The sequence below is a fragment of the Prorops nasuta genome, unplaced genomic scaffold (assembly GCF_024137725.1).
Source record: "Prorops nasuta isolate Cenicafe-Biocafe unplaced genomic scaffold, Cenicafe_Pnas_1.2 PNAS00018, whole genome shotgun sequence".
Classification (NCBI taxonomy): Eukaryota; Metazoa; Arthropoda; class Insecta; order Hymenoptera; family Bethylidae; genus Prorops; species Prorops nasuta.
This window is the reverse complement of record NW_027116815.1, coordinates 140,397-284,575: the sequence shown is the minus strand read 5'-3', so window position 1 is coordinate 284,575 and position 144,179 is coordinate 140,397. Positions and strand designations below refer to the sequence as shown.

General features: G+C 38.3%; 8 protein-coding genes across 21 annotated transcripts; 5 read left to right on the top strand and 3 right to left on the bottom strand.

The window, feature by feature from the left end:
- Nucleotides 1-57,766: 57,766 nt before the first annotated feature.
- LOC136779947 (decapping and exoribonuclease protein-like) lies at nucleotides 57,767-61,235 on the top strand. Of its 2 annotated transcripts, XM_066737916.1 has the most exons (5): nucleotides 57,767-58,334; nucleotides 58,416-58,639; nucleotides 58,939-59,001; nucleotides 59,389-59,744; nucleotides 59,808-61,235. In XM_066737916.1, the coding sequence occupies exons 1-5, from the start codon at nucleotides 58,018-58,020 to the stop codon at nucleotides 60,039-60,041; spliced, it is 1,194 nt and encodes a 397-aa protein (XP_066594013.1). In that variant the 5' UTR covers nucleotides 57,767-58,017; the 3' UTR covers nucleotides 60,042-61,235. The 2 variants fall into 2 exon arrangements, with proteins under 2 accessions (XP_066594013.1, XP_066594014.1); XM_066737917.1 differs by lacking the exon at nucleotides 58,939-59,001.
- Nucleotides 61,236-67,644: 6,409 nt separating this feature from the next.
- Nucleotides 67,645-69,092, top strand: mTerf3 (mitochondrial transcription termination factor 3). The gene is made up of 2 exons (XM_066738100.1): nucleotides 67,645-68,642; nucleotides 68,715-69,092. Exons 1-2 carry the CDS (start codon nucleotides 67,772-67,774, stop codon nucleotides 68,990-68,992), a joined length of 1,149 nt encoding a protein of 382 aa, XP_066594197.1. The 5' UTR covers nucleotides 67,645-67,771; the 3' UTR covers nucleotides 68,993-69,092.
- A 138-nt stretch (nucleotides 69,093-69,230) lies between these two features.
- On the bottom strand, nucleotides 69,231-72,355 carry LOC136780058 (endoplasmic reticulum-Golgi intermediate compartment protein 3). 2 transcript variants are annotated; one of them, XM_066738097.1, is made up of 8 exons: nucleotides 71,997-72,355; nucleotides 71,592-71,750; nucleotides 71,402-71,518; nucleotides 71,275-71,312; nucleotides 71,119-71,189; nucleotides 70,840-71,054; nucleotides 70,648-70,776; nucleotides 69,231-69,650 (listed from the first exon to the last, which is right to left on the bottom strand). In XM_066738097.1, exons 1-8 carry the CDS (start codon nucleotides 72,079-72,081, stop codon nucleotides 69,313-69,315), a joined length of 1,152 nt encoding a protein of 383 aa, XP_066594194.1. In that variant the 5' UTR covers nucleotides 72,082-72,355; the 3' UTR covers nucleotides 69,231-69,312. The 2 variants fall into 2 exon arrangements, with proteins under 2 accessions (XP_066594194.1, XP_066594196.1); XM_066738099.1 differs by having other exon boundaries at nucleotides 71,925-72,062.
- LOC136780060 (reactive oxygen species modulator 1) lies at nucleotides 69,608-70,646 on the top strand. 8 transcript variants are annotated; one of them, XM_066738104.1, is made up of 4 exons: nucleotides 69,747-69,924; nucleotides 70,005-70,073; nucleotides 70,242-70,378; nucleotides 70,445-70,646. In XM_066738104.1, exons 3-4 carry the CDS (start codon nucleotides 70,248-70,250, stop codon nucleotides 70,551-70,553), a joined length of 240 nt encoding a protein of 79 aa, XP_066594201.1. In that variant the 5' UTR covers nucleotides 69,747-69,924; nucleotides 70,005-70,073; nucleotides 70,242-70,247; the 3' UTR covers nucleotides 70,554-70,646. The 8 variants fall into 8 exon arrangements, with proteins under 8 accessions (XP_066594206.1, XP_066594201.1, XP_066594203.1 ...); XM_066738102.1 differs by having other exon boundaries at nucleotides 69,750-69,924; nucleotides 70,005-70,038; XM_066738105.1 differs by having other exon boundaries at nucleotides 69,758-69,894; nucleotides 70,005-70,038.
- A 233-nt stretch (nucleotides 72,356-72,588) lies between the features above and the next one.
- Nucleotides 72,589-81,328, bottom strand: vari (MAGUK p55 subfamily member vari). Of its 2 annotated transcripts, none has more exons than XM_066737954.1 (8): nucleotides 80,445-81,328; nucleotides 77,905-78,023; nucleotides 75,511-75,813; nucleotides 75,201-75,437; nucleotides 74,617-75,091; nucleotides 74,205-74,539; nucleotides 73,827-73,901; nucleotides 72,589-73,586 (listed from the first exon to the last, which is right to left on the bottom strand). In XM_066737954.1, exons 1-8 carry the CDS (start codon nucleotides 80,557-80,559, stop codon nucleotides 73,410-73,412), a joined length of 1,836 nt encoding a protein of 611 aa, XP_066594051.1. In that variant the 5' UTR covers nucleotides 80,560-81,328; the 3' UTR covers nucleotides 72,589-73,409. The 2 variants fall into 2 exon arrangements, with proteins under 2 accessions (XP_066594051.1, XP_066594052.1); XM_066737955.1 differs by lacking the exon at nucleotides 80,445-81,328 and adding an exon at nucleotides 78,723-79,461.
- A 480-nt stretch (nucleotides 81,329-81,808) lies between these two features.
- On the top strand, nucleotides 81,809-86,468 carry LOC136779965 (venom dipeptidyl peptidase 4-like). 2 transcript variants are annotated; one of them, XM_066737952.1, is made up of 13 exons: nucleotides 81,809-81,896; nucleotides 81,961-82,021; nucleotides 82,114-82,295; nucleotides 83,135-83,212; nucleotides 83,330-83,382; nucleotides 83,452-83,651; nucleotides 83,867-84,036; nucleotides 84,105-84,205; nucleotides 84,282-84,748; nucleotides 84,820-85,105; nucleotides 85,182-85,376; nucleotides 85,449-85,609; nucleotides 85,698-86,468. In XM_066737952.1, the coding sequence occupies exons 1-13, from the start codon at nucleotides 81,858-81,860 to the stop codon at nucleotides 86,006-86,008; spliced, it is 2,304 nt and encodes a 767-aa protein (XP_066594049.1). In that variant the 5' UTR covers nucleotides 81,809-81,857; the 3' UTR covers nucleotides 86,009-86,468. The 2 variants fall into 2 exon arrangements, with proteins under 2 accessions (XP_066594049.1, XP_066594050.1); XM_066737953.1 differs by lacking the exons at nucleotides 81,809-81,896; nucleotides 81,961-82,021 and having other exon boundaries at nucleotides 82,269-82,295; nucleotides 83,105-83,212.
- A 2,859-nt stretch (nucleotides 86,469-89,327) lies between these two features.
- LOC136780020 (inactive dipeptidyl peptidase 10) lies at nucleotides 89,328-113,821 on the top strand. 3 transcript variants are annotated; one of them, XM_066738049.1, is made up of 13 exons: nucleotides 89,328-90,251; nucleotides 104,325-104,530; nucleotides 106,529-106,635; nucleotides 106,742-106,940; nucleotides 107,949-108,023; nucleotides 108,120-108,172; nucleotides 108,242-108,811; nucleotides 108,885-109,203; nucleotides 109,535-109,713; nucleotides 109,822-110,041; nucleotides 110,157-110,601; nucleotides 110,727-110,932; nucleotides 111,281-113,821. In XM_066738049.1, exons 2-13 carry the CDS (start codon nucleotides 104,438-104,440, stop codon nucleotides 111,380-111,382), a joined length of 2,568 nt encoding a protein of 855 aa, XP_066594146.1. In that variant the 5' UTR covers nucleotides 89,328-90,251; nucleotides 104,325-104,437; the 3' UTR covers nucleotides 111,383-113,821. The 3 variants fall into 3 exon arrangements, with proteins under 3 accessions (XP_066594146.1, XP_066594145.1, XP_066594147.1); XM_066738048.1 differs by having other exon boundaries at nucleotides 104,325-104,539; XM_066738050.1 differs by lacking the exons at nucleotides 89,328-90,251; nucleotides 104,325-104,530 and adding an exon at nucleotides 106,019-106,185.
- Nucleotides 113,822-116,199: 2,378 nt separating this feature from the next.
- Nucleotides 116,200-117,917, bottom strand: LOC136780113 (meiotic recombination protein SPO11). The gene is made up of 4 exons (XM_066738225.1): nucleotides 117,692-117,917; nucleotides 117,140-117,609; nucleotides 116,710-117,067; nucleotides 116,200-116,618 (listed from the first exon to the last, which is right to left on the bottom strand). The coding sequence occupies exons 1-4, from the start codon at nucleotides 117,811-117,813 to the stop codon at nucleotides 116,318-116,320; spliced, it is 1,251 nt and encodes a 416-aa protein (XP_066594322.1). The 5' UTR covers nucleotides 117,814-117,917; the 3' UTR covers nucleotides 116,200-116,317.
- Nucleotides 117,918-144,179: the final 26,262 nt, after the last annotated feature.

Here is a 144,179-nt window from a genome sequence, read left to right as displayed (position 1 = left end):
AGTCTATATATTTGTTTAGCCAGGCAGATTGCTGGAATCTTAATCCGCGATGGATACGTTTCAGTACCATTCCATGACGAATACATTGTTGTAAAGCCCGATAATGTATAACATAACGCTCCTTATTTTCGACAGTTGCAAGTAGCTTCTTCTGTCGTGCTCCGGGCGGAGCCTCACGTACCGGACAAAATGGCAAGTCAGAGTGATTATCATGAAGTACGCTTGGATACTCCAAGTCTACCTCTAAAATAAAACCCTCAGATGAATCTATAGGTATGCTAGAGATATCAAAGTTGTTAGTATCTTCAATCCAGCGAAATCCATGAGTAGGTAGAGCTTGACACATTGCCCATCCGTATAGATTATTTACATCATAGTACATTAAATATTTGCTTGGTTTTGTTGAGTCATAATCATTCATATACCGATTGTTTGCTTTTTCATAGCGGTGAGAGCACTGACTCAAACCACCACGTATTCCGCGTTCTACGAAAAGCAACATTTCAACATCAGTGAAAAGTTCCAATTTTATTCTAGTATATTTAAGCATTGCATCCCAAGTGAAGCCTGGGAGTGTAAAATAATGTGCAGGATCCAAATTATAATTTTCCATGCAGCTATCGCGAAAATTTTCAAAAACGTCTGTCAGTAATAATACGTCAGTTTTTAAATAGAGATCGCTGTACTCCCCAAGTGTTTGTATTTGAAAATTGATCCATACCTCCTTAGCATGATTATATGCCTCTTCACTAATATCACTGTCAGTTAATTTGTTATAGAATAACTTGCGAGGCGGTAAAGCATTTTCTTCCAGACGATTCAGATTATCTACGTAATCATAAGGAAAAATACCTTTTCTTGTTAGTAGATTAAATTGTTCCGTATTTAAATTCGAAAATTCTGACTCTAAGTTTTGCAATTGAGATCTCTCCAAGTATGAGCTCAATTTGTCTAAACTTGATGCAAGAAATTTAAATGAATCAATAAATCTGAGCTGAATATTATATTTCCGTATGTATTTTGTAAATGAAATATACTTTTCCTTATGTACAGGTAGCAGGTATACTGAACCCTCATACATGTTTGCGATCGCATTGAAGATGAAATGTGCATCGTAATTAGATAAATTATGAAAAATTACTGGAATAACGTGCGAATCTTTATAGTTTAAATTACAATTGTTGTGAGAGGGTCCTCTATATTTACCTGTTAAATGATCATGATCGCGAACACGTATTTGATTTGGAAGAAATGGCTTTTTACATATATGACAGTCAGGATCATTGTTATGACGAAAATTTTCGCTAATACTTAGCGTTCTCATAGGCACTACAGTCTTTAGTTTTTCGCTCGCTATGCTAGCAATTTTATCGAGTTCTCGCACAAACCATTCTATACACTCGAGTCCACGATATGATTTATAGGTTGAGAGCGATGAATCACGAACGCTTTTAAAATAATATCCTACACTAAAGGGTAAATGTTTTTGATAAATACTACTATTACCGCTCGTTTCATTCACTTTCTCTAATAAACATTCAATGTCTGCATATACGACGAATGGGGTCCTCTCATTGTTCTTGTCATTTTTAAAGGACACCCAACGGTCCTCTTCAGGTAGCAGTATACGGACGTTTATATTGAGCTGACTGCAATCACGTTTATGAGATTGAAGTTTATCCTCATTGAAGAAATAGTGTAAACATCTAAGAGAAAAATCATATTAGTATATAAACATTAAATAAAATTATATTAAAATATAAACAGTATAACATACCGATTACAAATAAGATGAGATTGTTTTTTTCGAGTCAGTTGTTTCTTTAGCAAGCGAGAAAGATTCGTGATACATAAAAAATGTGCTGCACCTTGATGTTCGAGAAGAAGAAGATTCGCATGTCTCGATTTCTCACATTTTGTGAGTTGAAGAGGTGCAATAATTTTATTCTCCTGCCCTTCTTGCTCATCCACCATGGTGAAAACATTAATCGACACATCATTATCTTCTTCAAATTTAGGTATCTGCCTTAATGTGGTTGGAAATGTTATACTTCTGACGTTGAAAACAGATTTAAAATGGGGGTATGAAGATTGTCGTTGTGGGTTTTTAGTTGAAATAGTCGGATAGAGTGCAGCCGTTACAGCCCATGCAAAACATGTATTATCATCACTCTGTATGTTTATCACTGCATGTTTGTTCTTAATATATTTTGGAAGGTCGATTCCACAGCCTGCATGTAGTGGATTATAGTGATTAATATTCACAATTAAATTTAATATTTTTTCCAAAGCCCACCCACTATCACGCTCTTGAAATTCACCTAATTTTGTTAAAATTTTATCTATGACGTTTGTTTTATACCAATCACTAAAAGTATCAGTCTTGAATAAAATCACATTTTTTGTGGAAATATGTTTGATATCACTAATTTCCTTGCAAATAAATTGTCCGTTGAATACCATATTTATCTTAACAGCGCTTACTTTACTGAATACTTTGTTCATGTAGGATTGCAGCATTTCTGATGCTGCCAATAGAAATTCATGTGGTTCGATATAATTAGTGTTTACTATCATACCACTACACATTCGACTTTTAAATGATGAATCAAGATCTTTCCAAATAAGCTTTTCCGCATTAATGCCCGCTCCAATTGAATTTTTATTTTTCGCCGCATGGAGAAGTAACTTTCGAATACATTTTATTTCTGCAAGATTTTTCTGTATAGCATCTGGAGTTGCATTCCGGTTGGATTCTCTCAAATCTCGAATATAATCACGACACTTGCAAACCCACTCGCGATAATCATGCTGAGTTCTTAAATCGGGATTCTTAAGAGCGTGATTTGAAGAATAACTTTTTTCTCTTGCTGCTCTGATTAATCGACACTGTATCTGAGCAATTTCCGTAAATATTTTCTGCCTTGCTCCTATACGTGCATTGCGGCTAGCAACTCTCAATTTTTTAATGTAATCGCGACAATCACGTACCCACTCACGATATTCATCCTGGCTACTTAAAACTCTATTTAGAAGCGACATCGTACTTCTTTCCGTTTAAATGATCAGCGTGAAACTAATGAAAAATCTTAGATGGAGAACCCTTCAAATAATCAGTCTCCGAGACACTTCAGTAACATAAATACTTTACGGATCAGGTTTCGCGTTGAAGTAAAAAGAATGCATCCAAGTTTAAAATATACATATATTCTAGATTTTTGATTCATACATATATTTCATATAATATACATTTCTCAGTGCGCATATACCTTCATGATTCATGCAAATAGGAAGTTGTGAATTATATAAACCATCTTCTAAATTATAATTTCCCCACACATATTCATCTACATTACTAATTTCTAAATCACAAATACTCTTTAACCAATTTAACTTTTCCACCCCTTTTACAAAAACCGTATCCTCATATACATATTTTTTTATAATATCTTTATATTTATAATATGGTGAAAAACCATCCATCCAATTTAAGCCATGATGATTGAAAAAGATTGAACTGAAAAAGAAATTCCTTATTCATTGAAAATAATAATTCGTTGTTTTTTATAAAATATACTTACTCTGTTTTCTTTCTCTCCTCTTCACTTAACCAAGTATGTGGAAAGGGGGGTGAAAATAAAATATGATGCACTTTTAGTTCTTGTAAAACTGCAAATTCTTTAACTATAAATGTCTTATCCATTAAATGGAATCCTTGAAAATCGACGAACGTTGGGATCATCATGTTAGCGTTTTTAATACTAAATTTATTACACTTTGCCGTTATTTTAAATATATTCTTTTTTTGTTTCTCTAAAGTTTTCCCCTTCTCGTCAAACCAAGTATTTCAATTCTCCCACTATCCTTAACTATTCACTCTTTGGACCAATGGTGTATCTAAGAGTGTCTGGTTAGTCACCTCCCACCACAGATCAAATTTTTCACATCCCTTACAGCATTTAAAAAATCTTGAGAAGCGTGTAGGGTAGTCTTCAGTTCAGTTTAAGCCACAGAATCTTCAGCTCAGTTTTAGTCACAGAATCTTCAGGTACTCTGACATTATGCATCATTTAAGAGATATCACGCACATAATAGATGTGGATGGATTTATCGTTAATAAGAAGATAGTGTACAAAGAAGTGGCTATTAAAAATATATACTCTAACTTAACACATTATGGTGCGTTTAAAGTTTGTGGATCAATGAACACTTTAAGTATTGCTGACCGGAAAACTGCATCTTTTGTGTTTAATAATGTGCACGGAATTGCATATGGAAATACGGGAAATGAAAGATATTCACAAAATGAAATATATGATTTTCTAAAAATCATTGAATGTGACAGTGTGCAACCAGTGGTTGCATATAAAGGTGGACACTTCGAACGTGACTTATTAAATATAATGAATATTAATAATGTCAATTTAGAAAATTTTAATTGTCCAAAATTCGATTGCTTAATTGAATATATAAAAACAGACATTATTCCTTGTGAGCTGCATAAAATTAAAATTACGCGAAAAACACAAAAGCCTATCCACTGTGTGAAACAGGAGGTAGATGTTTTCGCAAAGTGGGTGCGGAAACAAATAAAAGGTAAATATTAAAAATTAAGTTCGCAATTTACTTGATATTAATAAATTTTTTTATGTTTCAGAAGCTGTTATTAGCTGAATGGGCTAAATATTATTGTATATTCGTTTTTATATAAGTTTCAATTGTATTAGTTTTTTATATAAGTTTCATGTTCGTTTTTAATTATATGATAAATGTTATTTAATAGTCTCTTTCTTTTCCCCTACTCCTATTTCCCTTAATTTAATCCGTAAAAGAAAAAAGAAAAAAGAAAAAAATGAAAAAAGCACTTTATAATTGTTACTAACTCATAAAAGAAAAAAATCTACCTAGTGCTCATTGTTTAAGGAAAAATGTGAAATCAAGTTAAATGGCGGGTCTATAGTAGGAAAATAGTGGGAGGGTCTAAGATAAGTATGTGGGGGGAGAAAAGAGCCTCCGAGGGCAGGTCTAAGAAAAAAAATGGCAGTCCGTAAGATGCTGAGGACCCCCCTAGCGGTGTAGCTGTTCCCCGTAATTTTCGTGATCGCCACCTAGTGGAGAAAATTGGAACTTTTTCCTCCACTAACTAAAATACAAAAAAAAGTTATCTGGGTAACTGTCAGGATAACTAACCATCCGGGCCCTAGGGTGATGGGAGAGGGGTAACCCTTAGGGAACTAGTGGACCCGTAGGATAACTAACCATCCGGACCCTAGTGACATGGGAGAGGGGGTAAGCCTTAGAGAACTAGTGGACCCGTAGGATAATTAACCATCCGGGCCCTAGGCTGATGGGAGAGGGGTGAGAGACTCTAAGAGAGAAAGAGAGGGTGAGAGGGATCTCTCTCTCTCTCTCACTCCCCATAGCCAAAGCATTTCCTCCGCACACCCGCACCCTCCTCATCACCCAATAAACCCTAGCTCTTAAGAAGACACTTCCCCCCGCACACCCGCACTCCCCTCACCACCGTGTCACAGGAACCCAAGACACTTCCCCCGCACACCCGCACTCCCCTCACCACCGTGTCACAGGAAAACCCAAGACACTTCCCCCCGCACACCCGCACTCCCCTCACCACCGTGTCACAGGAACCCCCTAGCTACCACTACTCGCATTGTTCATTAATTTGAAAAGATTTTTCTCAAACTCATTTTTAGATGCTGCACGCAAACTAGTGTTCAAATCGATATATTTACGTAACCAGGTGGACTGCTGAAATCCTAAAATGCGATGAATGTGTTTTAAGACAACACCATTTCGCATACATTGCTGTAAAGCACGATAGTGTATAACATAGCGCTTCTTATTTTCTAAAGTTGCAAGTAGCTTCTTCTGACGTGTACCCGGTGGTGCATCACGTACGGGACAAAATGGAAGGTCGGAATGTTTATCGTGAAGCATGCTTGGATACTCTAAGTCAACCTCTAAAATATAACCCTCGGGTGAATCTATCGGTATATTAGAGATATCCAAATTATTAACATTTTCAATCCAGCGAAATCCGTGAGTAGGTAGCGGTTGAGACATTGCCCACCCATACAAATTATTTACATCGTAGTACATTAAATACTTAGAAGGTTCCTCGGGATTGTAGTTTTGCATGTACCGATTGTTAGCCTTTTCATAGCGGTGCGAGCATTGGCTTAAACCACCACGTATGCCTCGTTCTACGAAAAGCAGCATTTCTACGTCAGTAAAAAGTTCTAATCTTATTTCTGTATGTTTGAGCATTGCATCCCAAGTGAAGCCTGGGAGTGTATAATAATGAGCAGGATCCAAATTATAAGTTTGCATGCAGCTATCACGAAAATTTTCGAAAACGTCAGCCAACAATAGTACATCAGTTTTCAAATAGAGATCGCTATACTCCCCAAGTGTTCGTATTTGAAATTTGGTCCATACCTCCTTAGCATGATTATACGCACCCTCACTAATATCACTATCGGATAATCTATTATAGAATATCTCGCGTGGAGGTAAAGCAGTTTCTTCCAGACGGTTCAGACTATCTATGTAATCGTAAGGAAAAATACCTTTCCTTGTCAGAAGGTTAAATTGTTCTATGTTTAAATATGAGAATTCTGACTCTAAATTTTTTAACTGTGATCTCGTTAAATATGAACTCAATTTGTCTAAACTTGATGCCATAAATTTGAAAGAATCGATAAACCTTAGTTGTATATTATATTTACGGATGAATTTAGTGAATGAAATATACTTCTCCTTATGTACAGGTAACAAGTGTACTGAACCTTCATACAAGTTAGCGATTGTACCGAAAATAAAATGTGCGTCATAACCTGATAAATTATGAAAAATTACAGGTATTACATGCGAATCGTTAAAGTTTAAATTACAATTATTATGAGCAGGTCCCCTATATTTACCAGTTAAATGATCATGATCGCGAACACGTATTTGATCTGGAAGAAACGGCTTTTTACATATATGACAGTTGGGCTCAGTATAATGCCTTGAATTTTCACTAATACTTAGCGTTCTCATAGGCACTACAGTCTTTAGTTTTTCGCTCGCTATGCTAGCAATTTTATCGAGTTCTCGCACAAACCATTCTATACACTCGAGTCCACGATATGATTTGTAAGTTGAGAGCGATGAATCACGAACGCTTTTAAAATAATAACCTATACTAAAAGGTATGTGTTTTTGATAAATACCAATTTCGTCATCCGTTTGCTCAACTTTTTCAAGCAAGCATTCAATGTCAGCGTATATGACAAATGGCACCCTCTCACTGTTCTTCATGTTATTGAAGGAAACCCAACGGTCCTTGTCAGGTAGCACAATTCTGATGTTTTTATTGAGTTGCGCACAATCACGTTCATGCGATTTTAGTTTCTCATCATTGTGGAAATAGTGTAAGCAACTATAGGAGGGAAAAAGTAATATTAGAATATAGAAGCAGTAATTATATATATATATATATATATATATAGTAAAACATACCGATCACAAATAAGATGAGAGCGTTTTCCTCTAGTAAGCTGTCCATTTAGCAGTCTGGAAAGGTTCCTGATGCATATAAAATGTGCTGCTCCTTGATGCTCGAGAAGAAGAAGATTAGCGTGTCTGGTCCTCTTGCATTTTGTTAATTGTAGAGGTGCTATGATTGTATTCTCATTCGTCTCAGTCTCTTCCACCATAGTAAAAATATTAATAGAGACATCATTATCTTCCTCAAATTTCGGAATCTGTTTTAATGTAGTCGGAAACGTTATACTTCTAACATCGAAAACATTTGTAAAATGAGGATATGAAGATTTTCGTTGTGGATGAGTATTCGGTTTTGCTGGATAGAGTGCAGCTGTTACAGCCCATGCAAAACATGTATTATCATCACTGTGTATGTTTATCACAGCCTGTTTATTCTTAATAGATTCTGGAAGCTCGATGGCACAACCTATATGCAGCGGGTTATAATAATTTATATTTATAATTAAATTCAGAATTTTTTCCAACGCCCATCCGCTATCACGCTCTTGAAACTCACTCAATTCTTTTAGAATTTTCTCTATTATATTTGTATTGTACCATTCACTAAAACTATCAGTTTTGTATAAAACTGCATTGCGGGTTGAGATATGTTTAATATCACTTATCTCTTTACAAATAAATTGTCCGTTAAAGATGCAATTTATCTTAACTGCGTTCACGTTATTAAACACTTTTTCTGTGTAGGTCTGTACTAAGTCTTTTGCACCTGTTAGAAAATCACGTGGTTCTATATAATTATAATTTACAACCATTCCGCTACATATTCGAGATTTAAATGAAGACTCGAGATCTTTCCAAATAAGCTTTCTCACTCCAATTGATTTCTTATTTTTTGCCGCATGCAGAAGTAGACGCTGGATAGTTGTTATTTCAGTCAAATTTTTGTGTACTGTATCGGGAGCTGCAGATCTATTAGCATCTCTTAAACTTCGAATATAATCACGACACTTGCGTACCCACTCATGATAATTATGCTGATTTCCTAAATCAGGATTCTTGAGAGCATGATTCAAACAATAACTCTTATCCTTAGCTGCTCTAAGTAGAAGACACTGTATTTGTGCAATTTCTGCAAAATTTTTCTGCAGCGTGCCTATAGGTGCGTTGCGATTAGAGATTCTGAGTTTATGAATATATTCACGACACTCGCGTACCCACTCGCGATATTCTTCTTGCGTTTTCAAAACTCTATTTCGTAGAGACATCTTTTGTTCTTTTCTTCGAGAGGACTAATCAGGAACTGAGGAAAAGTGGGTGGGAAACTGAGCTCTCTTTAGATAAAGGATCTCTGAAACACTTCAGGGGGTAAGAGAACATTGAGGACAGGTAACGACATGTTAGAAAATAGATTCAAGCGTTTTTCAGTTATACATATATTCCAGATTTTTGCTCATACATATATTTCATATAATAGACATTTTTTAAGGCACATACACCTTCATGATTCAAACATGCTGGAAGATGTGAATTATGCAAGCTATCTTCTAAATCAAAATCCCCCCACATAAAATTATCTACATTAGTTATTTCTAAATTACAAATATCTCTTAACCAATTTGTATTTTCAATTCCTTTCACAAAAATCTCATCCTCATCATCATAAATATACTTCCTTATAATATCTTTATATTTATAGTAGGGTGAGTAGCCATCCGCCCAATTTAAACCGTGATAATTTAGAAAGAACCAGCTAAAAAGAAACATTATATTAAACAAAAATAATATATATTTTTTCTTTTTCATATACTTACTCTGTCCGCTTTCGCTCCTCTTCACTTAGCCACGAATATGAATAGGGCGGTGAAAATAAAATATGGAACACTTTTTGTTCTTGTATAACAGCAAATTCTTTGATTATAAATGACTTATCCGTCAAACGGAATCCTTGAAAATCAACGAACGATGGTGCCATTATGCCTACGTTTTTTATACTAAAATAATTCTATTTAAATATGAATGTTTCATAAAAATTTCTCCCTCTCTTCAAGCTAATTGTTCTTCATCCCTCCTACTATCCTCACCATAGGTCAAAACTATCTCCCACTATACGTAGCATAGGTCATAAATATTTTCTTGAGGACCAATGACGTTTCCGTTCTTCCAAGAGTGGCAGGTCAGTCATTTCCCCACCGTAGGACAAAAGTTTTGTCATCCCTTAAAGCATCTTAGAATTACCGCCCACTACATGTAGCATAGGGCAGAAAATATTCTCTCTTAGAGCCAATGACGTTTCCGTTTTTCTAAGAGTAATATAGGCATCTTCCTACCGTAGATTAAAAAAATTGTTGACACCTCCCTAACAGTGCTTAAAAGCTCGAAGAAATCGTAGGACAGGCATCAGTATTGCTTGAACGTTTGATTCGTACGACAAATAACATTCCATTTTAAAAATGTCTTCACTGTTTCATATTACACATATAATCGATTTTGACGGGTTTATGATAAACAGAAAGTTTGTGCATAAAGAAGTGGCAATCAAAAACTTAACTACGGGAAATACGAATTACGGTGCATTTCGTGTTCATGAGCCGTATAAAAGTTTATCGACTAAGGACCAAAAGAGCGTAAATTTCGTCTTCAAAAATATTCACGGGATAAAATATTGCAACACAGGATATGAACATTATAATCAAGAAGATATTTACAAATTTGTGAATAGCATAAAATTGGATTGTGAATACCCCCTAGTAGCTTATAAAGGGGGACATGTAGAACGGGATGTTCTGAATTACTTGGATATCCCAAATACAAATTTGGAAAGGTTTGGTTGTCCTAAATTTGATAATTTGATAGCCACTATAAAACCTTGCAACACCCCGTGTAAACTACACGTAAAAATGTTCACCAATCATACGAGAAAGCCTATACATTGTGTATATCAAGAGGTAAACGTTTTCGCACGATGGGTACATCAACAAATAGATGTGAGTATCAAATGTTAAACTTACAATTTGTAAAATATTAACTGGATTTCTCTGTTTCAGATGATTGAATAAAATATATATATATATATATATTGATATAAGTTTAATTATTAGTTTAATTGTAAAACATTTAATTTTATATATTTGTATAAATTGATGTATATTTCCTTCATTTTTTATATATTTGTATATCAGATCAATTATAAGTTTTTATCATTTATATAAATTTTATGTATATTTGTTTAATTATAAGTTTAATTGTAAAAACATTTCATTTTATATATATAAATAAATTCCGTCTGTCATGTAACTCTTCTACCAATTCTTTCTTCTCCTCACTCCCATGACTATTCTACTACGTATTATGTTTACACTAGCTCATCAATCACTGGCGGTAATATAAGTTTCTTTAGAGCATAATTCCAATCATTTTCTCTTTTCTTCTCATTGGCAGTCGTGATTTCCTCTTTTTGATGCTCATTAGAGATATAATTTGCAACAATTTTCAATCTACCATACATATCTTTCCGTAATGCCTCAACTTTTCGCTCCAATTTATTTTCAATATAATTGACTTTATCATTCAATTGATTAATTCTTTCACTAATATCATTAATTTTTTCATCAATTTCATCAATTTCATCAGTTTTTTTCAGCAGAGTTGTAACTTTTTCCTCAAGGCGGTTACCTTTTAGGTAATAGTGAGTTAGCTTTTCACTGTATTCAAACAATTCCCTCATTAAGCTATCACGTACAGTCATCGAATTACGTAACAGAGCAGCCATATTCACAGCACTTGTCTCATCAGTAACATCACATTCTAAGTTTGAAATTATTTTCTTCTTGGCATTAAATGCATTCCTTTTTTTATCAAACTTTAACGTATCATTGTCAATTTTGTGTGAATAATTTCTCACTTTACCGGTATTGAAACCAGATCCGAATTTATTTATCGACATAGTGAAGTAGCACGTTGAACTAAGAAAATCTTGAAACTGCAATCTCTTTTATAAGATACATAGGTTTAGTAACAGCTAGGACTTAATAAGTTGCCCTATCAAAATATTAATATTCCTGAAATTGATGTTAAATTGTTATTCTCCCCAATAGGGGAGACTATTAAAACTATACCCTTTCATTTAGAGGATATTTTGTTATTCGCTGCATAGGTTTTTGTTAAAGCCATGCAAAGTTATAATTCCATGCTCGATGGAAAGTTAATTCCTTGCACGATATCAGCAACTTATCACAATAGCTATCTACAATTTAACTAACGAGAAAAGGGGGGATTGCGGTAGCCACCTAGCGGCAATTACTGGTACTATCAATTAAATTGAACTAGTTCACCCGTGTGTGTAATTACGTAATATTAAAATACCATTAGCGCGAAAGAAGATTAAGGAAGGCAGTCACCTAGCGGTGACTACTGGAACTAGCAATTAACTCAACCTAGTTTTTCTGTGTAGCAGAGTCGGAAATAGTTAGGCTACGTAAGGTAACTAACCATCGACTTCGAAGGGTGAAAAAACCTTCCCTCAACTAGGGCCCCGTAGGATAACTTAGGTCCCCGTAGGATAACTAACCAACGGTACCATAGGGTGAAAAATACCACCTCCCTAACCAAACCCGGTCCCACTATAAGACCTTCCAACTGTGACATAGGGTGAAAAATACCCCCTACCTAACCAAACTCGGTCCCACTATAAGACCTTCCAACTGTGACATAGGGTGAAAAATACCCCCACCCTCCCTAACCAAACGCGATCCCACTATAAGACCCTTTCCTTCCTCATCCCCACCACTACCATACTAAGAGAGTCTTATCCCCACCCATCCCCCTTCCACACCACAAAACAGCTTCCCCCACTCCCTGTCATCGGAACCGCATAGCTCCTCTACTTACCACCACATTTGAATAGAAATGGCACTCCTCAGTTTAATAAATTACGGACGTCCAAATTTTTGTTTGCCAGGAATGATCCAGATAACTGCTTCTGCTCGCTTCATGGAAAATTATTGCAAATAGTTAATATTTTGTTAGTAAACAAAGCTATTACCTTGGCCGTACGTAATTTTACAAACATTTCGGATTTCTATTCAAACATTTGCCCGTCCACTTGTATAGGCGTATACAAAACTACCGGTCTCAGCGGAGATATCGAAACTATTTCAGTAAATGACATAGATAGACAATGTTACAAAATGCCGCTATGGGAAATTCAGCACAACTCGGATACCTTGGCAACTGACGAATATCTAGTAGTGAAGTTGCTCCATTAGATTAACTTGTTTCAGTTTCCTTTAATTCAATTGAATAACGTTTATTTCCACTGAGGCTTCTTCATGAGACTGGCGTATGTGCGTTGGAATTGCATCAATTGGTTAAGCTATAAATACAATTTTCTCGTGGTAAATGGTAGCAATGATTTTTCGTTTAATAATTTACATATAATAATAACTTCTGCATTTTGTCTAGTATACAAATCGAGATAACTGATTTACGAAACTGTAGTTTTATAATAGCCAATTTAATGCAATTTCATATTAATAGACATTCGACCTTGTATATTTGTTTGAATGAATGAAATATTCCACCTCCACAGTTGCCCCGATCTGGTGTTACGCGGGATGTTAGATTCCATAGCGTGAAAGCATCGCGCCGTGTGATCTGCCCCCCGTAACCTGGAGGTACCGGAGGCTAAATGGCGCACAATGAATGTGTAGATTCATTTTGGGCCACGGAATATACGAATGGGATTTACTGTTCACTCGCCACTCTTATAATCAGATAATTCTGATTAGACAGAGCCGGGTTAGGGTGAAGGTGAATAATGAAGGAGTAGTAAACTTTAATAAAATGGGGTTTCCTTATTAAATACTTATTGTGAATTTATGGACAATTTTTTCAAAGCATAACGGAAGGAAAATAATTTCGCTTGTTAATTATCAGAATATTGTATTATAAATTTTTTAAATATTTGCTATCATTTGTGCTTAATCATTTTCTTGAAAATGTGTAATCTTTGACGTGATTTATACGTGGGCGTTGTATTTTTAATTGCTGAATAATATTATAAGGAAACGTCAATCTTGTTATTACAATATATAAGCGTACATACTTTTCAATTAATCAATTGCTAAATTAAATGTTATTTTGATGACAGGTCCAAATTTCAGGTTTTAAAACTTTTTTCGGTATGTTATAAGAGCTTACGAGTTAGGTTGTGCCTTGGTATATAGAAATATTTGAGCGATTAAGCTGTAGGAGCGGGGAAACTAATTATTAACAGTTGTGACATTTTTTAGAGTTTCTACGATGATTTTTTATTGTTCCATACGGTTTATTTGTATTAATGTAACATTTATTCCATGAAAAGGAGGACGAGCAGCACTTTCTACTGTTAATGTTTCTATTTTCGGTTTTAATATAATATTTTTGTTAAAATGTACAGCACATTGTTTTTCTTCTCCATTTATATATATCCTTAAACTGAAAAATCATTGCGAAAATTGTTACGTTCGAAGAATATATGCATGTAAAAGTAATCCTATCTTTGTATATTAAATTGTGTTATTATTGGTAATTTTGAAAATAAAGTACCAAGTGTTTTAAAATTATAAATATTTTACTTACCTACTTCACCTATTTATATTATAATTTAGGAAGCGTTCTAGCAATGGTCGGATCTTCTGTTATCTACAGAGTTCAGGATCTAACAATAATTACCTGCATTCATCATTCGTTAAAAGTGGATTACTGTATTACCCACAGGGTGAAGAAATGACACCTACATTAATTGTTCAGCTAACATGGATTTCTTTATTATCGATAAGGTTTGAAAATTATCTACATCCATTCCAAATTTCCTTTTTACCTACCCACCGTTTAAAATTCATAAATGATTTTACCACGCCCTAGCCTTCTTTACCGACTAATCGACGTTTCTTCAACCTCCAGAATTCGTACAGATTCTGCATGAAATCTGTCGACATTCTGCAGGAAGTCTCTGCGTGGCAGATCTGGGAGCCATATGCCCTTCTATAGTGGAAATAGACGAGGTCAGAATCTGCTCAATTTCTGTTGGTAGTCTGCTGCCAGATATTAAACAGAATGCTACTAGGGTAGGTAGATTTTTTTTTCTTTTACAAGTTAGTAATAATTATAATGTGCAAAATATGCGAGTTAGCATTGCTATTATTTTAGGACTTTCTACGAACAGTATATTACAGGAAATGATTGAATTGTTTCATTTGAATTTCTTTGAAATAGATTCATATATTATATGTTAACAAAAATTTAATTGAATGAGATATAATGTTACAATTTGTAAATAATGAAACAAGTGAATCCATTAAATTTTTGTTTAAAACTAAAGTCAATGTTCTTCTTGAGAACTTCCCTAATACTCTCTAACCATTTTTCTCCCCTCTCAACCGACCTCTACGCCATTGAAGCGACTTTTTCCCTCCACATACGCATTCTAGACCCTCCTACTATTTTCCTCCTATGGGTCCTTCTTTTAATTTCCCATTATACCTTTCTTGAACCTTGGATACAGATTCCTTTTTTCTTACACAAGCTGTCGAAAAATATAAAGTGAAAAAATATGCAGTATCAAATGGTTATTAATTTAGCGTAAAGACAGAATTCTCCAGTAATTCCTATAATTACAAGAATAATAGGTGAAATCATGTAAAATTTATCACGAGTAGTAAATGAAGAAACAATTGAGACGGATGGAATGGAGTATGAAAATAGTAATTTATTATAAATGAAATTGCGTCATACATTTTTCTAAAATTTGTTGATTTTGTACAGTATCACGCTGTATGCAAATGTTGATGAGTGGTATCAGAACGATTGAGGTGGAGGCAGGGATAATACCGCAGGATGAGGAGGAGGAGCAGGAGGGGGAGGATGAGGAGACAACGATGGAGGTGGTAAGGGGTGAGGAATAGCTTCATATTTTAAAATATTATATGAAGCTATTCCTCAGCCTTTGCCACCTCCATCGTTGTCTCCTCATCCTGCTGTATTATCCCTGCCTCCACCTCAATCGTTCTGATACCACTCATCAACATTTGCATACAGCGTGATACTGTAAAAAATCAGCAGATTTTAGAAAAATGTATGACGCAATCTCATTTATAATAACTTACTATTTTCATACTCCATTCCATCCGTCTCAATTGTTTCTTCATTTACCACTCGTGATAAATTTTACTTGATTTCACCTATTATTCTTGCAATTATAGGAATTACTGGCGAATTCTGCCTTTACGCTAAATTAATAACCATTTTATACTGTATGTTTTTTCACTTTATATTTATCGACAGCTTGTATAAGAAAAATGTAATCTGTGTCCAAAGTTCAAGAAAGGTATAATGTGAAGTTAAAAGAAGGTGCATAGGAGGAAAATAGTAGGAGTATCTAGGATAAGTTTGTGGAGGGAGAAAGACCCTCCGAGGGTTTCCCTAAAAAAAAAATAGTAGTCTGTAAGATCCTGGGGACCCCTAGTAGTGTAGCAGCCACAGTAATTTTCATGATCGCCACCTAGTGGGGGAAATTGAAACTTTTGCTTTCTCGTATGATTGGTGAACATTTTTACATGTAGTTTACAAGGGGTGTTGCAAGGTTTTTTAGTGGCTATCAAATTATCTAATTTGGGACAACCAAACCTTTCCAAATTTGTATTTGGGATATCCAAGTAATTCAGAACATCCCGTTCCACATGCCCCCCTTTATAAGCTACTAGGGGATATTCACAATCCAATTTTATGCTATTCACAAATTTGTAAATATCTTCTTGATTATAATGTTCATATCCTGTGTTGCAATATTTTATCCCATGAATATTTTTGAAGACGAAATTTACGCTTTTTTTGTCCTTAATTGATAAACTTTCATACGGCTCATGAACACGAAATGCACCGTATTTCGTATTTCCCGTAGTTAAGTTTTTAATTGCCACTTCTTTATGCACAAACTTTCTGTTTATCATAAACCCGTCAAAATCAATTATATGTGTAATATGTAACAGTGAAGACATTTTTAAAGTGGAATGTTATTTGTCGTACGAAGCAAACGTTCAAGCAATACTGATGCCTGTCCTACGATTTCTTCGAGCTTTTTAAGCACTGTTAGGGAGATGTCAACATTTTTATAATCTACGGTAGGAAGATGCCTATACTACTCTTAGAAGAAGAAAGGAAACGTCATTGGCTGTAAGAGAGAATATTTTCTGTCCTATGCTACATGTAGTGGGCGGTAATTCTAAGATGCTTTAAGGGTTGACAAAACTTTTGTCCTACGGTGGGGAAATGACTGACCTGCCACTCTTGGAAGAACGGAAACATCATTGGTCCTCAAGAGAATATTTATGACCTATGCTACGTATAGTGGGAGATAGTTTTGACCTATGGTGAGGATAGTAGGAGGGATGAAGAACAATTAGCTTAAAGAGAGGGGGAAATTTGCATGAAATATGCATATTTATATAGAATTATTTTAGTATAAAAAACGTAGGCATAATGGCACCAACGTTCGTTGATTTTCAAGGATTCCGTTTGACGGATAAGTCATTTATAATCAAAGAATTTGCTGTTGTACAAGAACAAAAAGTGTTCCATATTTTATTTCTGCCTCCCTATTCATATTCATAGCTAAGTGAAGAGGAGCGAAAGCGGACAGAGTAAGTATATGAAAAAGAAAAAAAAAATTATTTTTTTTTAATATAATGTTTCTTTTTAGCTGGTTCTTTCTAAATTATCACGGCTTAAATTGGACGGATGTCTACTCACCCTACTATAAATATAAAGATATTATAAGGAAGTATATCTATGATGATGAGGATGAGATTTTTGTGAAAGGAATTGAAAATACAAATTGGTTAAGAAATATTTGTAATTTAGAAATAACTATAATGTAGATAATTTTATGTGAGGGGATTTTGATTTAGAAGATAGCTTGCATAATTCACATCTTCCAGCATGTTTGAATCATGAAGGTGTATGTGCCTTAAAAAATGTCTATTATATGAAATATATGTATGAGCAAAAATCTGGAATATATGTATAACTGAAAAACGCTTGCATCTATTTTCTAACATGTCGTTACCTGTCCTCAATGTTCTCTTACCCCCTGAAGTGTTTCAGAGATCCTTTATCTGAAGAGAGCTCAGTTTCCCACCCACTTTTCCTCAGTTCCTGATTAGTCCTCTCGAAGAAAAGAACAAAAGATGTCTCTACGAAATAGAGTTTTGAAAACGCAAGAAGAATATCGCGAGTGGGTACGCGAGTGTCGTGAATATATTCATAAACTCAGAATCTCTAATCGCAACGCACCTATAGGCACGCTGCAGAAAAATTTTGCAGAAATTGCACAAATACAGTGTCTTCTATTTAGAGCAGCTAAGGATAAGAGTTATTGTTCGAATCATGCTCTCAAGAATCCTGATTTAGGAAATCAGCATAATTATCATGAGTGGATACGCAAGTGTCGTGATTATATTCGAAGTTTAAGAGATGTTAATAGATCTGCAGCTCCCGATACAGTACACAAAAATCTGACTGAAATGCGGCAAAAAATAAGAAATCAATTGGAGTGAGAAAGCTTATTTGGAAAGATCTCGAGTCTTCATTTAAATCTCGAATATGTAGCGGAATGGTTGTAAATTATAATTATATAGAACCACGTGATTTTCTAACAGGTGCAAAAGACTTAGTACAGACCTACACAGAAAAAGTGTTTAATAACGTGAACGCAGTTAAGATAAATTGCATCTTTAACGGACAATTTATTTGTAAAGAGATAAGTGATATTAAACATATCTCAACCCGCAATGCAGTTTTATACAAAACTGATAGTTTTAGTGAATGGTACAATACAAATATAATAGACAAAATTCTAAAAGAATTGAGTGAGTTTCAAGAGCGTGATAGTGGATGGGCGTTGGAAAAAATTCTGAATTTAATTATAAATATAAATTATTATAACCCGCTGCATATAGGTTGTGCCATCGAGCTTCCAGAATCTATTAAGAATAAACAGGCTGTGATAAACATACACAGTGATGATAATACATGTTTTGCATGGGCTGTAACGGCTGCACTCTATCCGGCAAAATCGAATACTCAACCACAACGAAAATCTTCATATCCTCATTTTACAACTGTTTTCGACGTTAGAAGTATAACGTTTCCGACTACATTAAAACAGATTCCGAAATTTGAGGAAGATAATGATGTCTCTATTAATGTTTTCACCATTGTGGATGAGCAGGAAGGGCAGGAGAATAAAATTATTGCACCTCTTCAACTCACAAAATGTGAGAAATCGAGACATGCGAATTTTCTTCTTCTCGAACATCAAGGTGCAGCACATTTTTTATGTATCACGAATCTTTTTCGCTTGCTAAAGAAACAACTGACTCGAAAAAAACAAGCTCATCTTATTTGTAATCGGTATGTTATACTGTTTATATTTTAATATAATTTTATTTAATGTTTATGTACTAATATGATTTTTTCTCTTAGATGTTGACACTATTTCTTCACTGAGGATAAACTTCAATCTCATAAACGTGATTGCAGTCAGCTCAATATAAACGTCCGTATACTGCTACCTGAAGAGGACTGTTGGGTGTCCTTTAAAAATGACAAGAACAATGAGAGGACCGCATTTGTCGTATATGCAGACATTGAATGTTTATTAGAGAAAGTGAATGAAACGAGCGGTAATAGTAGTATTTATCAAAAACATTTACCCTTTAGTGTAGGATATTATTTTAAAAGCGTTCGTGATTCATTGCTCTCAACCTATAAATCATATCGTGGACTCGAGTGTATAGAATGGTTTGTGCGAGAACTCGATAAAATTGTTAGCATAGCGAGCGAAAAACTAAAGACTGTAGTGCCTATGAGAACGCTAAGTATTAGCGAAAATTTTCGTCATAACAATGATCCCGATTGTCATATATGTAAAAAGCCGTTTCTTCCAAATCAAATACGTGTTCGCGATCATGATCATTTAACAGGTAAATATAGAGGACCCTCTCACAACAATTGTAATTTAAACTATAAAGATTCGCACGTTATTCCAGTAATTTTTCATAATTTATCTAATTACGATGCACATTTCATCTTCAATGCGATCGCTAACATGTATGAGGGTTCAGTATACCTGCTACCTGTACATAAGGAAAAGTATATTTCATTTACAAAATACATACGGAAATATAATATTCAGCTCAGGTTTATTGATTCATTTAAATTTCTTGCATCAAGTTTAGACAAATTGAGCTCATACTTGGAGAGATCTCAATTGAAAAACTTAGAGTCAGAATTTTCGAATTTAAATACGGAACAATTTAATCTACTAACAAGAAAAGGTATTTTTCCTTATGATTACGTAGATAATCTGAATCGTCTGGAAGAAAATGCTTTACCGCCTCGCAAGTTATTCTATAACAAATTAACTGACAGTGATATTAGTGAAGAGGCATATAATCATGCTAAGGAGGTATGGATCAATTTTCAAATACAAACACTTGGGGAGTACAGCGATCTCTATTTAAAAACTGACGTATTATTACTGACAGACGTTTTTGAACATTTTCGCGATAGCTGCATGGGAAATTATAATTTGGATCCTGCACATTATTTTACACTCCCAGGCTTCACTTGGGATGCAATGCTTAAATATACTGGAATAAAATTGGAACTTTTCACTGATGTTGAAATGTTGCTTTTCGTAGAACGCGGAATACGTGGTGGTTTGAGTCAGTGCTCTCACCGCTATGAAAAAGCAAACAATCGGTATATGAATGATTATGACTCAACAAAACCAAGCAAATATTTAATGTACTATGATGTAAATAATCTATACGGATGGGCAATGTGTCAAGCTCTACCTACTCATGGATTTCGCTGGATTGAAGATACTAACAACTTTGATATCTCTAGCATACCTATAGATTCATCTGAGGGTTTTATTTTAGAGGTAGACTTGGAGTACAAGAGGTTGGGTCAACAAATGCACCGGAAGTCTTCTCTGTCATCTCTAACGACATTACCTTCGCCTTGACTGGTACAACTAGTCTGAAAATCTGCGGATACGAACTATATCGCACAGAACACCCTAAGCTATTTATATTGGAAATTCAAGCAGGTAATACTTTCCCGAAGTCCCGGGACATGTCAGTTGAAAACATGGACCTATTCACCTACATAAATTCAAAGTTCATTTACGTAGAAAGACATTAGAAATCAAGTAAACTCACTATATACGGATATTATCAGACAAAAGTGCGATATGGAACGACAACTGTTGGAGATTACGCTGTCAACCGCTGCCTCTAACCCCATCGATTTCGCGTATATCCTCATGAAAGGCCCAGGATACACCGCAGACCTGGCCGGAGAGGTCATTTACGTGATAAAGTGCATACCTGTGCGAGTGGAAATTCGGGAAACAACGGATTGCTTCTTAGAACTTCCAGTAACCTACCTCAATGAGTCATATTTCGTAGCTCCCAGGTCAAGGGTTTTAAAAAGATACGGCACGAAAAAAGACTGCTCCAGTGTCCTGCCAACGCGACACTTGACCGAACACGGATGGGTGCGCCTACTGCCGAAAGCCTTGGACGTAAGTGCCCCAGAAAAATTGAAGCCAAAAACCCGCCTCACCTGGAGATACCTGTCACCGGGAAACTTGGCCACTTCCGGTATATACAGCCAGAGTGACATCGACCGGCTGCGAGACCATATCATGTTCTCGGCCGAAAGACCGGCCTTAACTAATAACGTCATCAGGAGTTTCTCGGGACGTCCATCTATGGAGGAGGGTATATCTATACATCATATATTAGACGAAACGGCATTAGAAAAAATTACCCAAACCACCATGGGAAAAATCTGGATGGGAATGACCACCTTCGGGACCACTAGTGCTGGGCTATTTGGAATATACATGGTATACGTGATAATAAAGATGACCTTGGACACCCTTCTACATGGTTACGCCTTACACGCTGCCTATGGATGGGGAATCCACTTAGTGGGAGCATGTTGGAATTCACTGACCAACTTGCTTTTGCACCGAGCTGTCGCGAGGGGGCAGAATCAGGAACCCGAAGCCCGAAGAGGAAATAATGAAGCGGAGAGAGCCAACGGGACTGTTCCCGAGGAACCGCACCCTGGAACCGGGGCAACCATATACCCTACCCTACACAGAACCAGAAGATCCATGGACCTCCGTAGGGACGATCTCGATGGTCAAAATAACCGGCAACCCTCCTACACCCCCAGCGCACCCCATACCCATAGTCCTACCTTCTTAGACCTCACTAGAGCATAATCATGTCGTACTAACAGCTTCTAAACAATACTAATCATCCTTTATTTCAGCTCCCTTTCTAGATTCCTCTAACCTCTACCATAACACAATCATGGCAGCAGAATCGTTCTACCTCAAAGGAGCAGCCAAGGTCTACTGCACGCGGGGCGCCCGAATTGTACTCGATGGAGACGTCACCAGCCCAGGGCTTATCTGTGACAAATGCTTCAACGATAAGGATCCGGAACTGAAGCAGCTATATCACGTACGAGAATATATACAGATCTCAAGGGTCACCCCTTCGAAGGGGGTAAAGTGCTTTGAATGCAAGGAAGAAATATACTCCATTTACCCTCGATGTTCCAGTTGTCTAATGTGTTTCATAGTAGACGATATGTGTAGCTATTGTATGATTCAGGATCCCATATATAGTTTCCACAAGGTGTGTAATTTGTGCGAAGCTTACATAGATAATCCTAGGGACGAGTGTCCCCACTGCGTAAAATACATTCTGGAAAGGCGGGCCAGGCGGGCCAGGCGGATAGAGGCGGAGAACAAAGCTAGAATGGAAAATCCTGAACTTAGCTCTAACTCAACAGTTAATGATAAATAAGGCCCTTATGGCAAGTAATGGGCTCCCTGACCCCATTCTCCATAAAAGAATTCCTTCAATTCTTTTATTTATCCCAGGGGGGGAGGTGTAACGTCCCCATCCTCCCTGGAATACAGATACTATAGCAATAAGATAAGGGGGGGGGGGGGGGCTATGACATGCGCCCTGGCTCAACGCGCACTCCCACCCCGAGGGTCAGGGAGTCCAGCGTTAGGTTAAGCTAATGTAACAATTAAGTTCGAGCATTCGATTCATTCCAATTACTTGTTCGGTTCGAACCACACTTATTTTTGCTAAATCGATTTGGTTCAATTCCGTTCGAATTACTTGTATTCTAATTAGTTCTATTTTGTTTTATTGTATTCACTATTGCTATTTTAATTATATTACTTTTATTCATTTTCCTAAGTGAAATTGGTGTTTTTTTTTGCATTCTCTACCCTCTTCACCTCATCAAAAGCCATTGTCTCCAAGGATACAGGTAAAGGTCTCAACATTTATTCCTTACAAACAATCGAATCGCGACCGGTCCCGGGTAGACTAGTCCAAAAGTATAGTGCCCGAAACGGTTAATCTACGAACGATCCGTTTTCATCTATCGAAATCCGTAGACGCGAAGCGAGACGTTACACATCCTTTTCCCTTGGGAGCACATATTATAGCAATAACGCTCCTCATAAGATAGTGGAGAGGGGGACAACCTCATGCGCTTTAACCCAACGCGCACCCCCACTCCGAGGGTCAGAGAGTCCAGCCCTAGGTTAAGAACGTAGCAATTAATTTCGAACCGGACATTCATTCATTTTACTTCTTTTAACGAGGTCGTACTTTTATTTTAATCGATTGTTGCTCTTCCTTTTGCACTACTTGTATCTCGTAGCATAATTATCATTTCATAACTAATTGTAATCAATTTTCGTATTTTCAATAATTATATTATTTTAATATCTTCCAAGTACAATCAGTGTGTATTATTCTTTCCGCATTTCCACTTCCCATCGATCACGAAGAGGCGTATCCAGACGAAAAGGTAAAAATCTCAGCATCTTTCCACACCACGAACGAATCGAATCGTGACCGGTCCCGGGCAAACTAGTCCAACGTATAGTGCCCGAAACGGATTATTCACGAACGAGCCGATCCTACATATTGAAATCCGTCCACGCGAACCGGGACGTTACACTTTCGCTCCTCTTCACTTAGCCACGAATATGAATAGGGCGGTGAAAATAAAATATGGAACACTTTTTGTTCTTGTATAACAGCAAATTCTTTGATTATAAATTACTTATCCGTCAAACGGAATCCTTGAAAATCAACGAACGATGGTGCCATTATGCCTACGTTTTTTATACTAAAATAATTCTATTTAAATATGCATGTTTCATGAAAATTTCTCCCTCTCTTCAAGCTAATTGTTCTTCATCCCTCCTACTATCCTCACCATAGGTCAAAACTATCTCCCACTATACGTAGCATAGGTCATAAATATTTTCTTGAGGACCAATGACGTTTCCGTTCTTCTAAGAGTAGTATATAGGCATCTTCCTACCGTAGATTAAAAAAATTGTTGACACCCCCTAACAGTGCTTAAACGCTCGAAGAAATCGTAGGACAGGCATCAGTATTGCTTTAACGTGTACTCCGTTGAAAACAGTTCAGTATAACTTTATTCTTCACTTTTACAAGTATACGACTTAAAATGGATGATCTTTTATATATCACCCATATCATTGATATTGATGGGTTTATGGTGAATAAGAAATTTATTTATAAGGAAATTGCAATTAAAAATTTAATTTCTTGGAAATATATTATGCAGCATTTCGCATCCGTGATTCATTTAGAAGTCTGAGTATTTCAGACAGAGAAAGTATCAGTTATATGTTTTCAAAAATGTGCATGGAATTAGATATGGCAACACGGGATATGAGAAGTTTACCCAGGAGAATGTACACAAATTTGTTAATAATAGTGTATATGAATGTGAATATCCAGTCGTTGCGTATAAAGGCGGGCACATAGAACGGTATTTATTAAATTATCTGGATATCCCAAATGCTAACTTAGAAAATTTCGGCTGTCCGAAATTCGACAATTTAATACGTCACATTCAACCTGATCAGACTCCATGTAAATTACATGAAAAATTGTATACCGATCGTGAAAAGAAGCCGATACATTGTGTGTATCAAGAAGTTAACGTTTTCGCTCGATGGGTACAGCAACAAATAGATGTAAGTATCATGAGTTAAGCTTGCAATTTGTAAAATATTAACTGAATTTCTCTGTTTCAGATGATTGAATAAAATATATATAAATTTCTCTATCATTTATATATAAATTTCTCTATCATTTATATATAAATTTTATGTATATATGTTTAATTATAAGTTTAATTGCAAAAAAAAATCATTTTATATATTTGTATAAATTTATGTATATATATAAATAAATTCCATCTGGCAGGCACATGCAACTCTTCTACCAATTGTTTCTTCTCCTCACTTCCCCTGACTATTCCACTACGTATTATGTTTACACTAGCTCATCAATCACTGGCGGTAATATAAGTTTCTTTAGAGCATAATTCCAATCATTTTCTCTTTTCTTCTCATTGGCAGTCGTGATTTCCTCTTTTTGATGCTCATTAGAGATATAATTTGCAACAATTTTCAATCTACCATACATATCTTTCCGTAATGCCTCAACTTTTCGATCCAATTTATTTTCAACATAATCGACTTTATCATTCAATTGATTAATTCTTTCACTAATATCATTAATTTTTTCATCAATTTCATCAGTTTTTTTCAGCAGAGTTATAACTTTTTCCTCAAGGCGGTTACCTTTTAGGTAATAGTGAGTTAGCTTTTCACTGTATTCAAACAATTCCCTCATTAAGCTATCACGTACAGTCATCGAATTACGTAACAGAGCAGCCATATTCACAGCACTTGTCTCATCAGTAACATCACATTCTAAGTTTGAAATTATTTTCTTCTTGGCATTAAATGCATTCATTTTTTTTTATCAAACTTTAACGTATCATTGTCAATTTTGTGTGAATAATTTCTCACTTTACCGGTATTGAAACCAGATCCGAATTTATTTATCGACATAGTGAAGTAGCACGTTGAACTAAGAAAATCTTGAAACTGCAATCTCTTTTATAAGATACCTAGGTTTAGTAACAGCTAGGACTTAATAAGTTGCCCTATCAAAATATTAATATTCCTGAAATTGATACCATTAGCGCGAAAGAAGATTAAGGAAGGCAGTCACCTAGCGGTGACTACTGGAACTAGCAATTAACTAAACCTAGTTTATCTGTGTAGCAGAGTCGGAAATAGTTAGGCTACGTAAGGTAACTAACCATCGATTTCGAAGGGTGAAAAAACCTTCTCTCAACTAGGGCCCCGTAGGGTAACTTAGGTCCCCGTAGGATAACTAACCAACGGTGCCATAGGGTGAAAAATACCCCCTCCCTAACCAAACTCGGTCCCACTATAAGACCTTCCAACTGTGACATAGGGTGAAAAATACCCCCACCCTCCCTAACCAAACTCGATCCCACTATAAGACCCTTTCCTTCCTCATCCCCACCACTACCATACTAAGAGAGTCTTATCCCCATCCATCCCCCTTCCACACCACAAAACAGCTTGCCCCACTCCCTGTCATCGGAACCGCATTGCTCCTCTACTCCCTAACAGTGCTTAAAAGCTCGAAGAAATCGTAGGACAGGCATCAGTATTGCTTGAACGTTTGCTTACCCATAGATCACCAGATGATTTAAAGACATCTCTTAGGTGTCTTTTAGTCAATTGGATGACTAAAAGATGTCTATTAGACCACTTTTAGTCAAGTGTGCTGTATGGGTTTGTATGACGAATAACATTCTATTTAAAAAATGCCTTCACTCTTACATGTTACACGTATAATTGATTTTGACGGTTTTATGATAAACAAAAAATTGGTGTATAAAGAAGTTGCGATTAAAAACTTAACTACGGGAAATACGCAATGCGGCGCATTTTGTGTTCGTGAGCCGTATAGAAGTTTATCAATTATGGATCAAAAAAGTGCTAGTTATGTGTATAGAAATGTACATGGCATAAAATATGGAAATACGCGTTTTGAAAAGTATATACAAAGTGAAATATATGACTTTATAAGAATTGTGCAACGAGACTATATGTATCCAGTAGTTGCATACAAAGGGGGCACTATAGAATGTGATATTCTTAATTTAATGGACATTGAATGCCTTAATTTAGAATATTACAAGTGCTCCAAGTATGACAACCTAAGGCAACATTTTACAACTTTCAACACCCCTTGCGAACTGCATAAATTAAAATTCTGTAGCAGATCAGGAAAACCAATCCACTGCGTCTATCAGGAGGTGGATGTTTTCGCAAAGTGGGTGTGAAAATAAATAGAAGGTAAATAATACTTATGTTCACAATTTATTTGTTATTAATAAATTTTTTATGTATGTTTCAGAAGCTGCTCACTGAATGAAATATTATTTGTGATCTTATACTAAGCTTTATATAAGTGTTATTTATTATTATATACAATTTATATCACTTTCTTGTACATTTTCTCTAAGCGTCTTTTATTATATGTTGAATTTTATATTTAAAAGTATCTTTTTCTTTTCTCTTCCTCACCTTTCATTTTTATACCATTCAGTAAAAAAAAAATGAAACAAAGACAAACCTGGTGAAATCTTACCGATTGGGGGAGGGGACAAGGATCTAGAGACCTCCTACATACCCAATATCCTCAGAAGAGCAGTCCCAGTGAGGGGGGAGGGACATATAATTTGGCTTAAGTATACCTAGTACCTTCATCCCAAACGCCTGCCTCCCTATAGCAAGACTCGGGACCAATGCTTGGGACATAGGGATTTCCTATGAGGGGGTAATATATAGTTTGCTTTCATTTCTGAACCGAAAACCACGACTTAAGTCTATATTGTAATGTCCTGACTCGTGAGGACTGATGTTACTGTACTGTCGGCTTGTTCGTGGTTTCTCTGGTTCGGGCACTATACTTTGGACTAGTTTCCCGGGAACTTGGCCGCGATTCGATTGGTTAAATGAAAGAAATCTAGAGTTATACCTGGGTGATGTTGGTGGCTGTCCTCTCTATGAAGATGGAAAACGATGGCGGGAAAAGGAAAGCGTAAACTCCGTTCACACTTTAGTACCGTATAAAGATATTATCATTATGGATAATTAGAATTATAACAATTATACAGAGTTACTTATTTAACTAGGCAAAATACTGAATACAAGTAATTAAACGGAATTGAGACTAATTGATTAGCGAGCAAACGATGTGCTTCATTTAAGAAAGAAGAATAGAATGAATTGAATTTAAGAACTAACTGCTACATTAACTTAACCTAGAGCGGGACTCTCTGACCCTTGGAGTGGGGGTGCGCGTCGAGCTAAGGCGCATATTATGGTTCCCCCACTATCTTGTTGCTATAATATCTGTTCCCAGGGGGACTGAGACCGTGAGACGTTACAATATATAACTACAATATAGCTAATCAGAGAAGTAATTTTCAGGGACGCACCCTAGCGGGAAAGATTCAAACTAACTGTTTTGCCCAGCTATTTCAGTACCCAAAAAAGAAAAAGTTCTGTAGGTAACTGCCTGTAATGGTGTAAGCCCTAGGAAATTAGTGGACCCGGAGGATAGCTAACCATCAGGGCCCTAGGGTGATGAGAGAGGGGGACGAGACTAAGAGAGAAAGAGAGGGCAAATGGAGTGACGCAGACATACAGCAAACCCCCCTCCTTAAGAAGACTCCCCCGCACACCCGCATCCCCCTCACCCCCCTGTCGTCGTATCCCCCTACAACTTCTACTATTGTTTTTTTATAAAATATACTTACTCTGATTGCTTTCTCTCCTCTTCACTTAACCAAGTGTGTGGAAAGGGGGGTGAAAATAAAATTGATACACCTTTAGTTCTTGTAAAACTGCAAATTCTTTAACTATAAATGTCTTATCCAGTAAATGGAATCCTTGAAAATCGACGAACGTTGAGATCATCATATTAGCATTTTTTATACTAAATTTATTACACTTTGCCTTTATTTGAAATATATTCTTTTTTTGTTTCTCTAAAGTTTTTCCCTTCTCTTCAAACCAAGTATTTCAATTCTCCCACTATCCTTAACTATTCTCTCTCTCTCTTTGGATCAATGGTGTTTCTAAGAGTGTCTGGTTAGTCACCTTCCACCACAGATCAAATTTTTCACATCCCTTACAGCATTTAAAATATCTTGAGGAGCGTGTAGGGTAGTCTTCAGTTCAGTTTAAGCCAAAGAATCTTCAGTTCAGTTTTAGTCACAGAATCTTCAGGTACTCTGACATTATGCATCATTTAAGAGATATCACGCACATAATAGATGTGGATGGATTTATCGTTAAAAAGAAGTTAGTGTACAAAGAATTGGCAATTAAAAATATAAACTCTAATTTAACACATTATGGTGCATTCAAAGTTAATGGATCAATGAACACTTTAAGTATTGCTGATCGGAAAACTGCATCTTTTGTGTTTAATAATGTGCACGGAATTGTATATGGAAACGGGAAATGAAAGATATTAATAAAATGAAATATATGATTTTTTAAAAATCATTGAACGTGACAGTGTGCAATCAGTGGTTGCATATAAAGGTAGACACTTCGAAAGTGACTTATTAAATATAATGAACATTAATAATGTCAATTTAGAAAATTTTAATTCTCCAAAATTCGATTTCTTAATTAAATATATAAAAACGGACATTATTCCTTGTGAGCTGCATAAAATTAAAATTACGCGAAAATCACAAAAGCCTGTCCACTGTGTGAAACAGGAGGTAGATATTTTCGCAAAGTGGGTGCGGAAACAAATTAGAGATAAATATTAAAAATTAAGTTCGCAATTTATTTGATATTAATAAATTTTTTTTATATTTCAGAAGCTGTTATTAGCTGAATAGACTAAATATTATTGTTAATTGTATATTAGTTTTTATATTAGATTTTAATGAAATATTATTGTTGATCGTGAATTAGTTTTTATACTAGATTGTATAAGTTTCATGTACGATTTTCATTATATGATAAATTTTATTTAAAAGTGTCTTTCTTTTCCCCTACTCCTATTTCCATTAAATTATCCCGTAAAAGAAAAAAAGTTCAATCATTTCCTGTAATATACTGTTCGTAGGAAGTCCTAAAATAATAGCAATGCTAACTCGCATATTTTTTCACATTATAATTATTACTAACTTGTAAAAGAAAAAATCTGCCTAGTGCTCAAGGTTTAAGAAAAATGTGAAATCAAGTTAAATGGCGGGTCCATAGTAGGAAAATAGTGGGAGGGTCTAGGATAAGTTTGTGGAGGGAGAAAGACCCTCCGAGGGTTGGCCTAAGAAAAAAATGGTAGTCTGTAAGATGCTGGGGACCCCTAGCGGTGTAACGGCCACAGTAATTTTCATGATCGCCACTTAGTGGGGAAAATTGAAACTTTTTCCTCCAGCAACTAAAATACCAACAAAAAAAAAGTTCTCTGGGTAACTTTCAGGATAACTAACCATCCGGGTCCTAGGGTGATGGGAGAGGGGAGAGAGACTAAGAGAGGGTGAGAGGGATCTCTGTCTCTCTCTCTCTCTCTGCTGCCTCACTTCCCACAGCCAAGGCACTTCCTCCGCACACCCGCATCTCCCTCATCACCCAATAAACCCTAACTCTTAAGAAGACACTTCCCCCGCACACCCGCACCCTCCTCGTCACCGAATAAACCCCAGCTCTTAAGAAGAAACTCCCCCCCCCCCCAACATCCGCACCCCCTTACCCCATGTTCCAGGAACCGTCTAGCTACCACTACTGGTCGAGTTGGCAAAATTGGCAAGATCCGATAGAGGCTTTATTTTCTTTCTTTCGGCCTACGCAGTCCGTGCAGCTACATATTCAATTACTCCTGCGTAGGCTTATTAATTTACCGTGCCGCAATTTTCAATTCTCGAGACAAAACTTTGGTCGGTCGCACACTCACTTATAAACTACGTCTCCCCTGATCGATTACACATATTTAGGTGGGCTATTCGCACGCGATAATATTAAACTCAGGTATCTGATTTCCCTGCTTACTTTCTATAGGCTTCGCAGTCAGTTCCCAATTAGATTTTTCCTCCTCGGTAGGTCTTTCTATCCTTTCTTTTTTGGTACAAACAGCCTTACTATCCAGGCTATAACTGCCTTGTCTTTTTCTTGTTCTACGTACAAAATTCGAACCATCACGCACGAGATGCTTACTGACAGTAACGGCTTCTCCGACCGAGCTTTACTTCTACTAACGACGCCACTAAGCTTTCGCAGCGGCGCTACTAGCCTCTCACCGTGGCGCGCAGACTTGATACAAAGTTTGAATGGAGACGTACATATGTGTGAACTCCATCAAATTCCACAACGTTACAACTCCTCCTCCCTTAAATGATACTAGGAGTGGGACTTCAATGATGGGATAGAATCTACGATTTCCATCAAACTTCTATTGGTTCCTTCGTGGCCTCAAGCGCATCCTTCAGGCTAACTAGGCCTCATCCTCTGTAGTATCAGAACGTTCCCCTAGATTCCCTGACTCTATTGGCTCTTGCTGAACCTCTTTCCCTAAAATAGGCTAGTTGGAAGAACAGGGAATTGAGAGGATACTGGTATCCTCAGGTTTATTCTCGAAAGAGGGACTCTTACTGCTAAATGTGGCGCGAAAAAGCTTGAGCTCCGAAATGTGAGCCATAGAGGGAGTACGCCCACTGCTATCATTTCATTCATAGACTGTAGCAGATAACACTTTCTTAACAGTAAACGGGCCTATATACATAGGCGCAAGTTTCGCATTGAAATTATCGGCAGCAAAAGACAATGTATGATTTCGCTTCCATACCAAATCATCGGGTTTAATACGTAGGCTTCTACGCCTCTTGTTGTAATATCTGCTCTGTCTGGCGTTCGTTCGCTCGATATGAGTATTGACTAGGTCACGCAAAAGTTGCAGTCTTGACATTCGATTTGCCCACGCTGATAGATTAATTCTCTTCAGAATTACAGGCTCATCTAACCGCCTTCGCATGCTGTTTCCTTCCTCTTGTTGTCTTCCAAAGTTAAAGTACCCTGGTGATTCCCTCGTTGTTTCTGGGACAGCGCTGTTGATGGCGAATCAGAACTAGTGGAGATGAAGATTTCAGGCTCGATGATTTTGTCCAACATAAGCAGATATCATGCCTTTTATCACACGGTTAACCCATTCTATTGGATTAGCCTGTGGATGATACGGAGGCACGGTAAAATGTCTTATTCCATGATTCCTGAGAAAACTTTCGAGGTATTTATTGCTGAACTCTGTGCTATTATCAGTGAGCAGTATTTCTGGCGCTCCCCATCGGTACACTACAAACTCTTGAAAAACCTGAGTAATGGTAAGTCCGGTGATATGACGTAAAGGTTGGAGTTCTACCATCGGCTGAAATTATCCAGGACGACCACGCTGTACTGTATCCTTTGTGCTTGGCGGCAATGATCTCATCACATCTGCTGCAACAACTATCCAGAGTTTTTCAACTATTCGCCCATATCCATCAGTCCTTCTGGTGCTTCCTGAGTCTGTATAGCCTACTGATAAACTTGACAACCTCGAACGAATGAAGAAACAGTACGATGCCTTCCAGGCCAATAATACTGGGCTAAAAGGCGCTTGTAAATCTTACTTACGCCTAAGTCTCCTGAGACAGGCTCAATATGTACCTCCTTCATTGCCTTCTGGTCCAAATGTTGTTAGGTAGCACCATTTTCTAGGCGTTGTGGTCCAGGTCTAACATTTCGTGAGTTGGCTCAGGTCAGTGAGCATACAGTCTGCCTTCTTTTAATCTCCAATCTGGATATGCCCTTGAATGTTGTGTCATGTTCTCTATCTTTAGCTGGTATTAATCGTCTGCCTAATCTTGTATAACTGCATCTGGATCTCTGGAAGCTTCTCTGCCTTAATTTCCAATTCCATAACTCTGGAGAGTGCATCTGGCACATGGTGTAAAGTCCCTTTTCTATGTATGATGATGTAATCGCAAGCTTACAGCGATAAAGCCCACCGAGTTAATCGTCCAATTGGATCGTTAAGGTTATCCAAACAGCGTAAGGCTGTTATGATCTGTAACTACTGTGAATCGGTAGCCTTCTACGTAAGGGCGTAGCTTTTTGATAGTCCCCACCACAGTAAGGTATTCCTTTTTTATTGTAACATACTTCCTCTCAACAGACGTCAATATTCAGTAAATATAAACGATCAAATATTCTAAGGCCTTCTACTTCCTGCACTAGAACAGCACCGATGGCATTATCACTCGCATCCGTTTGGATGACGAAAGGCTTCGTGAAATCAGGCCTAACTAATACTGGAGCAGAACAGAGAGCTCCTTTTAATTTGGCAAATGCAGCCTTTTGTGGTCCTTCCCAGTACCATTTCACGTACTTTTTCAGCAATTCCACCAAGGGAAGTTTGTTGTTGGCTAGACCTGGTAGAAACTTAGCATATCAGCCAATCATAACCAACTGCTTCAGGTTTTAGGGTGGTGGATACTACAGTAAAGGCTACAGCTATTCTAGATCTGGTGATAGGCTTTCCTTATTAACGACATAATCCAAGATAGTGACTTCTGACCGGAATAGATTGCTTTTTTCCCAATTAATCTCGAGGTTCGACTTTTCAATGATGGCTACTACTCGTTCAAGCCACTGCATATGCTCTTCAAGGTCGTTATAACAATAATCAAGTCGTCTAGATATGCGAAGACATTAGGCTCCAATTCTGGTTCAATTACACGGTCCATAAGCCTCAGGAATATTACAGGCTCGTTGGTAAGCCCATATGGCGTCCTCTTGAACTGGAATAGTCCTCTTCCTGGCACGATGAAATCTGTTATTTCTCTGCTATTCTTTTCTAACGCCACTTGGAAATACGCCTGGCTGAGATCGATGGTAAAAATATATATGGCGGATATTAACTTGTCTAGAATAGCTTCCTTATGAGGCAAGAGATAGGCGTCTTTGCGAGTAACCTCGTTGACAGCTCGGTAGTCGATACAGAATTTGTTCTTGCCGTTAAGTTTTGGTACAATAACTGGGCAGCTGGCCCATGCACTTTCTTACTTCTCTTTGATATCTGTTGCTAGTATTGTATCCACCTCAGCATGACCTATCTCAAATTTTTTTGTGATATCCTCCGAGCTCAATGTCTTATCGGGTGCTACCTTACACATCTATATAATGTTCAACTAAACTCGTGATCCCAGGTGTATCGTATATAGGCTTGAAATGCTTGGCCTTAAAAGCCTCCATTGTTGACTGTTGAAAATCTTAGAAGCTCTCTAGGGCATCACAGGCATGACATCTAGGCTTTTTTGAATTACTGGCTTCTTCTCCCATAAATGGATGCCATTGACCATGTCTTGTTCGCCAGATTGGTCTAGCTAAATCTAGCTCTAGCTCGAAGGCTCTGATAACATCTATGCCTAGGATACATTCGTAATCCAGGTTGGGGGCGACTATTATGCGTAACATCTTTCTTAAACCATCCACGTCAAAATTCCAACGTGACTTAACCTCAGGTTTGGCTAATGCTGCCATCTCCGAATCGTATATGCCTCTCGTTGCCGGATTATCGATTTCTTCCTCGATCAAGGGTGCTACCTGTTGTCCTAGATACAAGCGAATGTCCCCGTGTCCACTAAGGCTTTGATTCCCCGGTCTAGTAGGAAGATCCACAGGAACGGACGACTATCCTGGTCCTCACCGCTCTTCCTCACTGACTTTTTGGCTGTAGATACCCTATAGCCAATACTGCGTCGTCCTCTTTTGATGGGAGAGTCGCCCCATGGTATAAAGCGTAGGGGAAACTAGGCCCATTGCTTATCTCCCAGGTTTCGATGATAGCATCCACCGAAATTTGAAATTTCCTAAGGAAATCCATTCCTAGGATGACTTCTAAGGCCAAGTATGGAGCTATCAATATATTCAACTCCTTTTCCGTGTTACTTATGGCCCAACTGATAGGTAACTCCCAAGCTATCGAATAGACTTCCCATTCGACATTTGAACATAAGCTTCTACTGGACCTCGACAGTTAGGCACGAGTTCAAGGCTAGAGCTTCCCCCGATAATTGTCTTCACTGGTCATGTGTCTATTAATTCATAGACATTTCTTCCGTCCAATTGTACTGTAATGCAGATTGGTTGATTTCCCCTGTCCGAAATTCGCCTTCCATTTTTGGGAGGAGTTAACTTCGCCACGACCGCTATAGGCTTTACTAGGCCTTTTGTCTTCTAAACTTCGCTTTTTACCAGTAGGGTCCCGTGGTCTTGGTTAGAGATGACGATGACCCCGCTCACTCGCCTCTTAACTCGTTTTGCTGGTGCTAAGTGGCTGGATTTGGGCAAACCGGATTTGCCTCTCTAGCCGTATTAGGCCTCTTTCCCTTTAAGACATAAGGAAATTCAGCCCTCCAATGACTCAATCTTCGGCACCTGTGATAGGGGAATATTTCCTTATCCCGCCTTATCTTTGCTGCCTTCTCCTCATTGGTTAAAGTATTTCACGCAGGGTTTCTTCATTGAGGAATTCTTGTCTTTGCGGAAAAGTCCTTTGACTCCTCTTCTCGCTGTTCCGAGCTGGCTGGTGAACTAGGACGCTCTGTGCTAGATGACTGTTTCGCCTTGGCTTTAGGCGTTTTCTTCTTCCCAGCCTTATTGTCCTTCGGTATCTCTTTTCCTGAATTCAGATTTTATTTTAAGGCTGATCACTTTTCGGCGCTATGCTTACTTCCAATGTACATAGCGGAGTGAACTGGCAGCACAGTTGTTAGTCGCCTGTCCCTTTCCCTCTTTTTCTTCCTGCCGATTTCCTTCTAACTCTTGCCCAAACTTCCAGAGTTTTCTATAAGACGAGAAAGTACTCCTCGGGAACCTATGCCTATACGAAGACTTCATGTTCATGTAGGTTATGTCCAGCTGACTTTTTTCTGAGAGGGGGGGGGGGGGGGGAGTCCATATACAAAAATATGGTCTGCACATTTGTAAGAAACTCAACCATCGTTTCGTTTTCCCTTTGGAAGCGATCTTTCGTCTGTTGTTTTACCTTCTTTCTGACATCCTTGGTCCTGAAACGGCTCTTGAATTCCCTCTCAACATCTTTCCACCTCTTGCAGTGTTGGCCTATCAGGTGATACCACTTTTCAGCTTCGCCGGTGAACATAACTGACAAGGTTCCCATGATTGTGCTTCGGCTTAAGCCTGAGTCTTTGTGGCATCGCTCCACTCGTGCAAGGCAGGAATCGGCACTCTCCTGTTTTTTATTGCTAAAGGAGATGCGCCAATTGTTAAGGACATCCACGGCTTTAGTTCCTATAATTTTTTGAAGTTTTCGCCTTCGTCGCCTTCTGTGAGCTGTACCCCTACTTGCATCACTTGCTACAGAGTCGCTTGAACTCGAAAAATACGGGTGTCGTCTATATGTGTCTGATTCATCGCTTGAATTACCGGAGGAGCTGTATTCATCCTCGCTGCTGCTACTCGAGTTACTGCTATCGTCGCTCGGAATATTTCGATGTCCTTTAGGTTATCGTGCCTCTTCCTACCCAACTTGGTCGATTTCTGGTATTCTGCTTTTATCGTCCTTCTTCTTCTGCTTACAGTTTCTTTCACTAGCTTCAAATAATAGCCTAGTGAACAGTTCTAAAGTTTTTCTGACTGCCTCTATTTGATCGGCATCATAATTCTCTTCAGGCTATTCCTGCCTGTGAGTAAAAACAAGAATTACCAGTCGTCTTGTAATCATTGTTGCCGAAGACGAAGTTGGAATGGTCAGCACATTAATAAGCTCAGTCACCACTGGAAGCCTTGTATTGGCAATGGTATGGTGGTAGTAACGGGTACTGGAGGTCGCCAGAATTCTTCGTTTGACCATGGATTGGTAGGTATATGCTCAATAGTTGAAGCGAAAGGATGACTTAGGGAGCTCATAGGAGGTGTGCTGTTCGGAGTCGTTATAATTAGGGTGATGACGGAAATGGTCGTGATAATGGATACTTGTGCAGTGATTGCCGCGGTAGGCACCCCTGCACCATCACTCAGACCCGCCTTTTCTTGTAATGTTAAGTTATCACCGCCTTCTACAGCCGCTGCAGAAGCTTCCTCTTGCCTACTGTCCCACCTGGCTGCACCTGGTCCCTCTGATCGAGTCATTTTATATCGCCTAAATCGGTCTTGTAACACCGAAATAGTTGAGTTAGTGTGTAGACCCTCAGCATCCATAGCTTTTTTGAGTTCCATAGGCGATAAACTCATGATATGCGCCTTCATTGACTTCCAGGACATTTTCCGTTCAATCTTTATTTGGGCTCTTTCATCTCGACCCTTGGATTTGTTATTCTTGTCAATGTTGTGCAGTTTCTCTTCTATCTCCGGAAAAGATGATCGATGACTCATTTGTAGGTCTTGATGATATGGCTATTTGCTCCCACGACAACTTAATTACTAGGATGGGTTTTACAATGACCACTTTGGCCTTATTGTTTGTTTACAATGGCCTTTTAACTGACCATAGGCTCAAAAATACATATTTACAATTATCTAACTTATTTGCTACTGATCAAATTAAAATCATGATCATTTACGCAGTTGGTCGACTTATTCGCTGGATACTAATCTACATACATTATAGGTACATTATCACAGGGAAAGTTGGAGAAAATATTCACTACTTTTGCCTAATCATCGCTGGCAAGACGCTCTTCCTCCTCCCTGCTTTTCTTATGGTAGTGGAAATCGGGATAATTCAATTATTAAAGGCTTTTTCTTAATTAATCGGTTGCTAAGTTACCCCGAATTTAATTCCGCGGGCCTAATTGTTATTGGCCTTAGTTATTCGGATGAAGCGTTTCCTTCTTTCGATTAAAACAAAGATCTACACGCGTAACGGAAATTTCTTTAGGCTAACCGAACTGCCACCCAAATAAGTTTTGTCTTTTATTATTTTTTTATTTTTTTAAATAAAATAATGCGCCATACAGGCTGCACTAGGGAATAAAAACCGCGGGGAAGTCTGCAAATTCCTTCACTACCAATAAGAAAATGCACCTATAATTATTCCAAAAGAGACATAAAAATAATTTAAAAAATGGAACATTTTTTATATTTCGCTTGTATCTTTTAACGAAAATTATGCCTGATTTGCAAGCTAATTAATTCGAAAATATCGTCTTATATGAGACCTTATTAATATGTACGATGGTAAAAGGTCGGGAAATACCTCTTTAAAAGATAATGTTTTCAACCACGTTAATATCTTTCAATAATTCATTATATTCTGGGTATTATAATACCCAGAATCTGTTTTCTCCTCCGCGATGTACTCGACTCTTCGACGCGCTGGCTGCAAAATACGTAAACACCGCGCCGCGGTTATTTGGGCCGGCCAGTGGGCACGAGGCGTACACCGACTCCAGCTCGATTAATTTTACTTGCTGAAAACGAATTAGCAACGGAATACTTTTCACTCAGTACTCCGCCTCCACTAGGCTAAAACTAAAAACTTGTTTAAAATGCGCCTTTGGCTGCACCCAGTAGTAGGATTCTGTAATTTCCCAGCAACGATTGTTGGTATCACTAACTACCGATAGTTATCGCTTGCAGTAACGAAATTGTATACCAACATTACCAATTTCCCTAGACACTTAACGAATTTTATCGTTATCGTACAAACACTAGTTGCACCGACTATTTTCGTTAAGCCAAAGTTACAGAATCGCTCATTCATTAGCGCAAGCGATAACTGTTGGTAGTTAGCGATACTGATAGCTGTCGCTAAGGGGAGCGACCCACTTAAAGTCGAAAACACTCATAATATAATAGTTAATATGATATGTATTATTTATTACGAGCATTGTGAGTCTTTGGTGGAACGCGTCCAAGGAAAAGCAAAGGTTTTCTAAAGTTATTTTTCGGATAAATTTTATATTAATACTGTTGAACCTTTAGCGACATCTATCTCGGTCGTTGTAAAGTTATAACGATATTATTAGTTTTCCTTTGAATAAAAATACTCCGTTAAATCTCAATTCTCAGCTGAATGACTCGGTTTAGTACAATTTATGTTAACTTCAATTGTTTGTAACTACGTTGCATAACTGAGATTGAACTAAGAATTTTTTTAAAAAGAAAAGCTACCATTATTCGGAAGGATTCGATAGGTTACCAACAGTACCGACATTACAAGCGGCAATCATTGCTGACTATGTGTTACAGAATCGCACTTTGCGATTGTTGTCAGTAACTGGACTTAACGATACCGAAAATTGTCGCTAAGGGTTACAGAATCCCACTACAGGATGCCGCGGGGAAAATTTTTATCAATGCCTTCTACCGCCATAACTTATTTTATTTTGCTTGGCTTAAGCAATCGCGCGCCGCAATATCATTTATTTTACTCGATCGACCAAAGTTTCGAAACGCCACTTCCCCTTTTGTCAACGATTGCCCCACGTTGGGCATCATTTGTAACGATTCTTTTGTATATGGGAAGGTGCAGTTAAACAAAGAAAATTACGTCAGAGTTTTCTCTATTCAGGATAGCCCACACTCCGGTGCTCACCCTCCTGTCTATATTTCTATTTTATTAATTTGAAGCAAATACAATATCATTCTTTAAGCCCCTCCCCTGACCCGCCTAATGGTAAAACATCAGGCCGATCTTTTTCAAATTACTATAAATACACATGGAAAGAAGTATGGGTTGGTAAGATTTTCGTCCGCGGCGCTAACTAATTCTTTTTATTCAGGCTTGGGCCTTTGGTAGATATCTCCGTGAACCGAGGGAATTTTCTTTCTTATTTCTCAATCTCTAGATTTGGGCGTTAGGCCCCTTGCTTGGGCTGCTCCTGGATTCACTAATTAGTCCGCGAAAGAGTCTACTTCCACTTGCCCAGGCCCTTTTTTAATCCCGTCTCGACTCTTTAGGCGCCTGCAATACCTGTTACGCCATAAGCAGCTGTTACGTGCTGGCTTAAGCCGCAACAGCACCACCTATGAGCCCATACGTTACTCACAATAATTATTAATAATGGCTGGGGTAGACATTGAATCCACTAGAATTTAGATCTCATTTAGAATATTATTCTACATATAAAGAGGAAACTTTCGTTATATAGAAAGCGTCTTAACATCCTTTTTCTACCTGAATCGTCACAAACAAAGCAATAAAACTACAACCCTTATTTTTTTTTCGTCCTTTTTAAATATTGGGAAAACCCATCTGCAGCGTAGATGAGTTATCCGCGAGTTTCTCTTTTCCCAACTACGTAACATCCTACAAAAATCTCTCTGTGACGTAAGCAGGTTACTCTCAGTCCAGAAAACATCTCTAAGCCTTCCCTACTCCTAGTTCCAAAATCTCCATGACAATGGAGCGACGCTTTCCGAAAACCAAGATTCGATTGGTCCAGAGAAGCGACGCTGGACCCCTTCTTTTCCTCTCAGATAAGGGATGCTCCTTTAAAAACCCTGGACAACCCTTAGACGCTCCTCTATTCTCTCATTCATTTTTACTCATAGTCCTTGTACTCATTTTTGCTCTTAGTTGTTGCTCCTGTGTTTAGAATCTCGTATTCTTAGCTCTACTTGTAATTTCGTGACGACGGAATTCAATCTTCGGAGAATAAGTTTAGCGCCTTCGAACCGCGTAGTTCAGCTAAAGTCAATTACTGAACTTACTATTAGTTAGTAATATTCGCATTACCAACTAGTGTAAAAATCATTGTACGAGCAAATAATAAATCAGCATAAAACTTTCAACAAATCTCATCAATCAGCTACCATCTCGATTCCTATCACGCATAGTGAGAAAGATGATATCCTGAACCTACAAAATATCAACAAACCTCTTTACCTAAAGAGGGCAAAATCGTGAGTTTACGCCCATGAGAACGCACCCGAGAGACAAAGAAGATCCAACAAGGCAGCCTTCATCATGACGTAACACAGCCGTTTAATATATAATTGCGGAAGCGAAACAAAATTTTGACGTCAGAACAGTAAGGATTGATAAAATTATATATTTTCACTTTATATATAAAAACCATTTGTATAAATCTAATATTTTTTCCTTTCAATCTATTTGCAGGATGGAGGAATAATAGGAAATATAAAAATTTTAAAAAATTCAATTTTAACCTTTTTAAGATTTAAAAATTCCATTTTTAAATTTATATTAAATAAAGAAATATTTTTTACATTTTTTTACGCACTTCTCATTAGTATTGTAACCTCCTTTCAAACATTCCCCTCCTACATTCTTTTTCTTTATTCTTCATAGGATAGCTAAGCTAGGAGAGAGTGGGGATAACTGGTAACAGAGAAGGGGATTTCATCGCTGTAGGAACTAGGAAACTGCCGAAAATTGTCATTAGCTCTTTAGAGTGTTTCAAATAGTTACCATGGATCTTAAACCAAAATGTATATTGAAAAATACGCAAAAATTGATTTCGATAAAGCAATAAGGGAAAGCCCCTCAATTATTTCCAGAGAAGTAGGGAGAAGAAAAGAAGGAAAGGAAGAGATCTCATCCTGGGAGGTAAAATACTCTTATTACAATTCAATGAGTAGGAAAGAGCGGGGTCAATCTAACCATGGGGTAAGCTGATCAACAATGTTATTCATACAAGTTTTAATAAATACATCAGCAAAAATCTTTTTATTTGAAGGACATCAGTATAAGCTTTAAATAAAAAAATTTGCAGCTTTATTTGTAGAAATTCGCATAAATAACATTGTTGATCAACTTACCCCACGGCTCAGCTGATCCCACTCTCCCCTACCTTATCAATAATTTTTATGTTTAATAGAATATACCCGCTATATACGAGAGGGAAAGAGTATTCAGAACTTGGAGTGACAGGAAGAAATCCTTAGGGATGTCACTTATCAAGAAGATTTCGACTTCTTCGGAATACGTTGGATGCAGGACGGGTGTTGGTGGCCACCTAACCTTCAGCATGAGGATCCTGAAGATGGGAAGGGTGGTGTCCAAACCGTGACGAAAAATTCATTAATAAATTTTTTAATATTTATAAACGGTTTTTGTATTACCATTATTATTTTTATTTGTATTATAACCATTATTATCATTTAAAAAAAAAAAAAATTAAATCGTATTTTTAACCACACACTTTTCCCATTCTTTCTCCTGATCCATCGTGAGGGGGAAGGAGTCCTTAGCTGAGTTAACCTAACTTTTCTCGTGAGAGAAAGGTGTGGGGCCAGAGTGGGGGGAGAAGGATAGGGGGATAGCCGTGTAATGAGCTACTGTCAGGCATACCCGAGCAAGGCCGAACTCTATCCCCAAGCCGGACTTAACCGGAGCGAGCGCCAAGTGTTATGCTCACCCCCGTATTCATAGTCGTTCCTCCTGTAACGGCCCGCTCCCCCTGGAAACACACTATAACAATAACGTTCTCAAATCTACTGTACTAGGCTGAATTCCGAACAAGATTGTGGGGGAACTAAATCATGTGCCTTAGCTCAACGCGCACCCCCCCCCCCCTCCCCCACTCCGAGGGTCAGAGAGTCCAGCTCTAGGTTAAGCAAATGTAGCAATTAAGTTTTGGAAGGCATTCTAATTACTTCCTTAAAGTTAAGCACAACGGTGCTCCTGAATCGATGCGTTCTTACCTGTTTGAAATACTTGTATTCTATATTTTACTTAGTTTTTAATTTGTAATTTTGCGCTGTACTGTTATCATAATCTCCATAATAATCATACCATTTTACGCTATCTAAGTGCAACCCGTGTCTACATTTTCTTTCCTGATTCCACCATCAGCATCGAAGGAGTCCAATCTTCAACAGAACACAGGTATAAACTCCAAATTTACATTCATTCAAACGATCGAATCGTGTCCGGTTCCCGGGTAAACTAGTCGAAAGTATAGTGCCCGAAACAGAGAATTCACGAACTGTCGGGCTGTACAGTAAATTCAGCTTTCGCGAGCCAGGACGTTACACTACACTACTAATGAAAATTAAGACCAAATATGGAGAGAAATTAATAGCGAAGCTGGTTACAGACGAATGGTTCTTTCTACCCTCAAGTATGATGAAATTACTGGAGTCGCCTGAGCAAATCAAAGAACTTCAAAATGCTGAATAAGCGAATGCATTAAAAATCTTATATGTTGGAGGACGATACAATAATTTGGAATTAAAAGTTAATCAATGATAATTATAAGATAAATTTTGGAAATATTTGTAAGGAATGACATCAATAAATGTTTATTATATCTTATTTAATTATTTTTTCTTTACCCCTCACTACATTAGTAAGCTTCTTATAAATCTATGAATTTAGTCTATTAACTTACATTTCTGACAATACTTGTAAGCGGGTTATATTCAACAATTTTATCATGAATAATTAAACAAAACGCAGTAGTATTACTTTGAATATTTCTAGTACAATCAATCTCAATTTTAACATCAACCGTGCCTGATTTAATAGATTCGTTTTGATGCGAACAATCAAAAACAAAGAGAGGTACAAATTCTACGAAATTTTTGTAATCAAGCATTGGTTACGATGGTGTTTCTCCAGCATAATATGATTTAATAAAATTAACATACATATCATATAGTACAGAAAATCGATATTCTTCAGTATTAGTATTGGGTTGATCATATGGACTAAATTAAGAATTCAGATAGACTTTAATATCACGAACAAAAATGTCGTCGAAGTTAAGCACCTTCATATGCTGCATATTTAGTTCTTGTAAAACTGCAAATTCTTTAACTATAAATGTCTTATCCACTAAATGGAATCCTTTAAAATCGACGAACGTTGGTGTCATTATGTTCGCGTTTTTTATACTAAATTTATTACACTTTGCCTTTATTTGAAATATATTCTTTTTTTGTTTCTCTAAAGTTTTTCCCTTCTCTTCAAACCAAGTATTTCAATTCACCTACTATCCTTAACTATTCTCTCTCTCTTTGGACCAATGGTGTTTCTAAGAGTGTCTGGTTAGTCACCTTCCACCACAGATCAAATTTTTCACATCCCTTACAGCATTTAAAAAATCTTGAGGAGCGTGTAAGGTAGTCTTCAATTCAGGAAATCTTCAGTTCGATTTAAGCTATAGACTCTTAAGCTATCCATAGAGCACCTAGTAGCTTTAAGACAACTTTTAGGTGTCTTTTAGTCAATTGGATGACTAAAAGATGTCTATAAGACAACGTTTAGTCAAGTGTGCTGTATAGGTACTTTGCCACAATGATTCGTTTAAACGAAATTACACATATCATTGACATTGATGGCTTTATGGTCAATAAAAAAATAATCTACAAAGAAATAGCTATACAAAATTTGACTAATAATTATACGCATTACGGGGCGTTTAGGGTCAGTGTGCCCTATGAAAAATTAAATTTGTGTGATAAAAAGACAGTGAGTTTTGTGTTTAAAAATATACACGGAATTGAATACGGAAATGTTGGTTGTGAAAAATACAACCAACAGGACGTATTTGATTTTATCAATCAAATCAACAACGACTGTGAACGGCCGATAGTGGCATAAAAAGGAGGCCACATTGAACGAGATATTTTAAATTCACTGGGGATTAACAACATGAATTTGGAAACGTATAACTGCCCGAAAATTGATGTCTTAATAAGACATTATGAAACGCATACGCAAACGTGTAGTTTGCATAAATTATTGTATACGAAAAGGAACAGCAAGCCAGTCCACTGTGTGTCACAAGAAGTGGATATTTTCGCAAAGTGGGTGCGGAAACAAAGATGCACAAAGCTTTCGTAGAATTGTTAGAAAATAACTTACAAGGAGTAGCAGGAAGCGTCACTTTGGGAACCAGATTCGAGTCATACGAGGAGTACGAATACCACCTGAAAAGGCTATTTGGGGTAAATAAATCGGTAAATCGTTGCCTGGGGGAACTCAGCATAATGAAACAACAACCGCGTGAAGCCTTGATAGTGTAACGTCGGTAACGTCTCTCTCTTCCTCTGAGAGCATATACTATGGCGACCAACCGATCTCAACGAAATAGTGGGGGGAACTAAGTCATGCGCCTTAGTTCAGCGCGCACCCCCCACTCCAAGGGTCAGTGAGCCCAGCGCTAGGTTAAGGAAACATAGCAATTAACTTTTAGAGAATTCATTTCATTCTAATTATTAGCTCAAACCAATTCACACGGTTTTCTTAAGTCGATTTGTATTAATTCCTTTGCACTACTTGTATCTTACATTCTAATTAGCATTTACTTCATATCCCTACTTTTTGTAATCATTATCTTATAATTATACTATTTGATCGTTTCCAAAGTGAAATTAGTGTCCGCATTCTCTCTCATTTTTCCATCCCCACCATCGTCGAGGAAGCCCTTTCTCCACAAAAGGTATATATCTCTGCATTTTTTCATTCATCTAATATATTGTAACATCCTTTTCCTCCTGGGAGCATATATTATAGCAATAACGTTCCTAAGATAGTGGAAAAGGGGGGGGGGCAACCTCATGCGCACTAACCCTATGCGCACCCCCACTCCGAGGGTCAGAGAGTCCAGTCCTAGGTTAAGCTAACGTAAAAGTTAAGTTCGAACTTGGCATTCATTCTAATTAATTCCTTAAACTAAGTCACACGGTTACTTAAGTCGATTTGTATCAATTCCGTTACAACTACTTGTATCCAATATTCTTATCTACATTTATCTCTTAACTTTACTTTATTGTAATCTTTATCTTTATCTCAATTATACTATTCAATTATTTCCAAAGTGAAACTTGTGTCCGCGTTTTTCTTATTTTCCATCCTCATCACCGTCAAGGGTGTCTTTCTCAACACAAAAAAGGGGTAAATATCTCTGTTATTTCTTTCATCCTGCATATCGAATCGCGACCGGTCCCGGGCAAACTAGTCCAAAGTATAGTGCCCGAAACGGTAAGTTTGCGAACAATACCCGTTTGTACAGTAAATTCCGACCCACGAATCGAGTCGTTACAATATCGAATCGCGACCGGTCCCGGGCAAACTAGTCAAACGTATAGTGCCCGAAACGGTAAGTCTGCGAACAGTACGGGTTTTGTATAGTAAATTCAGCCTCGTGAACTTGGACGTTACAATAGATTACATAGCTCGATTCAAACTGATCTCTACCGCCCTGATAGAAGGGGTAGAAGATGAGTGGCAAGGGGCACCACCCGTTAATATCCTGAATAGATTCGATGAGGTTATCCTTAAATCGTTCGTTAGTGGGCTCCGAGACGAACTCCACTTGAGAGTTCGACTCTCGAGATATTGCGATCTAAAAGAAGCTATCTCTAACGCCGTGGAGATAGACCGCGAATTACTACCAGAAAAGAGACAAGGAAGTACCGAACAACGCCAAATTCCGGCTCCGGTTACATCTGGGAGAGGGCCCCAAAACCCTCCGCCAACGACACCCAGAGAAATATGTCGCTATTGCAAGAATTTGGGGCACGACATCTCGGTCTGCAGGAAACTCGCTCACCGAAAAGCTAACGCACAGAATCCCAGCGCCAACGCCACCCCTTTCGCGGGGCAGACGCAGTATAATTCCTCGTACCCCCCTCAAGGGAACACGCGACAATACCCCGTGAGATTCGTTCAATCCAAGCAGTCAAGTTTCGATCCGAATGCAGACCTGGTGAACTCCCAACCATCCCCACCGGTCGCTGAGCAATATCAGAATAATCACCCAAATAATTATAACCCGGATAGCGAAACACTACCAGGGCATTTTTTAGACACAGGGGCGTTGGGACCCCCAACAAGCCAGAACTAAAAATCGCTACTATTAAACTGGGCCACGGCAACCATAGAAGCGTAGATTGCATCATTGAATCAGTTTTCAGAATATCAACGATCACATTTTTATAATTATGTAAAGATATTATTTCAATTTTCCCAGCAGAAAATAAGGCAATTATCCAAAAATTAGTATTTTACCTTAATCATTATTTCAAATTGCTATTTAATAATTTACTCTTAAACATTAATTTTATAGGGAACATATTACATACCATACACTAAAGAAAATGGTAAAGCGTTGCAAGCTAGGGGTAAATTATGGTGCAAATATTATAATTTAAAGCATATATTAAAAAAATTAAATAACAATTTAACAGCTAATATCTCAGATGAAGGAATCAATACTGATTTAAGCGAAGATGCAATTATTGATGGTAATATTTTAATATTCACAGGTTTATTTAATTTATTACATTCAACTATAAGTAGAGTATTATTAGACAATATTTAGATACATATTAGCCATTGGATGAAGATAAGGATAAATTACAATTGTTAAAGAATGAAGGAGCCTTGGAACCAAATAGTCGAATTTTGGAAATCAACTAAAAGAGCAAAAGAAATTCAGTTCAATAAAGAAACATTGATTTCTGATTATGTTAAATCATTTACCTGTTTAAAGCAAGCATTAGGCTATATACTTCGACGCAATTATTTAAGAGATGTGTATACTACGGTTACTTTTCTTATTTATGTATAAATACATTATCTGTAATTTTATCTCTAATAGAAACAGACTTTGCTCAAAAGTACCTAGGAAAAGGACTAAGTTTATTTGATAAATGGCCAACATATTCTTTAAAAATATTGAATATTATAAAGTCATGCAGCAGAGTTGATATTAAAAATTGCTTAGATATATTGAATATTTCAGATACACTGCAAAGTATATATATATATATATTAACTATTATAAAATATAACTCTAACATAATTATTTTAAATATTATATATACACACTACTGTTTTGGTATATTATTTTAGTTTTACATTTTCCAGAGGCAAAGTCAATAACAGCTTTGTGTATTCTCCCTTTGTTCATTTCTATTATTTCCATCCGTAGAAAAAATAACACATAGCACCCATTGAAAATGTAGAAATTCAGGATGGATTCCTTATTCGAATTAATGTAAGCAAACTTTTCTATTAATTAGTTAAGTTTCAAATTCATAAATTGTAGAAAATATTAATTATTGATTTTAGACTGTATAATTGATTTGCAATCAACTATTCAAAGACGAAGAGAAAAAATGCTTAAATATGATTTAACAGTTCAACCATTTACAATAATTATCGTATCTTCACTCCAGCGAATAGAATGCAGTTACATATAATTATATATAGATAAAATAACTTATCGATTGTAGAAACATTTTGAAAGAGGTGGATATATGTTTTAAAACGTACCATGTGTTTTCTGTATTACATCCATATGAATTTGAGCAGGTATGGATGTTTTTTCAAAAAATCATAGCGAAATAATTTAAAAAAAAAAAAAAGATAAATGTTTAACAAAATAGTTACTGTAAAAATTGAAGTAATATTTTACTTTTTTCTTATTTTCTTCTTTTTAACGAAATTTATAAGGATAAATGATTTAATGCAAAATTGTATTAAAATATAATAATATTTGTTTATATAAGTGTAAAGTAAGAAGTTATTATTTTGTATCTAATGAATCCTGAATCAATGAGTGATAGGTGTACATTCTTTGAGTTACCTAATTATTAGCAGAAGTGTAAAACACAGTAAAATAAAAGTATAACATTCTTCCCAATTACAAACATTTATTGTGATATAAAGTATCATCTCCTAACCTAAAACCCAACAAGTTCCATAGTTAAGTAAGTTTTTGTAAAGAACGTTGACCACGAGGTGATAATTATTTAATTTAGGTTTCGCCCCTTCTAAGCTTCGTTTATTCTCTTTGCGGTATCGAAATTTGTATGGAAAACCCGAGTAACTAGTTAATAAATTTAATTGTTTCCTGCATCATTTTCGCGTTTTACTTTCTTTCCTTCTGACGTCACATCGCGTATATGTTTCTCTATTCGTATCGTTTGAAAAGATCTGTCCTAACCCTGCCCTTTACCATTTTCCAACTATAAGGATCGAGCTATCTCTGCAATTGGAGTCTATTTTTTGGAATTTTAAGTATCGTATGGAATTGGTCTAAATAGACATGATAATTTTAAATATGTTTGATTAAAAATATAAAAGATGGAATTTTTGATTAATTAGAGTATCAGGTATATTAGGGTTCTTCGATTTTTCTCGGTTTATTGCTCGGGACTCAGTGCTCGACCAGGTAACCGGGGTGATATGGAAAATTGTTTTAACCGCTATTAAAGTAAGGCCTTTTAAAACATCTGTTTATATATTGAACAGAATATATTTCCTCAATGTAGAAGGGCAAAAGGTTTTCTTTGAGTAATTCAAACGCGCCTTTGTCGATGTATTCGTTTTGGCAGTCAGTGAAGATCACAATAATATGGCACTTCTTGGTTAAACAGTCTTGCGCTTCAATAAACATAGGCGAGGTGGTATTTTCCGTCGTAATGGGCTGTCCCATGTTGTCCACGTCATCCACTATCTCCTCGTCTTGTTGATTCATCATCGATAGAATTTTCTTTAAGGAAATAAATTTGTTTTTTTTTCGTTGATCGGTGGGTCACATAAGTGTCAATCGAGTTGTTGTGAAGGGTTAAAATTTCATGAGTTCTATCACCTAATCTAAACAATAACTTAAAGTATCGGTCCTATCGTCCTCGAGTGTTTATAAGAGAGGCTTGCATGCATGACTCTTGTTCATCTGGCGTGGAACGATAAACAACGCTTTTAAAAAGACCGCACGGCGGCGGGTTTCTAAAAAGAGTGTCAGCATTGCCATTTATCTTCCCTGGCTTATGCTTCTTTATTTTGAAATTAAAATCTGAGATTTTCAACCACTAATTCCAAAGTTTCAATAATTTGTCTCTAACATACTTAAGTCACGCTAACGGTTTATGATCTGTTATTACCGTGAATTTATGTCCATACATGTAATGACGAAAGTAAAAATAGCTTAATAAAGGGCTAGACATTTATTTTCAACGGTCGAATATTTAACTTCCGTTTTATTTAAAACTCGCGAGATGTAAGCAATGGATTAATCTTTGCCTATCTCTCTTTGACTCAGCACGGCTCCTACCGCATAACCAAACGCGTCTGTGGTTACGATGAATGGCTTATTAAAATTGAGGTACTGGATTATTGGGTCTGTACAGTACAAAGGGCGTCTCATAAAATCTCGAACGATTTCTATTGTAAATGAGTCCAAACAAAACGCTTTGCCTTTTGCAATGTCTGTCAAAGGTTTTGCTTTTATGGAAAAGCTAGGTATGAATCGCCTGCAATAACCCACACAAGTCTAAAAGGCAGTTTTATGATTTTAGGGTTCCTAAATAACGGGAATTTTTTAGGGGCCTCGACGATTTTATGATCTGCTCGTATTCCGTCCTTACTAATTATCTGTCTCAAGTACACAAGCTCTTTTCTCAAGAAACTACACTTTTCCAGCTGTAATTTGGAAGTTACCTTTTTTCAACCTTTTCACTAGTCGCTTAAATTTGACCATATGTTTCCCGAGAGTCTTCGCGTAAATTACAATGTCGACCATATAGACAAACTGCTTGTTCCCTTGCACTCCTGCCAAGACAAAGTCCATAACGCACTAGAAAGTGGCTATTGTGTTTTTTAAGCCGAAAGGCATGTGTTTGAATTGGCAAGGCCCGTGGGGGGTCGAAAAAGACATTTTGTGCATGTCACGTTCGTCCATTTCGATTTGATGGAACCCAGATGCTGTGAGTGCAACATTGTGACGTATTTCCCCTCTCCTAGCTGGCCAAACATTTCTGTAATGTTAGAAGAGGGTATACCAATCGGTTACGGTCTTTTCGTTCAAGTGGCGGAAATTTATAACCGTACGTCAGCGTTTATTGCCGTCGATCTATTTCTTCTTCGGTACTATCCACACGTGGGAGTTATAGAAGGAAAAGGAAGGTTTGATAATATCATTATCTAGTAATTCTTGTACTTTGCCGATTTATTTTGGATCTATGAACGGGGAGAAATCGGTACCATTTAGTATGAATTTAGAATTTCATCGATGGTATAAAACGAGCACTTGAGCATATGTTGATCTGCCCTAACTTGCGTCCTGGCCTTTTAAAGTTTTCGACGTGTTTTGAGGTTAAATCTACAACATACTTTCGTTCTTCGACGTTCAAGCCTTCTAAATCTAAATCTAATCCTCAGTCCAGCTTCTTGCTGCTGGAGAATTGAAAAATATTTCTAGAATCAGTGGATTCAGTGGATTGATATACATATTTTATAAACGGCATCAGTAAACGGTGGTGTTTCGCTTGGCACCCCATTATACTTGAGAAGTTCCACCGTTGCAATTTTTACTATAAATTTTTCTTCATTAATATTCAACGCAGCAATATAGGCGTAACCTTTAGAATTAGTAATTAACGCTTTTCCTACATACACTCCTTGGGATTTAGTAAATCTTTGAATCTAACTCTTTATATTTCAGGGTTTCCAACACGCATAAATTGAAGAGTTCACATGATTTTGCAGACAGTGAAATACATTTATACGTATTAAAAGGCACCACTACGTTATCTAACCTCAGACATTCGTCTTCGTAGCTAATTTTTACTCTATTACAAGAAAATAATTAAATTCCAAAAATTCTATTGTACTTAATAAGAAAGGAGTTCTCGACTACGTGAAACTTAGTATCTACCCTAAATATTCTCAGGTAGACTGAGCCTATACGTAATCAATCTCCCGTCGATGATCCCCGTTAACGAAAAAATTTATGAATTATGAAGCTCGCAGTTTCTTAATTTATTGAGTTTTGTACTATTTACTTGCGTACCAGTGATTAATAAGATTTCAGTTATACCTATAGCAATGACGTAGATATGCAATCGACGCTCTGATGATTGCTATGGGCTAGGTTGATACATGTATAGGTCAACCTGGAATTACTCGAAATGTGTTTGAGTTAAGGGAGGAAATACTTGTAAAAGCTTCAAAAATGGATAATTTTCAATTTTTTTGTTTATACAGAAAACTCGTTTCTAGGTGTTTGAAAGTAATATATATAATAGTTTATATCTTTATCTAAAATCCGCTCCCCCCGCTTTTTTTTAATACAAAATGGTCGACTTTTTCGTACATCTTTATGCCAATGCAACGCCCGTGTCTCAAAACGGTGCAATTTACTGATATTTCAATTATTCTCTAAAATTAAGGAACAATATATAAATGTGTCATTTACATCTGTAGTTTCTATTTGAACCGTCAATATTTGAAAACTCATTAAGTTTGGAAAAGTTATACGCTTTTAAATTAATAATGTTAATTTTCGCCCTATTTTTCTTTATTTTTATTGCGTAAAACTAGTGTTTTGTTTACGAATATGTAAAAACACGTAGGTTCAGACAGAAAGTGATAATATTATAAAACACTGTTGAAAATTTTATCAAGATCGGTTGAACAGTTTTTAAATGAGAGCTTACGCCAATTTAAAAAAATACATTTCGAGAAAGAGGGGTTTAAAATTTTCCTCCCTTACTTACTTACGTACCCAGAGCATTATAGGACTACTCGCACAGCGCAACACCCTTAAGGCTATAACTTCTTAGATTTTTTTAATTTTACTTCAAAACTTTGGAAATATAATGTTGAAGATATACTCTAGCCATTTATGAAAACAAACAAAAATGCAGTTTTTTAAGCTTTTACGTGTTTATCCCCCCTTTTAAGCCTTTACCGTTTACAATTCCGTCAATAATTATCAAACTTAATATTTCAATGATTTATCGAATCGCAAATCCCACTTCTGACAAGAATTTTGTAACATCCCATACATAGCACACTTGACTAAAAGTTGTCCCATAGACATCTTTTAGTCATCCAATTGACTAAAAGACACCTAAAAGATGTCTTTAAGTCATTTGGTGCTCTATGGGATATCCTGACTCGTTAGGACAGAATTCAGTAGGTATACAATAAAAGGTAAGTTCTAAAGATATCCGTTTCGGGCACTATACTTTGAACTAGTTTACCCGGGAGTGGTTGCGATTCGAATATGCAAAAGGATTAAATAATGATATATTTACTTACATAAATCTGCAAACTGCTCTTGCTCAGGAAATATGGAGAGGTGATGTTCAATTGAAGCAGGCACTGACTTTACTTATTAATGTAGAAATGATACATAATTTTAATAAAAATAGTAGATACAAGTTGAATTAACAAATAAAAAGAATGAAAATTAGCAGATTACTGGTACTTGATACGTGCAAATAGTCTGAGGACCGGAAAAAGAATGAATGTGTTTCTTAATTACTACTCTTACCAAACCTTGGAGTGAATTCCCTGAGTTCGGTAGTGGGAGGTGCGCAATAGTCTACAGCGCACTATGTTTGCCTCCCACTACCTTTAGTCGAGAAAATCGCCCCAATATAACGGTTTGGAGAACGCTAAGAGGTTTGCTTTTATGGAGGTATAATATACCTAGAGAGAAAGCATAAGCTTTCGGGGTTAAAGCCACAAGGGTGAGGAGAAAGAAGGCTGGCTGCCATCTTTATTAGTGATACCGTTAAAGGTTTTGATGTCGAGCGAGAGTCTCGCAAAGTCTTATATCGAAAACAAAACGATCTTGAGACGAAACTAACAATATTTTTTACGAGGCGAGACAAGATTTTCTTACCCTTGTCTCGCTTTCGGTGACGTTTCGAATATATATTTAAAATTTAATAGCTCTATAAGCTTCTTGAATGTGAAAATGTCAAATAGAATACACAGAAATCGGTAACCTATAATGTATCGACATCTTATTATACCGGAAACAATCAGTATTGCGAATTCAAAGAGCCGGCATAGATGAATCGAATTAGCGGCTCAAACAAAATTACCGCCCTTTGTAATACCGCATAATTTTACGAAATATCTTACTTACTTTATTACTGGTATATGTATACAGGGTGTATCAGCAACGATGCTTTTAATTTTAACCACATATTCTTAAGCATAAACTAAACCGAAAAGTCAGATACCATTAATACAGTAAAAGCATCGCTGCTGAGATAAATCAATTTTAAACCGATAAATAAGGGCTTCGATTCAACGGAAGAATTACTTTACTCTCACATTCATTGACAGCTCCCTTTCGAAAAACAAAAGAAGCTCGTACTTCTCCACGTTCCATATTACCGTACACGCACGGACGCAACTACACCTATTATTCTTCAGCATCAAACTATTATTAAATTGAAAATTCCTATGAAAAATTTACAACGACATTAATATTTTTTAGAAGGTAAATTTTTCGAGGTACCTTCCATCCTCTAGATCCATTGCTTTTTGCAAAGTCAGGGGCACCTCGTGAAGGGTATAACAATGGTCTTGAACAGAGCAGAGGCTATGTTTGTTCATTTCTGGTTTTTTCTTATTAAATATACAAATAATTTGTATATTTAAAAAGAAAAAGGCAAAAACGAACAAAACTCGTTGCGCGTAACTCTGTTCCTGAGCATGTTTGCTCTTACCCCCGAGAAGGGAGGGGAAGGGTAACAAAATTTGGAAATAGGAACCTGAAAAAGAAAGTCTACCTATCACCGAAAGCTGTAACAACCTACCTATAATACACAAAGCTAAAAATCCTACCTATCGGAAAGCTAAACCTGAAAAGAAAAATACACATGCACGCAAAATATAATAACGCAACGAAGAACCTGAAAAAAAACACACGCACGCAAAATATGTTAACGCAAAGAAAAACCTGAAAAAAGCCTACCTAACACCGAAAGCTATAATGCCTACCTAAAACGCAAAGCTAGGGTGTCGTACCTATATCGAAAATCTAAACCTGAAAACACAAGAATAAATAAAGAAACGGTTTTAACCGAAGAAGGACCGATTGGAACCTACCAGTAGGTTCTTTCGGTTATTCTTAGGTTAATAAAAAAAATCCACAGTTTTACCCGTGGGACTCACTCTTTCGGCGAAAATCCAACGACGATCCTTCTGCAGCCTGCAGGATATGATGACGATGACGAAGACGACACTCGCGATAATTTAATTTTAAATTAATACGACGCGACGCGGATTTCTTAAACGAAGCTACACGACCCGGATATTTAAACAAATTATAAATCGCGACGCGCACTTTCATCTTAAAGTGAGATCGCCCATTAAAAAGAAAAAAAAAAGTTATTGACTTAAATTCTATTTAAGTTATTTTTCGGTTCATTCTAACTATGAAAAAAAAAAATAATTAATACTCACAGGCTATGAAAGTCCTTGAGGCTGTTGCCCTTGGCCGCTGCAAGCACCAAAACATTGCACTGCAGGTACAACACTCGCGACGCGGAAGAGATTAAAAAATTTATTGCGTAAATTGGAAGCTTACAAATTGCACTGCGCGACGCGAAAGTTTAAGAATTTCATTTCGCGACGCGGACGTTCGATTCGCGCACTGTCACCCCAAAGTGAGGTCGCCCACTATAACAGAAAGAAAAAATAATTATGTTATTAAATTAAACATTTTCATTGAATTTTGAAGTTTTGTCTAGTTTTAAAAGAAAAATAATGCTACTTCAGGCTATGAGAATCCTTGAAGATGTTGCCCTTAGCCGCTGCAAGCACCAAAACACTGCACTGTCACAACACTCGCGCCGCGCACTATCTTTATATTCGAATTTATTTCGTACGTAAATACTTTTATTTTAATCACACTATGCACATTCCCCTGTTTTATTGATTAAATTGAACCGGCACTGACAAAAATATCCTCAATCAATGAACAAAATTTTTCGTTATAACAATGCATAAATTTCATTAATACAACAAATGAAATCATTGATATAATAATGAATAGTTCATTACGTACTAAACTATTCGGTATACGAATCAATGTACCTGTTATATTAATTCACTTGTTCATTGTCATAGCAAAAACTTGTTCAATCCTTAAAGTATATTTTCTCTGTGGGGTAAAATTAAATAATTACACTAGAAAAAATGCACGCGCGTGATTAAAATAAACTGCTTCATTATTTTTAATCCTGAATAATTAATCGGTTGTCGGCGATTACGACGAAAAAAAAACCGGCGCGCGCGATTCACCGACAGCCACCACGTGCAGATTCGAAAACTGAACTGTCACTTTTGACAAGCAACGTGCTCATCCAGAAGTGACGTAATCGAATCTGATTGGTTGCAACTTTGGACTACGTTAATCAGGTGCGATTAATGAGTGAGCTGCTTAATGCACACTTCCGGTCTGGATGATCTTAAGACGGGAGCCATTTTGGATTTAAAACGGCGCGATTGCTGATTAATTATCTGCATTTTTATAACCAATCAACGATTATCATCCTAAATTCAGCAAATAATTCAACATTAAGCATGTTTAAACAACTTAGCACTACGATAGCACTGCTTAAAATTAAGACGCGTCATGATTAATCTTGAATTAACAGAATTGACCGATCATAACACAGCGTTAAGGTGTTTGCTTTGCTAATAAAAATGATTTTCTTAATTAAGATGAAACCAGGCTAGCAATTGGTTAGTTTTACTGGCAAGTCCATTTAGACAGACACTATGCACAAAGTATCAGGCAAATAGGGCATAAAGAAAAAATTATTCTTAATTATGTATCTTGTCCTTTCATAAAATGAGAAAAGGCCTATATTTATTCTTAAAGGGATCCTTCAGACTCTCTTCTTAGACCGCAACTTCGAGACAAGACTATGGCATTACTTGTGTGAAAACCTATTTTCAAGTCATTTACTTTTTTAATAACGTAGCAATCTGCTTTATGTAATAGAACAGTAAGTTTCTCAAAAACCGAACTTAGATTTTCTGACTACCTCGTAAGATAAAGTAGTTCATAAAGCGCATTGCCGAAAGGTGAAACGGCTTCAAAATTAATCTACAAATAATGCCATATCATTGCCTAGAATTTTCAAATTAATAGGTGCTTTTGAGGATTCCCTTAAAAATAGACAGAAAATAAATTTCAGGAATGTAAGACATAAGGAAATAATATAAATAATTGGTGTAATTGCGTACCTGTGTGTATATGCGTGAAGGACAACACGGAACGATGTAGAAGTACGAACCTTTTGTTTTTCGAAGGGGAACTGTTAACGAAACTGAGAGTAAAGTAATTTTTCCGTAGAATCAAAGCCCTGATTTATTGGTTTAAAATTAATTTATCTCAGCAATGATGCTTTTACGGGTGTCATAGTATAGGACTTTTCTGCTTAGTTTAGCCTCAGGTATATGTGGTTAAAATTAAAAACATTATCGCTTTTACACCCGTATATATTGATATATGTATACACACACAACTATAACTAATCCTAACTATATTTGTATGAAATAGTTGTATTAATGCATTTGTAGCGGCCCTCGACTTTAAAGTCGGCACATTCTTAGATCTTTTTTCTTACCGCGGTTATGCGTTTACTGTTTGATTAATGATTATATCGCGCATGGAAACTTGTATATATTTTCATGTAAATTTGTATTATCAATTATTTGTAGATATAAAAAAGTCTCTTAACCGAGATTTCCGATTCGATACCGAGACGAGACTACTCTTGTTAAAATATTTCGAGATCGAGACGGAAATTAAGCAAATCTCGAATCGTCGAGATGAAATACATACAAGTCTCGCCGAGTCCAGTCAAGACCGAAGCCCTAATAATTACGCCTTCCTTTTCTAAAGATAGTTAATGTCATGATTTGACATTTATAAAGAATCAAGTTTGTATTCCAAAATTGTGATTTATATAAAAAAAATAAAACCTACTGTTATTAAATATATTTTTTTATATAAACTTGTATAAAAGTAACCAGAAAATTACAATAAAATGGTATTTCAAAATGCCTATGCGTTTATTTGTCAAATTTAGCTAAATTTTAAAAGAAGCCTGTAACTAATTTTAATATCACATACGCTTACAAGATACAACTTAAAAATAAATACACTACTAATAATCAAATAATTAAAAAATATTAAGTTTATTATACATCCGCATCATGTGGAATTAATATTTCATATTATCATAGATAGTCGATACTTGGCAGTTTTGTGTATGTATAAATATGATGACGTCTGTAGATGACGAGGGCTCGTGTTCGGAATCTCGGCTACCATGCATGAGAAGAAAGGACGAAGCACGCCTCTCCCAATCATTTTTATCGAGCGCATTAATTTCAGCTAGCGTCCTTTTTTCTTCTGATTTGTTTAGAGCTCAGTTCTATAGTACCCCTTATAGAAGTCAGAACAAAAAAATCTGAATAGAGTTTCTGGTGTCGCACAAACACATCTTTACTTCCTCAATTTTGTACCTACTTATAAACAAGTCCGTTACATTTGTATAGTGTGATTCATAATAAACAGATCAAATCTCTTCTCTTCTTGCACGATAGTAAATATTACTCCGACAATTTAATTTTCATCGACAGATTGTTTAATCGTTAGGAGAGAAGGTTTTTGTGAATATCTATTGCTGCCTTTGCGTATTTAATTATGTCGACGAAGTCTTGCATGAAAATCAATTCAAAATTGGGTCCATGTCCTGATATTACTGATATCAAAGTAGTGGGCTATTATAGTATAGTAGAGGAAGAGGACAGTGTACCCAAAAGAGGTAAAAAGTTAATTATAAAATCCGATTGTTCAAAGTTAAGATTTTATAAGCATCCTAATGGTATTATAAATTATGATTTAAATATAACAATAACAAGAGATAAGGTAACAGAAAAGACCCAAGCTCTAAATTATATGTTGAAATGGATATCTGAAAATATGTCAGTTATACAAGAAAAAGATCCATATGGATATGGGTATATATTTCTATAAATACTTTGCCAAATATGAAGTCAATTTTTTTGTGTATTTGATTTTAATTAATTGTTATACCACAGGGGTAAGCCACATTTTGTAAGCATCAAAGGTACTATTGGCACATTACTATGCACACCATCTGAAAAACGTGATGGATGGATTATTTGTGCTGTAAAATTCCAAGATGTTATATACCTCTCAGTGTATAAAGAAGATAAAGAAAGTCAGACATTTTGGAAACAAAACAATCATATGAGTAAATTTACAAAATGGGGTTTTAAATTTGAGCAATATGTATTATCAGGTATTTATAATATTCAAATAAATTTTTAGAAAAATATATATAACTTTTCTTTTTAGGTTTTTCGAATTGTAGAATAAAATACACAGAGTGATAGAAAAATTCTAGTTCCCTAAAACAATTAATGAACAAAGTTTCTTTGAAGTAATCTATATTTAATTAATATTTTTAGAGTTTTATATGTACAATCTACATACCAGCATACCACGTGCTGATATTGAATAAATTTTAGATGAAGTATTAAAAAACGTATGAAACACATTTTATAAGTTTTTTTTCCGAAACATATATTTTTGTTATAGAATCTATTATGGCGAATCTCGAATGCTTTCGAAGATACTTTATGACTGGCCCATTCAATTCAGGTATTTATGATATATTTAGGTTTCAAATTAGAGGTAGATGAACGAATACATGTTTATATGTGTATAAGTTACTTGCATTACTTCAGAAAAATCCAAATTTTTCATAAACGCCTGAATTGATTAATATATTTATGTGTTTAAGAAGCACTGCCAAAATCAATTACAATAATAATATATAATTAATACAATAAAAACTCAGAACATCTTTCATACGTCCTTTAATATTCATCAAAAATTAAAGCAATATTACAATGTATTATGTAAATTTCGTAAGATACTATAAGAATATATTTCCCCCGATGTTTAAAAATGCTTCACTCTTTAGTTATTATAGAGGCCCAGGACTTTTCAAACATCCTGTATAATAAACTATTTTTTTATAAATAGATTCTCCTGATAGTGAACCAAAACCTGCGCAGCCTGTGGTTGATTTAGAAGAGTTTTGTTGTGTATTCAGAGCTCAATTTGGCAAATTTACATTGCTTTATAGAGCTGAAATAGATGGTGTTAAATTACATAATAAAGCTGATGATTTGCTGAAACAAAAGGCAGAATTTGTAGAAGTAAAAACTAATGGAGAGAGATACGATTATGCCTTCAAACATAAATTAAGGGATAATCATAAGTATATCAAGTGGTGGGCGCAATCCTACTTAGCAAATACACAGACTATAATTTGCGGTTTTAGAAATCCTACTGGCATCGTCAAATCTATTAAAATCTTCAAATTGTCAGAAATAGAAGTAGGTAATCTTTGTTTCTTCAATCTTTAATGAATTCATTAAAAATAATATTTTTATTTACAGGAGAACATAGCATGCAGTGATAAGTGCAAAAGATCTGCATTACAAATATTAACGTATATTCATGACAACGTTGTAAAAAACTATGATGAATGCATTTACAAATTTTCATTTGACGTTGATCAACAAGATACTATTTTTATGCAAGAATTAAGTCCATCTAATGAGAAATACAATTTTTTGCCCAAAGACTTCATAGAAAAAGCAATGAGTTATGAAAATTCAAATACAGCTTAACATGCTGAACGCTACGCGTATTTCTAATACAATCCTGTTCAGGCTACGCGCACCACTTAGTAGCGCTGGTATTATAGGGTTAATATTTCTTATTGCGGTAGAAAATAATTTACGTTTGAAACGTGATTCTATACTATATAGGCATTCATTCAACACGTTACACGTCAAAGTCTGTTTTTATAATTAAATTCTATATCATGTTACACGCTATCAGGCAGCGGTGGTTGACGCAGCCTAAACGGAAAGTTCAGTTTCAGTCACTGATAGCTAACGTGGCACTCAAAGGAAAGGTTTCCGTAAAAAGTTGTGAAAAATTGCATTACTTTTGGAATTATCTTTTTGTATAAAAGAATTATTCTTGGTAATTAGATGGAGTACATATTATTCTTCTATTAATGAATAGTGCATTCCAATTTTATTGATACAAAATGGCGTCAGTAAATCCTGTTAAATAAAGTCATGAATTGGTCTATACGGGGCGTTCTACAGCCTTGTTAATCCATATGAATTAAAAAAAGGATTAAATATTAAACTAAACTAATTTTGGAGGGCTTTATCGTTTTTTGATTTTCAAAAAACTATCAAACGTCTAAATGGTTTTATTTTGAAACGAAAAATGCTGTAAGCAGAAAATATTGTTTTCACATGAAACGTCCAATACTTACACGTTTGGTGGTTTTTCGAAAATCAAAAAACGATAAAGCCCCCCGAATTTAGTCTAGTTTAATAATATTTCACCATTTTCTTATTTAGATGTACTGGTAAAGCTGTAGAGCGCCCTGCGTAGACCAATTCATGACTTATTTATTTAACAGGATTTGCTCACGCCATTTTGGATTGTTTTGTATCAATAACAGTGGAATGTACTCTTCATTAATAGAAGAATAATGTGTACTGCATCCAATTTTCAAGAGTAATTCTTTTATACAAAAAAGTAATTCCAAACTAATGCAACTTTTCACAACTTTTTACGGAAACCTCCCTTTAATAGGTTTAAAAAAAACATTTTGAAATGTTTAAAAATTTTTTATATTTATATTAATAAGAGCTTGAGTATTATATAAAAAGTAAAATATATACTTTACGTGACACTATATGGCCTTACCCCAACATCTACATCTCAATACTGTGCCTGTTATATATGCTAATAATTTTTATTAATGTATTCACTGATAATACACTTAAATAAACAGATATACATCAGATTTACCTCAAATTTAAAATACCCATCATCATCAATTGCAGCGAGGTAGTGCCCCTTATAATATCTCAGGTAGGTAATCTTTATAGTCTTGAAAACAACACACGATGCAAATAAAAAGTAAACATTTCTTCATTATTTGGACTATAATTGACGATAATTAATTTACTTGAAATTGACTCATGATTTAAATCATTTATTGTCCCTACAAAGTGACAAAAATATGTTGTAAGATTTACACTAATTCATGTGAAAAAGTTTGCACAGCATTTGCATCATTTTTATTTATACGATTTCACATGTGTAATTAGATATATACAGGGTGTATCAACAATAATATTTTTAATTTTAACCACATATTCTTGAGCATAAACTAAATAAAAAAGTCCTATACTATACCATCCGTAAAAGCATCATTGCTAAGATAAATCAATTTTAAACCGATAAATCAGGGCTTTAATTAAAACGGAAAAATGATGTGTATAACTATATATACTAATTATAAATATTACCTCCTAACGTCCTACATTCCTGATCTTGGTGCTGTATAAAATCTATTTTCTTCATATTTTAAAAGGATCCACGAAAGTGCCTATTAAGTTGAAAATTCCAGAGAACAATACGGCGTTATACTTAGGTTAATTTTGAAACCGTTTTATCTTTTCGATGACGCAACATATGAACTGCTCTAAGAGTGTCAAAAATAAGTATTATATTAAAAAAGCGATTATAAGAAATTATAATTTTTCCTGTTTTTCAAAATCTTACTGTTTTATCAGATAGAGCAATTTTCTGCATCATTGAAAGAGAAAAATGACTAGAAAATAGATTTTCCAATAAAAACATAGTCTTCTCTGAAAACTTCAATCTAAGTAGAGAGTTTGAGGGATCCCTCCTTATCTTATTTTATGAAAGGACAAGCCACAAGATTAATAATATTTTTTTCTTTATGCCATAGATTGTCCATTGTTTTTGCCTAATACTTTTTGCACAGTATCTACCTAAATGGACTTGCCAATGAAACTAGCCAATTGCTAGACCAGATTCTAGTTTATAATGACTAGAAGGTGATATGGTCACCAAAATGAAATATTGACCAATTCACTAAGGAAATCGTAATAAAATGAAGAGGAAAGCATATGTATTTACTATAACTTATCTGGAATCTTTTCGTACCTAAGAGCGTACAAAAACTGTGAATAAAAATCTACTGCATTAACAAAAACTATTCTTAATTTTATGGCTTGTCCTATCATAAATTGAAAAAAGGCTTATTTATTTTTATAGGGGTCTCTTTAGCTCTCGACTTAGGACAAAATTTCCAGAGATGACTATGGCTTTACTTGAAAACCATTTTTCAAATCATTTTGCTCTTCCAATGATGCAGCAAACAGCTTTATCCGTTAAAAAAGTAAAATTTTTAAAGACAGAAAGAAACAACATTTCTTATAATCGCTTTTTTAATATAGTACTTATTTTTTTACTGCCTTAGAGTAGCTCATATGCCGCGTCACCGAAAAGATAAAACGGCTTCAAAATTAATCTAAAAATAACGCCGTATTATTCTCAAAAATTTTCAACTTAATAGGCGATTTCGAGGATCCTCTTAAAACAGGCAGAAAATAAATTTCATCAGCACCAGGATCAGGAATATAAGACTTTAAGAGGTAATGCTTATAATTAGTACCTATATTTTCACATGTGTGCGTGTGGCAATACGGAACGGTGAAGTGCGAGTTTCTTTTGTTTATCGAAAGAGAACTGCCAACGAAAGTGAGAGTAAAGTAAATTTCCGTGGAATCGAATCCCTGATTTGTCAGTTTAAAATTGATTTATCTCAGCAATGATGCTTTTACTGTATTAATGGTACATGATTTTTCGACTTAGTAAATGCTCAAGAATATGTGGTTAAAATTAAAAGCATCATTACTGATACACCCTGTATATACTTAAAAACACCATAGTAAATATGGCCGCTGCTTTACCTTACCCTTCCCCTTTTCCACTCATCCTTTCCCCTAATGTTCTCTTCAGTTACATACTTCATACCTCAAATCTCTATACCTGGGAAATATATTCTGTCCACCATATCATTAAAGGTTTTAAAGAACCTTACTTCCCAAGCAGAGAAGGTTTCCTCCATCAAGCGGCCTACCTGAACTAGCATCCTGACGGCCTGAAAGTGGCTGTGAACCCCCGTCCGCTCATAACCAAGGTCTGTGGGTGGATGAGCAGAACGTGAAGTACATACAATGAAGGTCATCGCACACGACGCTATTTTTCAGCCATAGGACTGTCATGAGCAGTGTCACTAATCGAGCACCAAACATTTCGCTTAATATTATATTATTAAATTGTTTTAAAAGAATCTAGATGACGACCGTGATGAACATTACATTGATATTTATAGCTCATTAAAAATAGATGTTAAATATGCAGAAGCAACTTCATCTATAACTTCGATTGATCAATGCATGTTTTCCCCAATATATACGAAAATGAACAAAATTATGAATATGTACAACCGATAGAAAGTAATTTGGAATGCGATATTGTTAATAACGTAATTTGTAGCGCTATTTCTTATGTTCTTCGAAAGTTATGTAGGTCGTTCTTGTTTATCTACTTTTACAACTGACAAAAATTATAAATTCATTTTTATACAAAAACACTTTCTTAATTTCGGATTCTTAGAAAATCCTTCTAATATTCTATTTAAATACTTTGCTATAGTTGAAGCACATCTGAGGGAACATATATTTTCATTGTTGTAAATATCATAAAAAATTATATTTTCCTTTATTAGAAATGGTAAAAATTTGAGTACCGCATGAAAAACATGGAATTATTGGATGTAGATTTACTACAACTGAAAGGTATAATAATTTTTTTAATGAAATTATTAAGAGATTTATTTTGATTACAACTATTACATTTAATAACGAGCAGAAAAGTGACATGAAATCGTTAAAACGTAAATTATTTACATCAAAAAGTGTACACAAGCTAATACTACTTTAAAAAATAAATATATATAATGTTATACGCATATTTTAAAGTTTAAAAAAGAAATATGGAAGTTAAACGAATTTATATATAGTTTAAAACAAAAGTAAAATATGTTTTCTACTATTTATATAGTTAGTTAAAGAGATATTGTAACGTTACTTAATAAAATAAAATTATGTTTCTAATTCACAAATGTTGATCTACTTCTCTATATCTATACATATATCTATTATGCAATTAAAAAATTAAAAGTAATATATTTTGACATTGCATACATTTAATATCTTGACATTTTGATTGAAGATTCGACAGCATATTTCCTATTGACTGCCGCTATACTCGTCTCTATTTTCGGGCCAAATTGCGCGAAGCGAGTGCGATGAGTGATGATCTCCATGCTTCACGTTCCGTTCATCCACAGACCTTCCTCACACCGATTCACCTCCGATCACCAACATTAATCAAGTGAAAACCATAAGGATTCTGTTTGATTTTTTAACCTAAAATTGTAAATATCAAATTTTAGCTGCGCATAATAAAAATGAAAGAAATGGTAAATATGCCACAAAAGTTGAACATATTCTTAGAATTTATGGAAGGAGGTGTAACGTCCAGAGTTGTTCGATCGCTAATTTAACTATTCTTAGAAGCACGAAATTTAAACTTCAATTTCTAAATGGTCGTTTGAATACTTAGGTAGCGTAATTAATCTTTAAGTAAGGTGTCGTAGGTAAATTAAAAAACTCTGGGCGCACAAAATGAAGAAAGAGATGAAAATTAAATTTTTGAAATAAATATAATTCAATTTGTTACCTGTTGATGATAATATAATTTAAAATGAATAGGTAGCAGGGAACTCTCCTGTTAACCTATTGCAAATAGACTACGGATGTCATCGCCGTAGGGAACCAAGGATGATTGTGTATGATCGTGAGAAGATGTGTGCACTGAGTCGAATGTAAAAATGATTTTTAATGAAATAAAAATATGATAAATTCCCGCGTGTATAAAATACAACTGACTAATACATATGCGTTTTGAAAAATAAAAAGAAAAGAAACGCGAACTTGTTCTCGCTCTCTAGGTACAAATCACAACCGCATTTGATAAATTAATTAACTGGACTCGGAATGATTCAGTTAGAATAAAATACGAGCAAAGAGAGAGACCGGCGTCCACCTGCTCCGTCGCTCCGCGCTTAAATAATTAGCCGGGGGGAGTCGTCACGTCACTTCTGACCAATCAGAAGGCGCTACCGGCTGAGCTTGGGTACGCTGGAGAGTGAGACAAAGGTGCTGAGCTTGCAACTTTAATATACAATCGTTTACTTATAACTAAGATGCAATTATTAGTACATAATAAAAAAATATATTAAACAAAATTTAGCAATAGCTAAATATGGCATCGGCCAACGCATGAGCAAAATTTCCTAGTCTAGGCGTAAAAAAATAGAAAAAGAAAAAGGCGACAATTGCAACGGAGAAGACGATCACCGTTATAGGGTTGTAAATAATAATCCCACAACAATTTAATTGTTAAAACGGTTGACCGCTCTCAAGGGCAAGTTATTTAAAGATTTGCACGTGGCTGCCTATAATTCGATATATATAGCTACTGCAATGTGAGACCGGATATACAATGATCTAATGTTTCTTATTTCTACGGTTGGAACTATATGTATAAACGGTGGCCCGAATGGTTACGGAGAGGAAAAATGCGATTTTTATAATTATATAAGTGTGAAGAAAGAATGCCCGAATGATTATGGAGGAAGAAGCACTTAATATATTTAGCACAATTACGTTCCTCACGGTTTGTTGGGGTTCGGAAAATCAAAGTTCCAGTATCTATCTTCGTAGATAATAGAATTTACAAAATTCAGGTTATTATCCTTGCGTTCAAGGGTTTTCCTATGTAAATAAAAGGCATGTTTACAGCAAAGACAAATGTTAAGCGGAGCGATAAATAGCAGTGATCTATTGCAAATGTTACAAAAGATACGATTAACATCTTTCATAACTCTAGGGCGATGTTGACGCATAGCTGCTAGGGTACTGCGTTTTTGAACCGGAAGGGCAACCTCGCAATAAGCACAGGTCCTCTGGGCTGGATTGGTCCTAACATATTTGTATAATAAACGCTCGCAAACGAAAAATTCCTTTGGGGCCATGCTGTTGAACAGAATGAATTTGGTGGTTTATAGAAATGGACACAGGGTGTATTGGAGAAAGGATGGAGTAGCACAAGGCAGTAAGCGTGAGATCCGCTGTTTTTGCGTCTGAAAGAAATGCTTTATCGCTAGTGGGACTACTATCAATTGGATTAGAAGGAAAGAAAAAATATTAATAATCGTTAAGCAAATTAATCCCGGGAGGGGAAAAAAAAGGAAAATGAAAATAGATTTTAGATTTTTCTATTCCGGACAACTTTTTTGATTTAAAAGATTTTGTTTTAAATCTAATCTGCTATCTTCAATTTTTTATACCAGATTAAATGGAAGGAAAGGAAATTATCAGTACCAGTATTTTGAATGATCAAAATGGAAAAATATAGATTTAAAAATAACGATCTCGCAATCGAGTTAATTAAGTCCTTTCGAAGAAAGGGGGAGAATAAGAAACTGAAACTATGGCGTGAAAGATAAGAAAGGTGGCCAAGCGCGCGTTAGGAAAATACATATACCAATAGCTGAATATCGTCATTGTTGACAGTCCAGCAGTACATATGTATAATATAAAAAAATTTTAAATAGTAGTCAAACATTTATTCTTCAGCTGCAGTCCGATTCGCGCATAAAACGCTCAGACTCAGAGTATATAGTTTACGTTACGTTTGTTATAGATTTTTAGCGCTTTATGTGTGCATATGCATGTATCGGATCGCAGCCTTTATAGTAAATGTATTAAAAGAAAAGTAAGGCCGTTGTGAAGCAGTCGAGAATATCTATATATATAAAATATAAATAATCGGTCTGGACGTTACAGAGGTCATTTCTTAAAAAGGACAAACGATAAAAAAGAGCTCTTGGAGAAAATAACTAAAATATTTTTTTATCAAATTGCATCTGGTGTAAAATATCTCCCCTGGGCCCTAATCTTATGTATGTATGTATGTATGTACATACACTAAGGCATATATGGCCGTTCTTTGATGCATTTAGGAATCGCGTTATAGGTCCGCTCATCATCAATAATTCAAAACGAAAAGTTCGAATTAGCAAAAAATACTTTCAATAATAGCATTTGCAATTTTTTTAATCAAAAATGTATGCTAACTCACGCTTTTCCGTCTTCAATTACTAATGTTGAGGGACTCTACATATAACGCGGTTCCTAAATACATCGAAGAATGCCATACATGCCGGTCAGTAATGTTACATACATATAAGTTAATATAAGTCGATAAGAAGCATGAGCCTAAAATGCTTAAAAAGGAGAATCATTAACTGTCATAAAGTGAGGTTATGGATACTATAAATAAAAAGTAATCTTAGCTGTCGTGAAATTTTACTTATTTAACAATGGCACATCAACGAGTGCTTTCTATAACACGTTTGTTAAATTTATCATTGTCGGCTAAAACGCCTTGTGTTTCAAAGATACATTCTCTTAATAACAAACAACTTAACACTGGACAGCAAAACAATGAAATTGATAAGGCAAATGAAAATTGTATAAAGACAAGGGATTCAGATATATCTATTACAAATAGTTTTCAAAAATTATGTTTAAATCTAAACAATGATGATAGTGATATTGATATTTTCAATATGCCTATTAAATTACCAAGTGCATTAGATAAATGTGATGAGGATGTTTCAGATATTGGACCTTATTATACCTCTACTTTTAATATTGCTAAATATGCTGATATTTCTACTACAATTCAGAAACTAGTTGATCTTGGTGTTAAACTTTATAAATATGATCATACTAACATCATGAATCATCTTCTAAATAGTGATTTTGATAGAGATATCAAACCTTATATAAAATTTTTAGTGGATTGTGGCTTACCTCTAGATAGTTTAGGAGAGTATATAAGTAAATGTCCATTCATTTTCAAAGAGGATTTGGATGATCTACATACAAGAATACGATACTTGAGAGCTCATAATTTTAGTATAGATATGATTAAAGTTATACTGTCAAAGAATCCAGGCTGGATAATATTTCCAACTAAGTTCATTGATAAAAGGCTAGGTTTCTTTCAAAAGAGATTCAAATTAAATGGATATCAAGTGAGAAAAGTAACAGTAAGACATCCTAAATTAATCACATTTAAAATGGAACACATAGAGATTTCAACCTTTTCTATCAAGGAAGAGATGGGATTTACACCTGAAGAAACAAAAAGTTTATTGTTAACAAAGCCACGAATATGGACAAAAAGTAAGTAAGGAAGTATCTCTTTTTATGCCTTAGTTATTAATATTTTGAGGATGATAAATAAAAAATTTACAGACAAAGAACGAGTTTTGAAAACTTTCGATTATGCCCATAATGTAATAAAAATTCCACACATACTTATAGTTCGTGAGCCAGAAATTCTGATGTGTCGAAAGGATAGATTGGAGGGAAGACATAAGTTTTTAATTGAATTGAAAAGGGATCAGTTTGACCCATTCAAACCATTATACATTTCACCAAAAAAACTCGTTGAGGGAAGTGATGCAGAATTTTGTGAAAATGTAGCTCATACAACCCTGGATATCTACAATGAGTTCTTGAAAACTTTATAACAATTTTTGAATAACATAAATATCTATTTATTTAAAAAAAGTGTATTAACTTCAACAGCCAGTTTTTCTGTACACATATAAAATGTACATATGATTATTATTTCTTTTGTGTTTCATAAAAATTGTAATTTAGCAATCATTGCTTCATTACAATATTATTAGCACTTGTCAGCAGACCAATACAATCTGATTTGCGCGCACTTAACAATCGCTATATACAGACTTTACAAATTTAGATCTTGACTGAGTTAAAAATTATATTATGAGATTTGCGAAAATTGATGCATATATATTTACATAGCTATCTATCTATCTATGTTCTAATTATACTTTCCTAGCTCAATCTTCTTTTTTATTGCCCTCACTGAATGATATAAAAGCGAATCTATAAGTCCAGCCACGGTAAACACTCCGCCAATAATGGCGCACGTATTTGTAGCAAAATGTCCAAAAGATTTTGCTTTCTCTGTATATTTAACCATTAGCGGACTTAGCTCATAACTAAAAAATACTCCTGGCATACCAGATTCCCCACTATACAAAGAGATTTGTCTGGAGTGCCGCGTTACAGAGAATTGATTGGTCAAAAGCGTGGAGCCGTCGGCACGAACGTAAGTTGTAGGAACAATTTTTATATAGTGATAAAACATCATTGCCCCTGCAAAAAAAAAGAAAAAAAATTGTAATTTCTTGAAATGTATGTATACACATATCATTATTCGAATAAAGCGCCCTTACTGCTTTAGGCAAGTGACGTCAGTCAACAACGGGGCCGGAAATAAAATAGACTCGAAAATATCGAAATAGAGGTTAGGTTAGAGGTTGATATGGCTATTGAGTATTGAAGCTCTCTCAAAACCCTCAATTATAAATACGACCAAAAAGAGAACACAATCATATTGGTAAATCAACAGCAACAGAAACAACCGATAGTAATTCATAGAATTTTAATCTCTACTACGTAAGTTGGGCTGTAAACGACAAACGTGAAAAACGATTTTCTTTTTTACAGGGATTGTTACGCGTTTTAAAGATAAGGGAATAAAGTATGTAGATTGATTCATAATGCTTCAATAAAAAAGTAAAGATATGTTTTTACAAGAATTAGAATATTACTGCTTTAAGAGATTCATTAGTTTGTGATAAATGGAGACAAATGGAGTGAAGCAATAGTAGAATTATTTGATACATCTTAATTAAGATATTTGGTTAACCTATAAATTTGTAAATTTTAATTGTTTAATTATAGTTAAAAATGCCGGTGGTTCAGGGAGGAGTGTACGGCCAGTCACCTAGTTGTTGGGATAGAATGAAGATGGGATTTGGAATAGGATTTTGTGTCGGACTAGCTTCTGGGGCTCTTTTTGGAGGATTTACTGCTCTGAGGTATGCAAATATTGGAAATCTCATATTTGTGTGTCAATAAAATTATTATCTTACTATTATTGTTAGGTATGGATTAAGAGGAAGGGAGTTAGTAAACAATGTGGGTAAGGTTATGCTCCAAGGAGGCGGAACCTTTGGTACGTTTATGGCTATTGGAACTGGCATACGCTGTTAATACACCATTTAGAGCAGAGACGTTAGCTTACACGCAATTGTAAAAATTTAATATTGTTATATTTTGTAATAAAATTCTGCAAAATTTACACTACCTTCTGTTGCTATAACAGTAGTATTATCCATCGGATTTGTTTTGCCAGGTATGTTGAGACCAAAGCTCAAATGTCGAATTTTGTGCGTCATATTAAATTGGGCAGAGGCAAAGCTTTTAACATCATGCACTGTAGAGATAAAAGATGTTTTCATTATTTGTGATACAATATAAGAATTTTTATTACACTTACCATGTGCATGATTTATGGAAAAGCTTTCCCCTGGTGCAATATGAAAGCTTCCACCCACTCTATTCACTTCCAGGTAACCATAAATTTGGCAGCCTTGAGTGAATGCATTTTTTATATTTACATCATTTTGACACTGTTTAATTATACTGGGATCTGGAGGTGCCCATTTTTTAAGTCGGTAAGCTTCTCTAACATCTTCACAGGTGTTACAGCATCTGCAAAAGTTTTTGTCTAGTATATACTACAGTAATTTGATTAATTTTATACTTCCTCACTTACTTTATGCCAGCTTCGGCATTAGCTGCTCCATAGCAGTCTCCACAAGTTTCAGCAACAGTGGTTACCTCTGGCTAAAGAGTAGATAAATTATTTTAATATATTTATAATTAAGATTATGTATTTCATAAAAATAAAAGGTCATGGTATTTACTTCACCTTATCTGTAACTTTTTGAGCTTTTGTATCAGTAATATCTAAATGGTTTTGTCATATAGAATATGCATTAGTTGATATAACATTTCTTGTTAATAGTAAGACTGTTCTTTTTATTAATATTTTATACCTGTTCTTTGTGGATCTTCTATAGGCCTACCGTCCAAGTCAAGACGCCTCTTAAAAATATTATGCTCTATTTGAAGATGCTGCTCACCAGTTGTATCCATTGCGTCAATAGATAGAACTACACATTATAATTTAAGTTTAGAAATGATACTACATATTCAATAAATAAATACTTTTTCAGTGCTACTTACGATCACAGGATATGGTAGGAATAACAATATCTAAATTAATTCTTAATTTAGAGCCCCTAGAAGTGTCTACAAATAACTCCTCGCTTAAACTTGGAGTAAGATAATAATTTACTTCAGATAAAAATAGTACTGCCATGATGATGGTACTAACGATTGTCACTGAAAATATTACGTTTATAGTCGTTTCAACATATTTAACATTAAGGAATGTCTATTATTTTTTGAGGTTATGGAAATATGAGGTTAGATTGACGTGCACAACTTAATTTATGAATAAGATGGATATATGAAATTAATAAATAAGATAAGAAACGGAATATTTAAAAGAATTACAATAAAATGATTATAAGAAGGTAAGGAGCAAAGTAGCAGCAAGTACAAGATAACGACAGGTCTGTTTGTTACCGATTGCACCGCTAAAAGTTCTCACAAGAACATCAGCTTCTTCTCGCACTTTTGGGTGCACGTCTAATTCTCGTAGGATTTTCATTTTTTCTTAACAATCTTATCTTTTGACAGCTTAGCTTTTATCTCTCAAATATTGACAGCAGCAGAAGTCAGTATGCCAAGCTCCAAACAAATCGCATGCTTGCTTACGTTTCGAATTTTTGTATACTCTTTCGTAGGTACCGTGGTATGTCAGGCGGCATGTTTTCATTGGATAAGCGCTGGCAAAGGCCCATATCTGCCACCAATCACGTTGATATACTATAAACTGCGAGAAATTGTTTCGGTTTGTATTTTAGCTTAAGGGCCGGTTGGTCCATCTATTGATAAAATTTATCAGCTTGGTAATAATTACAAACTGTAGTAAATTCTACTTAATTTTAAGCTTTACCAAAGGGATAAATCTATCCAGACATTTGCCAGTAGGTGAAACAACCGGCCCTTACAATTACACCCTTATACCGGAGATTACGAAGAACAGGTTATTCTTTTTGCAAGTACTTTCTTTAAGAAAAAATTAAAAAGGGTAATGGATTGTTAAAATGAACTTTCACCGTTTGTGTAACAAATGTTTGATAAATTTTATTCGCTCCATGTCACACGATTTATGTATAATTGTAGGTATATGGGAGATTCACTTTGGAGATGATCAATATATTATTAATTGCATGTTCTATCGTTAAATTATGGAATAACTAATAAGAGTTTTATTTTACTGAAGAGACTCGAGGAAATCCTCCCTATAAATGTCGCATTAAAGACGAGAGCATCACGATTTTTAAGGCACACTATGCCAGCAATATGCCTCATGAACAAGTATAAATTGATCAAATATTGTACTACATATGTGTATAATTATGTACTGTATGTAAAAAGAATAAAGTATGATACAATGACGTATTATACTGACTCGCGTGGAAAATTTAAGTAAAAATAGCTTATTAGTTAATAGATATCTTAAAAATAAATGGACGGCTGTTTGGAGTTAATAACTAATTCTTAATCGTGGGTCCATTCGTTTCTATCCAAAAGGGAAGATAAAGTTAATGCACTTATTGGTAAACAATTGTTAATCCCACAAGGAAACATGGATTATAATAGCTTTTCTTTTAAAATATTTTTTAGGTCTCTGTAATATGAAATAGCGCGTGATTAGGCCCTTTTGCGATAGGAACATTCAGTTATTTTTTAAACGAATGGATCTTATCGATATACTTACAAAGAAAAGTATTAACATAAGATCTATAATTGTACTTGTGTACTACAATGCACGGTAGATCACGAAAGATAGCAATTCCATGTAGCGGTAATTTTCAATAATAGCCCGGCAGTAAAAACGACTTTCTCGTTATTTGTATTTATAAAAAAATTCTAATAGATCCAATTAAGAGGAACCCACTGGTTTTCCGTGGATAACGCATCGAGGGCGGCAACCACTTGTCTGAAGGTGTGATCGAAATCTTCATTGATGATTACCAAATCGATGTATTTCTCATACGCACGCTGCAAAGCTGCCGATTCTTCCACTGTGGATTTCAAATCATCCTCCTACGTTGCAAAACGTAAAACAGAAATTACAGCGATTAGCTTTATCTTGTAATACATACTTTTCTTGCAAATATAAGGGACTTTGTAAAATGAAAAGAATATAACAGAGATAGAGAGATAGAGAGACAGAAAGACAGAAAGAGAGAGAGATAAAGATGGAGAGGAGGGGGGGGGGGGGATGAAAAATAACAGAGAAATAAAATGGAAAATGATTAAAAAAAGAAATCGTGCGATACAAACCTCGTAAAGCGATGCGAGCGATTCGAGCGTTCTTGCTCTCCTCGAACTGTACCTGATGGAGCTCTGACGGTCAAACTAGCAAAAGCCAACATCAAATACATGTATACTTAAATAGCTTGCAGGTTCAAGCAAACATATTGTGTCTACTATAATACAGGGATAACGGGAACCAAAGACAACGAAATGACCAATCAACAGTGAGAGCACCGTTTTTCTTACTGAGATATGCATGCAAATTTACCATTCCAAATGTGGCAATAAAATATTCTATACTTTTGTAAAATGTAGAAATCTAGCATTATGGGGAAGAGCCTTCGCGATTTTATAATTATTTCTATGTAACTTTATGTTTTAATAAGGAGTGTTACGGTGATATACCGTCAAGTTTCGACTGCTAGCTCCTGTGGACCTTCCTAGGTCATACAAGCTTTTCAGCTGCTCCATTCCAGGCGCCGCAATGAATATAACGTAAGGCATGAATTCAGTACTGTTGTGAAGAATTTTAAGTGCTGCTGGGCTGCAATCCAGCACACACATTTTGCCAGCCCTGATGAGGTCCCTGACAGAGTCCAATTTCGTGCCGTACAGGTGTCCACCGTGTTCACCATGCTCTAAATATCGATGCTCGCGAATATCGACCTCCATTGATTCGCGATCGGTGAACCAGTAGCTCTTGCCGTCTTCCTCGAGTACTCGGGGAGGTCTCGAAGTGTCTGAACAGTAGTTTTTATGAAAAACTGTGATAGAACGTATAGAAAAATGAATCTCCTCGCATTGAGAATGTACCTACATGGTACTATAGTTCCGAATTTGTCGGGATCGCTATTGATCAGTCTGTTCTTCAGAGTTCTTCTTCCGACGCCTCTAGGACCAACCAGAGCGAGGGTCTTGCGTCTGAATGGCGGCATTCTGGTAACTCCCTCGTAGAGCAAAAGCTCAGCACTATCGAACTCCCCATTCGACTTTGACTGATACATCTTCCTTTTCTTCTTCTTAGAGATTCTGGTACCACAGATGCTTATCTTGTGGACAAAGTCAGCCTCGGGTGGTACGAATGCCTTTCTTCTTTCTTCAAGCTCCAGCGAGGGTATGAGACCTGGTGGTCCCGAGCCTTCACCCTCGATCCTCCTGGCTTGCCACCAGTTTGGATCCGACTGATCCACAATCTGGAGAACGTCACCCTTCTGAAAGGGCAGACCTATCTCTCGACAGGGCAGCAAAGTGTCTTCGCTTGGATCGTAATCGAATAGAGCTCTCATGTAACACTGCGGTAAAGAGATTGATGCCTCGTATAATACTACAGTATACGTGATTAGATACTATACATATATCTACTCCGAGACAGATCACTGGAGCGAGAAAAATATACCATACCGTGGAATTGAGTGTTTTCGTGTCATCAGTGGCGATTCCAGGTGCCAATTTTATCGACAAATTATTTTTCGCATCCTGAATGGCCTGTTGTAATTCGTCAGGCGTATGTACCTCCTTCCCATTTACCTCCATTATCACCTCTCCTATCCTGAGCAAACCCTGCTTAGCAGCAGTGCTACCACCTAGAATCCTGGCGATTATCAAATTACCAGATTCGTCCACTTGTACCGTCAGACCCTGCAATAATTATTTTCAATGCTATTACGTCACAATTGAGGTAATTCACACGCTATTACTCTATAGTACGTACCAGAGGCTCGTCCGGTTGTCTCAGAAGACCGACCACTCTCACGGCTTCCGCTCTCTCATCGGCTGGCATTCTTAGAAATTCTGGCGAGTTCTGCGTCACAGATAGCGATTCTCTTCTCACGGCTATAGCGTCGTGCGTTTCCAACAAACCTTTCAAATGTGGACTTTTCAGCAGTTTAACCAGCTCCTGCGCTTTAACGTCTCTGGAGTTATGTAGCGCGTGACAGATCTCGTCCACCAGATCGCAAACCGAGCTGCATATCGGTATGACGCTCTCTGCTGGGTGTTCCAAACGTTCTTGTACCTTGAAAGAGCATAAAAAAAGGGCTATATATACTTATCTCAGTGCAAAATGTTTTATGCATGAGGTAAACAGTCTTAGGTCACGACTTTTAATTAATTCTCAACTAGTATATACATGGGTCAATGGTTTATGATTGGATCAAAACGCTGGCCGAGTTACCCCGTACGACTAATCATCATCGTCAGTTACGACTAACCTCTCGAGCACGAGCAATAAATGAGATTGGACCAATTATGGCGGAAGTAGGTCAGTGTGTTGTGCTCTTTCGTCTACGAACGAAGGGAGAACACCAATGATTGAATCAGGTAGACGAGGGAACAATAGGGATTACGAGTAAATCGAAGAAAAGTGAAGTAAGCCGATGTTTCACGTAGCACAGACAGACACGCCTTGCGCGAGTAACGCGACAAGTGATATAGCGTTGTCGCGCGAATCCCACTATTCGGCTAAATTCACGCCATCTTTGAAGAAGCAGAAAGCCAACTCGAATCCGTCGAAAATACTTTGTCGTGCATGAGAGAGTGTGAGAGATTCACAGACGAATGTCAGTGGCTATGTTTTTCGAGAAGTTTTTGGTCGCTAATTGCTTTGCCACGAGCGCCTTTACTGTGGATGCACGAGAGTAAGTAGGGGGGAGGGGGGTGAAGTTAGCTTGGGAGAGAAATATTGATCGACGCGCGTTGCAAAGTAATAACTGAACGAAAAGCGAAAAATATCAATGTAGTGGTCGGAAAAGCACTGTTGAGAAGGTTTTTCGCATTAGTTTGATGTATCGAACGTTTGTAGGTAAACAAGAGTTAACGGAATGGCACGCACGCACTTGGCAGCAGGAGCAGGCGAGATAGAGGTGTGTGGCGTGTATCCCGTGTGTAGCAACGTCAGAAAACTGCCGCGCCTACTGACTGACTGTACTCTATACACACTCTCTGACTCTGCTGCTGACTACGTTCACTACGTAACTACGTATTCCTTCCCATTCCCAACCCAACTCCCAAGCCAGATCCAGTGGCGTAGCAGCTCGACTTTAGCCCCGTCTGCCTGCGCCACTGCGTTTTTTCATCATTTCAAACAGGTGGGGGCCCCAATTCTTCCACACTCTTGCGACTCGTCATCGAAGATTCTTTATTCACTGGAACTTTCCTTCAGAACCAAATTACAAACTCTATTGTTATGGTATACAACGTTCTCTTTTCTTTCCTGACTCTCCGTGAAAAATTCCTTGTTCCTTTTTTCGTAAAGCAGTAAAATTATAGAATTCCTAAAATATTACATGTAATACGATTTGATTGAATATTTGAGTGATGAATGATTCTACCGGAATTTTGGTGAAAAGCGAAAGTGGCTCTAACGGGCGTAGATACGCTACTGTTACGCGTCGATACAAACTGCAAACATTTTATTCCCCTCCTCGTGTTATTATTTAGTCACAGTGGTATGTATGTGATGAAAGGCGCCTGTGACTCGTCCAATTAAGACGTGTCTTCGGGGTCAGCAAATCAACGATTTTTTCAGCCTCTTTTGGCGAAAATTCTATTGTCCGATTGAATGACCGCGTTAGACCGGAAAACTGGGCACCGTTTTCCAACCTTTCCAACGACTTTTCGGCACCAATCGAGTAAACCACGGTTGAGAAGTCTCTCTCCTACCTATTCTTTTTTAGCTGCACGGCACGCATCGACTGGAAGTTACGGAATGTGGCTTTGCCAGGTAAGAGAGGAGGGAAGACGAATGGAGAGGGGGAAAGTGTGCGAGTGAGGTTAAAACGTGAATGCAGCATGCACATGGCTTTTCGTTCGGTCTGCAGCTCGCGTCTACCCGGCTAAATTTCGATTCTCGAACGCATTGACAATTGCGATACGAGCGAACAGTAAAAGTGGGAGGGGGGAGGAGGAGATTACATTCGTCATTAACGTCGTGTATCGCGTATGTATGCTTGTCACGCTGCGAACGGCATGTGGTATGCGTATAGTAGCGGATGTTATAATCACAGTAATATTACGCTATATCAGCCAGTTTTCCGTAGATACAGTGACGATACGTGGGTGAGTCTAGCGAAACTCCGACTTTAACAAAGGAATGACATATACTTACTTTGACTAGGCTATTAAGAACCGGACTATCGAGGATTCCCTTGAGAAAAAGAAGATCCGTGTCGTCATCTGTCAGTTTTCCCAGCTCGTCCAGGTTCTCCCGCACGTGGATAAACGCGGCTGGAACACAGTATAACCATGCACACACTTTTCCATAACCCTATCTTTAAATCTAGAAACGACCAGAGCTACAGGTGGGTTTTGCTATAAGGCCCTATAATCCTCTTTATGGCTACCATCTCGTTTCAGCTTTTCGAATACGCGTCTTCTAACCAATGGACAGCAGCGTGATCCTTGAAACTGACTAATAAATAGGTGAGAGCTGAAAACAGCTCAAGGATTTTTTTACTCGATCTAGCTAATGACAAGCGTCTACTGTGTGTGTGCTCTTCCATATACATGCTCGAGTGTGCAATTAGCTTCATTTATCATCGTCATCCAGTCGCCCGAATTTACTCTTTTTCAACTCTCTGATTGTTTCTGCCTCTCTATACAGCAGAGATTTATCGGTGAGCCGTGCGACGACAAAAACTATAATAAAACTAGCAATCATCGTCAAACTAATTATATACGTCATTGAGAAAAATTCTCTAACGATAAGTTCAAAACATTAAGAGCACGCGACTGATTTTATTACTACAATTAAATGAGACGGAAATTGAAAACAAGAGCAATCTTCTTTGTCATTGTTATACGTTTTTTAGTAGATATAAAAGTTAAAGGCTGAATGAAGCAATTAAGCGTAGCTTGGTTTTCAGCCGAGGAGATTAACGACGGCTGCGTGAAATTGGTAACCGAGTCGCATGGATGTAAGTTTACCATTGTCAATCTGGTGGATTTTCGCGCCATTCATAGCGTCTGTGCTCGCCAATAAATGGCGATCCTCTAATTTCTCCTTTTTCCCAAAGAACACCATCTCTCTACGTTCACTACTGTGCAGGGACGATCAATGTTTTGTTCTATTTCATGATGAATCGAACCAGTCACATGTCGTTGAATTGTTTACAGCGTATGGGGGTATCTCGCACTTTCACTTGTGTTTCTCGAGAGATAGAGAGGAGGGAAGAGGGGGACAACTGCACCTTACACTTGTCCGTTGTAATAGGACAAGAGGAAAGAACAGGGAGAAGAGAGGAATGGAGCGGAGAGAACGCTAAACCTTCCGTTTTCCGGTCACAATCGTTCGAAAACGATTCGTTTAATCACCGTTTGCCACGTCTGCCTCGTTCGTCCTGCGTGCCTGCTGGCCCTGGGCCCGACTCGCCTTCTTCAACTTCAAGTCCTTCGTTCGTCTCTCCCCACTCCTTCTTCCCCCTCTTTTTTGGCCCCAGCCAGTGCAAACAGAGACTCGAAGCGACACCCAGCGGAGCAGCTCGGATCAGCGCTTTGCATTTATCGCGCTAGTTTTTGGATTAAACCGAACTTAATCTTGAGAGATTAGCTTGACTCACTCAAGCCTTTGATTATAGTACAGAGAATGCTTAGATTTTTTAGTTTGTTTCATCGATACGTCCCTTTCTTCTTTTTCTCTTTCTTTCTTCCTCTTGATCGCGAATGAACGATTTCTTGAGAGATCTGAATGAAACTTTGAAGATGCGATTTCGCATAGATCCACCGCTTATAAGGGATAGCACGAGGTGGTTCGGTGTTCTCGTGCTGCTCTTGTAGTATAACTATAACTGTCTGTACCGTGGAAACTGTGAGAGACTGGAGGAGAGGCGACCCGAGCGAGCCGAGTCGAGACGCCGATACCGTCGCGACGGCGGCGACCAGGCCAGCCTCAGCAACCGCCTACTCGTAGTCAGAAACGAGCCAGCTGCTTTCTCAAAGGAGTAGGAATGTGAGAGAAAGAGAGGGGGCTTGCGTCTCGACGCCAGGCGTCTATATCCCGACTGAAAGACAGAGATCATCTCCGATCCAACCGTTCTGCTCTCATCGCCTCTCCAAAGAATGTCGTAAGCGGTTGCTTTTATCGCATAACCTCCAAACACTCAAAAACACTCTTCCATTCGCTACTGATCGCTACAATAACAATATTTACCGGCTACTTCCAAGCAACAAGTGTTTTCTAAATAAAATCAACAAAAAGTCATCTAGCAACTTTACGAACAATAAACGAAAGGTTATTGGATTTATACGACTGCAACGGTATTATTGTTGTTTCACGGTGTTGCTATAAAGTAATCGTATATTTCAAAAGCTTTTACGTGATTTTTGTTTACACTATCAACCGAGTAATGACGGAATGCTTGAGAGGATTGATTTTTTCGTGGATTTTCAGGCAGGAGACACGTGGACGGGACGTATCGACCGAAGTCAGCGAATTACCAAGGTTGTTTATATGTTGCTTATACCCTGCCCAGTAGCCTCGAAACTTTGTCACGTATATAGTAGTGTATACAAGTGAGTAGGTTTTATTACGAAGCGGATTCTAAGTGGATCTAATTTTAGGAGCAATAGGAGATTGTGTTTGGGGAAAAAAGATTATTCCAGAGAGAAAAGTAGACAGCGGGAAGAAGCTTCTAGCGTTTATTTATTTACCGGAAGTGGAGTCGAGACCGGCAGCATCCTTCCTTTGAACGAGAGACGATAAGATTGTACAGCTGCAGATATCTTCGATATTTTCGATAGTTTGACGTCTAGATGGCCACCACATTTTCCCCTGGGAAAAATTCTTATCACTCGTCGACCTTCCTGCAGGAACTACGAAATAGCAGCATCGTTGAAATTCGCTACTCGACGAAGAATCCCTCTCGGTACGCAAACCTCCAGAGCCATACTCTCACTTATCGGTGAAAAATTTTCGAGAACGAGGCTTTGATCGAAAATCCTTGCAGTTGACAATTCTCATATGATCCAACCGGAAGATTTACGTTTACCGATGACGAGAGAAGCCTAAGCTCCAGTATAAATGGCGACAGTCCAAAAAGACGTCTATTTATAGAACAGTGACGTAGTTTCACGTTCAAACTAACCGAGCTTTTCGCAAACTTCTCGCCGTAAATCAAACAGTCAGGACGGCTGCTATGAAAATTTATGCCCGATTCGTAATGCACTTCTTACACTTAAGTATAATATAAGCTAGGAATTATTATTTAAAAGCTACGATTTAATTGGTAACAAATGACGAGTGTTTGGGGTTGTCCAAGGAGCGAGGATCAACCGCACAAACAGGTTAATGCTATAACCGAGTCGGTACTTATATAGCTTTGTTGTAGGGGGTGCCTTTACACCCACCCTCGTAATTTCCAGCATGGTACCGCGTGACTCGTGCGTGCTTCCCTCCTTCCATATCCTTGCACGATCGATACAAACCCGCGCTATACTATTTTCTATCTACTTGGATCAATTTTCTTGAACTACTATTTTATCCTTTCGATACTATTAATAATAAATCGAATTCTTCAGTTTTCTCTCTATTCAGGGCAATTTTATTTATCATAATTGAAAGAAAAAATGGTACAAGCACGACGGATAATATAACTTTTTGCACCACCCTTGTCAACTCCTTCAGTCAGTATAAAGTTAATTGATCTTTTCGAAGGTAATTAATTACCAGCGCTAGTGGAGCCATCTCGCGGTGCCTCCTGGGAGCTAAATAGCTTCTGCACCAGCATGTGAACGCGTCGATTAAACAGTTTTCGTGGTATCCTCCTCTAACCTAAATCAATATAAAGAATGCTTTACAATCGAAACAGGTAATTTTAGAGAATAAACCTCGCACGCAAAAGATGGAATATAAAATTTTATTAGTGAAAAATGCAATTATTTGTGTAAAGATAATACTTTTATCTTATTATAATAACGTATGATAATAAAATACATACGTGCATGACACGTGAATCGATAATGTTTTATTGGTACTTTTAGTTGTTGATTGTAAATAAGAGCTTTCACAGCTAACGAATTTGTTCTTTTCAATTCGGAGAGGCCGTCCGAATCACCATTATCGTCATGAGTAAATTTTTCAAAAACATTCGAAAGGATCGTTCGGTAAATTGAGAAATTAGTCGAGAGAAATCATTTGTGCTCTAACACACTTTACTTTTATTTATAGAATTACTTAAAATTTTCCCGCCTTTTCCTATTCCTCGTCGTCGTCTGTTCAGCTGAAAGAGGTAAACTGTGCAATCTTACATTTTCACGCTATTTTCATACTGTACATAACTAACAATTAAATTAATTATAACGATCCTCCAACTTAATGAAGGACCACAACGCGAGCCGATATTTCTGGATGATACGATTCACGGTACGCTTGCTGGAATTGGATTCAATGGCACGTGGATATCCAATTCTTCGTTTACGTATAGCAGCCTAACTGAATCAAAAATTTTTGAATACAACGTCATTAATCGAAGCAGTAATTTATTCTACGAAATTCCATCCATCGTAAGCTACTCACTCGATTTATTGATTTTTTTCAATCTTTTGTACTTTGAGGCAATTAAGAAGATTCGTCGAAATTTAAGAGAAACCTGCTTCTTCTTCTTGTTTCAAAATCAACAATATACGAATACTTCAGAAATCATTTATTTAAAAACATTCTTACACGTAACTATTATAAAATAGGTTCTCTGAAGCCATCTTTATACCCTTTTTCATTCAAAAACTAAGCATCTTAGAGAAAAATATTCTGGATAAAAGCTGTATTGTTTTGAGAGAAACAAAATCACATCATTGATTTGACCTTCACAGGCGTGCTGAAAGAAATATAAAGGTCACCTTAAGCTGTTTGAACAGGACACCTTATATATTATTACATCTTGTTTTTGCCAACCTCAAGATCTTTCTAAGGTTTTCTTTTTACTTTTTCATTTCAATTACGAGAAATTTTCATTTGAAACTGCGTATAGTTTTCGTTTTAACTGACATAGTGTACGTGGCTGTCGCGCACACATACACGCGCGTATTCACTCACACTTACGTGTACTTGCAAATCGAAATATCTCGTAAACGACTGGATAAAACGAAACAATGAAAAAAAAATTTGTAAATTTGCTGAGGTCAACTACAAAAATATAGGTTATTATATTTAAAATACTCAAGGTGACCTTCGTACTGCCTTGAGCATGCCTCTGAAGGTCGAACCAATGACGTCATCTTATGCTTGCCTAAAAACCGCAAAACCTTCGTCCAAAATAGTATTCTCTCAAATGCTTACATTTCCAAATTAAATAAATGCGTACATATGGTTTCAGACACCCTGTATATTACATGTATGTTTATAGCCAGGTTTGGTGAAACCAGCAACTGTCACCTTATCACCGACCAAGGAATATTCGCTGATACGTCACTTGCCGACACATGTGGGTATTAAACTTTGTTTTATCAAGAGACACTATTATCTTTTATGCAATTTTAGTTACATATACTGTGTAATCTTAATTAACACCGAGCTAACGGTACAATTAATACTGTTTCAGGGCCGTCGAGGTGAATTGTTTTACCAATATTTTATTTACGATAATAAACTGAAGTAAGTGAGATTTTCCCTATGCCACGTCCACTTTTAAAAGAAAAGCATTAATTCAAGAGGATTTTGTAGAACCGCCCAGCGAATGGGGAAAAGCGCTTACTTTCTACTGGTCGAATGGTTGCCACTTCAAGATGTCATAATTTTTATGCGTGGAAATAATTTATACCTCTTGAAACCTAATCGTGGGGGTAGGAATACAATTCGACGATTGACACACACGGGAGAACCTTCTGTTATTTTCAATGGTGTTACCGATTGGATTTACCATGGTATGTATGGTCGTATTCAGAGACCGTCACTCGAAGCAAAGGAAGCCTCGAAATCTACGGGTTAAATGACACAGATTATAGTATTCGATGCTTCCTTTAGGTTCGAATGACGTTTCTGAATACTAACTGTAGTATAAAATGATCTAACAATTCTGTATCAATGAAATCACTCCTGTTAAATATAAATTTTTCAATTGTTTTTTTTCTTCTTCAAGAGGAGGTTTTCTATAGATCAAAAGCAATTTGGCCATCACCCACTGGGCAGTACCTGGTGTTTGCCACCATTAATGACACGGAGGTATACGACATGAACATCCCCATTTATGGAAATCCGAGTGATTCGAATTATTTGTATCCTGTTCAGCTGAAATACAAGTATCCAAAGGTAAATTTGACACTCCACCGATATTCCTACTGGTTGGAAAATGCTGACAATTAATTCTTTGCTCGCAGACCAATACGAATAATCCAAAGGCTACGTTGCACGTGATTGATCTCAGTGACAAAAGCTTGAGAATAGCCAGCCTAGCAGCTCCTACAAAGATTGTTGGAACGTGAGTATATAACTGGAAGAGGGTAGAAATACATAAAAATGGTGCTTATTTCCATCTTCCTCCATTCCATCTTCAGGGATAACATTTTATTCGGGGTGACCTGGCTGGACGACAGGAAATTGACGGCCACGTGGACAAATCGGGTGCAGAACCACGGAGCAATCGTAAAATACGAGATGGGCGAGGATGAGAGTGGAAAGATTTTGTTGGAACTGAGAGAGAGCAAAGGCTGGCTCGTACCGAAGAAATTCGAGAGGTACAAAGATTATGTTATACTCCTGAAGCCACAGGACTCTGGCACCTCTGCAGGAGAGTTTTTCCACTTGACCAGATTTTTGTACTCCAATGACAAATTCTCTCAAGAGACTGATCTGACTCCGGGCCCAGTGACGGTTCATTCTTTGGAAAAAATCACTGATGATGGAATTGCCTATTATCTAGGTTGCAAGGATACCGTACCGTCTCAGAGAAATTTGTACAAAGTTCCTTTGGATGGCAGCTCAAAGCCAATCTGCGTCTCTTGCAATATTCTCACTCCTGAAGGTCAGTGTAATTAATTCCACCGAATGTTGCACTGCAGGATAATAAACCGAATCTTGTTGTGTCCAAAACAGGAAACAAATGCTCTTACGTGGAAGTTTCTTTTTCGAAGGATGGCTCGTTGTATACGCTCAGCTGTCTGGGACCGGATCTACCTTTCGTCAGCATTCGCAGTTCCAGTAACGAGAAAGAATTAATCGAGTGGGAACGATCGACAGAAATCAGAAAAGCTTTGAAGGAAAAATTGATTCCTAAAATGAGGACATTTTTCGTCGAGGTTAACGGTTACAAGGCTAACGTGAGATTGATTTTACCAGCGGATTTCGATGAGACCAAAAAATATCCTATGCTACTCAGCGTGTAAGTGTTATATGTAATTTTTATTCTTCTAATTTTTTAAATAAATGTCAAATCAAATTTATGGGATTTTACACAGTTACGCCGGGCCAAATACAGTTAGGATTACGGATGACCTGAAATTTGACTTTGAATCCTACATTACCAGCAAGAGAGGCGTGATCTGTGCTTGGGTCGATGGTCGAGGATCCGCTTTTAGGGGTCATAAGATGCTGTTCGAGCTTTATAGGCACTTTGGCACAGTGGAAGTCGAGGATCAGATCGCTGTGACCAAGTAAAATATTCTTTATATTAATATTAAATCAATAAAAATGAATCCAATATTTATCATTGATTTTTGTGGCAGAATCCTGCAAGATAGGTACTCATGGATCGATGCAAATCGCACGGCTGTATGGGGGTGGAGTTATGGGGGTTACGTATCCTCCATGATCCTAGCGAAGGATAAAGATTCTATTTTCAAGTGTGGAGTAGCAGTAGCGCCAGTTTCCTCCTGGACTTTGTATGGTAGATCGTCACGTTTTAATACCACATGCATATATATGCTTTAATAATCCCGAAGAGTCCATAAATTCTAACGTCTGTTTTGTCGTAGACTCGATATACACCGAACGTTGCATGGGACTACCAACTGCAGAAGATAATCTAAAAGGTTACGATGAGTCGAATTTATTATCGATCGCACACAATATTCGCTCCAAGGATTATTTGTTGATACATGGGACTGGTGACGACAATGTTCATTATCAAAATTCTATGATGTTGGCCAAAACTCTGGAGGCCCACGATGTCCTCTTTCAGCAAATGACTTACCCTGACGAAAATCATGACGTTAAATTTCTGTCGAAACATCTGTACCACACCATAGACAAGTTCTTGTCCAATTGTCTAGGTTACTCTTACTGAGATAACCTTTGGAGGACAATAGTTAAGTTCTCTCATAAATGAAAATGCTCTTATCGCAATAACTGAAGTTCTGTACTGGTACACGGTATAACTTATAAAGATAATACCTGTTTAGTACTGATAAATAATTTTCTTAATTCGGTACTGATAAACTACTAAAAATAACTGGATTTTTAGCACTGATCTGCTATAAAGATCAGCAGGTATACCGAGCCAGTACAGTGATAATACTTTATTAACAGTTATTTTGCAATAAAAATTGGTAATAGCAAAGAAACCACAGCTGTGTTGCACTTTCGATGTCATAATACCTGATACTGAGGGCATTAAAAAGTGAGACCTTTCTATTTTCGTCAACTTTGAAAGAATGTTTTAAAGCAAATTCAATAAGCACAGCTTGTCTAGCGTGGTTAATAAAATTGGTAATTGAACAAAATTGTAATAATAATCATTGTTATCGATAGAATTAATTATTTTGTTACTTCCAAGTTCTTACATTTCTTTAAGTATAACAATGCGCTTATCCTTCGAAAGATACACGAATTAGAATTGTTCTTTCTGTTATCGTAAGTTGCAATTCTACATCTACAAGGTCATCAAAGCACGCTACTTCGAGTAAAGCACTGATTTACAGCTTGGATAATCACTGCATAGACTACCTGTACCGCTTTAAATTAAAGAGCCGCAGCTGCCAATTATAATCACTCGATGTCCGTGGATATTAAACTAATGGATCGATCGATAGAAGAAAAAAATCGTTGATACTGTTATCCAGAAGCGTTTATACAGCGTTTGGATTTGACCTCGTACGAAATTAGTGATATAATTAGAGGGGATACACGCGATCCGCTATCACCGTTTTTATTCATTACTAGTTCATAAGTACTATTCACCACGCTAGCCTTAATACTCAGTCACGATTTTCAGCTACGTCACAATAGACCTTATCGCTCTACTTTCCCAACATTAATAAATCTCGCTTATTCGCATTATTATTATTATTATTAAGATAAAGGGCCAATTTAAGCCTATATATCGTTTGCGTCGAAGGAATTGTACAAAGAAGGAGAGAAAAAAGAAATAGGCTGACGTTCACCATCGCATCCTCTATCCACCATTGTGAACGACGCCGGCGGCGACGGCTGCGCCTGTGATGGCAACCGGTGAGGCGACGCTCTCGTGAACAATGGCTTTCCACCCTGTCACCACCAATGCTCTTGGCTTTCATCGGGCGTAAACGCTATCCGAACGACGATGGCGATCTTTCACCGTGTGCCAACATCGCCGGAACTGTACTCACTACTGTATCTGTGCATACTCGTTCCTTTTCTACTTAACCCCCCTCGCTCGCTGTTTAATTCCACGCAGACCACGCTCGATCCCTAAAATATTCCTCTCGCTCTCTGCTTTTGTATATGAAAACTGCTGATGAGATTTGCGAGCTAATTTCCGTTTTTAAAGACCGTATAAATAATTAATATAATTCAAAGTAATATCGAGCCACGAATAATGTGATTTAACCATGTGCCAATAACTTTTTGTAACTGTGTACTGTGTCCGTCTACTTATTCTTTTTCCATTTAACCCCCCTCACCAACTATTTAATTCCATGCAGACTACACTCGATCGTAAAAATATTCCTACATCCATCTCTCCCCTTTTTCTATACTGTACGAAGACTGCTGATGAGATCCGCGAGATAATTTCCGTTTTTAAAGCCTCTATAAATAATTATTATAATTAAAAGTAATATCGAGTTACGAATAAACGCGAGTGAACAATGTTCCAATAACTTTGTACCGTGTCTGTGCGTTAATTCCTTTTCCACTCAAGCCCCTCACCTATAATTTAATTCCATAAAAATCCTACTCGATCCAAAAATTATTTCACCTGTCTCCTCTATAACAAAAAGGTTTTTGAAAATATTTTTTACTGACTTTTTTATTCATATAAATTCTATAAATATATATATATACAGCATAATCCATATAGCTGTAGCAAATGACGAATGAACGCTGTAATTGAGAAAATCGATGCGCGTCATTTCCGGGGAACCTCGAGCTTCCTCCGGGACACTGTCGAAAACCGGTGAAAGGGTGGTAAGAGGGGGAGACATTGACGTAAGTGTACAACTCGTGCGGTATTATCTATTTCTTATTCGCGTATAGAAGAAAGAAAGGGTCTAGGTCGCGCGCACTTCCTGGACGATTAATCTCGCGGTCGCACCTGTCGGCCTTGGCCACGCAGACGTAAAGGTTGCGGGGGTCAAGGACGCGCATGCAACGTCTTCAGGACGAATCGATACCGCACCAAAGCAAATCAGACCAAAAGGATAAATTCGCGTCTGCGAAGCGTGTCGTTCGGTCCCTGCGAGGGAAGTCCTCGCTCACCGGAAAATTGCGTGCTCGGGACCGGAAGTCAGCTGTTTCGCGTTGTAAACATTTGCCATTCGTCGGGATTTCGAAATCGACCAACTAAATGGAGCGACGGATCCACAACGAGACGAAGAATAAAAGGGTGTAATAAGAAAAAAGCTTTTAAACGCAAAGAATAATTTTTTACGACGGTGCACGCGTTTGCAAGAGGAAGGAAGCGAGAGAGAGAGAGAGAGAGAGAGAGAGAGAGAGAGAGAGAGAGAGAGAGAGAGAGAGAGAGAGAGAGAATAGAACGACGAGTTCCCGTGGGATAAAATCGACGCAGGCGTGGTAGAAACCGCGTCGCGTTCACGGTCCGTAGTCCGTAGTCCGTAGTTCGTATCCCGGTATCCCTTGTCCCGTATCCCTTAGCCTGGCGAGAGTGTGCCGAGGGGATGAGGGGGAAGGAGGGGGGAGGGGGTAGGTAGGGGTGGAAGCCCCCGAACGGGAAGCTGCGCGAGAAACCGCGCGAGGAAAACGACTAGTCGTGGAAGCTTCGTGCATATAGGAGGCCTGCATGAATGGTGTAGGTGGAGGAGGTGGAGGAGGGGGGGGGGGGAGGATAAGTATATTTTAGGCTGGGATTTTTTTTTCTTCCATTCTCGTGTTATGCTCGAGAATATGGGAATGAGGAGGATGGATATTGGTGGTATAAAAAAAAAATACAATTTTTGTGGATGTGTGTGTGAAAAATGATGCTATATATATATATATATATATAGGGTAAGACGTAGATGGTAGAGGGGCGTTTGATCGAAATCGAGGAGGAAGGGATGCGAGAAGGAAGGGGGTAGTTTTGCCAGTGGGGAGGAGGAAGGAAGATGTAGGGAGGGGAGAGGAGGGTCTGGCGGGAGCACCAGGAGGCCGAGGCTGCGGCGTAGCCTCAGTGCCGGCGCAGTGGCCGGGCCATCGTGTCCTGTGGCCAGGTCTCCGTCGACTCTTCTCTCTTTTACATCCACACACGCAGTCACTCCACACTAACACGCACCCACGCACACCTCTCTCTCTCTCTCTCTCTCTCTTTTTTACCAATTTCTCCCTTTTTTCACCATCCCTCCACCTCCACCGCCCCACCCCCTTACCAACCCTCGCCACTCCGTTCACTGGTGCAACTCCGCAAAAAAACACCGATGCGTGGCTGAGGACGAGGGCCTTCCTCGAGGCTGAAGAACGAGGGACGAGGGACGCAGTGGAGGGGAGGAAACTCGCGGTGTGACTGTGATCATAATTGGTCCTTTTGACGCAAAGTGATTAGCACTTGTTGGATAGGCGGCGCACTCTCCTTTTGCCGGTTGAAAGGGTAGTCCTGGGACCGAGAGGTCAATGACCTCTCGGCAACTTTATCGTTCATCGGTGGACCGAGCGATAGGGCTGTGGGAATTCTGTCCGTTTGGATCGAGGAAGTAAGAGAGCGAGAGAGACGGAGAGAGAGAGAGAGAGAGAAAAGGGTAGGATTGGAAGAAACGAGGAGGGAAACCGTCGGTGGAGGCTGAGGAGGCAGGGGGAGGGAGCCATGCCGCCCGGGCGAGCTTCCCTCGAGGCAGCAACCAGCAACAGTACCGGCAACAGTATTAGCAACGACACTAGCATCCAACCACTCTCCTCCTCCTCACCCCATTCGACCATCCACGACATAACAATAAACCATCTTCCTCCCCTCTATCCTTCCTCTACCCACCCCCTCTGCGAGACAACCCCTCACCAATTTTACAACCCCTTCACCACCCTCTCTCAAAAATCATTCGTATCTCGTTGCAACGTTGCTGCTTTTCCTGCTGCTCTTACTGTTGCTGACTTTCCTACGACTCTCACCGATTCTCCCCACTGAGGTAAGTCTATCCAATCTTTTCATAAATTTATATTTCTCGTCCAATGGAAAATTACCAATTTTTTGCCAACTCTCATGGTAGAGCTCGTACCTCATTGGGACACTTTTCTTTAAATTGCTGTAAATTGTGTGATGAAAATAATTTCTTGAGACTCATTCGCTTTGTGCAGAGATTGTGTTCGTTAAATATCAGTTGTCGATGTTTTGTCATTTTTTTTATTAGAGGATTCTTCACGTTTAAAGGGAAATTAGAAAATTTCTTAAAGTACGATATCCTCTTATAACGATTCGTGTGGATATTTTCCTTAGAAACAGCGATTCGTCCACGCATCCTTTTATCTATTGTCTCTTTATATATATACAAACATATACCGCTGTTTAAAAACAAACTCGTTCCACTTACCACGCGCATACATACACAATAGAAACACAACAAGGATATACGATCTATAAACGGTCTTATTCTTGTCTTTCCTCTTCTGCATCAACAGTGCTTGCTCTCCACACACACGCACACACACGAGAGAGAAAGAGGAGAGAGAAATTTTTGAGTCTCTAACCCGGAAGATCGATAGTTTCGTCGTGAGTCGTCGACACGACGAACACCTGTGAAAATATCAAGTATACACGAGTTTCGTATTTTCTTAGCGCAAATGTAATTTCAGCGGGCCTTCTCCTCTGTTTTGCCTTAGCGGAGGACTGTACCAGCCGAGTGCTGCTCCATGCATAATTGAATGGCAATTTCCACGAGAAGAATGTTTTTTTCTGCAGGTTTATTGAGAGCGCGGCGCACGGCACGCGTGAAAGGGCATCCCCGAGCCGCTTTCCCCGTTCGTGTGCATGGTCTTCAGCTTCATTCAGCAAAATTGAAAAAGCACTCGCGAGAAAGGGACCCGTAAATCTAACGTGAAATATTATCCTCGGCAGTAGCTATATATATCTACTTCCGCAAAGCATCGTAAACTTTTACCAGTCACTGTTTTTCTTCCTTAATTAGATTCTTAATTACCCAACGCACTGAGTTGATCGATCGGAGCTTCGAGATTCAATCGATTATTAAAATCAGCTGAAGAGTCTGTCCGTTTCCTACAAATACTTATGCTCCAGTATTGAGAGTCGAATGATATAATTTTTGTCGAGAAGAATATTTTTGCTCTTCAGGTATATCGAACACTGCGTGGCACGCGTGAAAGGGACATCCCCGAGTTGCTTTCTTCAGGTTCATTCAGGAAAATTGAAAAAGCAGTCGTGAGAAAAGAGCCCGTAAATCTATCCTGAAATATTATCTTCGACAATCCCTATATATATATATATATATATATACTACTTCCGCAAAACATCATAAAGTTTTACGAGTCACTGTTTTTGCTCCTTAATTATATTTTTAATTACCCAACGCATTGAGTTGATCGATCAAAGCCTCGAATTTTAATCAACTATTAGAATCAGCTGCATAGTCTATCCATTACTGCGAATTGAAATATACACTATTTTCTGAAAACACAGTGGGAGTTTGAATAGAAATTTTTGTCGAGAAGAATATTTTTTCTCTTCAGGTACATCGAACACAGTGCGTACCACGCGTGAAAGATGCATTCCCAAGTTGCTTTCTTCAGGTTCATTCAGGAAAATTGAAAAAGCATTTGTGCAATAAAGAGTCCCATAAATCTACCGCGGAATATTATCCTCGACAATCCCTATATATATACATACATATATCTACTACTTTCGCAAAGGATCATAAAGTTTTACGAGTCACTGTTTCTGCTCCTTAATTATAATTTTTAATCACCCAACGTAGTGCGTTGATCAATCAGAGTCTCGAGTTTTAATGAATTATTAGAATCAGCTGGAGAGTCTATCCGTTTCACAGATGCTACTACATCGCTGAGAGCTTAAATTTATACTAATGTCTGAAAATACACCGGGAGAGGATCGCTGGAGAGAGAGAGAGAGAGAGAGAGAGAGATTCTGATCTGCGAAAACGTCCCCGACGCAGCCAGAGAGGCTTAAATTAATTTTCATCTTAGCTCTTTCGTCCCCCCCCCCCTCCCCTCCCTCTCCCTTCATCCCCCAATTTCAGTTTTAAGCTTTCGGAAAGAGATGGAAGTCCAGAAAATTCTCTTCAATCCAACTACTGCTCGTTGCAACAAACTTTTCCAGCTTTTTCTTATCCAACTAAAGTCCAAGAATATTATATATATATAGTAATATTAAAAATTGCAAAAGAATATTCAAAGAGCTTTTATTATTTGCACAAATTAGCAGGAGAGCCTTTGACTCGAGATTTCAATTTCTCTATGATTCACAATTTACTTCAATTTCAAAGAATTCGTTTAAAAAATTTTTAATATCGTCGAATTTGCAAGAAAAAATAGCTTGCTCACCTTCATCTTTCCAATATAAATCGATGCTTCTTTCCATCAACCAAAATTTGTATTTCTTCGATGCAAAAATTGTCCGAATAATTGACAGAAATTTGCCAGGGACTTTTAGCGATTACTTAGTAGAGTTTATGCGAGAAGATATGCTATGCTACACTGTAATAATATAGTGTAGCTGGAGGGTATTATAGCAAGAGTTTGCGTCAATCACTAATTCGATATTCGCCTCAATCTCAAAGTTTCGAGATGCCTCTGTCCACGGTCCGCAGTGTAACACACACACAGCCATATACAGCACATACATAGACTATATATTCTACTAGGCGAGAGCGGCTCAACCCTCAAATTTCACTCGGCGTAATAGAATTTCCATCGCACGAGCATTAATGCGAGGTTGAAAAAGCACGTAATAAAGACTTGACGAGGGAGAGTCAAAGCGTGCGACGGAGTGTAAGAAAAAGTTGCTTCAACTTTTTTAAAGTAGCTGCGGAGGAGGAAGAAGAAGAATGTTGCGGAGTGTACGGTTCTGCTTGTTATTCCAGTGAAAGGGAGAGAGATGGACGGTGGTAATTAAACTTTTCTTCCTTTCGTTATTTATACTTCCTACGTGCAAGATGACATTGTGTAATAAGCAGATTTAAAAGCAAAAATACCCGGCTCGTTTGTATAAATGCAAGATTTTTTCAAGTTTGCTAAAAAGAAGGTAAAAAGAGTTTTATATCTTTCTCGCGTCGTTCGCTGCGAGGGAAAGTGGATGAGAGTTTAATTTTTCAATAAGGAACCAAGGTGAGTATTGTAGTGTCAGTAGTAATATCAACGTATGAGTTGACTGAGTTTTTTTTTTTTGGGTATATGTAAAGGGTGGGGGGAGGATCGAGCGAGAGGAAAGTGCGGGAGAAAGCGCGAGCTTTCGCTAAACAATCCTCGCGGTCGATCGATCCTTCTCAAAGCCAAACCTGTCTCCGCTTTTCACTCTTCGTTAATTTAACGGTGAATTCGAGTCTTTTATAAAAATAGCTCTCCATTCGATTCGTCTTATCAGCATCATCTTCAGGGGATTATGTCACTGTCTAATTCTCCTTTTCGTGTTATGCGAGTTTTTCGGTGAGACTGATGCTTATGCTCGTTTAAACATTTATATATATATAACTATACTGAGAGATTCGAGTATAATAATGAAGAATCGAAATTTTGTATACAGCATGAAGTAGTCTTTCGAAAAACATTCATAAAACTACACGAAATATCATAGATACTCAAAATATTTTGAAAATATTCAGCAAATTAAATATTTTACTTACCTATATAGGTAAAAATTATTTTCAAATCAATCAATGAACAAAATTCATTTTTATAACGAATAGTTTATCATCCATTCGTTCCATTCGATTTATCGAGTGACTATATGCTTACGTTCTTCAACCATGCATATATCCAATATGTATACATATATAAAAATATAGTGAAATGCTCGAGTATAATAACAACACGAAGAAACGAAAGTTTGCATAAAGCATGCGGTAAATTAGAGTCTTTCGAAAAACTTTCATAAAACCGCAGGAAAGATACGATATTACGGTGGAAATATTTCGAAAATATTCAGTAAATGAAAAGTTGTAAGTAGATATATATACCTATATAAGGGGATTTCTTTAGGCGAGAAAAGTGGAGGCTCCGCGGTGTATAGTGGTAAACCGAGCAAGGATAACAATGAAGTAAGTAATGATACTGGCAAGTTTTTTCCGCACCCTTTCTTATTGTCACTGGATGGAATATATATATAGGTAGCTGTATTCTCGCCTATATTAAAATATCAATATTTGCAAAGGAGAAATAAGTGTTTTCCTTCGATAAAGATTCGCAGATTGCAACTGCAATTTATATCGATGCTGAAGCGCGTGAAGTGGTTTATCCTGAAAAATTTGTATCGTTGTATCAGGGATTTCACAGGTTTCCTCGTCAAACGATTTAAGATTGTTTTAATACATACAAATTTACTGACAAGTTTCTTCAATCGTTTCTCATTGTCACTGGTGGAATATATAGATAGCTGTATTCTCGCCTATATTAAAATATCAATATTTGCAAAGGAGAGAGACAGAGATACGATAAATGTTTTCCTTCGATAAAGATTCGCAGATTGCAGCAGGAATTTATATCGATGATACCGAGGCTCAAAGTGGTTTATCCTGAAAAACTTGTATCGTTATCAGGGATTTCACAGGTTTCTTCGTTACACGATTTAAGACTGCTTTAATGCACAAATTTAAATCTACATTTTCCCCATTGGATTGGAGGTTTGCGAAGGAAGGATATACCCCGAAGAGAAAATATTTTTATTCGATAAAAATCCATAAATTGTAATATCAGTTTACATTGATACTAAAGCGTAAAGTGGTTTATCTTGGAAAACTTGTAAATTTATCGTTGATATATCAGGTTTCTGTTCGTTGTATTCTACACTATATATATATATATATTTTGAACTTTGATTTCTCCGTCTAATTCGAAGCCTTTTCACGAGAAGAGTGGAAAGAGCTTTTAGTATAATTCCGAGTGGTCGCGAGAGATGAGCTGGTCTTGAATAAGGGGGGGGGGGGGGGTAAAGAGGAGTATAGAGGAGAGAGAAGAGTAGTGGTCGATTCGCGATTTGATCCGGCTAGACAGAGCGAGGCCAAGAGGCTGACTGAGCGATTGAATATTCCACGATAAAGGAGTCGAGAGGGATGATGGCGGAGGGTGGAAGGATTCAGGCTAGAACGAGGAACGAGGAGTAAAGAGTAAAGTAAAGTAAAGTAGTATATATTCTAGTCTCTGCGCTGCAATTGGACCACTCGTCTCTCCCATCTTCTCTGCCAATCCATATTCCACATTTTTTTTTCATTTGCATATCGAGATTTCCGTTCTGATAACGCCATTATCCCATCTTCCATTTATACTTTCTCCTCGAGCAGCCAAGATTTTCTTCCTTTTTTTTCCTTAATTCTTCTCTTATACATATATATATATATATATATATATATATATCAAACACATTTTCGAGGCTATAGAAACGAGTCGATCGATCGTGTCATTCGTATATACCAAATCAAAGCAACTAATATATATATATATATAGATCGTAGTGTTAAATTTATTGAGGAAATAAGAATATGAGGTATAGTTTAGGAAAGGGGGGGGGGGGAGGAGAACACGCGAAGGAGAAAGAAACGAAGCAAGCTCGAGGCACACGTGTGCCGAAGAAGAAGAAGAGGTAGGAGAGAGGGGTCGAAGAAGAGTCAGTGAAAAGGATTGGGAATGAGAGAAGCTTGCTGGCCATGACCTAGGAGCCAGGCAAACTGGAACTGGCGGTTTCCATGGAAACAGCAACCCTCACCTGGAAGGTAATTTCACGCTATCGGCGGCTCGCAATCGGGAGAACGGAAACATCGATCTTTGACCCGAGCACTCTTAGTTGTTTAGCTTTTCAATGGCTCATGCGAGCCATTCAGAAAATTTCTTGCACTTCCTCTCGTCCACCTTTCTCAGCAAACTATATATATATACGCATAATCGTATACCAACGGAGCAATTTTCGCTTTATTTTATTCTCGTCTTCCTCTGGGTGATTGACCTACCTATATATGTATATATACATATATATAGGTTGCGCGCGCGACGCGCACACACATTCAATGCCAAATTCGATGATTATTTTTGTCGGTCCATTTCCTCGAGTTCCCCTCCCACACACGTATATATACTTTCCCATAAATTCCATTCACCCCCCCCCCCCCCTTCACCTAACACTCTTCTACTCAAGTGTCGCTACGGTCGAATACTTTGCTTAGAGAGAACCGCGGAAGCGAATTATTTTTGGTACGAGCAAACACGTACCTATACCACTGTCCAGTCTCTACTCCGCTTACTCGCGCTCGCACATTATGCTTTTCTCGAAATTGAACCGCGAGCATTAATCTTTCTTCCCGGAGACAGTTGCTGGAAGTGCGTCTGGTATGCGCAAGTATAATGCTCTCGTTTTTCGGGAATTTGAGCAAAGTTCCCGTGTCATTCGTTATTTCAGTGGATTAATTAAAGAACGATCTCTTAATTTTTGTCCATTTCTCAAGTGATTCTCCTTTGGGGAATTTTAGGAAATTTCTTGTACTGTTCTTTGTTTTATTAATTTAATTAAACAATGGTCTCCCCCCTCCTTCTTTTTTTCTATTTCTCGCAACCGACTCTCTTTTTAGGGAATATTAATTAAGAAACTTTTCGCGTCACTCGTTGCATGTTATTAATTGAATTAAATAATATTCGCTCCTAGTATTTTCTATTTTTCCAACATCTCGAAAGAAGACAAGATGGAAAATGATATATAGAAACGATCTAAGAGACATTTATTCAGTCTTCTATACGTCGAGTCCAGGGAACAGCATATGCCACACAAGAGAACTTAATATTTGCTGAAAAACTGAAATTTTCATTTTCCACCGTGGACCGCAAGACTATCGATTTCCGTCTGCCAACTTTTTCCTCCGCGCTATACCATGATTCAAACTTTGCTCCGACTGAAAAATCTCTTTCTTCGGGGAATCAGATAAATCTCCAACTATCTCGAAAATAAAGGTAAACATTTCTGCCTCGAGAGTTTCGCTCTTCATCGCTATAGCCAGTCAAAGTTTTTTTTAGGAATCTATCAAGTTCACCGGCGATCTATATATATATATAGAATACCAGGAAGAGAAGAAAATAAGCGGGAAAAGAGAAAATTAGGGAACAACTCCTCCTTAAGACTGCATGGAAAATTATTCTCGAGTGAAGAGCTTTGGAATTGGAAAGCAGGATCGATCTGGCTCGGAAATAGATAAAATCCAATCAGCTTCGGGAGTTTGACCGATGGAGTAAAAACTGCATAGTTCCCCCCCCCCCCCCCTATATTATTAAGGAATTCTAAGCTATCGCTATTTAACGATAAATTAATATTAAAAATTCTTGGCGAGGGAAAAAACTTGATTTACGTCGCAATGCAGCGAAATAGAATTTTCTCTGCTCACTGCACGATATATATATATATATATACACAGGTATATCTTTGCTCGATCGAAGAAAAGACGCGTACGAGTGACAAAAGCGGAGCTTCGAAATAGTCGAGTCTGCAAAATAATGGGCCGGCTTTATTATGAAATTAGAGATAAAGGGAGCTGGGGGAGTGGAGCCATTGCCAACTGTCCGTTCTGATAAACGAACTAGTGCTCGGAAAGTACGAATAAGCCGACATTTCTACTGCAACAATGGTACTGAGGTGGAGGTAGCGGTGCTGCTGCGAGTGCCACTGACATTACTTCCAGTTAAATTCAATGTGTCATTAGAGATAAAGTATCTGGCACACGATCCATTCGTGCGGTAAAGGTACAATATATATATATATATATATATATATACGTATGTAGGAAAAGAAATGAATGAAATCGTGAGAAGCTGTATATATATATATATATATATATGTACAGGGTGCGACTGTGATATTTGGCAAAAATGTACAAGTGCATGCAGAATTTCATTACGAACATTTTTTGTTAACAAACTTTTGTCCTCCCGACTGATCCAAGCTTCCTGCAAGCTAATTTTTGGAATAATTAAAAAAATTATTACACGCTTTGTAACTAAGTGAGAGCGACTTTGACAAAGCTTGTTACATTTTTTTTAATTCAGGAAAAAAGTTTCCTTTTTTCATGTTTCCTTCGTTGCTGACAGCTACGTTGGAATTTTAAAACAAATTATTTTTTATCATTTTTCCATAAATTTCTATAGATACTCTACTCTGAATAATAATCAAAATACTTTGGCTCGTAAAAATCTTGTATAATTCTTTAGAAGAAATCAAAAGATCGAAATATTTGTTCTACTTATTTAAAATGTAAAGAAACTTTGTTTGGCTGTTTACAAAACGTGTACGAAGACTTTTTAATTATTCAAGAAATTTATTTAAAAGAAATGTTTATGATGATATTCTGCATTTATCCTTAAGTTTTAGCATATATCACTGTTATACCCTGTATATACATATATATAAGGAGACAGAGAGAAAGAGAGAGAGAGATAAATTCTAAGACTGCATTTTCCTCAACGTTTCTCCGTTTATTTCGTCCAGCACGACGCAGTGAAAACCCTAGGAAAATTTTATTCCTGAGAGAAGCAGAGGAGAGTGCTCCGTTGTGGAAGTTTTGGCTTGTCGGGAGCAACAAGTTACGTGCTGTTCGGCCGAAGGAGTACAAACGTATATCCGCGCAGACGAGGCGAGTAGAAAAAGTATGAATAGGATCAGAATCGCGTTAATACCTTCGAGCCCTGCGGAAAATCGTGCGCAGAGTGATCGATCACGATGACTATAAAACCTAACAGTCTCGTCGGGTGTAAAAATGTGTCTATAAGTGTGTGTGTGTGTGTGGAGTTTTACGGGCAATGATTCGCGGAGTAAAAGATTAATTTAGCGTGGACCGTTGAAGCAGGCATAAACGCGTGAGTAAAGTAGATAAAGAATCACGCGTGAGTGTACCGGAGCTTTAGTTCGGCTGCTCGGATAAACATAAGCAATAAAAACAAGTGCTTTCGAGTGGCGCGTGTGTGCGTGTGTGCACACGTCGAGTATTCTCGATTCTTTTGTGTCGAGGCACGAGTACCTCTTGAGAGGGATATGTCAGTATATATATATATATATATATAGCACACTGCACACTGTGCAGTGGAGAATAAGGATTCGCAGAGCGTTACTCGAAACTTGAAATTTCCACTTTTTTATTTACACGCTCCATTTACGCCATTATTTTCAAATCGGATACCAATAAGATACTTTTTCTCCCGATGCAACTTTGCAGCCTCGATCGCGAGTCATTTGTGAATGTTTAATGGCGAGGGAGTGCAGGGCTAGTAGTTTCACTGTTTCACGGGCCAGACCTGGATGACTTCCTTCGCCCTTCCTTCTTCGTGGTCGTTCCCTCGGGAGTCCCCCTCACCCTTCTGATCGATCATGCGAAGCTGCGCCTGCGACAAACCGGAAACACCTACTTGCATCAGCATCCACACGCCGCGTGGGGATTCCAACAATTAATCATACCAACGCCTGTGTACCTGCAGCCTCTGCCCTATATTTCATCTCTTGTCACGCATAATTTTCCCTACAATTACTCCTTTCTTTCTTCGTTCTGCGATAATTGCTACTCCGACGTCGAACTGCGAAATTTTCCTGTATGGAAAAAATCTTTCGAGCAGTGAACAATTGTTCATTTCATTAATTAACAAAATTCATTAACGTATTCAATGATGTAAAGAATAGATTATTATATAATTAAATACTTGTTGTATCGATGAGTTTCGATAATTACTGTAATGAAAAAATGTTCAGTGCTTGAAACATTATTGTTTCGATGCAAGTATATAACTCCTTTCTGTCTTCGGTCCGCAATAATAGCTTATTGAACGTCGAACTACGCTATTTCCCTGTATGAAAAAAAATCTTTCGAGCAATAAACAATTTTTCATTTCATTAATGTGGAAAATAAACTAAATTATAAAACGATTTGTTTATTATATAATTAAATACTTGTTATATCAATGAAATTCGTTAATTACTGTAATGAGAAAATGTTCAGTGGTTGAAAAATTATTGCTTCGAGCAAGTATAACTCCTTTCTGTCCTCGTATGCAATAATAGCTCATTTAACGTCGAACTACGAATTTTTCCTAAGTATAAGAAAAATCCTTTCGAGCAATAAACAATTTTTCATTTTATTAATGTAACGAATAAATTAAAGTATAAAACGATTTCTTTATTGTACAGAGTTAGCCAGATAAAACGCCTCAGACCAAGGACATTAAATGCTGTTTAACTTCGTAACTATACGAGATAGGAAGTTAAACAACATTTTATGTTCATGGTCTGAGGCGTTCTACCTGGCTAACCCATGAACTACTTGTTATATCAATGAATTTCGATAATTATTGTAATGAAAAAGTGTTCATTAGTTGAAACATTATTGTTTCGATGCAAGTATAACTCCTTTCTGTCCTCGGTCCGCAATAATAGCTTATCGAACGTGGAACTGCGAAATTTCCCTAAGTATAAGAAACAAGCTCAATCTGCCAGCGATAAAGATTCTTGCTCGGTGGGAAAAGTTCTCCAGTACTATTTCAATTTATGCCAATTATAGTGGCGATAAATCGCGGGGGGCTTGCTTTATAAAAGCTAATAGCGCCAATAACGGGGAACCCCCCTCACGCATTAATGAATACTAATAAGTAGAAAAGGTAAGTAAAGGATCAGACGCGTTATATTCCACTGGCAATTGGAATTAGACCGATCGATGTGGGAATTATTTTCGTTGTGCTGTTTAGATTTTTAGCGTAGTTGGCAAAGTAAGGGACGGTTTGATTACGAGCCAGGGAATTTTTTCTAAAGCACCGTGGTATACTTTTATTTTATCGGTGAATTGGAAAGGAAATGCGGGAGGAGATAAGTTAGGTATATGGATGTGCTGTATACGTGCTATATGTGTACATATATATTCATATGTATTGTGCATATATAGAGATATGCCAACGTTGCAGCTTGGCAATACGCCATTTTTCGCCATCTCGTATCGAAGCAGCTCTCTCTCTCTCTCTCTCTCTCTCCATAGGTATAAAAGCTATAGCGCCATTTCCCAAAAATTTCAGCTCGACTGTTTCTTCCCCTCTCCAGACTCTCCGTCATCGATCGATCAACCTCTCCACTCTATGCATACCCTTCAGAATTGTCATCGCTTCTTCTTCCGTCAATCCAGCGCCAAACCTCCCTCATAATTTATTTTAAGTTCTCATAGCAGCCGAGATTAAACACCGCTCTTTTGGTTGGCAGCCAGGTCAACTCTGCTTTTATTTCTGTGTCGAGCATAAATATTCACTCTACAAAAAATCTAGTAAAAAAATGACCAACAGAATTGTATCGTGTGCTGTAGAGAAGGGATGAACTATTTTTCTGACCATTTTTTTTCTTTCTTTCTAATCGCACAACAGAGGGAATTTGCAAATTTTTAATCAACGAGTTTATTAACGCCATGTCGCGTGATGCTTCAGAAAATTGTTCATCGTTTGTTTTTTAATGGAAGATTGTGGAGTGAGTCGAATTTAAGTCTATACTACTGAACGATCCTTTTATTTTCAGGGAATTTTCCATTGTTCTGGCGATAATTTTGATATTTCATATTCGAGTTCAATTTGCAAATTTTAATCAATGAGTTCGTTAATGCAATGTCACTTGATGCAATTAGAAAATCATTCGTCATTTGATTTAGAATAGAAGATAGTGAAACGAGTCGAATTTAATTTTATACTACTGAACGATCCTTTTATCATTCTGGAGGAATTTTCCATTATCCTAACAATAAATATTGATATTTCATATTCGAGTCAGATTTGGAAATTTTAATCAACGAGCTCATTAACGTAAAGTCACTTGATGCAATTAGAAAATTATTCATCATTTGATTTATAATAAAAGATAGTAAAACGAGTCGAATTTAATTCTATTACTAAACGATCCTTTTATCCTAGGGGAATCTTTCATTACCTGGCAATAAACGTTGATATTCCATATTAGAGTTCAAATTTGCAAATTTTGATCAACGAGTTCATTAACGCAAAGTCACGTAATTCTATATAAAATTGATCATAATTTGATTTAGAATAGAAGATAGTGAAACTAGTCGAATTTAATTCTATACTACTGAACGATCCTTTTATCCTACAGGAATCTTCCATCGTCCTATCAATGAGCACTGATATTTCATATTCGAGTCCAGATTTGCAAAAATTTGAATCAACTAGTTTTTCAACGGCATGTCACGTGATTCTATACATATAAAATTGTCCACCGTTTGGTTTTGAATAGAAGATGGCGAAATCAGACGAATGTAATTCTATACTACTGGACGATCCTTTTATCCTGGAGAAAATCTTCCATTGTCCTGGCCATAAACGTTGATCTTTCGTACTCGAGTTCAGGATTGCAATGGCTGATAGGCCAAACGGACTATCACAGAGAATCGACCATGGACCACAATCGACATCTGTTTTTTTTCGTTTTCCTTCTGTTGTTTCTTTTATCCACTCGAATCGGTCGCTCCAAGACGAGCGAGTGGCTTTATTTTTAGCAATTTCTGCCTCGCTGCGAAAAGAATTTATCTTCGAACCGCCAACGGTGAAATCATAGCGAGGCTCTCACTCGCGATTTAATCCTGCTGGCTTTTCTCCTTCGTCAGAGATTGAATTGGCGAGGAGGTTAAGAAGAAAGTTGTTGTTTTACGCGGAATAATCCCCGATGCGCATATATCTCGCTTTCTTCCCAGTGGCTTTGGTTCCTCGAGAAAAATCTATATTCCATATTTATATATATAGCTATATACACGTGTATCGTTTATAGTAATACAGCAAGATTCATCTTGTACCAACTTAATAAATAATAATCGCTCGACTATGAAATTCTAATAGCTCGTACACTCGTATATAAATCACTCGAATCTATCTTTGGGCAGGAACAAGAGAGAAATAAGAAAATACCAAAGACTAACTCCATCGTTATACACCTACACCTATATATACTATATATATACAGAAAACTTTTCATTATCTCCTCCAGTGGAATTTATTTCCGCAAATTTTCCCGCAATCAAGTTCATCGATCGAAAAGCGGTGGCAATAATTTTTTCATCGTTCCCTTGGCGAGGCTGTTGGAGGATAAAAATTCGCCAGGCTGCAGGCTTTGTCGGATAATCGGATAAAGAAGAAGAGTGACTGGCGTTGGGCTAGCTGAAATCCGAGGGACACGGGTGTACCGCAGGAAGAAAAAGTTTAACGAGCCAATTTGGCGCCGGATCACTCGTAAATAAGTGGAGTAGGTAAAGGATAGGACCGGCGGGGGTGAAGGTATCGGTGCGAGTGGGAATTAAGGGGATACGGACGGGGCGTAGATTCGCGGATTGGATAATTTTGTTGAAAAATGTTGGCGAGCTAAAAGTTGCAAAAAGTTTAGCTCGGCTGATGAATGGAAGGAAGGTGGACGACCTTGTTTTGCGTCAGAGACGATAATGGTGCGCTGTGCAGGCGGATCCCTTCGTGGGGATAAGTGGAGAAATTACGCGGGGGTCAGACCCGGTTCCCTTGGCTCGCATCGCGTTTTCCTTTAAAATCGGAAGTACTTTGTGCGCTCTCCGCTGCCGCACTGCTGACGTAACGCGTTTCCTCTGACGTCACAACGCGACGCGCCGCGCCGGGGCTAACGCGCTTTCTCTCTCTCTCTCTCTCTCTCTCTCGCACACTGTGCCGCTGCTCTCACCCTACCATCTCGGTGCTCCTGTACCCAGGACAACGTCCCCCCCCCCTTCCTACCCCCCCCCCCCCTTCCTACCCCCCCCCCCCCCCACCCACAACCGTGTCTGTACATACAGCACACGTTTCCACTGTACGGTATATACCGAATGGAGAACTCACTCCCTCCCCCTCCCTCTCCTTCTCTTTCCGCACAGAGAGGACTGTTTGTCAATTCAACGCGAGAACGAGAGAACGTTAATCGATAAAACTCTAACTCGCTCGTTCACGTGTCTCCACGTGTTACTTGGTCTCACCTACCAAATCCGTGCATCGTGTATTAATTTTGCGTTTGCTTTCCTTTGCAGGGGGAGGAGGAGGGGGAGGAGGAAAGCATCGAGTAGAAAAATCCAGCGGAACGAAAAGACGGCGCTGAGCGTTGAGACGGACCCGGGAGGAGGAAGTGGAGGAGGTCTGCGATATGAACGCCAGCGTAAACGTTGAGAGGAACTCCTGGCGGCTGCCTCCCGATGAGACCGTCCAGGTTGCGGATCCACGCTCCAAGTCAGCCCAGGTAAAAGAGGTAAATTGGCTCTAGCGTTATTATTTTTGGCACATTTCTTCTTTCCTTCATATGTATACGTGCACTTTTACTCGTTGGAATAATTCGTGCCTCGTTGCGTAATGTTTTAATGTTTTTAATGGACACCCGCAACGGGGTCTGACCAGAGAGGATAATTTTGCAAAAATCCCTGAGAGAAATATATATATATATATATATTAATTTTCTGTATGGAGAGGCATATATATATATACAGGTCTTTACTTAACATTTTGACAAAAATTTGCGGTTTGCCCGACTCCGTTACAGTGGCTTTAATTTATTATACAGCCTGCAGTGGAAAAAGGGTGGAGACGATCGTATCTTCCGGTCCCCCGGGTCTCCCACGTGGTCCGACCAATGCTCGACTTTTTCTACTGCCATTTTCCAACTCATTCGTTTTTTCCTCCCTCCGATACTCGATTTACCTTGCCTTCGGGAGTTCCAAGGCACTTCCATCCCCTCCCCCCTCCCCCACCTCCTCTACTCGTTAAGTTCCCTCTTCCCTATAAAACCATCCTCGGGTTTTGCGTTTTAGCGAATCGATCGATTACTCCGGCTCCACACCGACACTGAGTGCAACCTCGCGAAATTTGCGTATATACTTTTTCTATATAGCATACCGCAGCTCTCCTTTGAATTATGCGAAGAGCCGCTCGCTCACTTTCCTCCGAGAGGCAGCTTTGTCTCCTGCCTCGCACAATGGACCCCTCTTGGCTTCTTAATCAAGAGAAATCGGGACAGATACGTGTGCCAGCAAAAATTAACCCGAGGACAGCCGAGTCATTAACGCAAGCACCAGTACTCCTTCGGGATTTTTTTTAATCAGGTATCGCGCAAGACAGGCACGACACAGGGTTAAGATATATCTCTGCAAGTGGATTCTTCCATTTGTAGTCAGACAGAGTTTGTATTTAAAAGAAACTATATTATTTCGTATTATAATTGAGCCATTCCTTGTGGAATATTTAAAAACAGTTAAATGGTGATAAAATTTTATGCTTGCTAATATTTTATATTGATACCAAATGCAATAATAAATTCTCTGCAGATTATCCAGCAACACTGAAATTTAACTATTTATAAATACATTCATTACCAAACTTCTTAATTATAAAACACCAAATATTAGTTTTATCTATAAAAAAAAACAATGTCTGACCACAAATTGATACAAACCCCTTATACAGACATGCCTCAAGACAGCAAGGAAGAATTTAACGATCGTGCAGTGTTCGCATAACAAAGTAGAGAGTGGAATCGCACTGTGTACGTACAGCTTCGCAAAAGGAACGCTTCAACCCACATCTACACACACAAACACACAGCCACGATACACTGCAAACGATTCGTCATTCAGGAGAGAAACTGCACAGGAGCTGAAATGCAATCTAATAGCGATCTAAAAGAAGTCTAAACGACCACTGAATGGCAAAACGATAGACTGGGAGTCGGTGCTTGGCAAGAGTGCAGCGAACGGTGCGAAAATATTGCTCGGGTTTCGCCAGTACAGGCTCGTTTTCGCAGCGTGCCTCAGTCGCGTCTCAAAGTCTCTCTTTGCGAGAATGTTGGCGCGAGGGGCTGCTATCTTGCAGCGGGCTGCTAAAACGTCGGGCGACAAATTTATGGTAAGCCGATAAATAGATAAATTGGAGTAACGTGTCGAGGTCGCGATCGTGGTACATCGCGTTGTTCGGTGAATTATATACTCTAATTGGTGGCTTTTGCTCGCACCTGAATCGTCACTGCAGCGGATATGCGAAGTGCTGAGCTGCGGTAATGTTAAGGTCAGAGAGCTTGCCAATAGCAGCGGGTATTCTTAGACGTACACTCGGAACTGGCGAGATTTAGTGTTCGTATACAAAGTTTCCTGAAAATGTGATTTTTGCTTACGCAGATTCTATTTGTTTATCGTTCTGTTTATATATGTATATATTTATATATGGTTTTGCGTGGTTCATGTGCCTTTAGGACTTGACGTATGGAGAGGGTGGTCACAATTGGAGAAGCATAGTTTTCTCATTGTTGGTCATTGGTTTTGTTATCGCTGGAATCGTCACAGCTATATACCTCCTGGGGTGAGTATATAGGGATGTGAAGGGGATCGTTAATCTCCTCTACTGTATATGTGTATATATATATATATGTGTGTGTGTGTGTGTGTGTGTGTGTGAATCTGAACAGATACGTGGATGAGCTCCTATACTGGAGTGGCAGACGTCTCACCTTGGAGGAGTGCCTTCGTGGTGACCTGACACCTCACAGGCTACCACCAACCTGGATCTCGCACGACAAATTCGTTTATCAAGGAGACGATGGATCCCTCACTCTTCTCGATACCAGCAATAATACCGTCACTCTCCTAGTCTCTAATCATACACTGGTAGGTTTCTATTTCCTCTTATATAATTCTTTCGAATAATAATAATAGTATAATAAATAAAGAAATAGTTGTTTTGCAATATGGAGATTGTAAAATTGAATTGGAGTCGAAAGAGAAACGTGTTGACACTGTTTCGTACAGAAAGATGATTATCTTTGATAAAACGTAATTATATAATAATAATAATAGCATTAAATAAGAAAATAATTATTTTGCAATACCGAGCCTAACCAATTGAATTGGAGTCGAGAGAGAATCGTGCAGACACTGTTTCGTCCAAAAAGATGATTGATCTTTGATAAAAGACGAAGTGGGTTGCGTGCGCAAGGGATGAAAGACCGCAGTAGGCAACCCGATGGACCAGATCCAAACTATCTTCGTTCTCGTTCCCCTTTTGGCAAACGAAACGGTCCAGTCTGGTCTACATACATCTATATACATACATACATATAGATTCACCGCGCATTGATCCGATCTCACTCTGCCTAGTTGCATCATTTTCTTCCGCTGCCCTTCGACGGGCCCTCTTCGCATCAACATCATTTTCAAAACAATTTTTAACCTGTAATGGTCACACGAGATCTGGAAGCCTCGTAGGTAATTTTACTGTTAAAAGTTTTGGACAATCTGTCCCAAATTATAACATAGGACTCTAGTTTTCGTATTAATTAAAATATATTCAAGATCCACAAGAAAAGAGTTTTCCAATTAATCATTGTATAATGACACTTGACCTATAATTATCACAAAAGATCTAAGAAGACTCACAGGTAATTTTATTGCTAAAAGTTTTAGAGAATTCATTCTAAATTATAATACGGGTCTCCAGTTCTTATATTAATAAAAATACATCAATGTTGCCCAAGAAAAAGAATGATTAAAACTATATTACAGGGTCGACTGATCCTCGCTTGATGATCCTTTGATTATTTCAAGCAGCGACCATTAGAGGTTAACGAATGTCCTATACATACGACCATATTCTAATCCTTCCTCTAATCCACACAGCGACAGCTCAACGTGCAAGGCTACCAATGCAGCTCTGATTTACGATACGTGCTCTTCAAGCACAATGTCAAGCCGGTGAGTAATGAATTGGCTCTATATATGCACTATATAGGACGCTATAGAAAATAACGCTAATGCACCGTTTAATCGCGTACCGTGTTGACATTGCAGGTATTTCGACACACGTTCACAGCACACTACACCGTTTACGATGTGACGAACGAGTGAGTATACGAGTTTGAAAGGGCGCTTACGGATCGAGTAACATTTATCGTACCAATAACGTATTACAGCCACCACACGCCGTTGCGACTCTACGCGACGTACGCCTCTCGCAGGATGCAGCAGTCGAGGCTGCAGCACGCCACTTGGCTCGGAAACAGCACAGCGCTCCTCATGATATCCGACAATGACATTTACCTGAGGCTGGCACCATCCTCACTGGACGACTTCCGGTTGACCGACACAGGTGTGCCAGGAGTGGTGTACAACGGCGTGCCGGACTGGCTCTATCAGGAGGAAGTGCTACCAAGACCGGAAGTCCTCTGGCCAAGTCCCACCGGTACCCACCTCTTGTTCGCCAGTTTCAACGACACCAGAGTGGCCACGCTGGAGTTTCCGTGGTTCGCCAGTGGAAGCAGCAGCAGTTTTGGTCCCGATGGTGTGGTTGGTACCACCAGACACGCCGCCACATTTCCTCCATCAAAGTCCATCCGGTACCCCACCCCTGGTTCCCTCAACCCCGAGGTTGACCTTTGGCTCATGGACCTCAGCAATGTCACCAGTTCCGGAAGTAACGTCACTAATTCCAGTAGCCTACCGTTCAAGGTCAAACTCAAGCCACCTCCCGTTTTCGACGGCCAGTGAGTTTATTCTTCTGGGTCTTTCTGGTGGATCTTTATATGAATCTCTTGATCTTGAATCCTCTTCTTGCAGAGAGTACTATTTGATATCCGCCGGATGGATCGGCGAAGACTCGACGCAGATTGCTGTAGTTTGGATGACAAGGTCGCAGAATTTATCGGTGGTATCGGCCTGCAGAGGCCCCAATTGGGAATGCGAGGAGACTCACTCGGAGAGGGCACCGGAAGGACAATGGTTGGACGCTCAGCCACATCCAGTCTTTGCTCCGGATGGTGATAGTTTTTTGCTGTTGGCCGCGGTGCAAGAGGGCAGTCAGGAACACTTTACGCACATTAAGCACGTCACATTGACCGAGCAGAGGATCGCTGTTCTGTCTCATGGACGTTACGAGGTTCGCCATTTTGGATAACCATTTTTTTATAACGCCACTCACATTTTGCAGAGAAAAAATTTTTCGCTCAAATAAATATTACTTTGAATATATACGTGAGATTCGTACTTAGTTTACAAAATAATTGGATGAACAAAACATTGTTTAAAGCAAATTAATTCTGACGATTAAACTCGCTCATTAAATGAATATTCGTTAGGATCAATTATATATCCTGATACAACACACACACGCCGGCACACTTGATCATAGCTATATTTAATTGAACAAAAATATTTTCCCTTGGTATATATATGTATACAGAAGCCTCTTATTTTTTACTTATCTTCAGGTGAGCGAGATCCTGGCATGGGACACCAAGGCTCATCGCGTTTACTACTTGGGTACCAGGGAACGAAGACCAGGTCAAAGACACCTTTATATGGTCCGCGATCCAACGGCCAGCGACCCTCGTCGCCTGGAACCACTCTGCGTCACCTGTGACCTTGGAGAAGTCCTCTGGAGCAGTAGGTGAGAGTCATACAGAGTTTATGTCGCAGAAAGAGCCTTTCCTCTTGTGCACGATACTATATATATACACATAATTAAACAATACATTCCTCGTATCATCGATCGCAGATTTTACTATACAAATTGCACGCATTTTGGTGCCTCGGTGAGTCCTCCAGCTGAAACCGCCTTGCAAGGTTATTACGTGCTTTATTGCGAAGGCCCTGGTTTGCCACTGGCTGGTGTTCATTCAGACAGCCATAAAATGATTCGTGTGCTTTATGACTCGAGGATTCAACAAGCGGACAAACTCTCGCAATTAGCCTTGCCAACCAGAAGAAGCTTCGAGGTAATTCGTGTAGAAATTCTTGCACTATGCATCCTTACAATTATTATATATGTATATATATATAAATATAAATATACATAAAGTATAAAAATTGCTATAATTACACGACACACAGGTTCCATTGCCACAAGGCTGGAGAGCTCAAGTGCAATTACTGTTGCCACCATCGTGGCGAGAAGAATTGAGGGACGCTGCATTTCCGGTTCTGGTGGAGGTCAACGGCCGGCCCGGGAGCGAGGCGGTCACGGACAAATTTCGAATCGATTGGGGTACCTACATGTCCAGCCACAACGACGTCGTCTACGTCAGGTTGGACGTTCGAGGTGCCAGAGGTCAGGGGAAACGAGCACTCTTTAGAAAAATTGGCGGTGTCGAGGTGCAGGACCAACTGACGGTCCTCAGGCATCTGCTCAACAGTCTCAAGTACTTGGACGTGACGAGGGTCGGTGTTTGGGGCTGGGGCTACGGTGGCTACGTTACGGCCATGGTTTTGGGTAGTCAGCAGAACGTCTTCAAATGTGGCGTGGCCGTCAATCCGATCGCTGATTGGCTCTACTACAGTGAGTTGGATCCTCATACAGAGAATTCATCCATGCGTTCTTTGTCTTTCTTTAATTCCAACGATAGCGTCACGCGGGTATCGAGGTTGGCGAATTATCACTGCTGTTTCTCCCACTTGATTCAGATTCCGCATTTACGGAACGCGTCCTTGGTGCACCGGCGGATAATTACAAGGGATACGTGGAGGCTGATTTGACTCAACGAGCAAGATTGGTACCCAGTCACAGCCTGTACTTGCTTCATGGCTTGGCAGATCTAACAGCACCCTACACGCACGGAGTTTCGTTCGCCAAGGCTCTCTCCGAAGCGGGAGTCATCTTTAGATATCAGGTAGGGACATATATACATATACAGGATGTAACAGTGGAATGTGCTAAAATTGAAAATAAACTCATTTCCTGGAGTTATTTGCAAAGAGAACAAACTTTATCAGAGTCGTTTTCACTTGATTAAAGAGGATACAGGGTTCTCCTAAATTATTCAAAAATTATCTTTCAGGAAGCTCGGATCAAGTCGGAGAGCAAAAGTTTGTTAACAAAAAATGTTCACAATAATGCTCTGGATGCACTCATAAAGTTTTGCAAAAATCACTGTTGCACCCTGTATAAGCGTTATATATCGCACCTCTCTCTCTCTTGCAGTGATACAATGATTCGACCGTTATTTTGCTTTCCTCAGAGTTACGCGGACGAGGATCATGGTCTTTCCGGTGTCCTCGAGCACGCTTATCGTTCCATGGAGGACTTCCTAGCCGAGTGCCTCACACTGGACGCCTCCTAGTGCCTCAAACTGGCTGAATCAATTTACGGAGAAATTCTGATTTTTTCCTTTGGGATTTAGGTCTTCAAAAGAGCGTCCCACAAGACGATATAGAACACGCGTGCCTCGCGGTTCGGGGCAACGCTAGAATCGAGGCTGCCTGTTTTTAGATTTAGCTATACTGTAATAATAATAGTAATAATAATAATAAGGGTAAATACGTGTGCGATTCACGGAAAATCAACGTTTCAGCGTGCGAACGTGTGAGCGAGTCCGAGTGCGCTTGTGTGTTTTTTGGTGTTACGTGTATAAAGAAGCAAAAGGAGGAGCACTACCACTGCGCGTTATTGATGTAAAATAGCAGCGGGCAATCCTGGGTGGAAATTTACGATGCGAAGCGTTGTTAGGCAAGCGAACGAAAGGGGAGGATGATGTAGGAGTATAATTCGCGTTTACATGAGCAATATCGTTAAATAGTGTTGTGTATCGTTAACCGGCTGCGATCTCTCTTCGCTAGATGGCAATAATGAGACGGGAAAAATATAAGAGAAAGTGGAAAAAAAAATAATAATAAAATAAAATAAAAATAAGAATCTTTCGACGTCGCTCACTCTGCTCTCTTGATCCCCGAGAGGGGTAAGACTAAAATCTCGCGTATCGAGCCTGAACACGGTGGTATCTTCTATATATATAAAAATTGATCATATCTGAGAAAGATAGAGGGACGAAGAGTGCTTGAGAGAGCGAACGAACGAACGAACGTTCCTTGTTTCTACAATGAATGCAACTACCCTTTTGCTCAAGATGCGTAAGGATAGCGAGTCGCATCGGGCGATGTGTGTTATTGTTCTTGTTGTTGTTATTATCATTATTATTATTTTTCTTATCATTACCACTATATCGCCATTACTATTATTATCGTTATTATTATACGTAATTTCAGTGTTCAAAGGGCCTTTTAAAATACAACTATACGCCACGATTTCTATATATATATACATACACACACACACACATATAATATACACTTTCTCGTTTCTACGGACTCGAGGAAGAGTTTTCTCGTATTAGCAGCTACCAACGATGTAATAGATGCTTTCGTTCACGCTCGTCTTTCCTACCAAAGAGAGAGAGAGAGAGAGAGAGAGAGAGAGAGAGAGAGAGAGAGAGAGAGAGAGAGAGGAAGATTACCATAGAAATGGATAAAACTGGGTAGTAGCGTTTATCCGGAACATCGAAATCCTTCCTCGTTGGTTTCCCACGTGATATTCCACGCGTAACACACACACACACACACATACACATACTCACACGCACTATTTGTGTTACGTAAGATTATATAGGAATTAACTTGCTCGATAGTCTCCATCCATACAAGCACACACTTGAAATCGTGAATATTTGTATATGTACATGATATTCGATTGCATTAGCGATAAGGTTATCTCTTCCCACGCGAATGAACGTCCTTCGATGAGATTCGATCGAGAAAGAACGCAGTTTCCCGAAGAGAAATATAAAATTTCAGAACACTACGAATCTCGTCGAAGGTCGTTGGGTCCCATAGAGATTTATCGTGAGATTTTAGCCGAAGATCCTGGCCGATCCTGAAGAGCCATAGCGCGCACTTGTGATAAACGCTATGAAATCGTGAATATTTGTATATGTATATGATATTCGATTGCATTAGCGATAAGGTTATCCCTTCCCACGCGAATGAACGTCCTTCGATGAGATTCGATCGAGAAAGGACGCAGTTTCCCGAAGAGAAATACAAAATTTCTAGACACTACGAATCTCGTTGAAGGTCGTTACGTCCTATAGAGATTTATCGTGAGAATTTTAGCCGAGGATCCTGGTCGATCCTGAAGAGACGTAGCGCGCACTTGTGATAAGCGTTATCTATCTAGTATACACGATCAATTATACGATTCTTCCAGCGCGCAAAATCCAATAGGATCGCGCCCAGGATCCTCCGGCCTTTTGTGACGCTAAATTGTCAGGCTTGTCGTGGAAGAGTCGAAAAGATGTCTTTTAGACATCTTTTAGATGGCAAAAAAGATCCGAGGCCGGAATAACGACAAATAATACTTGTAATCCTCGGTGCTCGTGCGCGATCGGTCATGTGATAAAAAGTAATTTTTCTAATGAGATCCAGAGCTTTCCAGTGAAGAATTTATTAGGCAAAGGAAATTCCAAAGAGAGAAAGAGAGAGAGAGAGAGAGAGAGACACAAATTCTTAACAAGTCTGATAGAGAAGGTGTGATATTGAGTAGAAGGGCTATGTGTAAGGAGATATTAGGTAATAATTAGTAACAAAAAAAGAAGAAGAGAGAGTGGCGAGTAGCTTGCGCGTAATAAAAATGCTGCCTGCTTCGCAGCAGCCCTTATATGCCGACAATCAAGGCTAGTGCAACCTGATCAAACGATAATAAATAGTGGAGGAAGCGAGGAGGGGGGGTAGTTGTGGGGGGGGGGGGAGACGGAAAAACCTTGCGTACATTAGCGTAATTATTATTGATGTTCGGCTGGTATTCCGCTGCTGCAAACAGCTCCGAGTGTGCATGTGTGTCCGAAGCCACGCACGCAGCTTTACTTCGTCAGAGACTCGTGTCTCGTGGAGAGGCCGAGGCATCGTCTAGTCAATCAATGGTTAATCGTCTAATTGGATGTCGACCGTATCGAGGAGAAAAAAAATGAATCGTATAATGGAAGATCCGCCGCAATCTGCACGCACTTTGCGCAGCATCCTTCTCAATTTTCTACTCGAATCAGAGCTTTCGGTTGACCCGATCAACCACGGAATTGATCGTTTGTATTCCGTGTATATATATATAAGCTATATATACATATTTATATATATTTTTCCCTTAGCTATATATAATTCTATTATACGATTTTCACGAACGGTCTTGATATCTTTGTAAAAGACTCGGGTATCGTGAATAAAGAACGAACGAGTGCAACTCCCTTTCTCTCTCCCCGTTTTTCTTCCTTATTTTTATTCATTTTCATCGAGGTATAAAAGTGCACTGTTTAATGTGTAGAAAGAGAGAGAGAGAGAGAGAGAGAGAGAGAGAGGGGGGGAGGGGGTGTGTGCACGAAACACAATCAATTATTAAATATAATTAATTAAGGAGGAAGCGATTAATGTGATTAGTGCGTAAGTATAGGATTCGGTAAAAAATTATTAACGAGGAATGGCAAGCACGCGCGAGCAGAGAGCATTCATCCCAGCATGCGAATTAAGTGAATTAACGCAATAGCAATGCATTAAGAGTATCTAATAGCTTTTGGTAAAATATTATCGCCGCTAATAAGCTAAACCACGAATAAAGAAAATTTAACGAGTTCACAATCCAACGCATACAGGTAGTTCTAATAAATGGTAAACACTGATTGCGAAACGCGCTCACATACACATATATACACACACACGTACACGTACACGCTACATCGGCTGTAATACACAATTCGTCGGAGAATCAGGCGAAACTCATCGTATAGATATAAAAGAGAATGAGGAAAACAGTAATAATAACAATCTCCCTACGGGTCGACTACATACGCAAAAACTTCTTGTTGTTGTTGATATTATTCTTTTATTATTACAACCTTTTTCTTTTAACGCAGTTTTCCAGGAAAATATCCTCTCGACACTCGATCGGAATTTCTTATCGAAGCATTTGGGAAAATTAATCAGGCAGGAAAAATTCATTCGAGATAATATTATATACCAATTTTTCGGCTTATCATGCGAATTATCTTTCGTGTAACAGCCACAAGATAATCATGTTATTAAGACTCTGCGTTTTTTAATATCAGCGAAACTCTGTCCGACAAACGCCCGGACGACAAAAATGTTTTCAATAAACTGTTACATTACCTGAAACTCGTTTATTATTATTTTCATACTTTATTATTATCCCTAACATTGATTCATCCAATGAGTCAATATTATGCTGTATTCGAGTATTCGTTTACTCAGGATAACTCTGATGAATAACTGCATAAAGATTTTTTATAGTATTTCGATATACGAGGCTGATTGGGGTGTGAAACGCTGAAAGTTAATTTTTTTATTTAGGTATTTTGACGTAAATCAATAGAGACTTTGAATTTCATCAGTAACTCTAGAATTATTTTGTTTAAATAAATCAGAACTCTTGAAAAAAAATTGTTTCCTTCAAATGGGCCTGCAGGGTACACACACCCGAGATTTCAGATTTTGCACTTTAACTGCCAACGCACATTCGCAAATTCTATGTAGATATGTGTTTGTGGTTAGTGTGTATGCCCCTCTCCCCCCTCTAATCCACTCATTGGCTGTTAAAGAGCAGAATCTGGCATCTATGCAGTGAAGTGCAACTCGCACGCAAAGCTCGCAATCCTGAACAATCCTTCCCCGCTTCCAGACACCACCATCAACATTCAACATAGACATATTCAAGCATGTCATAGTTTTATCTTTTTAACACGACTGATCGCTAATAGTTTTTTTATTTCGTTCAACATTTCTATGCAAACGACAGAAAATTTTGCTAAATAAATTTCGACCTACAAAGATTTCAAATCTATAAAAACGATTTAAATAGAAAGATAATGACTAGTAGGGAATTGAATCGCTTAAAAAATTATTTCAAAGAGAATCATGTACAAAGAAGACATGCGATCAGAAATTGCGATAGTCATCCTTACATGACACGTTCAAAAACATCTGTTGAAGTTACGGCATTGGAACGAACAGAATCTGAATCGATCGAATTACCAACAAAATTACCAGAGGAAGATAACATAGAATGTTTAGGATTATTGAAAAAAATTCCAGATGTTATAATATTAGATAGCACAGATGATGATACAAATGGTGAAATATTAATCGAGGGACAGTCGTATCTACTGAAAGATTGGGACAATTTAGTGAGTAAATTTAATTTTTCTCTATAATACTAGAATCTACACATAAGCCTCTCCCTTTATCTTGCTAGGAAGGTAAGTAGCAGTTAAGAAAGAGGACGAGAAATTAGAAATTGCTTCGATCTCAGCTTTTCCATTTCGCATTTCAGCAATCTGCCTCGTAAGAGACGGTGTCGCATAAGGACGATTCATCAAAGAGTCCAGCTTCGATAAATCCAGCTTTGTTAGTGGAGTCTTTTTCACTCCCAAAAATGCCAGCTCCTTAGGGTGGACTCCTAACCACCGTAAATCCTTGCAAATTAAATCTTTGTCCACTTTTGAAAAATTTGTCGAGCCGTACCTACCGAGAAAGTAATATTTTTTAAATTTAATAAAATCTATTTTTGCTTATTAATATTGTACATTATGTTGGAGTAGTGTTACACCATTACCTATAAGTACACATGATATCAATACCAAAGGGATCAGCATCTGTAAGAATGTACAGAGGAATTTTAAGGTTATCTGAAATCATTTTTACAAGCATTCGAGTGGCAACGTCGGGATAACCCTTTCCAGTTATCAATATGCAGTTTAATCTTCGAGGGCAGTCCTCTTGGAGAAGTTTTTGAAAAACAGTGTCCTTCTCTACAATGAGAGCACAAGAAGCAGTGGATCGTATGGATGTCAAATTAAAAATAGCCTGTGGTATCAAAGCTCCGTCCGAAACGGTGCAGTCTATAATCGTCGAGTCCTTCAAAGTTAGTGCCAAATCACCAGCAACCAACCCTTTTGCGCTTGGTACGAGTCCTGTGAAAAAGATTATTTTTTTATTTTTTATCAATAAATTTCACATTTGTATATAAATATCATAAATATTACTTAATTCCCACGGTGCGCATTCCAATAAATTAGCCACGTGATTTATGGAAGCATCTATGGCGCTTTGTTTGATACATAAATTAGACGCTGGTCCTTCTTTAAGCTCGTAATAAAACGAACGCCGAGTGATCGTATCCTCTGAGATAGCTAATCGATGGGAAGCAGCCATAACAATGGTCATCAGTACAAATTTATTTCTGCTTCTTTTCGACGAGAAATCAACCTTCGTCATGGAGGTCATTGCTTTGTCCGAGTCATAATTCAATGATTCTGATAAAATTATATCATCACTGTCGCTGCACGAATCTTCTTTATCGACTTTTTCATGCTCGTCGCTGTTCTCCTGGCATAACTCGTCTTTTACCTTTTTCAACGATGGTATTGAGTAGGAGAACATAGGTAACTTGCCAGAACATATTGTTTTTATTATGGCCAAGACAATACCTTCTATGCGATTGATCAATTCCTCTCTAAAAAACACTCGTTATTTTACATAATAACATCTTTTTGCATAATACGCACGAAAATATTATATGTTTATCGTGCACTTACCTGGTCTCTTCAGTATTTACTATCGGTGTTATTGCTCTCTGCTCGACAACTTGTCGATTCGTACTCTGCGTCGATGTTGGTAAACAAAACGTTCGAAATTTCTTGTTGGTAACTTTAGGCATATTTTTTTCTCTTTCGCTCTCACTCTCACTCTTAAAACAGTCAACGAATTTTCAAACAAAATTGTAGTCGTATTTAATAGAAGCAACAATGATCGTTTACAAAATGGCTGTGTAAGTGTATCTATTCCCAAATCCTACTCTTTATAACCGACCGGGGCGCTGCACAAGCGGACTCTGCATATGGTAAGTCAGCGAGAGTGAAGCCAAAGTGGTGGGGGAAAGAGTCTGACCGCCATCTTCATTGTAAGTAAACATAGCCGGTCTGCCTACAATCAAGATAGCCGCCAATTTCTTTTTCCCTACCGCTTTGACCACCATGCATATTTGCGAAAGAAACTCTACTTAAATCCGAAAATTATAATGCCAACGAAATTTGCAATATTGAGAGGCCTATCTATATCGGAGAATTAAAGCTGACAGAAAAACTTGCACAATAGATATGCTCGCAATGAAATACCTGAAAAAAAATCCTGCCTAACACCGATAGCCATAATGCCTGCCTGAAACGCTGTGCTAAAGGGCCTACCTATATCGGAAAGTTAAACTTGAAAGAAATACATGCAAAATAAATGTAATCGCATTGAAGAAGCTGAAAAACACGCAAGAAAAAAAAATGATTTTAACAGAAGAAGGACCGAATGAAACCTACCTGTAGGTTTTCGGTCATTCTTCCGTTAGTAAAAAAATTTTCACGGTTTTACCCGTGGGACTCACTCATTCGGCGAGAAATCCATCGATGATCCATTTTTATGGTGAGACAATGATGATGATAATGAAGATTATGATGATAGCACTCCCGTCATTAAATCGCGATCAATTATTTGAAATGATATGAAACGATGGCGGCAACGGCAATACGAGCACTACGTGACTAATATTTTTTAAATTTCAAAACTTAACGCGAATTTGTTAAATTTCACTACGTGACCCGGATATGATTCAAAAGACACGACGCGGTTGTTCGAAACACGCACTTATACCCCAAAGTGAGGTGACCCACTGTAACAAAGAAAAAAGAATACTACGTCATTAAATTAAATAGTTTTGAGTTTATTTAAACTTTAAAATAAGATAATATACCTTACAGGCTATAAGAGTCCTTGAGGTTGTTGCCCTTGGCCGCTGCATGCACCAAAACACTACACAGCACAAAACTCGCGCTGCGCACGAACAATGTTTACAAGTTTTTCGTTCATTATACGAATTCTTTCCTAGGCAAATATTTTATTTTTATCACACAGTGCATTTCGATCTTATACTGTATATTAAAAAAATTGAGCAATCGAATCTGTTTAAATTTAATAAAACTCGATAAATTGTATATATTATAATAACGAAATTGCACGTGAGTGATAAAAATAAACTAGTAAATTATTTTTCATCGCGAATAATTAAATATTTTTTCAGTGAATACGATAAAACACGACGCGCAATTCACCGTAAATCCGCACATGGAATTTCAAAAATTGAACACTGTCGGTAAACAGAAGACCATATCCGGAACGCGGGCCGCTCATCGAGCAGGTTACTGAACAATCGCATCTGATTGGTTGTAATCTAGGACTGCGCCAATGAGTGTCTTTGATCAGTGTTTGGATTTGAAATGGTAACTGCTGACTGGCTATCTGCATCCTTACAAGCAATCAACGCTCAGCATTCCAAATTCAGAAAGCGACAATACTGATCGAAAATTAAGAATTTTCAGACACCTTAGCACTAGGATAACGTTGTTTAAAAAAAAAGCGTCATGATTGGTTTAATTATCTAAATTGATCAATCATAAAACAGCGCTAAGGAGAAGCATAAGTCCGCGGAAATGAAGTCAAAGTGGCGGGAAAACCAGAAGCTGACCGCTATCTTGATTGTTGATAGATATAAGCTATATCAGCTATATCTACCAACAACCAAGATGGCGTTCAATCTTGTTTCCCCACCACTTTGGTTTCACTTTTCAGTAGGGTAATTTTGTAACTCTTACCGACAAATTTCGGTATCGTTAGACAGAGGTTAAAGATAAATATCAGTATGAGTAATGATAAATATATATCTATATATATATATATATATATATCATTTTCAGTTCGTACCGACACCGAAAATTCTCGTTCAAGTTACAGAATACGAGGATCTGGTCTGACGCGAACCTTGTGCCACCTGACGTTCCCTCAAGGAACTTCGTACTTCATGGTCTCCCTCCATGGTAAAGTGAAAGAAGTGAGGTTATATTGAAACAAATCGATGTTACTGAGAAACGTTACGAAAAATAAGATTATATTACTTTGTACATAGCATTCAATGAGATAACAATAAAACAAGAGTCAAGTGGTTGAAAGAGAATTTTACAGGGAGAATGTTCGGGATTCGATGAAGAATGCAACAGTGCGTCAGATAAAAATCTTCCGTCTATCCAAGTGAAACATTCTCACAGCAATAAACATATTAACTTGTCGGACGATAGAAAAGTATTGACCGGAAATGATTCTCGCAATTTGCCTTGCAATGGGACATTTATTTTCCGATTTAGTCCATAGGGCAGTGTTTGCCAGTGCTCCCGCTGCGTATTTGTTTAGAGTAGTGCAGGAGCTAGCCTGTGTTACGATCGCATCGTACCATCGGGCTAGAAGGCGCCCACCGGTGAGCATTTTCTCTCTCTCTCTCTTATTCTCACTAAAAGACACTTGAGAGCACAGTGCATTGTGTCCCACAAAACACTCATGAGCTACTGAAAAACGTCCGTGATTGTAACGAGAATATCCTGCAAGCTTAACTCGATCATTCCATTACTGGAGACGAAGGAAAGACAAGATTGAGGCCAATCGTAAAATCGTCCAATTAAATGAGTGATTGTTTCTCTCTTAGCTCCGAGGAAGGAAGACTCGACGATCGCAGATAGCAAAAGTTCCAGAGCTTGAAAAATACATCTCTCGCGCTGCTCGCAGTTAAATGTATTAGGCATTTGGTGAATTTCTTTGTGAAAAATCAGATTCGGACGGGTCACCGAAAAGAATTTGAAAGAGAATCGTGCGCGAGGGAGAAGTGTGGGTAAATTATAGCCATAGAAATTCCTCGCTTGATCCGCAGATGCGATTATATATGTATATAGTAAATTTTCTTGTTTATCCACAGAGGGACAGCGCCGCACGATGGCCATTCGCGAGCGAGGAGTCTCGACCTGAACAATGCGTGCTAACAAGGAGAAGACCTATGGACAGTTTTGGCGTGTGCAGGACGAATAGGAAAACAGCCCCCCTCCCCCCTTTCATCATTTTCCTGTTTTTCACGAGGCCTCAACACCCTAACCGTCCAATAATCGACCATTACGAATAATTAGGGATACTAGATTGTATATATATAGGATTGATAAAACCATAATAAAAGAGGGGAGAGGGGGGATTAGTGACGCGATCTTGAGGCTACCCTGCCCGTTGGCCCTTTCCTTCGGGCATAAAGGGATTATTCATGAAAAAATAATAGAGGCGCAAAGCAGCCTTGCCACTACTCAGTTTCGCATTAAAGACACTCCAAGGTTCTGTGTTGCGCCGCTACAAAAGGGGGATAGTGTTACATTGTGCGCAACGAGTATATTTGAAAAACACCCCTGAGAATACATGCTCTCTCCATCCAATACTCAAATAGCCCGTATAGAAACGAGCTCTCTTCCACTGCACACGTATACATACGTCCTATCTTCAAAATATCGGTTAGACGGACATTTTCTCGCTAAGAAATAAAAATCCACTCCACTCGCTATTATAATGTATGTATATCGAGAATGGAATTGCGAACGGGCTGGTCGTTCCCCATTCGAGCTAGCAAATATACTCCAGCAAAATGTCGTCGTTACTCACTCTGTGTATATACCTGTTCCTCTTCAGAAATCCGATCTGCCTAGGCTTATAATATTATTATTGCTAAGGCGAAATCCGGGATTTCACGAAACGTACCTTTCATTCCGCAAGAATGACCTTCGTGAAAAACCTGTCGCGGGACACTTCCGGAGAAATTCGAGCCTCGTTTCTGAGAACGCGATGACAACACTGTATAGAATTCGACGGCTAATTTTCTGCTTTTTCCTGGTACAAACCAGCAAGTGACGAAAGTTGTGTTTATCGATCGCAAAAGTCGACTCTCTTTCTTCGTGTCGTTATATATATATACCGATGCACGCGGATCCAACGAGACGCGATAAGATCGAATTTGCCCAAACGAGGCGAAGCAACGAACCGAATTTCATTCCAACTCGCGAGGGTTCTTTCTTTCACGCTCAGAAGCAAAAAACCTCGTACAATATTACATGCTTTTTTTTATAGTCATTGACTTCTGTAGTGGGTCTTTCGCGCACGTAAGTAGGATCGTTTATCACGGATCCTAGACTCATTAGATAGAATCGGCGGGGGGGGGGGGGGGGGTCGTTGATCGATGCGGTGTGGTCGTAGGGGAGACGACAGAAAAACTTATAGAAATTGATCGATCTTACTCCGCACCATGCTCTTCCCTATATATATATATATATATATGTATACTATATACTGGAATTTATGGGTTCCTTTTCAATAAATTTTTGCTCGAAGAATGGTAGGGTCACGATAGAGAGACTCTTTCAGACTCCTACGGATTTCGTAGCAATGGACTATGAAATTTTTTCTATAAAACTCTAGTCCCGGGGAAAAATACATACAATTTTTCAGCCCCTGAAGAATTTGTCGAATCGGCCCACAGCGAGGCTCCGAGTGTATTCGTCGATCGAGAGTGCGCACTCGAAGCACCGCAACATTTAAGGGACGAGCGACGTTACATTGTAATGTTCGCACGCACACTTTCCGCTTGGAGAGGGTTGCGAGTGCTTGACTGATGCGTCAAGCTTATGGGAAAGTTTTTCTAGTATTACGTCGGGACTCGGTGCGACGTATCCATTGTTGTATTTCCTTGAAAGTCTTTATCGTACTCCAGTCATCGTCTTCATCGTTTTATTTATTTTTTTAAAGCATCTGATTGAAGGAGGGGGGGGGGGAGTCGTGTAAGCGTAGGTCAGTTAGACCGGACCAGATCAACTGGTTCGATCAACGACTACCAATTGCACGAAAGGAGCTAACCTGTTATTTCTCGCCTCGCCTCTCTCTCTCTCTCTCTCTCTCTTTCTCTTCGATCTCACCTTGTCAACAACTCATCCATCTCTCTCTACACTTGAAATTTATCACAACAGATTTTCTCGATGAAACAATCACCGATGATACTCTTCATAATATTTATTTAACATCGCAACAGAATGAAACCTACTCCATCGAATCAGAAGCAGTGCACGAAGAACGCGGGATAATACGAACGGTAATTGCGAAGGATTCAGCGTGACGAGACGATTCGCAGCCGGCAGATTTTTTTCTACCGATTTTTCGCCATTTCTCCCGACGTGGCCGACGCCAGAGCAGATGCCTGGCACCTTCGGAGGATAAAAGCGCGACTCTGGATAATTTCCAGCTCACGCCGGTGAACTTTGACCCAACGGTCAGGAGCATCCGGACATTTCGGCCGGCTCGATTTTATTAACGATTTTTGCAGCACTCTGGCGGCACTTGGCACTCGACGCTCGCCCGACGAGCCTTTATAACGATCTTCTTGTTGGCTGAGGACGTCCGGTCGACCTTGGACACATTATTTATTGGCTGCACGTGACGCGATGCTGCCAGTATCACCGCTCAACATCTCTCATCGATATAATATATAAATAAATCGGTATACGTATCGTGAATCTGCGCGTGAAATAACAATAAATTATTATAATTATAATTAATAAGCTGTACTCGATGAAATAAGAACTAGTTAATTTCAGAACATTATTAACATAGGGATTTTACAGAAAATATTTAGAGACTTATATCGAAAGAATATTTAAGCGCAAAGTCAGTCTTCTCGTTTTACGATTGGTTTCACAATTCGAATACAAATTAACGATCGTTGCAAAGTTTCCAGAAGGGTTTAAATTTTCACACGATGTAGAACGATATTATTGTGGTGGTTGTTGAATAAAATTTAGAGAGATAGTCCTGAGGTAACTTTGTTCATTGGCGTCTGGACACATACTGTTTACAAAACAAGTTACAGCTACCTTCTTGAGATCGATTCGTGTTTACAGTCACAATATAAAATTTTGTTTCGAACCTTATAACAAACCTACAGAATAATCAATATATTTCAGGAGTTGTAAACTTTTTGTACACATTGTGGTTAATATTAATACTCCAGCTAACTCAAAAGATTTTTACATCATATATATATATATATATATATATAATATTAAGCAGTGGATTTCCAGTGAAAAGCAACAGCATCTTCCGGTATTCGGATTCCTCGGTGTGTGAGAAAAGGGTTTAACGTATTTCCATATAGGGCCATTGCCCAATACTTTTCGCACGAATGAATCCAATCTCGGTGAGATAGAATTTTGCTCTCTCGTGTCGAGGATTGAATAGAGCGAAAGGGACGACCACCGTGCGTGGGCGTGTGGCTTTAAAAGGATTTTCATTTGATCCCGCAGACAGGGGCTTGGCGTTGCCTGTTTTTGTCGTAACGTTGCGGAGAATCTGCGTCGTGCCTTGGCAAATGGCATAATGTGCTGGAACTTGACGAGGACAATGCGACCTATCGAGGTTACATCGATATTCGAGTCCTCTGCCTCTCGCAGCAGCCTGCACCACTGTGGCACGTGCTCTCTCTCTCTCTCTCTCTCTCTCTTTCTTCTAGTCCAGGTGAAACACCAAGCTGCCCCTAAGTTTCTAGGGGACCATCCTCTCTCTCTCTCTCTCACACACACACACACACACACTAGTTTAAGCACCTTTGCTCTTCCGACAAACTGGCTACCGGAACATATGTTTACGAACAATAAGCGGGACTTCCAGAAGCGACCTTTGACCCTTCCTGACCAAAAAGCAACAAACGGATCATTTGCTTCGATCAGCCATGATTTAAATGCAAGTTAATATTGTTTAGCGTACTCGAGATTCTCTCTGGTTTATCGAGAGAGAGAGAGAGAGAGAGAGAGAGAGAAGATATCTGTTTCCAGGAAGGATCTTAGTCCGTCTGATTATCGAAATGTCGTTAAGGGGCGTTTTATCTGCCAACTCGTCCTTATCGAGTCGACAGCGACGATCCTCGGGGTCGATCCAATGCCTCTTCATCCCTCACTCTTAATCCTACCGTTTAAGCCACGATAAAGAACACCCTTAAGGATCTCAATAGCACCCCCCCCCCCCTTTTCCCCTCACACTTTCTCATCGTCCTAATTAACCTTCGTTGCTTGTTTATCAAGAGAGAATATAATTTTACGTTGGTCCATTCATTTTAATAAAACTGTTCGCTGCCTTTGCGTGCGATCACACTCGTCGACCTCGAGAAGGAGAGCGACCGATCCTTTGATAGCATCGGCAATCTTAAAATAATGTCAATTAAGGTAAATGAACCAATTAGCGCGTAGTCATGATTAATTTTTACGAAATAAGGCGATGGAAAAAATTATTTCTTTTGATTGTAACACTGTGTACTATATAGATATAGAAATTTACATTTCTTGTGTTAACAAATATTTTATAAAATTCAGAATAAAACTACAAAATTATGTTACTCGTATTAATGATTTATAAATGATGCTGGTCATAAGAGAACAGTCAGCTCTCTCCAAAAGGCAGCAGAAACAGTAGCATTCGATAAAGCTCTACGTACAATACAGACAAAACTGTAAATATCCAATCTAAAAAAATATAGAATGAAACTCCTACCAAAACTTCACAAATTGACCTTAATCCCATATAAACGATCTCCGAAGAAACTCGTCATAAGAGAAGACCAAGTCCTATCCCGAAAGCATGAGCATCACAAAACGAGATCTCGAGGCGTAAATAAATGGCGAACAGTGGCACTTGACGAAGGTTCCCTTCGCACCTTGCACGGATCACCACTGTTAGAAGAATCACACACAGAAGAATAGCAAAAGACTAAAGCGACTGGTACCACTTCGCATCCTGCAACCAACGTATAAACCGTTCAGACGAGTCTCCAAGAAGATCCCGAGGCAGGTCTCGTGGGGGGACGTAAATAAAGCAACGTTTTGTATCTGGTTTTTGGCAGTGCGGTCTGGGACCAGGGCCCCGGCTGCAGGTACCCGAGGGCCGGGGGCCGCAGCAAAGAGGGCAGCGAACTTTCGTGAGCTCTTCATTCATTCACGCGAGGACCCTGTATAACTCCGGACTCCGGAGGAAGCCCATTGACTCGTAACGATTCACGCATGTACAATGGACGTGCGAGCGAGCAACTCTGAGAGTACAGATGTAATCGCCTGGGAATCCGCGAGAAGAAGACGGAGGACCAGCGGACCGAGAAGCGTGGAGCGAGAAAATACCGAAAATCTCGCGACGTTAGGAGAGAAAAAAGTCACGGGATACAATAAGAAAATTCCTATCCCTACCCTTCGTGCTTCCCCCACTCTATCTATATATACCCATATTAGTGATCCATCACGCACCCTATAAAAGACCTTTGAACCGTGCCTCTCTCCACGCCAAACAGAATCATCCGTCGATCCCACATTAATCTGTCTCGCGAACGTGCTGTTCCATCAGATAAGACAAGTGTATCTCTCTCTCTCTTTATTTGACACTTATATATATATATATATAGCTATGCACCTGTGTGTACCAATGCCTAACCAATAAGTGTCTCTCTCTCTCTCTCTCTCTCTCTCTCTCTCGATCATCAGGATCCACCCGAAAGGGACAATCGCTCCTGTCGCTGCTTCTTTCTTCGATTCCATATTTCTTCTCTCTCGTCGCCCGCGGATTTGTAAAGTGCCCCTTGCGCGCCATTAAACCTCGAAAATCCTTAGAAATTCGACGCTAATAGAGGTAGGAAAATATTTTCATCGATCGTGGATCGTTATTAGTTTTTTTCTTCGATACTGGTGGTCCTTCGACTTTGCTATTTTCTTAAAATTTATTTTTTATTGTTTGTATATATATATTAAATTTTTTGTGTGTTGTTTATATTTATTTTGCACGGTTGAAACGCGAAGGACACTGGAAAATAAGCAAAAAAATACTCGATGAGTGCGTCTGATCGTTGGATGATAATGCGAGTAGCAACTATATCGTGGAGTCAACAATCCTGTCGAAGCGGCTCGCGTAACAAGTTTCTCGCGCGTTCAACGATAATTCAGCCTCTTTCTCAAATTCCATTATAAGCTAGCGCATCGAGAGGTGTTCTTTCGATCGGTTGCTGCACGAGGAGAGGTAGATGGAATATGAGAGAGAGAGAGAATTAATTTCGAGCGACGTTATTATCCTGCTGTCGGTTTTGCAGCTGCGACATTTTTCTAGCTGAAACTGACTATACGAGCACACGTCGCACGTACCGAGCAGCTTGCGAGCTTCGTATTTTTTTCTACAACAAATTCACCTGGCGTTAACGTTACTCGTCACGCTCACCCCTCCCTCCACAGGATAGTCGATAAAATTATCCTTTGGAGAATATAAAATTATTGACTGGAGAATAATCGACGCTAAACATGTCAATTTTACTTATAAGTTTTGTTATATTATTTTAGGTAGAGGAAAGTGATACTAGTATATATTTTTGACAATTATTTATGCAACTCTCAAAATTATTTTGTAGTGTTTCCTAAAACGAATTCACCTGGCTTAATTTATTCGTCACACTAAGACCTTCATAAGACGCTGTAAATTATCCAATAGAGATTAATCGTCACTAAAAATATCAATTTTCATGGAAAGTCTTACTATATTGTTCCTGAAAAATAAAAACTGATGCTCATATATTTTTAGTAATTTTTTATATAATTCTTAAAGCTCTCTCCTGTTAATTATTTCCTAAAACAAATTCACCTGGCATTAATTTACTCATCCAACTAACTCCTCCACAGGACACTCGATAAAATTATCCAGGTGAAAATAATCTTCGCCAAAGGTGGCAATTTTTACTAGAAGTCGTACTATATATCATTCTATTAGGAAAACACGAGTCGATGTAGCGTGCTTCTGACAATTTTTCACACGTAAACCAGAAATTCTCCATCACGATAGGAAACGTATTTTCTTACCTACCGCGTGCTTTCTCCGAAGGGAGTGTGATCGTAGTGGTAAAAGTCCGGTAGTGGTGTGGTGTTTGTGGGAGGTGTCGCCGGTCGCCGTGTCGCAGGAGAGAAAGTTGAGTTAAGGTCGATTATCTGATTATCCGATGGGGAATAACCGCGGGGGGCGGTCCTTTGGCAAACTTGGATCGCAACGCAACCCCTTGGAAAATAAATAATACGTAATCGTGCCTGTCATCTTCGGACCTCTTCGAGCCTCTTCGACAGCTGCCTGCTCCTCACGGACAGCCGTCCAATGTTTCTGAAAAAATTCCATTTTTGGAAAATCATATCGTTAATGTTTAATTGCTCGAATGGTGTCTGGGGTTTCCCTGGTGGATGGCAGGTTGAAGATAGAGGAGGTTGCCACGTGGGGGTCCTCGAAGAAAGCTCGAGATTGCAATAAATCAAAGCGTGCAAGGTGGACCAAGGACGGTAGGACCCTCTCACGAGGCCCCCCACTCCTATAGACGTGGCATTCAAACCCGAGAGGAAGAAGAAGAAAAGCCACGCTCTCCTATTGTGACACACTGTATCGATGATATAACTTCTCGAATAACAGAGGGACGTCACGGAAAAAATCAACTTTGCTTTCTTACACTGGCAGGATTAATAAACCATTATAGGAAAAATTTCTTCTTAATATTTTCTGGGTTTATTCCTCGTCGTCTTAAAAGTGTCTAAATATCTTCTTAAATGAATCTAATAGATTATTAAAAATTAAATCTTTTTAATTAGATGTATAGCTAACTACCAAAATATATTACTTCAATTTTATCATTTCATACTTGCTTCAGTATTTAAAAATGTCTCAAGGTTTACTAAAAAATTATTATAGAATCTATGGAACAAAGTTCGCTTGATTCGAAAATATAACGAATGAATAATAAATCGTTTAATCACATATTTATACTCAGTACCAAAAAATTCGCCAAATTTACAAAAAATTAAAAGAGAATCTAGAGCAAGGCTCGTTTGACTCGAAAAGAAACAACAAATGAATAATCGATCGTTTAATTTGATAAATAAGCAGAGTGGGTGCTGGTGTTGGGAGGAACGTGTATAAAATGAAAACGAGTCGATTGGTAGTGAAAGGTCGTAGAGTGTATAGGAGGGGTGGGGTATGGTGGTGCGATATGCGTGAAATGTTAAAAAGAGGAAGAAGCCGAAGGAAGGTAGTAGTCTCGTAATAGTAGTGGTATAGATGGAGAGAAGGTGTTCTCCTGTTATATAGGATCGAGTCGAGTCGAGGCGAGGCGAGGCGAGGAGCGCGTCGCGGCTCGCGAACTCTTTGGCTCGTGCCAGTAATGAGCGCCCGCATGCAGCCTGCTATCGACGTGTTTCAAATATAGAAACGCGTGCGCGCGCGCGAGCGCACAGCAGCGGAAGAGGAGAGCCAATGGGAGCCGGCGACGGGACAAATGGCGCTGAAGCCTCCAGCCGAGGACGATTCTCGCTCTCGCGCGAGCAGACCATTCGACGCTAGCTACACGCAAATAGGCTAATTCGCTACCTCTTTGTCTATGTGTGTGTCTGTGTGTGCACCACCAATTCCCACCTGCCCTTGCTCGCACACGTACATTTCAACATTGACATGGATGATTGTATATATATATATATATGTATTGAGTTTTAAATAAATAGTAAAAAACCTGATGCTTTGAGATATCGAGGAAAATATTTTTTACTTTATTTTGTATTATTTTCTTTATTCATTACTGTTAAGGCAAAATTATATATATGAAGCAGTTGTTACTCTTACATCAGACAACGTGAGGCTCTGTCGTTCTTGAAGAAAAATGAAAAACCTGTAGCTTGAGCTACCGAATAAAATAATTTTTACTCTACTTTTTCATATTTTCCTTCTTAAGATGAAATCATACATATAAGGGAGTTACTAATCTCGTCTCGAAACACGTACGTTTCTATCGTTCCTGAAGAAACCTAAAACCTCCGATATTCAAGCTACGAAAAAAAATCTTTTTTACTCCATTTTGCAATATATTTTCTACTATATATACTCTGCCAAGTTAAAATCGTATATATAAGCCAATCGTTACTCTCGTCCCAGAGAGCATAGGTTTCTGTTACTCTTGAAGGACAGATGGTAAAATCCTGGAGAATAGTCGAAGAAGAAGAAGAAGAAGAGTAGGCAGTGCAGGGTCCGCGGTGTACCACGATATTGCTCGTCGAGATCGTAAAATCGTTGTAATGAAAGAAACTCTGGATAGTAAATTTCAAGGCTAAAAATAGACAATATCGTTGCTTAAAAATTGCATGGGTGCGGTGGGGAGAAGGCTCGGGTACAGCTAGGTGTGTCAACTCGTGGGTCTGGGTGGAGACGCAACAATGGGAAAAGTTTCGTGAGAGATTTTCGTGCAGTGCTGGAACGAGATGATGATTGAGGAACGATGAGGGATTGGCGGGGGTGGTGCGATGAAATTCGTGGATGCGTGCGGTGGTGAAGGAAGAGCCGCAGAAAAAATAGTGCGAGAGGGGGGGGGTGGAGGGAGGCGGTACAAAAGGTCGGCGGCGTTTTGCGGTTTTTTCATTTTGGCACGCGCACGACGGGCATTTCACGGGTAAGCCGATACCCCACAAAGAGCTTTATTGTGCGAAACTCAATGCCAACGCGCTAAATACGCGCTAAAAGGGACCAGATATAATTCTTTCAGCCGCACCCCCCCCCCCCCCCTTTCTTATATGGGGGAGTATACTACCACGTTCTCAATACCTTCGGTAATTCACGCTGATCTTTTCGTAAAAACAAGAAACCATTTCTGTTCCTGCTTACATTTCCTGGCCTCTTTTTAATTTAATGTCTAATCTCTTTCTCTGCACTTTTTCTCGTACAGAGAATTTATTATACATACGTTAAGATAATTTTGATATTTTTTTTTTAAGAAAAAAAAAGAATTCTGCTTTTCTTTTCCTATGTTTATTTTAATACTGCATCTTTCTCACTTTTTTTTATACAGAGGCCGGAGTATTCTAAATACATTAATTTGTTCCTGGTGATTTTTCGTAAGAAAAAAACGGATTTTCTGCTGTTGCTTGTATTCTCTCCCCCTTTTTATTGTAATACTGCATCTTTCTCATTTTCTCTTGTACATAGGAATACTCTAAATACGATGAGTTATTCTTAATAATTATTTGAAAACGAGAAACGATTTTTATTGTTAATTACCCCCCCCCCCCTTTAAAGCTGCAGGATCTTCTCCCTCATTATTATATAAGAAAATATTCTTAATTACTAGCGAGACACTACCGTGTTTCTTTATACCTCGCTTCATTTCCAATATTTTTTCTTTAAAACAAGAAACCCCCCCCCCCCCATATCCACAGTTTAGCAAAACGCGTCTGTACCACGAGCCTATCGAACAGGTGCTCGGAAAACAAGTATAATATACGCATCATCGCATCTGCCTCGTCTAGAAAACGAAAAGCTGATATGCAGAGAGAAGAATAAGAAGAAGAAAAGGAGGATCGCGCGGAGTGGACATCCGGTTTTCCAATTTTTACACCGCTTTTACTACCGTCTCTCTCTCTCTTTCTCTCTCCCTTAATTAAATGAGCCCCTCTCACCTCGCGTGTGTATGCGTGTAATGATAAAGCTGATTTCCGCGTGCATGAAAAACGAGGCCACGTGCTATTCGTCAGGCACTCGTTACGAAGCGTGACAGTTGCATCGATCCTGCCCGGTACTATATATATATATATATATACACACTATAAAGAAGGCTCTCTCTCTCTCTCTCTCTCTCTCGCGCGCGCGCGCGCGCGTTTCACGACGCATCGCGAATCACGCGGATGACACGAGGCAGTTTACAGGGCATATGGACCAATAGGGACGATTCCAGCATGACCAATGGAAATTTAGGTGCGTATTGGTGGAATGCAGGTAGCATCAGCTATACGCTACATCGACGCAGCAATAATTCCAACAGGGGTTGCTCGCGATCCTCCACGCCCGCCATGATTATCATCGTAAATGGTGCTTTCATGACGCTATAAATGTACCAGACGGAGTTAATCGTTCCGTAAAAGCATTAGTCATTGGCACGCTCTCCCAACCAACCTCCACGTGACCTTCTCTCACACGCGATCCCCCCCACCCTCTTTAGCAGCTCTTAAAAGAAACAGGAAAAAGTATTAAATATATGTATATATAGCTGTGATTTTTTATATATATATGGATGAGGAAAGTATTCGTGAGGCTTTACGATCGTTATTCGTGCAACGTTGAATAGTGGCCTGGGAAATTTTAGGAACTGAAGGAGAAAACATGAAGAAGCATAAGAATACAAATATAAATTTTTTATTGAGAAGGAAAATCCTTGGAACGATAACAGGAATAAATTATACAGTGTTGCACCAGTGTCAAAAAAATCTTGTAAAATTACAGCAACTATTTAGAAGCGGAAGAGTGGGACAGGAAGAAATATGAAAAAATGTTGCTATAATTTTTAGCAATGTAGAGGAAAATCGTTAGCAGGAATAAATCGTACAATATTGCAGCGATGTCCAAGCAAAACGGTAGAAAGCAAGAGAATATGGAAAGTCCGGGACGGATAATCAGCCCGTATGTTATAATCGTCGTGTATTTGTTTCAAGTATTATCTATTTTGCCTCGTGCTTCACCTGCTCGTGTAAAATGGAGGCGTGCTTGCTTTCGCGATTGCAAGTTCTATATCTCGCTGGAAACGATTGGTAAAAAGAAGGGAAGTAAACGTATAATAAAGGTGACGAGGACGAAGAAGAGGGGGGGGGCAGGCAAAAAGAGGGGGGAGAAGAAGTATTTGCCTATGAAAGGTACGAAGACACACCTGAGGCGCCACACACGGCGATGGAAACCCAAAACCCGAGTCTCTCGGCTCGCGCGACAGGCATGTCTTTGCACAAAAGACACCCCCCCCCCTCCTTCTCCCTTTGGTCCTCGCGCAGATCCCACCTTAAGGGGGTAACAGGCCCTTTTCAGTCCAAACTCTTCAGGATCATCTTTCTATTGATGCTTACACTCGTCGGGGGAGCGTAAAACTGCGACGATTATCAAGATCATCCCTCCCCCACCCCCTCAACCCTTGCCCCAACCATCAAACTCTCATTTGCATAGGGAGAACCTTCGACGTACCGCGCCATTCCGATCCAAGTATACGAGCCACATACCTACATATTCATATATATACGTACATTTCAGCCAGCACGAAACTCGAGGAATTCGGGTTGACCATATGTCGTTGATGAATCTACCCCCCGTCAACAGGAACAGTTTTCTCCATTCCAGCGTGAAGAATTTATTCACTGACAGTGCTAATTTGCTTAACCACCGTGAACCAGCGTCATCCATGTTCTCCATTTATATATATATATATATATATATTAATGTGTATTTATGTCCTGGAAATAAATTTCCAGGCAAACACTATTCGAGTAAATTGATATATATAAAAAGATGAATAATCCGAGAGTGTGTATGTAAATGTTAAGAGCGAGTTATCGTCAAGGTTAATAATTATCGAGGCGTGAGAAAATTGGTAGCGAAGATGTTGAAGAGAGAGAGAGAGAGATGGTTGATTGGAAAATAAGGGCTGAGAGCAACATATATGTATCGAGTTCCCGTGCATGCATGCAGCAGCGTGAAAACATTTGACGAGACACGCGAGAGCCAAAGAGGACCAATTGTGCAATCGTTTCGTTTTTAGGAATTGCGAGGGAGGTAGTTTGCTGGATATATCGGACTAGATCTACCCTTCCTTCCGCTTGGATCCAGTTGATTTTCTCCCAACAGACTATAATACAATTATGTTGGTCTGCCTCGGAAGCGAAGAGAAAACAACGTTTGGCTATGATTCACCTCTTAACGCGGCTTCTTTTTATATATCCACCCTTGATTCTCTCTCTCTCTCTCTCTCTTTATTATTAACCACGCCATGAACTAAATGAATATGTACACGAAACCAACTGTAACTCAATTTCATCTCGTTAAAGACGTGGAGTGTGTATGTCCTTTCGTACACTGTACGTGTACTGTTGTGTTAAGAATGAAAATTGTATTTGTAATTTTTTGTATTTTTAATTTTGTTGCAATTTGGCACTCGTGAAATTAGAGTATTACATTTGGATTTTTTGTTAATTTGAAATTTTCCTATCTTGCATTGATGTGTATTTTAATTTGCAAATGTTTTATACAAAAATAGTATACTATATCGTGTTAAGAATAATAATTGTATCTTCAGTTCTTCAGCATGTTAATCTTCATTTTTATTCCAAGAGTGCACTCGTGGAATTTTACTGTTTTCTGTTCCTTTGTAGTAATTTTTATTATCTTGAATTATTTTTAATCTTTGCATCGATATATATTTAAATTTGTAAATGTTTTATTATTATAAAATGTCACGGATGTCACTTAAAAATTATATTTTTAATACATTTATGCATAAATACAGTGCATATTTATTCTGGGTTTTGGAAAGCAAGCGACGTAGGACTATGAAACAATTGAAGGCAATAGTCGAATCTTCAAAGTTATTCACCGGTGGGACGAGATTGTGATGCAGGCAATTTCCGTAACATATTGGCCAATTACGTTCCGCCACATATGGTAGAAAACTAGAGAGGGGGTAATTTATGCCGTTTTAAACGTTCGACACCCTATTTTAATCGTAGAGAGAGATGAAAGGATGGATTCCAGCATGTGCAAGGCACTGTGTTAGTCCATGTCACAGTAGGATGAATATCATTGCACGGTGATCGGGGGTGGAAAACTATAATAAAAGGCACCAGTTGCTCGCACGACTTCCTAATCGCACCAATTACATATGGAAATTTCTGATTCGTCCGATATAATTCCTGCTTTGCTATGCATATCCAACATTACAAAGCAATGCTGAATTGCAATGGTACCTAAAACATTACGAGAAATAATAATAAAAAATTAATTTGTCTTAATAAAATCAACTTAATTATTACTAATAAAAGTAAAAAACTATACATATACATAATTACAACAAAACAATAAAAAATAATAAGAAACAGACACGATTCACTCTGAACATACATATAATATATATAATTATACAATAAAGAAATTGGAGTACGAAGTATACGAAGCACGTCATTGGATAATCTCGAATATTAGGGTGTCCCTCTCCACAACTGGTCCAATTAAGGACCCTTGGACGTTTACCCTAGAAGAGAAGAGCTGAGGTGCGCTCACCAAGCTCCACTCCTCCTCTTAGTATGTGTGTGTGTGTGTGTGCGTTACTGTATGCGCGATACCTTACGTCACCAGCCACAAGATACACATCTTAACCAAGTTTCGGGCAAACTCCGCGTTCAGGCTTTCCCTCCAACTGGCGGATGATATTCCACTGACCTGGCTTTGTGGTTTAGCTCGGCAATTACACTTGGAACAACGATCATTACAGGGAGTGGGCGTGTTTATGACATCTCTGCAGGCTGAGATAACGCTCGGTTCTCCGTTGAAATTCGGAATCCCTGATGACGTTGGATCCAAGCTGGGATCAATGAGTTGCTGAAGAGAGGGGGGGGGGGGATGATCGATAGTCGAGGGGAACGATCGAATTTTTCTGGAAATTCCTGCGCAGATCGTTGGACTCCCGTGTATAGGAGAGAAAATAAGAGAGAGAGGAAAGCACCGACAGTGAATCTTCCCACACCAATCACCAGTGAGAGAGCACCCCTTGATCTTCCCTGCCCGCGCGTCCCGTTTAAAAGGGCTCACCCCTTGCGATCCCTCGGGTCTTATCTACCCCTGTGTCAGTGGTGCATGCGCGTCGTCCTTGTATTACTGCTCGTCTATGTGTGTCCGTACGCCTCTAAAAGCCCCTTAATTCCGTTCATTTGTACCGTTGGCATCTAGTCCTCCGAGCTTGTAAAGTGGAGGGGGGGGGGGCCAAGCAAAAACAGTGGAAAGAAGGGGGTGGGTGTGCGAGTGGACGTCGCGTAAGATTTTTCCACGTTAAAGTCTTCTGTGTAAAGTATATCTGGAGCAAAGAGAGAGAGAGAGAGAGAGAAAGAGAGAGTTTTTGCAGTGGGAACGACAATATCGCTGCAAGATTGAAAATTTTCACAGGAACTAGTGGAGGAGCACTCGAGGATAAAAAGTAGCTAAATGCTTATGTTTATGGATAGAATTGGTTGTAGCCAGTGTGGTATATATAGTACAGTGGACTGGTACCACTGCTCTGGGCACACGCAGCATGGGGTATGTTGGAGGAAGGCTGGAAAGCAGCACCCGTACCCCCATGCTGTCAGTGAAGTGTCCCCCCCCCCCCCCTCCTCCCCTGTACCACTCGTATTCCAATCGTTTATGTATATCCATGGGAAAAATATTGGTTTATTTGGACGCTGAGAGGTCCATATTCTCTTGTATGTGGTTTGTCCTTTCTAATTGATCGTGGAATTATGATTATTGTACCAGTGCAATATATATAGTGCTACATATTATATTTTAAAAGGATTAAATAATGGTGATCGAGTTTAAGTAAATTAATTTTTTATTTTCGAGTGATGAATTAGTATATATATGGTTTGCAGAGCTTCCCAGTGCGGAAGTGGGAAAGCGTCTCGCGAGCAAAAAGCGCCACTTTTCGAGGGAATGTGGCATGCCGGACACGTGACCAGCAGGCAGTCAGGGCCGACACGTGGTCCGGAACGCCAGGTGGTCCTCCGAGTCACGCACCGCATCGTTAAACGCTGATACCGTGATAAGGCTCGTGCAGAGCGCTCCTCGGACGATTTCACAGCGACTAACTTATCCCCTCGGCATCTCCCCTCCCCCCATCTCATCGGTGCAACCATCGAAAAGCTTTTAAACCGCGAGCCTGCACGAAGAAAATATTGCAGTCAATTTTACCGCGACTTTTCGACTCTATATTGTTATTTTCTTTTCATTTCTAGTAATAGAGTTATTTAATTCAGACTTCAAATTTTTGTGCGATTACTTAAATCTACCTGATAACCAATCATTTTTCTTGATAATGAAAATATACGACAATTCAACTGAGGATACAAGGTAAAATTTAATTTATTATTTCCTGTGCGTTTGTGTATTTGAGAATTCACTCAGTACATATATATATCAAACGTTTGAAAAGCAGGTATCTCCAAAAAAGAATTTTTTAAAATATAGAAAATTTTTTTCTGTACTTATTAAAATATTTTGTATATGTATACAGCACCCACGTAGTACACTTGACTAAAAGTTATCTTATAGATATATTTTAGTCATCTAATTGACTATAAAAGACACCTAAATGATATCTTTAAGTCATTTGGTGCTCTAGGGGCACACTTTATTTTTCCCTCAAAAATAGCAACAATACTTTTTAGTCCAGAATAATATAATTTTTACTGTAGATATATATTTTCCGTAACAAGAATAAAAAGTAATAAAAATAGTTTTAGAGTTAGTGGGAGAATTGGAGAATCCATGCATTCTGAATACCTTGATTCGACGAGCTATAGTAATATGTGGGTGGATTGACGAAGCAATAAGGCATGACAAGACCGATCAGCTTACCTCGACCGTAGCTATTATTTCGTGCCTAGTATATATATAGCTGCAGGCAGTGAACGGAGGCGCGCGATCCTTTCACTATCTTTCTATCTTTTCCGCCGCAGAGTTCACACGAGTCAGAAGCTACGATCGTCTATATAGCAGAGTTCCGAGGGGATGGACCTTACATAATAGGGGATGATTGCCGTTTGACGTACCCCCACCACCCCCTCTCATCATAGCATTCTCTTTTAATTCAACCGCTATATATATATACATATATAGAAATCGTCCTCCTCTCAACGAGTTTTGCGACGTACAACTAAATATTTTTACTTACCATTGTCCCTCTCTCTCACTCTTGGAATCCCTCGAAAATCAAGCCTAAAAACACATCTGAATGCACTGGTCCCATATGCCATCCCCGGAGTTTAACAGGCCTTCCTCCCCCCCATATAGAATTACGCACATTCATAGGCAGGAAAATTCAAAGTCCGAGGCTCGTCTCATTCTTTCCTGCGCTGCGGATTCTTTCAATCTTCGTCGTTTTATATCTAATAGACCGTGAAGCATTCAAACACAGAGAGAGAGAGAGAGAGAGAGAGAGAGAGAGAGAGAGAGAGAGAGACACTCTTTTATCCCAGCCTCCACAGACGCGTGCACCGAAAAGAGGGCGCGTGCCAAAAGCAATGAAAATCAGAATGGAAATCCTCGGGAGTGACCGTCGTCTCGCTCGTCTCTCCTGGATGACTCGGCGGAAATCCTTTTTCAGCCTGACAGGCAGGTTTTGGCAGATTTCCCGGTGCGATGATGTACGAGCCAGGACGGAGCCACTCGAAAATGTAAAGCGTTGCGAAGCACATGAAAATATCTGCAAAACAATCCACTCCGGGTGACGTTTCTATATATATATATAGAGTGAGCGCGTGGGCGAGTGAGACCCGAACTTCCGATGGATCTTCACAGCTCTTCATTGAAAAGCCAAAATCACTTCCGACGATGGGCCTTTGTGGAGAATCGACGCGTGTGGAGTGTTGGCCAAAAAGAACGTCAATTTTGGCAAACGCCGATCCATCATGGGATTATACTTGTTAGGGAACATTGTTGCTTTTCGAATACATCTACAAAATTATTTTTTTCGAAATTATAACATAATTTTGGTAGAATTAAATTATTTTAGTTTTTATAATAATAAATAATTGAAGAATTGTTTTTTTTTAACACACTTCCGTTTTCAATATACACACACATATATAGTAAAGAGACACGCGACACCGTCGGATTCGGAACCGTTCGAGAGCAGTGGATGAACCAGTGAATAAATTAAATGCTAGACGACCCTCGAATGGCCATTAGAAACAGTGGACGCCCCACGGGGAAGATCCTTCGGGAGCTCCAAGTGGCACGCGTTGGACAAATAAATTTGGAGCATTTTTAAAAACCACCCCACACTCCTTTGAATATAATTATACGGGAGAGATTTTTCAACGATGTCCACGCACGTTCCTCCAGCACCCTGTGTAAAACAAAACAGAGTTTTAACTGCTGGAGTTTGACTTATCGTTCGAGTATTAGCTATATATATATATATATATACATCGGCTACTTACGGCTTCCTCCGGATGAATCTAATATTTGCACTTTACGAATACTCGTAACTGGATACGGTGGGCGTTGGAAAAAGGGGTTATCAACAAATGTGTTCAAACATATAGGGTGTCACCAGACTGGAAGGGTCTCTCTACGCCAAGACCAGACAGACTACCCCTTTGTGTCAATAATCAAGCCTGTAATCCCTTTCGGTATACAGGGACACCACTGATGCGCTTATAACCGTTGAGAATCGTCGACCCAAATGACTTCTTAATTCACCTCCACCGAGAACCATCCTCCTTTTCGAGATAAATCGATCCGGACATCTATGCTTTGACTCTAACTACAATTTATCTGATTCTTATTTATTAATTCTAAACTGTCTTACAATTTACTCTCACTCTACATTTAAACTTATTTAAGTAACTGATTTTAATAAAAATTACTGTGAAAATTGCACTTAGGTATATACAAAGTTAATTTAAATAAATAATTGAGTATAATTATAAATTTAGTTTAATTAATTATACTTTTTAATGTTAAGTTAATATTCTTCAAGTTTAATTAAATATTTCAATACACGTGTCAATAAAAGTATAAATTTCAATAAAAACAATTTCTTTCTATATATACATGTATATAGAAGAGTGAGAAAGCAGGGAAAGTAGAGAGGAAAACTTGTCCAGATCTCGTGTATTAGATTAAATATACAAATACAGAAGCAACGAGGAAGAAATGGGCGTACAACAATCGCGTGGTGGCTTGTGCGTGCGTGAATTGGTGGATTCGCAGCTGAGAGTATACGGGTGTCCTAATGTTAGGATGCGGACGAAGAAGAAATTTATCGAAAAAATTTATAAGCCCAACTAGACGAGCGAAGCGGCGCAAAAGAGTCAGGTAAGACGATCGGTTATAAATGCTCCCGTATCGTCCAGGAGATCTGGTAGACCGATACGAGACAAAAATGTTTCTTCCGCATCGAGACCAGCCACCACACCACTCTGCTCGACCAATTTAAATCAATTTAGTTCCCACCCCCTGCTAAACGAGCCTCAATTGGCCCACAATGCCAACCTAGTCCTTTCGGGACTCGCGCGAGGGTTACGTTCGCCACTTAAATCTCCCAAAATTCCTCGACAAGGACCACTCGTTTATAATCTACTTGAAATCCAGCATTAAAATAAACTTTAATTTATCTTAAATTTTATCATCCCCACCTCTCTTCTTCTTCGACTAATTCATATCAATCATAAGAAATTACCTCTGATTGGTATATATATATATATATATATACGTGTTCTCGGAACTAGTTTTTACCTCCCCCCTCCAATAATAAAAGAATAATAGAATTTTCCATCGTGATGAATAGAAAAGTCGTCCTACAGCCCCTTTTCCTACGTGACGTGGCACTGGAATCGTATTCTCGCATCGATTAGCGATAAGATCGGATAAGATCGCGATATATAGCGTGTGTATAGTAACTATATAGCCACGTTTAATGAATGTGGGAGAATAGCCAAATCGTAAATGACTATCCCCCCCCCCCTTCATAACAGGTAGCACGACGCAGCGTGTGAAAATGTGGAGAACTTTTGGGGGATGATTGTTAATTGATATTAACGTAACTCGATTAATCGATGTTATCCTATAGTCCAAGTGGTTAATTAATTAGAGCGATTAACGTGAGAATTTTATCCTTGATGCAATTTCCAAACGGGATGTAAGTGTATATGACAACAAGAAAAAAATATTATAGAATTTTGAGTAATAAAAATGTTTTGAATGATTCTCCGTTAAATGATTTCTTGCCATAATAAGACACGGTAGTATCTCGAAGGCAAGTATACATGTGTCATGGAAGGATTATTTCTCTTATATAGCAAGCTTGTACGCCCCAACCTCTAAACATATTTTTCAATCATTTTATCTATCATGATTTGACGATATAGTCTTATGTCACAGCATTTTCTTCTCTACCAGGAATTATAAAAAATATTACAGAGTTTTGAGTGCAGATAAAAAGTTTTGAATAATTCTCCATTAAATGATTTTTTGTCATAATGGTACACGCGTATCTTCTCTACCACCAATTGAAAAAAAACATTACAGAATTTTGAGCCGAAATAAAATGTTTTGAATGATCCTCCTTTAAATAATTTTTTGCCATAAAGGGCACGCGTGTCTTCTCGACCACGAATTAAAAAAACATTAAAAAATTTTAAGCGGAGATAAAATGTTTTGAATGATTCTCCATTAAATGATTTTTTGCCATAATGGGGCACGCGTATCTTCTCGACCACGAATTACGTGGCATATGTCGTGACACCCGAGGGATGTTTCATGGAAGGGGAGAGTTTTTTCCCCCGTGAACGAGCCCTTGATTTAGTAGGCGTGTTTTCCTTTTTTTTTTTGAAGGATGCCTAGGTTAAGTGTATATAGTAAATCGAGTTGAATCTCTTCGAGGCTGACAAAAAAAAATTATCCGCAAGAGTATCGAGACGATGTTGAGACGCGGAGGATTCTTTGGCGACGGGAGCAAGTTGCAAAGATCATCGTAGATCCGATCTAGCAGGAGGCAGAAACCGGAAACAGCCGGCACGAGCCGAGAGATGTGACTGCTTTGCCAATGACTCGGTCTTTCATCTGGACGAGTTCAGGTAAACACAATGTGTGGAAAGGTTATTCTTCGGGGTGGTGCAAGAAGCAGAAAGCTGCAACCTTTTAATGTGCTTTATATATATATATATATATATATAAAGAGAGTGAGAAAGAGAGAGAGAGAGAGAGAAAGAGACTCCATCGTCTACCCGATTAAATCATAAGAACGCGATCGCGCGATAGAAAAGAAAACTTTGCTTAGTGGAAAAGATGATGATTTTGGCACGAGCTCCGCACGTGGGTGAAGACAGGTGAGGGACGAATGTTAAGTTTTTACCCACGGGATGTGTTAAATGCAAATATATACACGGCAGATGCACGGAATATACGAGACTTTTCCGTTTCCTCCCCCCTTCCCTTTTCTCTTCGTACCAAAGACTATACAACGGGGTTAAAAATGTTCTCCAGTGAAAATAATCGATCCGAGGAATTCCAAGGGAGAGGCGAGCCGTTTGGAAAATACAATTTTGTATCCCAGAGTGAAATCAGTGAGCGTTAATCAGTAGGATTGTTTGACTTATCCCGGTATCGTCCCAAAGTGAAATACTCGCAGCGGCAGAAACGTAGAACAGTTGACGAGACACGAATCCCTCCTCCTGTGCACTGTGTTTACCGGGAAAACTTTGCTCGAGCAAGTTTTCCGCTAGTCTCGAGTCGACGGTATCACGAGGACGCTAATTATGACGAATCCAGGAAGGATGAAAATTCGATCCTCTGGATGGATTTAACAGTTTGCAATGTTGAAGATTGACTTTACAAAACTAACTACATGTTCTGTGCAAATTAAAATGTCTAAATAACATTTACATAATTTCAAGAAATAATTATGCCTTTGCGAATTAAGTATAAATATCTGTGATCAAAAAAGTAGCAACATCGAAATTTCACGAGTACATAGTTGAAGAGCAAAGACGAAGATACAGGTGGCAAAATGTGAAAATATAAAAAACGCTAGATAGGATTTCTATTCTTAACACGACGGTATTTTATATAAAGAACATATTGCGTAGAGTATTTTGATATTGTACGTTTGGCACTGCGCGGTGTAACAATAATTGTCTTTTGATAGGGAAATGAGGCGAGGCGAGGGGTGGGTCGGTTATCAGTTAAAATAAAAGGTGGCACGCGCGCTTGCTCGTGCTGATACGCCGTGTGCACGAGTTTATTGCGTAGAAAGAGGAGTGGAGAGGAGAGTGGTGGGTTTGGTGATAGTGTCAGAGACAGGAGAATGGTTGGTACCTGTGCCAAGTGTGTTGGAGTACGTGTGTATGACGAAGAGCGAGAGAGAGATAGAGAGAGAGATGAAAGATGGAAAGAGATCTCTGGCACATACAATGGGACAGTTCCGGGACAATAGCGCCGTGCAGGCCAACAATCAAAATCAGAGCGCTATCAGAGAACGCCCACCCACCCCATCGCGCGTTTAGCCTTTGATCCGCTCACTCGCTCCTATCCCGCCACTACTGCTGCTGCAAACACTCCTGATTGCACACCCTCTCTATTTAAACAGGCTAGAACTGCGCATTGAGCTTCCGTTCCCATCCTCTCTGCCCGGGAATGCTCACTCTCCATCGCAGCAATTTATACTTTAACACGGTTAATTCATTTCTCTCTCTCTCTCTCTCTCTCTCTCTCTCTCTCTCTTTCTCTTTCTTTATCTGACCCTCTAGAGTCCATCTATATATATATATATATATATATATATATAAGAAACGCACACCTGCGTCCACGTGGTAGGAAGTGACAAGCTATACGGATACGTCACACGTGTTCCAGAGCTCCTATTTTATAATTTTTAACAGTAACGGTTGTGGACGAATATCTTAGTGATAAATTTGTAACAATATTACAGAATTTTCAGGTGAAAATTACCAGAAGAGTCGATATACAATTTTATCCGAGCCTTGGAGAACGAGCGATCGAAGGTGACGCTTAGATACAAGGATATTATATATATATATATAGTATGTACAGTATAGAGTAGAGCTAAGCCGTTTCACGATAGAGCGGGGGAGACATCGCGTCGTTGGAACTCAACAATTATCGAAGGACGACGCCGCGCGCCGGGCCGGGCGGTGCTCACCTCGCCAGATAGGATACGTGTTTTCGTCGTGGGTTCAGGTTCGATCCAAGTGTAACGGGCCGTTTTCTTGGATGCGGGTACCTGGCTTAGGGAAGGCGGCAAGGGGAGCATCGTTAAAGCCCAGGAGAGGGAGGAAACACTCCCGATTATGAGTATGTATTGTACAATGTAAGTACCGACGACACACACACAGTTTTTTGTTTTTATAATTTCTATATATATATGTACATATATATAACACTCTAAAATTCCTGGCCACAGTCCATCATTCGTGTAGTATCATGGAGGACTCTGGTGCTTTCCAACGGATGATTTTTTGGAGCGACCAGGTCGAGATCGAAACGCTGAAGAGGAAGAGGAAGAAGAAGATGCGAGGG

What these genes read in the sequence shown, in the direction of transcription:
- LOC136780058 (XM_066738097.1), bottom strand. Translation starts at nt 72,081, where the DNA reads ATGAAAATCCTACGAGAATTAGACGTGCACCCAAAAGTGCGAGAAGAA. An exon ending in AACTTTTAGCGGTGCAATCG is followed by an intron (nt 71,751 to 71,996) that starts GTAACAAACAGA and finishes TAATATTTTCAG; the next exon opens with TGACAATCGTTAGTACCATC. An exon ending in CTCAAAAAGTTACAGATAAG is followed by an intron (nt 71,190 to 71,274) that starts GTGAAGTAAATA and finishes TCTACTCTTTAG; the next exon opens with CCAGAGGTAACCACTGTTGC.
- LOC136779947 (XM_066737916.1), top strand. Translation starts at nt 58,018, where the DNA reads ATGTCGACGAAGTCTTGCATGAAAATCAATTCAAAATTGGGTCCATGT. An exon ending in GACTGGCCCATTCAATTCAG is followed by an intron (nt 59,002 to 59,388) that starts GTATTTATGATA and finishes TTTTATAAATAG; the next exon opens with ATTCTCCTGATAGTGAACCA. An exon ending in TCAAATTGTCAGAAATAGAA is followed by an intron (nt 59,745 to 59,807) that starts GTAGGTAATCTT and finishes TTTTATTTACAG; the next exon opens with GAGAACATAGCATGCAGTGA.
- LOC136779965 (XM_066737952.1), top strand. Translation starts at nt 81,858, where the DNA reads ATGAGTAAATTTTTCAAAAACATTCGAAAGGATCGTTCG. An exon ending in TACGTCACTTGCCGACACAT is followed by an intron (nt 83,213 to 83,329) that starts GTGGGTATTAAA and finishes ATACTGTTTCAG; the next exon opens with GGCCGTCGAGGTGAATTGTT. An exon ending in TACCGATTGGATTTACCATG is followed by an intron (nt 83,652 to 83,866) that starts GTATGTATGGTC and finishes TTCTTCTTCAAG; the next exon opens with AGGAGGTTTTCTATAGATCA.
- vari (XM_066737954.1), bottom strand. Translation starts at nt 80,559, where the DNA reads ATGTGGTGGCCATCTAGACGTCAAACTATCGAAAATATCGAAGATATC. An exon ending in CGAAAACACTCAATTCCACG is followed by an intron (nt 75,092 to 75,200) that starts GTATGGTATATT and finishes TCTTTACCGCAG; the next exon opens with TGTTACATGAGAGCTCTATT. An exon ending in ATTCGGAACTATAGTACCAT is followed by an intron (nt 74,540 to 74,616) that starts GTAGGTACATTC and finishes ACTACTGTTCAG; the next exon opens with ACACTTCGAGACCTCCCCGA.
- LOC136780020 (XM_066738048.1), top strand. Translation starts at nt 104,438, where the DNA reads ATGAACGCCAGCGTAAACGTTGAGAGGAACTCCTGGCGGCTGCCTCCC. An exon ending in GTTTACGATGTGACGAACGA is followed by an intron (nt 108,173 to 108,241) that starts GTGAGTATACGA and finishes AACGTATTACAG; the next exon opens with CCACCACACGCCGTTGCGAC. An exon ending in TGTCTCATGGACGTTACGAG is followed by an intron (nt 109,204 to 109,534) that starts GTTCGCCATTTT and finishes ACTTATCTTCAG; the next exon opens with GTGAGCGAGATCCTGGCATG.
- LOC136780113 (XM_066738225.1), bottom strand. Translation starts at nt 117,813, where the DNA reads ATGCCTAAAGTTACCAACAAGAAATTTCGAACGTTTTGTTTACCAACA. An exon ending in GTAAATACTGAAGAGACCAG is followed by an intron (nt 117,610 to 117,691) that starts GTAAGTGCACGA and finishes AGTGTTTTTTAG; the next exon opens with AGAGGAATTGATCAATCGCA. An exon ending in GATATCATGTGTACTTATAG is followed by an intron (nt 116,619 to 116,709) that starts GTAATGGTGTAA and finishes CTTTCTCGGTAG; the next exon opens with GTACGGCTCGACAAATTTTT.
- mTerf3 (XM_066738100.1), top strand. Translation starts at nt 67,772, where the DNA reads ATGGCACATCAACGAGTGCTTTCTATAACACGTTTGTTAAATTTATCA. An exon ending in GCCACGAATATGGACAAAAA is followed by an intron (nt 68,643 to 68,714) that starts GTAAGTAAGGAA and finishes AAAAATTTACAG; the next exon opens with ACAAAGAACGAGTTTTGAAA.
- LOC136780060 (XM_066738109.1), top strand. Translation starts at nt 70,248, where the DNA reads ATGCCGGTGGTTCAGGGAGGAGTGTACGGCCAGTCACCTAGTTGTTGG. An exon ending in GGAGGATTTACTGCTCTGAG is followed by an intron (nt 70,379 to 70,444) that starts GTATGCAAATAT and finishes TATTATTGTTAG; the next exon opens with GTATGGATTAAGAGGAAGGG.